The following is a 144,179-nucleotide window of genomic DNA, read 5'->3' as shown; positions in this document are numbered from 1 at the left end:
ACTAGTGGTTTTTTGACCACCCCAGACCAACAGGGTGAACGTGAATAACATTCCAATCAACCAATCAGATTTGAGGGATAGGTTTACAGTTAATGTCAAGTTTAGGCTTACAACAAGGGTTTGGTGCTTCTTATTCACCTATCATATCCCTCAGATTTTAGGGATAAGTTAGAGTAGGTTTAGAGTTAGGTTTAGGGGTAGGAATAGGGTTAGAACTATGTTTTTGGACAGGACTGTTGATCAAGAAACAAACAAAGATGCTGATCCAGGAACATGGCTTACTTGGCAAAATCACGGTGACCAGATAGACAGAGCTGTTTATTTTGGGATGAAATCAGAATATTTCCACTTGTAAACACAGACAGGGAAGAGAATGATTGCATCTTTAAGAGGTTTGTACATGTGTGGGACCAACAAAAACAAAAACAACACAGCCCAAAATTGGAACGTGAGGAAATCTCCTTTAAAGACGTCCATACTCAAAATATGCATGTTAGTTTGTGATTAGCTCAAATTAAGTGTTGTTTTGCTGTTTTAGTGTGCTGCTACGAGGTTGCTAGGAGAGAGGTTGCCAGGTAGTTGCCCAAACCGATGATTTGAGACATTATTCATACATTATTCATGTACACATACTGTACAAAGCGCTAACATTTAAAACATAGGTTAGGAGTTTCTATTTATGAGCAACAGTAGCAATCTCCACTAATAAACTTACAAATGTACTACATGGATGTTGCATCCTCACAAAAATAAGAGATGTTATTGCAGTGGCCAAATTAAACATCTAAACATTTTAACTTTCCAAAAAAATATGCAAGATTTGCACCAATAACACTTCTACTGTTTCATCTTAGCTGTTTTAGTTTTAGTTGTTATAGCTGTTCTAAAACAACATTTCAAAACTGAATGGGACAGCAGGAGTCCTCAATTAATTGGCCAAATCCCAACCTCTTCAAAACAATTTCCACCATTTAAATCAATCATCAGACACAGAAAACAGCACTGTGTCGAAACCTGTGACTCTTCTACAGCACATGTTGTTTTGTGAGAGCGCTGGAGACCCATCTGTTGGACTGAAAGTGTGTGGGGGCTGTACAATAATGTAATCCAGCTGAAGAGTCTGGCTTTAGAAAAGTGTAAAACATGAACTTTGCAACAAATTTCTGCTCTCAAGCATTCTTGTTTATCCAAACTGGTATTTAAATTATTAGGCATCTCTAAAAACGTTTTGTTTATTAACGCATGCATTCAAAAGTGACAAAGTTGGTTACCCTGTTGTAGTGTACCAAAAAAAGAAAACTTGGCTCACAAAAAAAAATAACCCAGCCGAAATCAAATCATCTCAAGACTTCCTTTCTAGCGGTTTGAAACTAAGTTAAATAAAGATACAGCCTCTTGAACTTTGCTTCCTTGAATCCATGACAACAAGATATATACAGTGCGCTGCTGCCTAAACGCAACGCTAGCGACAGCGACCGAAACGCTGAGAGGCTCCAGGATTCTCTATGATGTATGTGTGACTGACACAAAAACTTCTTTAAATTGCAGAAATGAATAGTTCATTTTGTGAAATTATGTTTTAGTTTTTTGTATGGAGTCATGGGGCGGCCATGTTAAAATCACATGACCAATCAAAACTGCTTGCTTTATTTCAGAAACCCTCCTGTTATTGGACACTTTCTTTTGCAGAATAAATTTGCAGAACTATAATCATAGTCATAGTCGCGATGTTGCCTATCAGTACAGGCATCAGATCCGCGTCTCCTCGCAACAGATCTTTGTTTGTGTATACACGTCATATACGTATATATATAATATACGTCATAAAAGATGACTAATCAGGTTGTGAACATATCCCTATGCCTTAAGGTTCGGTTTAGGTTTGGTGTTAAAAATGCCAATGTGAATGCTAAGTGGACCAGGACTAAATATGAATTTTTCTTTGGTCCGGACCAAACGAACAAAGCAGACCGAACTACAAGTGTAAACACACCCTCAGATTTTAAACCTTTGGTGATAGTGCTTTCGACAGTGCTTAACTTGTATTGAACCCAGAACATTCCTTTAAAAGAGTAAATTTCATGAAAAACAGAAGAAGGAAAACAAGAGAAAAGTGATATGTGCGCTATGGAAAATTTGGACAAGAAGATAAACAAGGGGAAAAAAGTAAAATAGGGTTATACAGTGTGATGAGCACAAGTGCATTTAAAATGACTCACATCTAATCCAGGGTCACCTGGCTCTCCATCATCTCCCTTGGGTCCAGGTGTTCCTTTTCCACCCTTGAAAGTGAGAAGTTAAAGAAAGTGCAAGTGAGAAGGAGGGATATTAGGTCAGATGAATTATCTTTGCTGCGTCAGCACATCCACCGTCTCCTCGTAACGTCTGGCCTCAGACTAGACGATTTACATCTGCTGGGGATGAGCAAATTCAGCTGCTGTGTGTCTATTGCGATACGCAATCCCTGCTGGGACACACATATGCACTAATCCCTAATGAATCAAGACGTTTGTGAATCAACAGATAGGCATGCTAATAAAACCACTAATAAATCATATGAATCATTCTCAGTATTAACATCATCTTCCATATGGAGGCTATATTTTAATCGCATTTTGAATTTCATGATAACCACAGACGTGAATTACATGCTCAGTTGTGGAGTGCAGGGTAAAGGATTTTCCCAAATCATTTTCTCAATAGGGATTTTCACAACAGCTCCAAGATATATGACATTTCCAAATAAATAAATCAACTAATTAATTAAAAACAAACAAAATTAGATGGTCTTGATGTCTTTGATGTAGAAATAAACTACTCATCCCATAACAATGGTAAAATATATATTTTTTTAAATAACTAACAATATTATTAATTATAAAATAGTAACTAATTTTTAAGTCACTGATGTGCATGTTTCATGAAAAATATTCAAATATAATAGTTTGAGAGTGCAGGGAGATCTGATTACATCATTCACAATGATTTAAAGACCTTATGTAGCCCCGCCCCTTTTCAGCGCTGCGCTTGTTGTCTTTTGACTTCCGGTCAGTATTTTCACAGCGATCATTTTAAAATGAACGGCTCGTTTTAAAATCCTCCCGGTCTACTGACATTTGTTAAGACATCTGCTTAAACATTACAATCCTCATGTTAACTTTCATTAACTTTACATTAAGTAAATCCACTTCAAAAGCTAATAACTCATGGACAGCAATGCCATAGAAATATACATAGCGACCGCAAAAACGGAAGTTAAAAGACAATATTCTGAAGATGGCGGCTCCCTCGTTTCTCTGGCACATAAGGTCTATAAGAGTGGGAGATTCCTACTATTTTGCTGTACCAGCAAATCTGATTAATGTATCACTCTTCAGGATTACGGTTCTTTACTAGGAATCATTTATATCATAATTTAACAAATCAAAAGTGTTATTCATTATCATTCAATATCAGTTTCTCAGTGAAAGAAATGAATGGGGATTTTTACTTCTGGAAAACTAATGTTGAGTTCTATTGAAATAGAGATCTTCTGTAAGGTTCAGGATACTTACAGGTGCTCCTGGATCTCCCCTGGTGCCAGGATAACCCTAAAAGGATACAAACACGCACATAAAAAATAAACATACTACATTAAATATTATTTTTGAGGGCAAGATATTTAATCAATTGAGAGGTACTCTACCTGGAAACCATGGCACCCTTCAGTTCCATTTCCTTGCGGTCCATCATCACCCTGAGCAGGTAAAAAAAACATTGTTACAGCCACGTACAACTGCCTTTGGTTAGTTAAAACTAGCTCTGAAGACCAACAGGACTAACTCACCCTCTCTCCTATCAGGCCTCTGTCTCCTGGGGCCCCTTTGATTCCTCTGGCCCCTTTATTTCCCTAAAAAACAGAAATTCAACATAGGAAAAGTACATCAGTCGTAGATGCAACAATAGGTCAGGGTGACAGGTAATCAAGACTAGTTAACATTACCCACCTCTGGCCCAGCAGGACCTTCATCGCCACGGTAACCTGGAGCCCCTCCCCTGCCTGGCGCGCCCTGTTGGAGATGAGAAATTATATTCCTGAAGACATATGAATATATTAGCATCCTTCTGTTAGGGGAAAAACATACTTAAACCAGCCTAAATTAGTTTTCTGGTTTTAGCAACATGGTCTCCCAGCTTGGTCAAACTTGGTCAAGTCTCCCAGTCTTACCAGCTGAAAAGCAGCCAACAAAACTGACCAAAACCAATTTTCAAATTGAATGTGAAATTATTGTGAAATGTGTACGAAATGTATGAAGAACGAGACCACAGAAGAGACATGACATTAGTACCAATTCTCAGATATATGAATATATATATATATTTGGTAACACTTTAGTTTAGTGTCCAAATCTCACTATTAACTTGTTGCTTATTAGCATGCATATTACTAGGATATTGGCTGTTTATTAGTACTTATAAAGCACATATTAATGCCTTATTCTGCATGACCATATTCTACATCCCTTAATCCTACCCAATATCTAAATTTAACAACTACCTTACTGACTATTAGCTATTATGAGTTTAATGAGTAAAAAGTCGTAGTTAATAGTAAGAATTGGACCCTAAACTATATATATATATATATATTTATAGTTTAGGGTCCAATAATAAATAAATAATAAAACATTGAAATTAAAAATACAATATATTTGATTTGATTTATTTATTTTCAATGTATTTTTTATTTAATTTTTTTATTATTTATTTTATTAATTGAATATATTAAAAATACATTTCAGAGTAGAGGGCCATTAGAATTAAATATTCCTGAATGTAATAACATAAACTCCAGTAATTATCTCACTAAGAGTCAAGGGTGTAGACACTGAAGACAGAGAGCCATTCATGACAACATGACCACATATTGGAATCATACAGTTATCTAATGTTTAGCTTTTTGTTGGCCTTGGAGATCTGAGTCATCGACTAAAAATATACTTTTGGTAAATGACTCAGTAAAAAATATAACTTTTTATTTGGTTTTTTATTTTTTATTTTTTTAAACGCAGCATTACATTTCCGAGAGTAGAATCTGACGCACGGGTGAATTAAATCAGTAAAAAAGCAGGCTTTGAGAGAGCAGTGGCTCATGACTTCAGAAACCCATCCAGATTTCCACCTATTTGAACACTTCTTCTGTTCTTTCCCATCCCACCCACTCAACTCTACTGGAAAATACCTCTGGCAGAAAAAAAAAAAGAAAAAAAAAGGAAAAACTAAAACTCAGGATTCGCTGGTAAGCACAAAAGCTGCGCATCTGGGATGGCGGCGGTTCTCGCTAGTCGCTAATGAAGATTATGCGGATTATGCTGTTTTTGAGAAACAACAGATGATTTTGAGAAAACCAGGAAGCTGAGGAACCGTTCTGCACGCACATGCTCCAAACACTCTCACGTAAAGCTGCACAGGAAATTTAGAGCCCTGAGAGGCATCGCAAATTTGTTCTTCTGCTCGCAATTGGCCTGGTAGTTTACAAGTGCTTTAGAGAGAAGTCAAGTGCTGACAGAACTAGCATGTATGGAGTTCTGTGGTGCAGCTGGTGATGTTGTAAGCCTCAAGAATTCAAAGTCAAAATCTCAGCAGATTAGCTTGTTTCAGCTGGGAAATCTTGAGTCAGGTCTGGCATGTGTAATCACTCACAATGTCCTTCCTAAACCTAAAGCATTCTAATGAATGTTACTCAATGCCTAAAAACCATCCAAGCCGTTTTGTTTGAGACAAAAACGATGCTGTTTATTCTTCACTTATCTGACAGGAGATGTATTCAATAAAATATAAAACATTATACCACCATTGTTAAACTCTTTATTCTGATTGGTTAAAAAATATCTTAAGTTAAACACAAATACACGTGGTCTCTGCTTTAAAAAAAACGACTTCAACTGGAATCACTGACTGGCCAAGCTAGTATGGCTAGCTTATTTCACAGAAGAAAAGTGCTTACAAACCCTCTAAAACAAGCCAAATGTCTGGCTAGGCTGGCTAAGAGCACCAAAGGAGTTTTTTGAGAAGTGGAATAGCTGACACTTTAATTTTTAATTTAATATCATATCCATTTATGTATTTATTTATTTATTTAAGAAGCTGTGTGATAAGTTGGATAATTAACAGTCAGACCATATAAGACCCCTCTGCTTTGTGTTGGGGCCCACTTTTTATGTCATAATTTTGACTTTTTCACATAATTTCTTATTTGCATAGTTTTTATTTATGTAATGGGCTTCCAAAAGGTCTTTTATTGGTTATGCATACTATGAACACTTAAATATATTCCATTGCTTTTCTAAACTCTTTTCTTTATTATTTACGAGAGGACACATACAACTATCACTAGTGCTGTTTAATTTAAAATAATCTAGGTTGTTTTATGTGATTATGGCCTGGATGGAGGAACTTAATGAGTTTCAGACACTCAGTCGACCCTACATCCTAAAATGACGCCATCTTTTACTACACAAAGTGTAAGATATTTCTGTCAGGGAAGAACATTTGTATACTTGTAGGTATTGAAATACATCTGTTGAACTGTATCTGCTGCTCATGTTTGAACTCGCCTTGTTGGTCTAACAACGTCCATCTGGAGTCCATCTGACCTTGGGAACTTATATATCTTTTGTTCTTTCTCCTCCCACTGCCCAAACCATCACAAATGGCGAAACCACTAGACGTATGTCTTTGTTCCTCAAGTTACTTTCTAACACAGGCCAGAGGTCCAATGATCTCAGAGATTTCAGAGGGCCTCTCAGAATGCCTGTGTCCTGAGGTCATAAGCTTTCATCCATGTTCAAGCTCTAGTGTAAGGTCTTATGTCTTATATACTACACAATTCTGCAATTTATAGTTCTGGACTAACATTTAAGGAAGCGTATGAATGTATAAATATGATAAAATGATTGAGGTTTGTGATTTGAACTCCCGCAATGTCTCAGTTCAGGCAGGGTAATGCTAAAGGACTTTAGACTCATAAATCTGCTATAAAGAAGTCATGATGGTTTTTGTCACTCACCGGGTCTCCGTTTGGCCCAGATGATCCCTCACGTCCTGGCTCACCCCGGGGCCCAGGTTCACCCTGTCAGAGTTAAAAGTCCACATTAACTTCAATTCTATCAATCTTTTGTTTGTTTCATAATTGAAGAACTTTGCAACATTACCACTGTTTATTATTACTGTGACGCTGGTTTGAAACAATCTGTATTGTATAAAGCACTATATAAATGGTGACTTGACTTCAAAATATTTTATTATATATTATACATAAACACTTAAGGCTTAAGTTGTCAAAGTAATTTACAGAACAGAACATGCACACTTAATATCAAATGAATTTGTTTGAAACAGAATTTATGTACATCTGTGGATAATATATTGTATGTCAGATATGTTTAACTTATAAAAATGTGTATTTGATTAACAAGAGAGTCACCAGAGCCATTTCACTCATCGGTGAGAATACAGTATCCTTTAAGTCAACATGAAATCAAAATGAAACCGATTTACTTTCTTGTGTGTGATTAATTTGCACGTTGTTTCAATAAAATATAAACTTTGAAAAGATCTCGTCAATGGTGGGGAAAGTGTTAAAGGGGCAGTAAGCGATTTAACCAAGCGGCAACCTCCCCGTCTCTCTCTTGAAACCAACACGGAAGTGAGTTAAACTGCAATTCGTTGACTGGCCGCTTGAGGCTGATGTCAAAAGTGAGTCAAATCTGTATCTCCCCCATGTTAAAATGCCAAATTTTACAGCAGAAAAAAACGTGTTTACAGCCTGGTGTCTGTATGTCGCTTTGGTCTATACAGCTATTTTTGCCCTTCATGACAACTGTGAGGGGGGTGAATATTTTTATAACTCATCCGTTTAATTGATTAATATTTAAAGTTCTGCATAATTAAGGGTGTGGCCACTTGAGTGACAGGTGGGTTGTCGCTGATGTCAATGCTAGCCGCTTGTCTGTTGTTACTAGCCGTCACTTCACCTCAGCAAGTGTTAGCTGTTGAACTTGCTTTCTCTGCAGTGTTTGTGCTTTTTTTTTCGGGATTATTTCATACAATTGAATACACCCATTAAGTAACGTTAACTTCGCCCACGGTTTAGGATTGTTGTCGTCGAGTATCGTTCGAGAGAACAACCAGCGCTGTATTTCAGTTTTCCTCTGTGAACATGCACTAATGGATGTCTGACAATTTCGTTGCTTTTTGGAGTTTTCAGATTTAAAAACGTCAATAAAGGCTCGTTCGTTCTGCTCTCACGGAACAGATATAGATTATAATATGCTTATGTACCGTCAGATGAAATCATGCAGGCGTCGGCGCTTCTCCGTCCATGCTATAAATGCACATCCATGAATGAGCGCGGATTTTCTAGCGCATTTACTTGAACTTCATAGGCAATATATCTATAACCCATTTGAGAGGCGGCCAAAATCAGAATTTAAAATGGACTGAATAAGCTCTCTACGAACTTGACGAGCGATGCCGTGCTGACGGACCATAAGAAAGAGTGACTGACATGTGCACATAAATCACACACACACTCTGAGTAATATTAAGTTACTGCATAATACATTTTCAACTAACGTTAGCAGAATAGTACAGAATCACAATACACAGTCTCACTTGTAGCCGTGTCTTTTAAATATTATAATATAATATTTCGAAGGGCAAAAACAGGAACTTTTAATTGGCTTTACATCATCAGCTAACTCGATCACGTCGAGCCATAGATATAAACAGTGTTTATAGATATATCATAGATATAAAACAGTTTTATATCATAGATATAAAACAGTTTTATATCATAGATATAAAACAGTTTTATATCATAGATATAAAACAGTGATTATATCTATGACGTCGAGCTAGGTGATTTCGGCTCCTCAGCTCCACTCACGCCCCGCCTGTTTGCCTATTTTCTGTTATCCGGGAGTGACGCGAGGCCAAGATGGCGACGGCCGGCTCCGCCTACTTTAGGCTTCAAAAATGCTCTTCAGAAACCTACGGGTGACGTCACGGACACTACGTCCATATTTTTTTACAGTCTATGGATTTAAAAAAAAAAAACCTCTTGAAAAAAGAGGATCGGACTGAGCATTACAACAAACTTGTAGCCAATCAGCAGCAGGGGGCGTGTCCACTCATGATGAGGGAGGAGAGAGAGTGAGAAAGAGGGAGATTTGAAGAAAGATATTACAAAAGAGAAAAGGTCAGAGGATTATCACTGGAAAAAGAACTAGGTTATGATCAGGCAAGAGCTTAAAGCAACACTAAGGAACTTTTCCTCTTCGGTCGCCCTACAGGTTGGAAGCGGAATTGTCCATTACCGCTGTTGTAAATAATTTCGTCGCACGCACGCTCGCTGTTTATCTAGCACCAGCTTTGGAATGAATGATGTCCACAGACAAGGTAGAGTATGTTGCATGATTTCATGAAAGTATAATGTATTGTGACATCAGAAACGAAGAAAAACTAAATAATGACTATTGTAACGCTTGACGTAAAGCAAGTCAAATTTGTAGTTTTCTTATGTCTCATTCGAACTACAGAAACGCAACCCGGTTTGGCAAACTTGCTTAGTGTGGTTATAGCAGATATAGGGCTGCAAAGCGAATCCAGAAGTGCCTTTCACCCTGTTACGACTTGATGAACCACTGATACGATTTTGGAAACATTATTTTAAAGGTATAGTGGAGGATTTTCTTTTTCCGGGTGGATCATCAAGACTATTGGTCCTCCTAGTTGTCAGTCATTCTGGTGATATGTTTACGTAAGGCCGTCATACGTGCTTGTCCCTAGGTAGTTTTCGCTTTCTGCGCATGCGCACTTTCAGGTGTATATGTGTGGTGAGCTACGGTTTCAGCCATTCATTGAAGCTCGCCGTTCTCACCGGGTTTTTTCAAAATGTCTGAGGGTCGCAAGAGAAAAAGTGTCTACGAATTGTATGACAAGAAGAGAAAGACCTTTGAAGAAAGAAACAAGACCAGAGTGTTTTTGGGAGAATATTTCACACGCTGGCGTGCGCTAAAAGCACAGGTTGGGCTTCCCACTGATGCCTCAGTCGCGAAGTTTCTACTCGACAGGTAAAGTTTGGCATGCTATTTGGAGAAATCCATTTAAAATCACTGCTAGTAAAAGTTAATGTAAGCTATGATTAGCGATGCTAGCCCTGGCACAAATCATGCACCGCGCAGACACGGTAAACATCTCAATTTGTCTAAAGTAGCCTTATGACCAAATGGTAAAAGGTATCACGCTGAAATGTTCTGACATAGTGGAAAAAGTGCAAATCTTCTTTTGGAAAGTAGGCTTGTATGAGCCATGCCGACAGCAACTTGTAAACAGAGCGTGCACGAGGAGAACTAGGCTCGTGCATGCTCTCTCGTGCACACGTTTAATAGGCGTTCCCTCTCGGGAGCAGGTAGAGTGTTGCGCATGTGCATTTTTTCAAAAATTGGAGAGGGCGGTTCTTTTCTAAAATTCGGGAAAATCCTCCACTATACCTTTAAGGTAAAAAATGTTCCTTAGTGTTAATATCAGAAAAGCTTTCCAGCACTGGAGAGACCGAAGTGGAAAGGCCTGAAAACAGACGCTGAGTTTGTGTTGTTTCAGCTCCATACGTGAGTAACATTGGTTTTGAGTGTGTGTTGCTGGCGACTTACAACGAACTCTTGCTATATACTCGTGTACTATATGTTAATTTTTTGTTCTTCCTTGTCAATCCTCCGTCATCTTCTCTTTATTTTTCGCAAAGCTTTATTTTGCTTTGCTTCAGCTATGATAAAGAGACATCCACCCTTGCATTGTTTGTCCGTGCATTTTGTGGGCGAATCAATGAATTGGAGGGGTGTGTTTGTTTTGGTTGATTTCAAATATCAGCAGTGTTTAACAATGATTCTCAGAAATCACTTACTGCACCTTTAAATGAAATGGCTTGCAAATGTCATTTTAAGTTGCATTTAAATTATTAGGAGGGCTTTTAACTTTGTGTTTGGAAAAGATGCACTGTGGGATATTTTCTCATCATATCCACCTTATTTCACAACATGGAAGTAAGCTATTTTCTGTGAATGTGTGTTTCCGATTCATTAGTTGTTAAAGGTAAATAACTAGAAGAATAACAAAGTTCTAAATGGTAAAACTATGTGGACTACTAGCCAGCATTTTTATGAATACGACAATAATTTAAAATAATATGATAAGAAATACCAGTTTACAATATCAAGCAGCATAACAGACTGTTTATTTTTTTTATTTTTTTTTACAACTAAAATAACTAGAAGTGGCCGCGCCTGTTCATACATTAAAAATAAGGTGGATACTTACAAGCTCGCCTCTGGGCCCTCTGTTACCACGGGAACCTTGTTCACCTTTTTCACCAGGTATGCCCTACAACAGAAAAAAACATCTGTTCAGACCATCTGCATATCTTTACCCTCAAATGTAAAAATGCAAAAGGACCCCCATTTGGAAACAGCATAAAACACAACCATTCACATTACAAGCTACAAGAACAGAGTAAATATTAATGTTTGATTACTCTGTCTCCAGGTGGGCCGTTTTGTCCTGCTGGTCCCTGAAAACAGTACAAGACATGATAGAAACCATTAGATAACACTAAATTCACATCTATCAGATGTAATTACATTGCATGTGTAGAATCCAGCCTTTGAAAAGGTTAAAAAAAAGCATGAAAACACTTACATCATCTCCTCTCTCGCCTTTATCACCATTGGCACCACGAAAACCCCTGTCTCCCTAAAACAACAAGCACAGCGATTGCAGATAGGCCAATGTCCTTTGAAAACTGTATACTGTAAAGACCCATTCTGTATAAAGTCAAACACCACCAGTAGTGAAACAGAACTAGTCTATATTCTAACATTTACCAGACAAATAAAATCATGATGTAAAAGACATCAATATATCAAGTTCCTCTGTACCTTGGCACCAGAAGGTCCGTAGTTTCCAGGTCTTCCTGGTTCACCATTTTTACCAGAATCTCCCTGAAAGCATGAAACAAAGTTTAATTATGTTTTACTGCAGGAAATTACTCAAAAGAAGCAAATATTACAAATTATATCTCTCTAAGACAGAATTGGTAAATAAATGTAGAGCAAATGGAGACTTTTGCTCAAGTCTCGATCTTCTCAGATGTTTCTTCTGAGAAAAAGATCCAATAATTTCATGTGTCTCCTGTGAAAATGTCTTGCGCAGATTTGTCAAAATGAAGTCTGCGATCAAAAGTCAGAGATCTCAGAATGAACTCATATTTCCCATCAAATGCTCCTAAGGCAAGAACTTTTATTCAGCAAGAATGCATTTAATTGATCAAAAGTGACAAGTAAAGACTTTCTATTCATCCAAAAAAAAAAAAAAAAAAAGACACTTAAATGAAACATATCTAAGAACTCATTAAACTCTGCTGAGCTCTAAAAGAGAAACCTCAGAGATGGATATTGATATTGGTTGGACAGATATTAAAAATGAATTACATATTAATATACTGAGAACTCTTATTGCTGTCTGATTATAGGTTCTAGCATGCTCTAAATTTTGAATCATCATTTTTTGAAATACAGACAAATTTTCATCCCTTACTCTTTCTCCTTTGGATCCATATTGGCCGGGGTCTCCTTTAGGACCTGGTTCTCCTTGCAAGCCCTACAATATGAAATAAAAGGTTTATTTATAAATAAAGAAGAAGAAGAACATACAACCATACATCCTACTTTTCGTTTAGTATATTCTTTCCTACAGAATTTAAACAAAGTACAAACATTCTGAGAGTTCTGAGAGCAATTTGGATGTCAAATTTGGTAAGTGTTTGGCTGTTCAAGAGGCAAACATCCCCTGTCCCGGTCTCCAGATGCAGGCTGGAGTGGAAACAGCCGCGCATAAAACTGACTGACACATCACGCAGCCAATGAACATTGCTCAAAGGGGCGGGAGCATCTGCAGTCCTATTGAGGTGATGTTTTATAGTAGAGTGATATACATTTTCTCATCCAATTAGATTCTGATATCTAAACATGTGGATCTATAACTTGGGATCATTTCAAATGCATCTGGATCAATAGAAGCTCCAATGTATCTGGATCAAAGTAATATGATGTGAACATGCAAACAATTCTTGCCCTCAGCTGATACAGTCATGAGAGTCCATAAACATGAAAAAAAAACTGGTGTAGTAGATTTCCAGTTAGCAGATTTATTAACATACACATGCAAGTGTAAATCCCCACCCTATGACTTTGCCATAACCATATATGGAGCTTACAACGTGTGTTTTTCTTATGCATGACCTCATCTACATATAATCTCCATGTGCATATTACCATCAACAAATGTGACACTAATACATTAAACGGTACAAGAAACTAAAAAAAAATGGAGATAATACAGATTGTACATATCGCTTTGATAAAAATCCTTTTCTTAATTACTATTACCGAACAAGATCGTTTTAAGACATTAAGACCTGTTATATTTTAATGTATCTTGAATATGTAGAACATGAGTATGTCAAATCTAGGATTAGAATAACAAGAGAATAACATTATAAACCTAATGTAACCTATACAATAGGGTGTTTGTTTCTCTGGGGTTTTTTTTTAAATCATTTAAAAAATATTTAGATATTTTTACTGTAAATAAAACAAATTTCCTTCAACTCAGAATGTGATTTTTCAGCAATTCCAAGAGGATGACAAATTATTTGAAATGAGATTTACAAAAGCTGAACATCCTTTACCAATCTTTCCTTTACACAGATTATATCACAATGCATTTAAATTAGTAACCAGAATATTAATATTATAATATAGCCATAAGTATATGTGGTGTATTAACCAGTCATTCAGTTATACTTACATCTGGCCCTGGTGACCCTTTGCAGCCTGGAAGGCCAGAAAATCCTGGCTCACCCTATGAAATATAATACAAACACACAAAACATAAACACTCTTCTTCATGGTGGGAGTCAAACACCTTGAACTGCATTTAATTATGTCGAGGGTGACATCACACTAAGAAACAGTGAAGTCATACAGAGGAAAAAGATCTTTCAAAACAAGACTGCATGCAATCTAGAGACAGAAAATAACAACAGAAAGAAATATGCGTCGTAAATCACATCAAATGATAAAGTTTTACTGTGAGTTGAGATGTTTCATGTGCAGATGGGCGAATAAAGACAAGGCACAGTGATTTGTTGAGTGGAAAATGCCCTGAAAAGAGTTACAGTACATGTTGAGAGGAGCAAAACAACTAAAGGATGAAGACGAAGTAAAGTCAAGGGAAGAGACACAAGACTAGGCTGTTTCCCCAAACGGCAGACACACTTAAAAAGAGACAAAGCAGAAATGGAATAAAGTGTCAGACAGACAAGACAGACAGTCATGCAAAGTTCTCTGTATCTTTTGTTCACATACTGTTAACCTGAAATCTGACACAGGATGCCAGAGAAAGCAGAAGAGGAATGACAGAAAAATATGTCAAATCTAAAATCAGTGTATTAAAAACTAATTTTATAGGCAGTTACCATAGGAATATTTCACGTTTAACTTTTACACTTTTGTGGAACACAAAAGGAGATATTTTGCAGAACATTCACACTGCTCTTTTCTGCACAATGACAGTGAATGTACAGTAGACGTGGCGCTGATAAAAGAGGAAATAACTGCACTGTGTATTCTAAGTCTTCTAACAGTCATATGATCCATTTGTATGAAGGACAGAACAAAATGTAAAGCTTTATTTTTTCAGAAAATCCCTAAAAATCTCTGACATCAGTAGCTGCGTTTACATGGACCCTGATAATCCGATAGTAATCAGACTAGTAGCAGCCAGAATAAAAAAAGTCACATGTGACCATGTCAATCGGAATGATTTGGTCAAATCCGATTTAAATTTTACAGTCCTATTTCCCATGTACATACTATGTACTTATAATAATTACAATAACTGGGTAATAACTAGGTACTAACCCTGAACCTACCCCTAAATCTAACCCATGTTGTTACCTTATATTAACCAGTAGGTTTGTAATTGTAAGGGGTGGTTTAAACCTTTTATAATCTGTTCAATAGGACATGTAAACAATTGATCGAATTGAAAACCAAAATTGGAACGTTGTGCAATGACGTAGAAATGGCATAATGACGTATGAAACACGGAACAAGCTGTTGTTGTTGAATATAGTGTTATAAATGACTGCCGTGTCAATCTAACATTCTTCTTCCACTCATCGTATGTAAAGCAGTGAAAGACAATGTTGTCCCACGTCTCGCTTTGGACTCTCATACACAAACACCTTGTTTTGGGCAGTGTGCGCATTTCATAAGATAAATTCTGATTTGAAGCTTGTGACATATGAACGTTTACATGCCATCACTTTATTTAGCGTTCATGTAAACAGTATGTTCGGATTCATCAATTGGAATGATTTAATTCCGATTGAAACAAAAGGTGTCCATGTAAACGTAGCTAGTGACATGAAAAATGCATGACTTGTGAGCAATCGCCACTGACATCAGACCAGGCGAGTGAATGTACATGAACACGAATAACAAAAAGATGTGAAAACTATGGTGGATAGAAATTTTCAGATTTAAATAACCTAATTTTCAGTTTTGTCTTCTTTTTTTTTTATGTAGTCATACACTCTAAAAAATGAAAATTTCCTTATTGCCATCGATGGTTCCATGAAGAACCTTTTCCAAAAGGTCCCTTATAGTGGAAAAGTTTCTTTAGAAAAACTAAACTTAGAAAAAAATTGTTATTTTAGGAACTGTTACAAGAAAGGTTATTTGGGGTTCTTTGGCATCATTATGAAACTTTTGGAACCTTTACTTTTAAGAGTGTATAGACCAATTTAATCACACCTTTATGGTGTTTATTAGTCATTTTTAGAGCTTGACAGCTCTTTGAGTTCTAAACTCAACAGAACAGAAAATAGCGGCAAACATTGTACAAAATGTCTCCATTTGTGTTCCATTGGTAAAGGATACAGAATTTCCCCTTTAAAATAATGATTTGTGTCACATAAGAAGAGGACATGAGCACTTACCTTACGTCCGTCGATGCCATCAAGACCACTGTAACCTTTGTCTCCCTAAAAGTAGGATTGGGATTCAATTCAGCATGATATACAACTTCTGACTGGCAAAACTACATAATTAAAGAGAATAATAAATAAGCTCACCTTGAAGCCTTTATGACCTCTCTCACCCTGCAGATAAAACAAGAGTGTATTAGAGACGCTTTGCAGTTCTAGAATGAATTATGAGATAAAAATAATCAACTGCAGACTGTTGGAATGTGCTTTTAATAAAAATGTTCACTGAATCAGCAAGGAAGCTCTGTCTCTTTTACCTTATCACCTTTTATTCCTTGGTCTCCCTGGAAGGAAAGGAAAATAGTATAGATTATCACTTCAGCAAGAGTGCACAAATCAACTGTAATATAAACAGAATGTAAATATTTGTGAGAGAGAGGGAAAGACAGACCTTCATTCCTTGGTAACCGACTGGCCCGGGATCACCAGGATTTCCCTAATAGGAGAAGTAGAGCAAAGATCAGAGAGAATGCCAAAAAGAGGTTTGCAATGTGCTTGTGGTATAACTAATAGAGAGACATTTGGATGCCCCCTCAACCCCTATTAAGATCCCCCTAGTGACCATATTAACAGACCTGACGTGAGAATAAACAAGGAAAACGGTAGGATAAAGAAATCAAGATCGTATCTTCAAGAAACAATTCCTACAGGGCCTTTTAGAATCAACTGTATGCTGTAATAATTATAGTTTTGTCTACAAAATCAGCATTCACTGTAAAATAACAGAATAGCTGGCTCAGACACATATGCTGTTTAATAGCTTAGCTGGATGTTTTCCAATGTGTCTGGTTGTTTGATGATACTAATGAGAGCCATATATCTAAAAACATCCTTACAAACATAGAAAAATTGTGATCATGTGGCAGACAGGAAGTCCAACAGCAAATTCAGAGAAAAAAATCATTTTATAAGTCATTGAAATTATAACAGCTGCAGAAGATGAAAGATGCTGGGCCTCGGGGTCAGTCGAGGGAATTGCTTTGTTTGGATTCTCAACAAAGAGATCCGGGGACACATGGAACATTTATTAGACACAATGATTTCAGAGCCATGTGAAAAGTATTAATCAGTATGTTAATTGGCACATACAATGGAGTTTTTTAAATGACAGCTGTATATTTTGACTTAAGGTGCGGTCACATTTACTGTTCTTCAGCGAATTTATGCGGGGGGAATCTAGTCATTTCAATAGTGTAATATCTGAATCCACTTTTCCTGAAACAATTGATCACCTATTCTTTTACTGTGAGGTTACTTCTAAATTTTGGTTTGATATACATAGCTGGTTGTCAGGAAAAATGGAGACAATTCCTCCTATATCCCAACAAGATGTGATCTTTTTTAAGTGTGATTTAAATTCACCCTTCTTTGATGTTGTAAATTTTGTTTTATAGATAGGTAAATATCATATCCATACTTGTAAATGGAAAAAATGTAAGCCCTCCTTAATATATTTCTATGTGAGTTTGTTTCAAATGTTTCAAAAAACATAATAGAAAGTCTGAAACTGTTTATCTCTGTCAAAATATGTACTATTTTAGTATTTTTTTCTTTGATGTCTATATCGGCTACCTGTTTGTCTTCATCCTTGCTCCTTTTTCTTTCTTTTTTTTCTTTTTCTTTCTTTAACTCGAACTTTGTGTCACTCTCAATGGAAGTGTCTTACATTGTTGACTGTTCCCTGTCTTATGTACATTCTGCAATTAAATATATATATATATATATATATATATATATATATATATATATATATCTGAATCCACACGAATTTCGTGTGAAGGGGCGAAAGATTTCCCCCATGAAGATTTCACAAAGGATTCAAGCTGGTCACACAGATTCACCTTTTTTTTATAAGCTATGTGTTATTTATGTTATATGTAACATGGTCTTGTAAAGCATGACATTTAGTTCTTTAGTATGTCTCTACATATAGCAGAATGACAATAAAGCTCACTTGACTCGACTTGACTTATGCCTACAAACACCCACTATCACTTCTAAAAGGGCATTTATCTAGCAAAAGCAGATAGCAGATGCTTACCGGAGAGCCAACATCTCCTTTCTCTCCCGGCATGCCTGGTCTTCCATTCTCTCCCTGCAGGAAAAGGAAAGGTTAGGCCACAGACCCCTGTGCATGCTGAGAGTGAATTAAACATGAATATATGTAGATGGATGGAGAGGCAACATAAAGACATAAAAATAAATTTTATTAATACTCACTTTTAGTCCTGGGTCTCCAGGGGGTCCCACAGGGCCTCCAGGGGCCTGTGAAAATATTGCATGAAACAGTTAGAAACAGAAAATATCCATAACGACTTGTTTAAATGGGTTAGACAAGTAATATCACTTACGTTGCAGTCAAAGGAGCAGCACTGAAGGAAAGATTTATAAAACAAAATTAATTTAGTCATGTACAAAATAAAGGTATTCTATACAAATGTGCAAATGCAATGGGAAAGCAACATACCACATCCTTTGTTTCATTTGTCTAGAATGAAAAGAAAAAAAGGAAAGAGGACAACATTAGAAAAATCTACACACAATTGGCTCAAAGCTCAAATGTTACTTATGGCTGCTATTATTGATGGCGCACAATAAAGGAAGTTCAGTGGGTTGGAATTCCCTCTGCTCATGTGTTTAAAGAAATCTATATTAATAAACAAATAAATGCATTAAGTCTATAAAGTAGAGTTGATTTTAGTAATATACACTAGAGTTGAAAGGCTGCAGGTGGGAAAAAAATATCTAATGCTCATCAAGGCTGCATTTATTTGACCAAAAATACAGAAAAAATTGTAATATTGTGAAACATCGTTACAATTTAAAGTAACTGTTTTAAAAAAAAAAAAAAAAAAATTTTTTAAATGACTGACCTCAAACTTTGAATGGTATAGTGTATATAGCTCAAGGCACACAATGTACACACAGGTCAATGCCAATGCAATTTTTCTCAAAGAAATATTTGATCATTCAATTTCAAGCAGATTCTTAATTATTTTTCTTCATGCAAAACCAATTCTAAATGTGTTTTGGCCAGTCTGATTTATAAATCCACAGGAAAACCACATAAACATCCTCGTTGTGGTGCGTTTGTGTTACGACACTCACAATCATGTGAATGATGGAGCGTATAGAGCTTATTTGTGTGGAGAACGTGTTGTCTGCAGCGGTGAAGTTCTGTCTGTAGTTCGGATCTGTGGCAATGACAGACAGTCTGGTGTCCTGGGAAAAATAGAGTTGAAAGAAAAGAGAAACATTACGTCTTGTCCAAATACATCTGCATGAGAAAACAATTTCTCTTTCTCACAAACAGCATCACTTTATGTGGTCAGACTTTTGGCCATCGGCATAAACTACTCCACATTGCTGCTTATTATTGGTGCCCACTTATACTGGAAAAAGACATATGATTTACTGCTAAGTGGCGGGTTTTATATTGTTTACTTGCTATTAATTGTTTCAAATAAAAATCTTGGTAACACTTAGTCCACCTTAGGCATTCTACTAACTATAAGTAGCATTGCAACTACAGTACATGTCAACAACCAATCAGTAGAATAGTTTGTCTGTATAATATCTGCTAACTTTTTATTTTGGTCCCCAAACAGACATTCTACTGACATTGTTATGTCTATTAACTCTAACTTAACAGTCTAGGCTACTAATTCGTTAATAAGAGTTAGCTGACATGTAGTTGCAAAGTTAGTAGAATGTCTAAAGTGGACTATCAAAATAAAGTATAACCAAAATCTTAAATATTTTTCAAACATTAAATGGCATGCACCTTGTAAACTGTGGCAAAAATGGTAGTCTAAGCACTTATTGTAGGAACTATAAATTAAATGCAACCTTTTTTATATGTAATAAAAAAGAATTTAGTTTAAGTGAAGTGCACATTCATTCCCTGAAATTTGAAATCCAGCCAATCAGATTGAAGCTTGCCATTTTGAAAGAGCACTTGCCTGATTTGAGTATAATATAAATCAGGCAGTTTGGAGGATACATTTCATGCACAATGGTTTTCAAGTAAAGTCATACAGTATTTACTTAAAAAGTCTTTGTTTGCATCAATTATATATATGTCAGAAAACGTAATGCAATGCACTTTAGATTAAAGAAGCATTTATTTCATGTACAGTACCTCCTGGTCAGGTGAGATGGCCACAGCGAACACTTTGATGGCGTGTTGTCGTGCTTCATTGGCAGCATCCTGGATCCCACCACATGGCTCCTTGTAGCCGGTCACAGGGTGACCATCCGTGACCACCACAATGTACTTATTCTCATGATAGTGGGAGCCCCTGCAAGCAGATGTATGTATGTATGTATGTTTGTATGTATGTATTTTAGAATGCATATGCAGTTTCAAATAATGCCAAAATGAACATACGCTCGAAGCAGCTCAGCGATACCATCCTTGATGGCACAGTCGGTGTACGTTCCTTTGCCTATGTATTTGATTCTGTCTATGGCATCTTTCAGGTCATTGCGTCTTGTGTTCAGATCAACTAATTCCATCACCAGCTCGGTGTCGTCACTGTAGTGCAGCGCTCCTGAGTTCCACGTCACATCTCGATCACAAGGCTGTCGCCTGTCAACAACATAATCAAATTACATTTGTAGCAAAGCATTAAAGTAAAAATATATGTAAACTTATTGTTAAAGGTGCACGAAATTTAAAGAAATTCAGTTATCGTGTAAATGCACTTACAAAAAAGTACATGATATGATTTGGCCTGGTCATGTGATCTCAATATGGCGGCTCCACTCATGTATAAAATAAATCTGATTTTTCTAGGCCTGGTTTACTCTTTGTGCCTTTAAAGGAGACCTATTATGCCCTTTTTCAGAGTCTTGATTTTGTTTTTGTGGTCTACTAGAATAGGTTTTAATGCTTGAATTCTTAAAAAAAAACATTTTTCACACATTTTAAATTTTTGCAGCACCTCTCTTCCCAGTCTGTCAGTAATGCTCTGTTTAGTTCCTAGGTGTGCTCGACTTGAAGCGGCGCTGTACAGACCGATCGGTGTATGACATCAAAGTATCATGAGAGCGATTCGAAAACATACGGAGCCGTCTGCTCTCCAATCGCTCTCGTGGTACTTTGATGTCACACACCGATCAGTTTGCGCAGCACTGCTTCAAGTCGAACACATCTAATCTCTATGAAGCCCCTCCTTCCGAAAAGAGCAATGTGCTCTGATTGGTTCAGCTGGACCAGTGTGTTGTGATTGGTTAACCGCTTAGAGCATGTTTCTGAAATTTCCCTTACGATAACACACTTCTAACGCATCTCAACCAGGCCTTGCCCCCTTTAGTTTGAGAATGCCTTGGGCAGTGATTATTTTAATGAGGAATATTGTGACGTGTACGTTCCTGGATGAAAACTCAAGACTACAATCCTGGCGTTTCAGGGAGTTCAGAAACAATGTGCACAGATATAGAGAATAACACCCTTTGAAATGGAATTTGTGCTTTGTAACTTTGCAGACCTTTTTCATGCTCAAACAACAACATAACACAATAAAACTTAAAAAAAAAGAAAAAGAAGCATAATAGGATCACTTTAAACGAATAAAGATATGACAAAGATATCATTTGATAAAATATGTGATAATATATGATAAATATATGATAAAATATATGATAAGTGATAGATATAATAAAAAATTATAAAACAGCATAGCATACAGGTTTTTCAGCTCATCGATGAAGAGCTTAGTGAAGGTCTTGATCTGGTCGATGTAGAACTCTGGAGGTTTGAATCTGAGGGCCACACTTTCAGATGTGTCCAACACAAAGAACAAATCCACAGGACACTCTGCAGGAAGACAGAAGTAGAATCACAAAATCATCTGTGGTTCAAAAATCAATGCTCTTACTTATGTGCTTTACAGGTCTAGTCAATCAAATTTACAGTCATGACTTCAGGAAAAGTATCAAATGCTTAAATGTGAGTTTGCATATGGCAAGCCATTTTAACATTTAAAAGCTAATTTTGACTATCCGGAATTAACATTGTAGATATCAACAATGTCTTTCTGACTAGTCGTAATTACATTTTGGATAGTTGGAATTGTCATTCAAGATATCTTTAACGTAATTGTGACTAGTCGAATCGACAGATAGAGATATCTGTAATTCAGTTTTAACTAGGCAAAACTGAATTACAGATATCTGCAATGACGTCATTGAAAATGACATTCAACTCGTCACACATCTTAAATGACAATTGCAGATATCTGTAATTCAGTTTTGACTAGGCAGAATGAAAGTTAAAGATATCTCAAACGTCATTATGACTAGTGCAAATTATTGTGCATGACGTTGCTCTATTTTAGATATCCATTTCCCCTCCCCGCCATATTCAAAGAAGAAGTGGGTTAATTTCCTTATTTCTATGAATGGAAGAAGAAAGAAGCAGTCATGGCATTGGCTGTAATCGAAAAAAACACCAGAAAATGATTTTTATATACAAAAAAAAATATAAAAAAAAAATGCTGCAATACTATGTTTATGATCATGCTTAAAAGGTTATTGTTGCCGTAAGATTTATGCGTGAAAGAGATTCACACTAATTCACTTTAATAAAGATGCTGACATGCATGCTATTCTTGCCATGGAAGTACAATAACATTAACTTCCTTAGATGAGAAAAAAAGTTCTTAGTTCAGATTAGTTCTTATTTTTTATTTTATTTTTTCAGTTTGAAACAGTATCTAACAGCATTAAAAAGACGATTAAAAACTCTGGTTGCTCCGACATGGTGCTAATCAGTGCTAATTAAAGTTAACAGGCAACAGGTGCTATGTGATTTGATGATTTGAACAACACGCTCTGCTCCTGGCTAAAGTGTGATGCATACAGATATCTGCAACGTCATTTGGCCTAGTCAAAACTCTAATTCAAGATATCTGTAATTACATTTTGACTAGGCAGAATGAAAGTTACAGATATCTCAAATTTCAGATATCTCTAATCAAAATTCATTTCAAGATATCTATAACTTGATAATAGATATCTACAATTAAATTATGACTATCCCTAACTCCAGTTTAAGATATCTACAACGTCATTTTGACTAGTCATAACTCCAGTTACAGATATCTACAACGTCATTTCGCCTAGTCAAAACTTAATTTAAGATATCTGAAAAGGAACATGTAGATATCTTGAATTGAGGTGAATTAAAGATATCTTGAACTGGAGTTATGACTAGTCAGAATCAAACTGAAGATATCTCAAACTAGAATTACAGATATCTACAATTCAGTTGCAGATATCCGTAATTCACATAGTGGATATCTGCAACTGAATTGTAGATATCTGTAATGATAAACCCCATACAAACGAATGGCAAAAGTGACGTCATTTGTCCTAGGAAGAATGTCTTTGTGGATATCTGAAATGACAATTATGGATAGGAAGAATGTAGTTGTGGATATCTGAAATGTTCTTTTTGACTAGGCAAAACTGAATTAGCCTACAGATATCTGCAACACATATCCAGTCTAGTCATGTAAATGTTTATGTTAACAGTAGCAATGCATTCTCGTGTTCACTATGCTGAATTGTGAGGTAAAATAAAGTACATAAAATATTTTGTTATAGGGCGTGAATGGGTGTAACATTCAATGTTTACTCACTTTTATCTCCACTTCCTAATCGTGATAATTACATGTATGGTTAGTTTGGGGGGGAAATGATGAGCTCCCCCTATTGGCGGATGATAAACTTGACGCTCCATCGTCAGTTTTGGACATGTGAGACATTTGCATCACCTGACCTAAACCGTGCAGTCATGTGACATTACAGGTGATTTGAATATGAAAGTATCTGAGAGACAGTATATAGGTATGTACATATCTATCCAGATGTGTGGTCTGTGTAACTGCAACAATGCCTAATCAAATCTTCAAACTTTAAAATCAATCTCCTTGGGACAGTCCAACCAGATTAACTTTCTTCAGATAAACATTAACTATTCAACTATCAACTATTTCATCTTATATTTACCAAATTAAGCACAGTTAATGAAGAATCCACGAATGTGGCCTAAACCGAGGCCTTTCATGCATAGAAGCACATGGTTTCTTCAAAAACAAGTTGCATCTCAACAAATCATCAATTCCAGAGCATCTGCTGAATCATAACTCACTATCCCGATTTCAGTCACATTGAAGCATATTTTTTGATGCATTAAAGCATAATTATCTGCTGCATATACTGTAAAACCAGCAGCATCCCAACTCAAACATCCTCATGCATCTCTGGATAGATGGATACGTAATTTTGCAAGGGATCAAATAATGTCATTCATTCTGTAAGTTGCTACTATAGTATATTGTAATTCAATAACTCACTACCTTATTATACCACAACTCAATATACTACCATCCCAGTCAATACTATTGCATATAGGCTACACAATACTATTTAGCCTCTACACAAACTATTATAACTTTTCTATGTTTATTATAACAAAAGAGCAAACGTTACATAAGTTAAGAGTCAATATAGGTAGTATGTTGTATGTCCAGCGTTTATTTGCAGCTGTATTTAATAACCGACTTTTACGCACACGGGATAGTAATGTCGAACATGCTAAACATATTTATCCATTGCAAATAAGAAATTATCAATATAACTAGGACTAGAATATTCTCTATATAACTAGAATATATATATATAAAAAAATTATAATTACCTTTGGGGGAGGATTTTATGCCACCCTGAGCGAAGATCCCTGCCCAAAGTGCGCACAGAGCGGTCAATATATATCCATTAAGCGCCATAGATCCTGATTTAACTGCACGTTAACCGTGCAAACTGACGTTGAGGAACACACAGAACAGAACGAGTGATATGATTTCAGATGAAATATGAAAACTGGTTCGGGTGAGATGAAGTAGCAGACAGTGGCACGGTGGCGCGTCCGCTCAGAGCGCACAGCAGAATGAAACGCCTTTACAACAGGAGAGAGGAGGAGGAGGAGTTCGGTTCACTTATGTCTACTTCAGTGCTTCATATGCTGCTTACAGCGATGTTAGGCCCTGAAACACGTGAACATAAGTATATTGATAATCAACATTTACCTTAACATGCTTGTTTAATGCGTCCAATAAACTGTATGACTTTTAAAGATGCTTTGCTGCATAATGACTAAATGCATGGCATTTTAACACGTGCGCTTTCATGGTTATCTACGCATTAGCCTATTACTTGATATAATATTATAGGCCCACTGTAATACAGTCCAATAGTCAGAAATATCATGAAACAAATTTATATCTTAATATTTTAATGTATATACAAATATTGATATTAATAATTAGATCAATAATAACATACAATCTTAATAAAAAACTACCAAAGTATCACTTTTTTCTTAGTGCACTTTAAAAAAAAAACTATTGTTATATTGCAAAAACATAATACATTGTAATTGTAACCTTCTTTAGTTAGTGAAAGAATGCTTCAGAATCTATGTCATATTATTTATTCAGTGGTAGGGTGTTAATACCAAATCCCCAGGTTTATTCCAGCATTAATAAATTAGACATTTTTGCACAAAGTTTAGTTACCTTGGAAACATTTTTGTGAGTAAATGTGCATGTGACATGATGGAGCACTGTGGTTTGGTTGGGCAGAAGCAGAAAGATGCTCTGCGTTGAGTTGAACTGAGGGAACAACATGCAGCAGGGAGAGAATGAGACACTCTGATGAGGTTATGCAGCAAAGAGTCCTGTTGTCAGGAGGGGTGTGATTTGATCCGTGTGTGTGTGTGTGTGTGAGAGAGAGAGAGAGAGAGAGAGAGAGAGGGAGAGAATAAACAAGACATCTGACATTGTCTTTTCTATGAGGGGGGGGGGGGGGGGGGGGGGGGGTAATGTATTTTCACATCTGCATCTCGTCTACCAATTGAGAGGCGAGAGAAAGAAAGAATGAAGAGGAACATATGAAAAGCAAAAAAGAATGCCACTCCCTCATGCATCTCTCTGTCTTTGAAAGAGAAACAGCGCCACCCATGTGCGGATTTCTGTGTAACATGAGACCAGTTGTTGCTCACTATTGGCTCACTTAGATCTTAATTAGGACAGTCATCAACTTATCCCAGAACTAATCACAGTGATGAGTTTTCATACTTCTGTATGACTGAATAATTCAGTGCAATTCATTCCTTCTACAAAATATGGGCCAATTGTGTGCCTCACATAAATAGGCCTACTACTGTTCAAAAGTTTGAGGTCAGTAAAAAAAAAAAATGAACAATTTCACCAAAGACATTAAATGAATCAAAGGGACAGTAAAGACTTTTATAATGTTACAAAAGATTTCAATTTCAAATAAATGCTTTTCTTTTGAACTTTCCTCACTGTATCCACAAAATGTTAAGCAGCAACTGTTTTCAACATTGATAATAATAAGAAATGTTTCTTGAGCAGCAAATCATCATATTAGAATGATTTCTGAAGGCTCATGTGACACTAAAGACTGAAGTAATGCTGAAAATTCAGCTTTGCCATCACAGGAATAAACTACATTTTAAAGTTATTTTAAATTGCAATAATATTTCACAATATTAGTTTTTACTGTATATGTTTAAAAATAAAATAAGCGCAGCCTTGATGACGATTAGAGACTTTTTCCCAAAAGATAAAATCTTACAGACTTTTGTACAGTAAACATTGACAAGTGGATATTTGTAATATCAATATTAACTGTCGACCTTGTTACTGAATATTTGAAAAGGCATTGAATGACTCTCCTATAAAGTCTTCTGGCATTTGAGGGCTAAAATTTAATAAGCAAGGCTGGCTACACATGTGTTACTTAAACAATTAGCCATTAAAAAAACATATTGGTTGACCACTAATCTGAATCATGGGTGGGACGAGATATAGTGGTTACAGGCATAATGCAGTCAAACAGACTCTGGTTTGAGACCCACATGAAGCTGCTGTAAATCAGCACACCAAATGATGCCATTAATAGAGATAAATTATGATATATATTCCCTTGCGGTCATACATTTTCCTGAAACAATGACAGGATCACAGTGGAACAGTATTTCACTCGGGACTGTGAATATGGAGTTAATGAACAATGCTTTGAGTCTGGTTTAATGTCTCTCATTAGAGCAACAGTAAATTCAGCATGACATTCAAACATCTTGAGTGAAGAACGACATCATTATTCATTCGCGTACACAACAACAGACTTGCATAAATCCATGTGCATGTGAGAGGATGAGAAAACATCGAATTGCTTTTGAGAAAGTCCAAGCGAGAGCAGCTACAGAACGTTTTGATTGGGAAAGAGTGACGGTAAAGTCAGCAGAGTGAAGACACTACATTCATTGTACATCCAGCTGTGTTGCGTAAATTAGAGGAGGGGGAAAAGCAGTGTGGTTCACTAATAGAGGAATATTTTTTCCTCTTTCGGTCTGTAATGAACACGGCATGACCTGGAACATCACAGATGGGGAGATCAGGGTGGTCCCTGGATAAACCTAGTCATGGTTCTTTACAAAAACAAAAAAAAATACTGTAATACTGTGGTGGTACCATGGTAATAAATGATGTTTACATGGTACTCTATAGGTACTATGTGATAATATCATGATACATGATGCTTCAGAGAGATGTGAATTGGGATGTTTATGCTTTGGATCAGAATAGTTGCCTGGTGGCAACTGAAGGGAAATGGGTGTGTTTTTCCCCCTGAAGAAAGGATTCATTTCTGCTTGAAAATTCTATTACAAGAGACCAATGTTTGGCCAGAGCTCAGCAAGCTTTTTCCACTGATCTCATTTGCTTTTCTTTTTTTCTTCCACGAAAGAAAGAAAAAAAATCATTTTGCACCCTAAGACTGAGAGGGAAAAGGGGGGAAAGCATCTGGTAATAATCAGGATTTAATAGTGGAGGCTTACTGTAAATCTGCGAAGAATCTGACAGCTGCGCTGGTTCGTTCGGCCTGGCCAGCAGGATGGGGACTTCATCGAGGTGAATGACATTAGGAATCTTCTCTAGTATGTGCGAGAGAGAAGGATACTGTGAAAATGCTGAGCAAAAATCAGCACTAAAAATATATGGGAGATTTAAGAGCATTTGCTGAAGCAGAACAGACAGCTCAAAGTTCAAAGTAAGAGGCAGACTGACAGGTCAAAGTTCATGGCCCCTAAAGTAAATGCTATGCTGATATGTTTAAAAAAGAGGCAGGGGTTAAATTTGACCTATGGTTGCCTAGGGAGCCTCAAAGGTTTAGATTATCACAAAACAGCAGGTAACATAAACGCCCCAACTCCAAACACTATCTGAAAATAAATCTCACACACACACACACACACACACACACACACACACACACACACACACACACACACACACACACATACATATGAAGAATATGCCGTCTTGGTGATGGTATATACAGTGAGGAAAATAAGTATTTGAACACCCTGCTATTTTGCAAGTTCTCCCACTTGGAAATCATGGAGGGGTCTGAAATTGTCATCGTAGGTGCATGTCCACTGTGAGAGACATAATCTAAAAAAAAAAATCCAGAAATCACAATTTATGATTTTTTAACTATTTATTTGTATGATACAGCTGCAAATAAGTATTTGAACACCTGTCTATCAGCTAGAATTCTGACCCTCAAAGACCTGTTAGTCTGCCTTTAAAATGTCCACCTCCACTCCATTTATTATCCTAAATTAGATGCACCTGTTTGAGGTCGTTAGCTGCATAAAGACACCTGTCCACCCCATACAATCAGTAAGAATCCAACTACTAACATGGCCAAGACCAAAGAGCTGTCCAAAGACACTAGAGACAAAATTGTACACCTCCACAAGGCTGGAAAGGGCTACGGGGAAATTGCCAAGCAGCTTGGTGAAAAAAGGTCCACTGTTGGAGCAATCATTAGAAAATGGAAGAAGCTAAACATGACTGTCAATCTCCCTCGGACTGGGGCTCCATGCAAGATCTCACCTCGTGGGGTCTCAATGATCCTAAGAAAGGTGAGAAATCAGCCCAGAACTACACGGGAGGAGCTGGTCAATGACCTGAAAAGAGCTGGGACCACCGTTTCCAAGGTTACTGTTGGTAATACACTAAGACGTCATGGTTTGAAATCATGCATGGCACGGAAGGTTCCCCTGCTTAAACCAGCACATGTCAAGGCCCGTCTTAAGTTTGCCAATGACCATTTGGATGATCCAGAGGAGTCATGGGAGAAAGTCATGTGGTCAGATGAGACCAAAATAGAACTTTTTGGTCATAATTCCACTAAACGTGTTTGGAGGAAGAAGAATGATGAGTACCATCCCAAGAACACCATCCCTACTGTGAAGCATGGGGGTGGTAGCATCATGCTTTGGGGGTGTTTTTCTGCACATGGGACAGGGCGACTGCACTGTATTAAGGAGAGGATGACCGGGGCCATGTATTGCGAGATTTTGGGGAACAACCTCCTTCCCTCAGTTAGAGCATTGAAGATGGGTCGAGGCTGGGTCTTCTAACATGACAATGACCCGAAGCACACAGCCAGGATAACCAAGGAGTGGCTCTGTAAGAAGCATATCAAGGTTCTGGCGTGGCCTAGCCAGTCTCCAGACCTAAACCCAATAGAGAATCTTTGGAGGGAGCTCAAACTCCGTGTTTCTCAGCGACAGCCCAGAAACCTGACTGATCTAGAGAAGATCTGTGTGGAGGAGTGGGCCAAAATCCCTCCTGCAGTGTGTGCAAACCTGGTGAAAACGTTTGACCTCTGTAATTGCAAACAAAGGCTACTGTACCAAATATTAACATTGATTTTCTCAGGTGTTCAAATACTTATTTGCAGCTGTATCATACAAATAAATAGTTAAAAAATCATACATTGTGATTTCTGGATTTTTTTTTTTAGATTATGTCTCTCACAGTGGACATGCACCTACGATGACAATTTCAGACCCCTCCATGATTTCTAAGTGGGAGAACTTGCAAAGTAGCAGGGTGTTCAAATACTTGTTTTCCTCACTGTATATATCATATATATATATATACCATCACAAAAAACGGCATTTATTTTATACAAAATGCAGTAAAAACCAGTTATATTCTTCAAATATTCAAGGAATTTTCAATAACGTAATATTCAATAAATTATTAAAAAAATATTACTATAAATAAATTTACTATTATATTACTATTATATAATATAATATAAATATAAATGTATAATATAACATAAATTTACTATTATATTACTATTAATAAAATATTACTATAATTTAAACATTTTTTTTTTTAAATAACTTCAGTCTGTTAATGTCATTTAAAATGTAATTTATTCCTGTGATTCAAAGCTGAATTTTCAGCATCATTACTCCAGTCTTCAATGTTACATGATCCTTCAGAAATTATTTTAATATTTTGATTTGCTGCTCAAAAAACATTCATTATATTTATTATATATTTTTTTTAAGAAGTTCTCTGCCAGGAAGAGGACATGTGTCTATATTGTCTTAATGGACGGTGAGGAGGAAAGTTTGAGTGGCCAAAGACTCTTCAAGGATCACAGATGGAGAATTGCAGAGATTACTTGAGTCTTGGGGGTCAGAAAGCCTAAAAATAATTATCAAACAACTCCTACACAACCACATGTTGTTTGGGAGGGTTTCAAGAAAAATACTCCTCGCTCCTCCAAAAATAAACTCCAGCATATTCAGTGGTCAGACACGACTGGAACTTCAAAAGGGACCGGATTCTGTGGTCAGATGAAACAAAAAAAGGGCTTTTTGGCAGCAAACCCACCAGATGTGTTTGGTGCAAACAGGGATAAAAAGAACCCCATGCCTACGGTTAAATATACTGCTGGATCTTATATGTTGTGGGACTATTTTTTTGCTGGAGGTCCTAGACATCTTGTTCAGATACATGGTATTATGGATTCTAGCAAATACCAACAGATAAAAAAATCAAAACCTGTCTTATAATGGGCCGTGGTTGGATCTTCCATCAGGACAACGGTCCAAAACAAACATCAAAATCAACACAAAAATGGGTAACTGAGCGCAAAATGAAGCTTCTGCCATGACCGTCCCAGTCCCCTAAACTGAACCCTATAGAAAATGAGTGGGGTGAACTGAACAGAAGAAGCACCAACATGAACTTGTGAATCTGAAGGATCTGGAAAGATTCTGCATGGAGGAATGGTCTCTGATCTCTTGTCAGTTATTCTCCAAACACATCAGGCATTATAGGAGAAGACTCAGATCTGTTTTCTTGGCAAAAGGAGGTTGCAAAAAGTATTTAATAACAGGAAGCCAATAATTATGGCCAGCGTCTTTTGGAGAAAAGCATTAATTTTATAATGTGATTTACCCCCACTTTCAATTATTTTACTCCAATGAAAGGTTCGATTTTTGTGAATTTTTTGAATGAAAGATCAAAAGGATAAACAATTATCTTTTTATTTTATTTTTTATTGCCATTTTTGATCATATTTACCAGGGGTGCCATTAATTCTGACCACAACTGTGTATATATATATATATATGATATATATGATATTTTCACAGCATTCCAACATTTGGGTTAATGTGCCTTTAGGGACACACTTTAAATACTTTTTTTATTGCACTTTATGTTATCTATGCATATGACATAATTTTTCCAGCTATGGTGAGATGGACTGGAATTCTGGGAGGTTTTTGTCTATAGTAAGGGAGAGACAGACGAAGGCATTGACCTGCAAAAGACAATAATCCATGTGTTTTGACCTTCCGTTTGAATAATTCATCACTGAAGGATTTTGTCTGGGCTTTGGGAAAAATCCCAACTTTTCACCAAATGAATACCCTGGCCTTCCTTACCAGATCTGGGTCCAAATAGGAAAGCCTGCAAGATTTCCATGGGATGATATCATAAGATCATGAGAACTGCTGCAAGCACATTTGAATACAGATTTCAATTTCATTAGAATTATGGAAACTTTTACAGCATGTGCATGAAACAGAATGATGAAGGAGTCTCATTATCTAATAATCCAAAGTAATCTATGTGGATAAGATCATTATTTATATTGCACAAGAATAATTCTCCCCCATTTCCTCTAGCGATTCAAGACTTTGTGATGGTGAACAGATGTTGTCACGTGGTTTTGCAGACGCTTCTCATGTTCCAGGGGCAACGATAGGTTAACTCAGGTGATATGTGGCCATGTTAATGAGAAAACAAATTGTTCTCAGACTGCACAGATGCACACTAGTGTCTTTCCCCTGTTTTATCCTTCAGCAAAAAACATTACGAAACCGTTCTCAGTTTTTCCAAATCATGTGATCATGTGACAGAACGAGGCAGTCACCCAATTACAGCGCTGTAAAGTCTGAAAAACACATCAGTACAAAAACACCAATGCGGAAACTGCTCTGTCAGTTGTGAAAAGTGCTATATAAATAAATTTGACTTACCTACAGTAGCCTATATAAAGATTTGCATGATCTGTATTCAAAAAATAAAACATATATTTGTAAAGCATATATATTATCCCATCGTAAGTGAATTGATAATATAATGGACAACAAAATAGAGGAATGTGCACTTTGAATGCTATTAGTCAGCCTATTATTTCATTTGTGTCCCCGCATGAATATTAATGGGTTGGGGGAGAATAAATTGTGTGCATTGTCATTTTGGTATTTTATCACCCGGTTTCAGAGACGAGACTTAAGCCTAGTCCCAGACTAAAATGCATGTTTGAGCTGTTTTAACTGAAAGTAACTTGCACTGACATATCTAAGGCACGTTTATAAACGCTACTTAAATGCCCTAATTGAACTAAGGCCTAATCCTGGCTTAATCTAAGCCCTGTCTGTGAATCCACCAGGCCTATCTTATTAAAAGAGAAAGTAAAATATGGTAACATTGTGAATGGGATCTTAGAAAGCAGCTGTTTTCCCATGCCCAATCTGTGAGTGATCATCCAACATGGTAAGGTATAATGCCTTCACAAGTGTGTCATGGAAAAATGAACAGTGCTTAGACGAAGCAGCACTTAATTAAATCACCTCCTGAGGGTGTAATTGGACTGAAAGAGAGAGAAAGAGAGAGAGATTTAGTAAAACACTGAGGAAACATTCTCACCACAAGAGCCTATCACTCTACTAATACATCTCTGAGGATCAATTTGGAGCAGTCATCAAGGTCTCGCGCAGCTAATTAAACATAGACCTGAAAAAGCCGCGAGCGCAGTGATCACCATTAATCTTAAATTGCAGTCTGCCAAACAGATGGAGAGATTTAGTGGAGTAGCCAAACTTTGCTTCCAAAACGCTGGGATATAAGTGCACAATGTTGACTGAAAAAATATTTGATCAAAGAGGGGCTGCATTAAAAAAGCAGCATGCAGTGAGACTTCATATGAGATACAGAAATGTTGTGCAATCACTTCAGCCTCCCTTGAGAAGACACTGGACGGCCAATATCTACAATGAATACAACACATGATGCCATTTTAATGATAACATCCTGAAATTACCTCCCTCAGAAACATTTTGACAGAAAAAGCAACATTTATGAATAATTATATTGGCAAATAGCAAGTTTTCTTAACACTATCGCTCCCCTCTGGGTTCTGTGTGTATGTTTCTCTTTCCCTCAGTGGTCAAGCTCTGGTGTCGACAGCTTCTGATTGGAGATAACTGCAGGAAATACTTGGAGGAGGGGGACAATGGAGGACTAATTGGATCCTAAAATGAGTCCAACCCAGTGAAAGTATGTCTCACTCTCAGCCTCCGCCCAGTAGGCTATGTAGTAGGCCTGTGGATCGCACCTTCCAAACTGGCATAGGATAATGTACCAAAATGCCTGACTTCAACAACAATCTATGACTTAGGCTATATTCTTCATCTCTATTCTTCATCACCCTCACTGCTTCTATCCTCCTTGATCTTCAACTTCTTCATCTCTTATTTTCCGGACTGGACCTTATTTTCTGATGCACTGCTGTCACTATCATCAATACTTTATGGAAAAGGTACAGCTTTCCCTCTCTGTCTTCTATAAAACTTACTAACGTCAACCTAACACAGGTAAAAAGGCTATTATACTGCCTGCCAGTAATGAACAATAGTGCCAGCTAAACAGAAAATATGTATCCAATAAAAAAGGACATTGACATTTTTGAAACAACAAAGATCATTTTGTATTTTATTATATAACTTTGAGTTATTACATTTTACAAAAAGTGCATAAAAAATTATTAAAAACTTTAGAAAACACATTTGGATGTACAATTATATACATTGCCTTGACAGCATTGACAGCATGTGACTTAATATGATCCAATGTCTCCTTCATTTCGTTGTTGCCAAAAATGTCAAGCACATGGCACATACATTTAAATTTTATTGGCTGAAGGGGATGTCATATGATAATACTAAAATGTATCTTTTTTTGGTTAAATATTATAAATCTACACTCACCTAAAGGATTATTAGGAACACCTGTTCAATTTCTCATTAATGCAATTATCTAATCAACCAATCACATGGCAGTTGCTTCAATGCATTAAGGGGTGTGGTCCTGGTCAAGACAATCTCCTGAACTCCAAACTGAATGTCAGAATGGGAAAGAAAGGTGGTTTAAGCAATTTTGAGCGTGGCATGGTTGTTGGTGCCAGACGGGCCGGTCTGAGTATTTCACAATCTGCTCAGTTACTGGGATTTTCACGCACAACCATTTCTAGGGTTTACAAAGAATGGTGTGAAAAGGGAAAAACATCCAGTATGCGGCAGTCCTGTGGGCGAAAATGCCTTGTTGATGCTAGAGGTCAGAGGAGAATGGGCCGACTGATTCAAGCTGATAGAAGAGCAACTTTGACTGAAATAACCACTCGTTACAACCGAGGTATGCAGCAAAGCATTTGTGAAGCCACAACACGCACAACCTTGAGGCGGATGGGCTACAACAGCAGAAGACCCCACCGGGTACCACTCATCTCCACTACAAATAGGAAAAAGAGGCTACAATTTGCACGAGCTCACCAAAATTGGACAGTTGAAGACTGGAAAAATGTTGCCTGGTCTGATGAGTCTCGATTTCTGTTGAGACATTCAGATGGTAGAGTCAGAATTTGGCGTAAACAGAATGAGAACATGGATCCATCATGCCTTGTTACCACTGTGCAGGCTGGTGGTGGTGGTGTAATGGTGTGGGGGATGTTTTCTTGGCACACTTTAGGCCCCTTAGTGCCAATTGGACATCGTTTAAATGCCACGGCCTACCTGAGCATTGTTTCTGACCATGTCCATCCCTTTATGACCACCATGTACCCATCCTCTGATGGCTACTTCCAGCAGGATAATGCACCATGTCACAAAGCTCGAATCATTTCAAATTGGTTTCTTGAACATGACAATGAGTTCACTGTACTAAAATGGCCCCCACAGTCACCAGATCTCAACCCAATAGAGCATCTTTGGGATGTGGTGGAACGGGAGCTTCGTGCCCTGGATGTGCATCCCACAAATCTCCATCAACTGCAAGATGCTATCCTATCAATATGGGCCAACATTTCTAAAGAATGCTTTCAGCACCTTGTTGAATCAATGCCACGTAGAATTAAGGCAGTTCTGAAGGCGAAAGGGGGTCAAACACAGTATTAGTATGGTGTTCCTAATAATCCTTTAGGTGAGTGTATTTTAAATGCGATTTTCCCTGCATCATTTATAAATGAGTTTTCTTTTTTCTTTTACCAAAGTTTATAACAGAAGATGACCCTGATTTAAATGTTTCTACATTGTCATATGACTGCCCTGGCTAGAACAACCTCTCCATTTACTGTTGTTGGATGCATTCTGCCCTCTAGTGGACAACTGAAGCATCGTCTGTCTGTCTGTCTGTCTATCACTCAAGAGCCTATCACTCTACAAATACATCTCTGAGGATCAATTTGGAGCAGTCATCAAGGTCTCGCGCAGCTAATTAAACATAGACCTGAAAAAGCCGCGAGCGCAGTGATCACCATTAATTTTAAAGTGCAGTCTGCCAAACAGATGGAGAGATTTAGTGGAGTAGCCAAACTTTGCTTCCAAAACGCTGGGATATAAGAGCACAATGTTGACTGAAAAAATATTTGGTCAAAGAGGGGCTGCATTAAAAAAGCAGCATGTATTGAGACTTCAAATGAGACACAGAAATGTTGTGCAATCACTTCAGCCTCCCCTGAGAAGACACTGGACGGCCAATATCTACAATGAATACAACACATGATGCCATTTTAATGATAACATCTTGAGACCAGCTCCCTCAGAAAAATTTTGACAGGAAAAGCAACATTTATGAATAATTATATTGGCAAATAGCAAGTTTTCTTAACACTATCACTCCCCTGCGGGTTCTGTATGTATGTTTCTCTTTCCCTCAGTGGTCAAGCTCTGGTGTCGACAGCTTCTGATTGGAGATAACTGCAGGAAATGCTTGGAGGAGGGGGACAATGGAGGACTAATTGGATCTCTAAAATGAGTCCAACCCAGTGAAAGTATGTCTCACTCTCAGCCTCCGCCCAGTAGTAGGCCTGTGGATCGCACCTTCAAAACTGGCATAGGATAATGTACCAAAATGCCTGACTTCAACAACAATCTATGACTTAGGCTATATTCTTCATCTCTATTCTTCATCACCCTCACTGCTTCTATCCTCCTTGATCTTCAACTTCTTCATCTCTTATTTTCCAGACTGGACCTTATTTTCTGATGCACTGCTGTCACTATCATCAATACTTTATGGAAAAGGTACAGCTTTCCCTCTCTGTCTTCTATAAAACTTACTAACGTCAACCTAACACAGGTAAAAAGGCTATTATACTGTATACAGTAATGAACAATAGTGCCAGCTAAACAGAAAATATGTATCCAATAAAAAAGGACATTGACATTTTTGAAACAACACATGGATATATTTTTTTTGGTCTTTGAGTTATTCAATTTTACAAAAAAGTGCATTCAGAAGACAAGGAAATATTGTTGCGCTCAGATGAAGGCTAGTTGTAAGTCCAGGTGCGTGAAAACCAATAAAATGGAGAAGAGACTGTAGATGGTTCGCACTCTGAAAAACTAGACAAAGTAGTCTAATACTAGACAACTAGACAAAAAAGTGCATTAAAAATTATTAAAAATATTTGGATGTACAATTATATACATTGCCTTGACAGCATTGACAGCATGTGACTAATATGTTCCAATGTCTCCTTCACTTCGTTGTTGCCAAAAATGTCAAGCACATGGCACATACATTTTAATTTTATTGGCTGAAGGGGATGTCATATGATAATACTAAAATGTATCTTTTTTTGGTTAAATATTATAGACCTATTTTAAATGCGTTTTTCCCTGCGTCATTTATCCCTAAAACCGAATTCTGGACAAATGTGGGCAAAATAATTTTGATTTATTTTTTAAAAATTCTTCCCTTAATCTGAGCGGTACAAGACTTGGCTAATTTTCCTAAGTTTGCCTCCTGAACACACACAATTTTTTTTGACTCAATTCTACAATGTTAAGTGGGTGAAAAAAACAAACTCCTTAATCTTGTATTTGGGTCAAAAATGGGCACCCATAGAAATTAATGGGAAAAACTGTAATTTAGAGCATTCTTCTTGTTTTTTTGTAAAAATAAATCAATAGATCCAATACAATGCATATATAACATACACACAAATGAAGGGCTGATCCTGTACAACATTCTCATCATGGCAAAAACTCACACTCAAAAAAAATAAGCATAATTTACATAGAAAATATGGTACTTTTTGAAGTAAATAAATTCAAAAATACCCCCAAAATAAAAAAAAACACCATAAATGGATAGACAAAATTTTATCGAAGACAGTGATATAACATTTATAATAAATAAAAAATAGGATCACATCTGAGTCCTCTGTGCCCACATTTGTCCACAATTACAGAATTAAGGGCTATAAAGTGAATACGGTTTGAGGGCTACATGACGCTGCCCTGGCTAGAACAACCTCTCCATTTACTGTTGTTGGATGCATTCTGCCCTCTAGTGGACAACTGAAGCATCGTCTATCTATCTATCTATCTATCTATCTATCTATCTATCTATCTATCTATCTATCTATCTATCTATCTATCTATCTATCTATCTATCTATCTATCTATCTATCTATGAATTGAAACTGGTAATTATGTCGCAGGAAAAGCCCTTTCTAAATAAATAAAATATATAGGCCTACAATAAGATAATTATGTGCACTACAAATGTATAGCATTCTATAAAAGATAGTATATAGTATGCTACATTTATAGTGGGAATTTATTGTCATCTATACTGCAAACTTGAGCTCTTAACCTTCGCTCTTTCCATCAGACTCAGTGACTGTGCACTTCTGTTATTTTCTATGAAAACACTCCATCAGCAGGTTCATGCCCTCTGTGCATCTGATTGTGGACAGTGCAGTTAATTTTTTAACAGAACTCACGTTGTTTCCCTCCTCCATATTGTATGGCCACACAACTCACACAAGCTATATGTGTAGAGACAAAGTGTACTACAGGGTAACTGAATGATCTTGAAAGAGTTTGTGAATGAATAGCCTTGGCTACTAAAGGCGACGTGATGTACAAAAACAAATAGTCAACTAATTGATTGTGCCTCGTTCGTTTTAAGACAGTTCAGTAGAAATATCAATTTGGTCATATTTGAAGAGTTCTGAATAAATTTTAGGACCGATTTGGGGAACGTGATTTCGCCAAGTACGTCATCATGTTCCTGGAACATCGTTGTTGATCCTTGAACAACATTCCAATCAACCAATCGAATTTTAGGGACAAGTTTAGAGTTTATGTCAAGTTTAGATTCACAGCAAGGCTTAGGTGCTTCGACATCAGTGTAATTCACCTATCATTTCCCTCTGATTTTAGGGGTAAGTTACGGGTGGGGTTAGGTTTAGGGGTAGGACAAATTTTTCGGACATAAATGTCGTTCCAGGATCAACAGAATACTACATATGCATGACAAATGTGTGATAGAGTGTGTGAGAGTGAGAGAGAATATGTGACACAGGGAGTGTTTTCACTAGATAGTGTACTCCCTGTGTATTCCTTACATCTAGTGTCTAGATGTAGACACTATCTAGTGTACTCACTATCTAGTGTGCAAACTATCTAGTGCACTCCCTGTCTAGTGTGCACACTATCTAGTGCACTCCCTATCTAGTGTGCACACTATATAGTGCACTCCCTATCTAGTGTGCACACTATCTAGTGCACTCCCTATCTAGTGTGCACACTATATAGTGTACTCCTTATCTAGTGTACACACTATCTAGTGCACTACCTATGTGAGAGCGTGTGAGAGAGTGTGTGTGTGAGAGTGAGTGTGAAAGAGTGTGTGAGATTGTGTGAGAGTGAGTGTGAAAGAGAGTGAGTGAGTGTGAAAGAGTGTGTGAGAGTGAGTGTGAAAGAGTGTGAGAGAGTGTTTGTGAGAGTGTGTGAGAGAGTGTGATAGAGTGTGTGTGTGAGAGTGTGTGTGAGAGTGTGTGTGTGAGAGTGTGTGTGAGAGAGTGTGTGTGTGAGAGTGTGTGTGAGAGTGTGTGTGACAGTGTGTGAGAGTGAGAGAGTGTGTGAAAGAGTGTGAGAGAGAGTGTGTGAGAGTGAGTGTGAAAGAGAGTGAGTGTGAAAGAGAGTGTGAAAGAGAGTGTGAGAGAGTGTGAGAGAGTGTGTGTGAGAGAGTGTGTGAGAGTGTGTGTGAGAGAGTGTGTGAGAGAGTGTGTGAGAGTGTGTGAGTGTGTGTGAGAGTCAGACTGAGAGTGAGTGAGTGTGTGTGTGAGTGAGTGTGAGAGAGTGTGCGTGCCTGCATGTGCGTGAGACAGAGAGTGTGTGTGTTCTTGGTAAACGACCGATCCTGATTAGCAGCGCTTGATGAAGACAGTCACTTAATTTATTAGTCGACACACCGAGAATTGAGTGTGTAGTAAATCAGTTTAACAGCGGCTCTGTTCCAGAACCTAGTGCACTCCCTATCTAGTGTGTGAGAGTGTGAGAGAGAGTGTGTGAGAGTGAGACTGTGTGAAAGAGTGAGAGAGTGTGTGTGTGTGTGTGTGTGTGTGTGTGTGTGTGTGTGTGTGTGTGTGTGTGTGTGAAATCAATGAGCCGCATTCAAAAATATCCTTTTATTGGTACAAAAGACATTTTTTACATACATGTTTCAAATATAAATAGTATGTACAAGATTTCTTGATTTGTTTGTATATACACAATTACTTCATCATTAAACTTCCTTTATCTAGTTTATAACATGTGGAGGGAAGTTTCTAGTTTTTCGATATCTAGTAAATTACGTAAATGGAGCAAAAAGCACAGACTTTAGCTGATCAATACAGAGTACTTGGCATTATTCCCGAGTTCTTGGACATTATTTCATTTCATCAGCCTGGACAAACAAGTCTGATCTTTCTAATCTGAATCCTCACCGCTGCATGAATTGTAGGAGCTGTCGTAACACTCGGCCATGTAGGGGAACTTATGGATGTTTGGGTTCAGTTTGGGCACCCAGGCACGAGGTACCAGGAATGATGCCAGGTTGAACAAATCCACAAACACTTTGTAACGGTCACTGAAAGATGAGAGAACGAGGCATCATTGATTTATGGCAAACATTCATCTTTTTAAACACTTTTCTGAAGTTAAAGTGTTACTGTTTATCACTGTGTGAAACTCCCATAAATGCATTAAAATGCCAATAAAAGCCTTTTATCATCTTCAAACACATGTAAAAATATATAATTGCGACCTTTTTATCTCACAATTCCAACTTTTTTGTCTCACAATTGCGAGATGTAATCTCTTTTGACCTTTTTCTCGCAATTGACATCTTTTCTCAGAATTGTGCGATATAAACTTGCAATTACGAGTTATAAATTCCAGTTCTGAGGGAAAAAAATACTTTTTTTCTCAAATTACGAGTTTACAACATGCAATTGCGACTTTATATTACACAATTCTGACTTTTTTTCATAGTATTGCGTGATATAAACACATTTGCGAGAGAGAAAAAAATCTGAATTGTGAGATAAAAAGTTACAATTACCTTTTTTATTTTTTATTCTTTGGTGGAAACAAGCTTCCATGGAGCGGTTCTCAAACATTTTGGGTCACCAAATCACTTTATCTACATAATCAGTAGGCTTACAACATCAACGTAGTATGTTACCGCTGGTATTAAATAACAACATTATTTTTTTTATGCTGTTTAGACATTTGATTGACATGCACCCCATAAGAACCACTGTGTAAATGAGCTGTAATCATGACTCTATGAGTAAGATGATGACCAAAACACCACAGGAAGTTTAGTATTTCAGACTGGCACAGAAAAATAAAAATGAGACACACACCTGACAGTCGAGCGCAGGTAATGGTATCCTGAAGATCCACCTGTACCTGCCTTACTACCAATCATTCTGTGCACCATACAGACATGGTTATCTACAGAAAAAGTTTTGTGTTAAATGTGGGACATGGCTGTAGATTTCTGATTGAGAGCTCAGACTCAAAGGCTTACATCTCCACTTGGTCATAAGCATATCGATCTCCATCAGCGCAGTCAGGAGCTGGAAGGGCACCTGGAAGCGAGGCTCTTCCCTGGAAGGGGAAAAATTAAGGTCTGTCTCCATTGTATAATGAATAAAAATAATATTTACATGAATTTAGCGGATATTACATGAAATGCATACCTATAGAAATTGATCATTAGAGCTCCTTGAAGGGCCTTGTAAGAAAGTCGACGTTCACCTTTTGGAAAAAGATTAAAATCGCAGCAGTGTTAATTCATTTTTTGTCATTAACTGCCAAGGTAATATAACAAAGTATAGCGTTATAAATGTTTAGGCCCATTACTGTAGCGGATGGACCAAACAGACACACAATTATTCATTATATTTACTGAATAATCCCCTCAGCCAACCACAAAACAAGGTATGACAAATATTTATAATTAATTATAACAAGTTTATTATTCATATTGAGCTAATTTGCTACCTTACGTTTTGTTATTTAAAAACTATGAAAAACTTTACTAGACTTGCGATGTTGATAACTGTGGAAACGTATCATCACAGTCTGTAAAGAGTCCATAGCTTTAGTTAATAACCCTACTTAATAGTAGCGGTTAGTGGCAAAGCATTGTGGGCCGGTCCTCACCTTTGCTTAAAAGATGCTCATGGCGTTTTGGGTCAAATAGGGCAGTGAAGACCTCAGACTGTTTGTTTTGATCCTCTAGAAGCTCCTGCTTTACCTCAGAATCTTCCAGTTTCTATCAGTGAAAGCAATGTTAACCTTAAGCTCAGTAACATGACTGGAAAAAAAATAATTGTGATTGGAAATGAGAGCAGAACGAACTTCCAGTTTCTGCTTCTCCATCTTGAGACCCTCTTCGATGTTGGCTTGGAGTTTCCCCCAGAAATTAAACCCATCACTTTCAAGTCCAGGAGTCCTCTCCAGCCATTGCTACAAAACACATAATAGCATATAACTTTGACATAGCATTCTAATTACGGAAAAACAATAGTGGTAAATTTTCTATTTTTTTTAACCTGAAGATGAGAGGTTTTACCTCCACCAGCTGAAGGAGAGAGGGTTCCTGCTCCGAACTCAGCAGTGTCTCACTCTCATGTTCGTGGAAGTTATCTCTGTAGTGTCGACGGTTGTAGGGGACTCTTAAATGATCCGCCACACCAATCTTACCCTCCAGAAGACGGAACTGAAGACTCTGGAACCCCGAGGCTGGGGACAGATACTCCCTACAACACGTACACAACATAGTCTGATTCATTCACAAATGACCTGCAGCAAGCTCACTCGTGGAAATGTTCTAGGGTGGATAGAACACAATGTTCTAGGGTGGATAGAAATTTCACAACTTCTTACACAAATTCTTTGTACAATTGAGGCCAGTTGTTTGAGCTGAGAGAACCTGAGCTTTTATGAGTTATATTGACTGAGGCTGTTACCTAAAGTCAAAGAAGTCCAGGGCAGTCATGGTCTCCAGGACGGCAAACTGTTCCACCAGCAGTTTGAAGATCATGGTGACCCTGTGGATCCTGCTCACCACCTTCAGCATGTTTCTCTCATCCCGAACCTGTGGGCAACGTCCACATTTCACCATTTTTCATTTTAGCACAAAAAAATGCATCTAAATAAAGTCATTATGCTTGAGGTAAAGTCAACTCTTCTTTTTAAAGTTACACTTATTTTACTCAATATTCACTTTGTTAGTTTAACTCACATGGTTTTTAATGAATAGGTCCCGAACTGAATCGAGCTCCCACAATATCTGCTTAAACCACAACTCGTAAGCTAAAGGAGAAAGCAGGATAATTCTGTGAAAATGGAACCTTAGAATGTGAAATATTTTTTAATGCTACGTGAGAGCTAACAGAGCAGGTTTTCATACATTATGAATACATATAAATAGATTACCTTGGTGGGTAATGATGAAGAGATGCTCATCATGGATTTTGTTGCCTTTCAGTTCACTCTGCAAGACTTGAGCGTTCAGCACCTTGTCAAGCTAACAGCAAACAGACTGACGTTATTACACCTTAATGCACATCTTCTTTTCTTGCTAAATCATTTGCCACAAAATAGACTGAAATGTTAGATATGAATAATTAATATTTGGATCTGTACAAATATCGATAAAGGTTGATAACTTTAAGTTAATTACCTGTAGGTATTCTCCATAGACGATTCCTCCTTTAGTGGCTTTGTTGGTGCCCTTTTGGGATTCATCCTCTTCCTCTGCTTTACTGGTAAACAATCTAATTTTGATTAAAAATGTTGAGATTGCATTTTATGTTGATAACATTGTATTTCATTTGATTTTGATATAAAATAAAAACATTTAGTTAAAAAACAAATTCTAAAACAATATAAAACCCACTGATGCTTTCTTTCAAAAAATGGACATCCACTCATGTTTTTCCTCAAAATGTCCAACAGGAATTGATCTTATCAACGTTATCACAAGGTTATCACAAGGTTCTGGGTGTTTCATTGCAAAGTGAAGCATTTAAAGGTTTGAAGTGTCCAATCAAATGCTGGATTGTCAAACCCTGCCTATCCAAGCAGGATGCAAGATAGGCATGTGAGTGTGTGTTTGTGTCTACAGTTTACAATGTGATTGTTTTGGATTTGTTTTGTTTTTTTGTTTTTTTAGACCAGGGTTACTAGTTAATTAAAAATAAACGTAAACTGAATAAAATAAAACAAAATATAAAAAAACTTTAACTTATTTAATTTCATTTAGTTTAACGATGTTAAAACAATAACATCGTTAACACTTAAAACAATACATTTACTATATAGGCATTAAAAAAAATGAAAATTACAAAACTAAAAAACAAAAATTACTAAAACTTTAATGATAAATTATAAAAAGTTAAAACTAATTCAAAATATGAATAAAAACTATAATAGTATCTCAATGATACTAAAATGTAGACTTCTATAATTAATAAATTGAATCATGTGACAATGCTTTTTTATTTAAATAAATAGGTTTATATATATTTTTTCTATTTAAAAGAAATGGATAGTCCCGGTCCTTGATTATGATCTGCCAATCTTGTTATGATCCCCAAAAACCTCCCATGTAAGTTTAGACTTGGAGGGTTTGATTATGGATTAAAAAAAAGAAGAAAAAAAGAAAGAAAAAAGGCAAAGCTGCCATAAGCCTATGTGCTTGTTGACCATTTAATTTGTTGTCCAGAGTCAAAATGAGGATTATTTAAATGTTCTGCAATTTGATAATGTGCTTGTTTGTCTCATGGTCAAAGTGTCATTGCATTTTGAATATTTTTTTTATTTTTTTTTTAGAGTAGGCTAGCCTACCATACGTGTATGGACAGGTAAATATTTAAAAGTCTGTATGTCCTTACTCTCTTAAAATTTAACAGTAACAGCCAATGGCATCTCACGATGGTCAGGGGGCATGTCACGACAAGGTCATGTGGGTTTAACTGTGTACAAACTAACGTAGAGAACAATAATCTAAACGCAAACAGCAAATGCAGTTTGAAAACCAGATAAGCCAACACGTCACAAGCACAATATCAAAATGAAGAACATTTAAATGCAACCCTCATTTTCAAAACTGTATTAAATGGTCAAATGTAATGACACCAAATTAATTAAGCGCATTTGGCTTTTGTGTCCGGGTGTCCTTTTTGGCGTATTTATTTATAATCCAATCAATAAATTTCATCTTCAGGGATAGTAACAACTTTATATAAGAGCTGATTTTTCCTTTCGGATATGTTCTTGTGGAACCATGCATCCTCAAACAGTCACATAACATAATTTGGAGCCCGACCAGAAGGCCTGACCTTAAAAAATAAACAAATCGATTTCTCAGAGACAGAGCTTCAGGTCAAAGGGTGTCGTAATTTTAATGGGGCTGAAGTTCGGTTAATGTGGCCTACAACATTCTGTGCAAACACAAAAACCCACATGATCCAAGAAACACAAGCAGTTATGTGCCTAAAATTATGGAATTATGGTTGAAAACAGTGGAAAAACCTGGTGTGGGTGACATTATTAAAGGTTTGATCACGCTAATTGAAAATCGTGTCCTTTTCTCCGTGGTTTCCAAGCAGATCCCTGTTCTGTTCTGTCTACAGGTATTTTCACCAGCTAAAAGCCAAAAAAGTGAAGAAATTAAGTAAAATCGCAGACATAGAACCTCATACTCTTAAAGGCACACTGTGAAGGAATTGTGTTTTTGTCAAACAGCGACCCCTAGAGTCGCTATGGAATACTTGCACTGTCGTGAATCAATTAATTTCTTTACTTTTAATGATGATGATTGTGTGTTAAGCGTCTGCGACTTACTTTCACTTTGATTTGCGATAGTTTGCACGTTCTCTTGATGACTATGCAGTTGCTCATCTGCGTGATGCGTGTTCCAGTAGCGTCGTCATATCTGTCTATAACATATAGCCTATAACACGCTCTCACACGTTTTTATTTTTAGCATTTTTGAGAGGAGTACAATTTACATAAGTGGTTTCAATAAACATTTACACTTGTCCAGTTTCGTCTGGAATGCGTCTCAGACCTCCTCCTGAAGTGGTTTGAGCGATCGGATTCAAATCCGTCTTGAATGCGTTTCGGAGGGCATTTACACCTGGTCTTTTCACGTTGGATAGCTATCCCATCTGAGAAAACGCATGAAGTGGCCAGGTGTAAACAGCCCCCATGACAAAAACATACGCACGAAAGCCGAAAACAGGCTGGTTGGCCTCTCACGTCCAAATTTGAGGAAGTGGTGGGGGAAGTGACGTATGCCGTAAAGCAGTCGAATTTTGTAGTTCTTTTTGTGCTCTGGTTACTACCCGAACCCCGAAGTTACATAGCGCCAGTAAAAGCGATACAGACCCCGTCAGGCTATGGCAGACGTGTCATTCAACCTATTGTAAGTCGATGTACCATCACAAGGGTCTTGGAAATATATTATGAAGGTTGAAAAGTTTCACAGTGTGCCTTTAATGAGTCACACTAGATTATCGTCAATGTCACTTTCCATATTAGATTTAGCTTTTAGTAGGCTAGTATATTTTTTACTTTTTACTTGCACTATAGTTTCAAATGTTTGGTGTATGATTTTCAGAAATTGCTACTTTTATTTAGCAAGGACACATTCAATTTAATTAATCAAATATTTACATTTTAAAAAAATATATATTTTTTGAACCTACCATTCATCAAAGAATCCTGAAAAAACATTAAGCAGCAAAACTATTTTCAGCAAGAAATCGCAAATCAGCATATTAAAATGATTTCTGAAGGATCATGTGACACCTAAGACTAGAGTAATGATTCAACTTTGTATCACTGGAATAAATTACATTTTATTACATATTCAAATAGAAAATAAGCCAGCTAAACATCTGAAATCTGAAAGCTTCCCACACCCCATTTTACAGCCAACATGCTGATAGCAATGAACGATAATTTTCTCTTTGTGCCATTTATTTACAGAGCAGCAAGTGGTGGAGGAAAAATAGCAAAGACAAGCTCAAACTATTTATTAAAACAAATAAAATAAAAAATAACATTAAAAAATAAAACGTGGCGGGAGAATATCTACTGAACGTCACCAAGAACACTGACCCACGTGACTTTTCCCATATGTATTTATTCAGCATTAATCATTACAAATACACACATTTCCCTGAGGAAATTAACCACTCCAGCCTTAACAGAACCAGTGGCTGAACTTTTGCTCATGTTTGATAACACCTTCGTTCTCACACAAAAAATGAATATGACATACGGTACAAAATTAATTATGCAAAAGCAAAGAGTAACTGTATTTAATGACCTCCAGTAATCAAACACTCTTTTTTCCTGTGCGTTTGTATCCTAGAGAACTGCAGATATGACAAAGATGACGTGAACATGGCCCCAGTTTTGAAAAACACATTTTTCAGCACATATATGATTGCTATGGAACTTAAGGGATAGTTCATCCTAAAATAAAAGTTCTGTCTTAATTTACTCAACCAAGTTGTTGGTCCCCATTAACTTCCATTGAATTTTTCCCGCCCATACTATGAAGTCAATGGGGACCAGCAACTGTTTGGTTACCCACATTCTTCAAAACATCCTCTTTTGTGTTCAACAGAACATAGAAACATATATGATAAAATAGTATATGACAGAATTTTCTTTTTTGGATGAACCATCCCTTTCAGTGTTCATCTGCAGGTGTAAAAGTGAACAAAACCGATAAAAATGTGCATAAGGTGCAGGTTTGGTATTGTGATGATGTTCTCCAAGTCCTAGCAGCAACCTACTGCCTCCTAGAGGAAGAGAAAATGATTGCCACACCACACAGTTCAGATCAAGACAAACTAAACAATTTAAAAAAAAAAAAAAAAAATACTTCAAAATTACCAATACCAATAATTAAAAAAATGAAAATAATTTAACATTCCCCAATCCCAAAAGCATTGCATTCACATTTGTTAAGGACATACATGTAAATAATAATAATAATAATAATAATAATAATAATAGGCATGTCTGTTTAACTATCCGGGCTCAGTAGATGGTGCGAGTAGATGCTTTGAGATGTTTTTAAAACTTATACATCATATAATTGATCGTGTCACCCAGGTCAATAACAGCAAGGTGATTTGTTGTTGCCTCGCTCAAGGAATGCCCAGCAAACACGCGTTTATGATATTAACAAACATAGATACGACATTGGACATACGGTTGAAAAGAACACATTGCAAATATGGCAGATGATCAATACCATTTCAAACATCAAACAGTACCAAAGTATTGCAGAAACGGAGCATTAACAAGACAGACAGATTCAGCCCTTTTTCAGATTAAACTGAATTAAAAATGCCCCATATACAGCAAAACAAATCAACATCAACTTGAAAACCAAACAATAAATAAACGCAAACATGTAGGAAAATCCGTGATTAGATTGTTGGATTACGGTTCGAACTTCAATGTTTGCACATCTTGTTCCTTCGTATTCAAACAAAGTTTCATTCCAAGGTTCATGTAGAACATGTATCTTTAATATGTTTACAAATTCTGTTACCTCACATAGTAATTCATTATTAAATTAAGTGCTGTCCAAAAGACATGCAATTGATATTTTCCATTTTTAATAGTACATATTACTATTAATCATTTCCCATTTGAGACTTTTTTGATAACATGAAAAGTTGCCGGGGAAAAAAAACAGCAAAAAACAAAAAACATAAAAAGGCATGAAACTTACCTCAGTGAAATGACTGACCAAAACTCTTCAAAATGCACTATAAATGGTTTGGATTTTCAGATAAGCAACAATACAAACTGTCAGTGTAATGAAAAAACAACGGTGATCACCTGATATTGCTTAGTGGTTCTTTTCAGGAACGCCACATGTAAAATTATTATATGAAAAACCTTTTTTTGTTTTTTTTTCTTCAAAAAACAAATAATAACCAAAAGATGCAAATCTGCAAGTTGAGAATAGTTAAACTGCATTGTATAAATTATGCAAATACATCACATCTGGAAGAGGGGGAGGGATCATCTGCAACAGATTACGAACCTTCAAATGATCGTTTAGGATGAAAAATGTTGTTTTGTTTCCTAGATTAGCAGCAAAACCATTAATAAGTCATGCACAAGTAATACTGTTAACTGGCCAATTGAGAATGATTTTATCAGCAACCTGCTTTGATTTGGATTGCAAAATTTGAACATACAATTGTCAGATACACAACTTTAAGGAATCCAGTTTAAAACTATCATTTGTACTTTTTCCTAATGTGCCCTATATTTCTCGATGTAAGCCCCTTGCCTCTTTCCTGTTGATCCCCAATGCAATTCCCAGCAACGTTTCCTTGCAAAAACTGTGATGCCGGCTTTTTAGTTAAATCAGGACTTGACTTCAGTTTCAGGATGGATCAAATCAAAACCAATCGCAAATGCTGCGCCAGGAAAAGTGAACAAAACGCAAACTTTTACAAATTTGGCCTTCCACAAGTGAATCCCACCTCGATTCTTCCATGGGAAGAGATATGAAAAGTAAAGATCAAGTATAATTATATATCTACGTCGATATATATATTTTTTTTAAAACGAGCTGGCTGAAAACGAAGCTGGATCTTGGATTCTGTGAGCCACTAGAGTTTGGTTTGTTCCGCATGCAGCGACGGTTTCCAAAGCGTTAGCATGCAGCCCCTGCCGCAGAGCCTGTAGAGATGATGCACTACAGACTACAGGAACAGGACGATGCTTGAAATCCAGTGAAGAGCCTCCTTGATATCTGTAGGAGAGCCACCAGGACCATGGTGTCTGACGGTGATCTAAAGAGCCACATTTGGTAATGAGTTCAATGACTTTGCGGTCTACATGATGTCTTAAGGGGATATCGGTGACGTGCTGACAAACCGCACGCCTGAGTGGGCGGGGCTTACACAGTTCCCAGCCTGTGAACCCCGCCCATTTAAAAAAAACATTGTGCAGCAAAAAAAAAAAAAAAAAAAAAAAAAAAATCAAATGGGAGAACAGAACCTCGAAATATCTTCGAAGTGTTATTAAAAACTCTCCGTTGCAGGGTTTTGTTTTTGGTGTCTTTTTTCGTATCGGTTCGAACAAAATCGTTAAATTTGACAGTGTTTAGGGAACTCCCCGGTGGTTTGGATGCGCGATACGGAGTGCGAGCGGGTGGAAATGCTAGGAAACAGCCTCGATCTGGTAGGAGCAGTCGTCCGGATGAGGGCCGGGTTTGGCTTCAGTAGTGCTCTTAGGTTTGGGAGGCCAGTCGGGATCCACGCTCAGCTCTTGGGCCAGGTGCATGTACCGAGCCTTGGGCACTTTTCTCCGTCGGCAGCACAGCCAGGAGAGGCATTTAGGTCCATACAGTTCTATTCCTTCCTATAGACACACATACACACACACACACACACACACACACACACATCGGCCAGAGAGGAACACAGGGGAAGGTGAAGATAAGAAGTCGGTTTTTATCCTTTTCTTCAAAAGACAGTATTCAAACCTGTAATGGAATCGCTGTAAACTACAACAAAATGAAATGAGATATTCATATTCATCTGCAGAAACAATGTCAGAGCCTTTGGTCTGTCTGTAGAGTATGTCATGCCTCTGAGCACATGCAAGGGTAATGAATTTTTATTCTTATTCAAATTAATACCAAAATGAAATATACATTTTTGCTTTAGCTAAGCTCAAATGGTTTTAAAAAGAATGTTCCGGGTTCAAATCCATGGCATGCTGTCAGTTACCACAGAAAATAACTTTGACTTGTCATCAATGTAATGTGCTTTCAATGCAAAATACAAATAGAAAGTATATTGGGAAGGACAATGCATTGTGATAAAGGTTCAGTTTTAAAAGACTTATTATAGTGTTAAAATGGAAGTAGTAAGACAAAACCACTCACTAACCTAATGCGTGTAAAGACATAACATCTGAGCCCACTAATTGTATACAATATGCGCATAGAGAAAAATCCACTCACAGGAATCATATTAGTAAAGCATAAACTGCAGTTCATCCATCTGTTGACATATTTTGGTGTAGAAGCATTAAAATAAGTGCTTTAACAAAAACATTTTATCTTCAAAACCCTTCTGAAGGGCTGCTTCATGGACTTACTGTAGACAATATTTGCTTGTTTTAACAATCTAAGGGCTCAAAATTATTCTTTTTTTAAATCGAAGGCAGGCCACAGACACTGTCAATAGAGCTCCTTTTAAACCCGGGACATTCCTTTAAAAGAATATTCCAGGTTATTTGCAATCTATTATTATATATTACTATAACTTATTGACAAGCTAAAAAAAAGTCAACCTGGTTAATATCTCAGTATCAGTGTTATTATTCTTAACTAAAACTATCTATATCTGTATATGTATATGTATATACACCTGTATGTATGCATGCATGCATGCATGCATATATATATATATATATATATATATATATATATATCAGTAACTGATCAGTAATGTTTTCAGTAACTGAAATGAAGCTGAAAAAAAAATGAAAATCTTAAACTAAAAAAGTTTAAGTTTAAAACTTAAATGAAACAACTAAAATGACTTAAACACAAATAATTATGAGTAAAAATGTATGTAATACTAAAATACTAAATATAATACTAAAATAACACTACTCCATGTCTGCATGAATACACCAAACAAATTGGTAACTTGAAGTTCATCCACCAACAAAAATAGTCCCAATTTAAAAGGATGATGCACGTATAAATTATTTGTCTGTGATCATCGACAGCAGGCCACAGACTCGTTCTGAACCCAGAGCATTCATTTAAAGGAATATTCAGAGTTATTTACACTTTAAACAGGACCTATTATGCCCCTTTTTACAAGATGTAATGCAAGTCTCAGGTGTCCCCAGAATGAGTCTGAAGTTTCAGCTCAAAATACCTCACAGATCATTTATTACATGTTGTAAATACCAATTTTTGAGTGTTAGCAAAAACATGCTGTTTTCATGCATGTATCTTTGAGTGCAAATGAGCTGCTGCTCTCCACCCCCCGCATCTAGAATAGCGCTGTGCCTTTACAGCTCATGCCTCGAATACTGACAACTTAACTACACTACCGCTCTAAAGTTTGGGATTGTAAAATTTTAAAAATGTTTTTACAACAAGTCTCTTATGCTCACCAAGACTGCATTTAAAAGAAAAAATACAATAAAAACAGCAATATTGTCACTGTCACATGATCCTTCATTCTAATATGCTGTTTTGCTGCTCAATAAACATTTCTTATTATTATTATTATGTTGAAAACAGCTGTTCTGCTTAATATTTTAGTGGAAACAATGATACAGTTTTTTTCAGGATGCTTTGATGAATAGAATGTTCAAAAGAACAGTATTTTTTTAAATATATTTTTGTAACATATAAAGCAATTTAAAGCATCCTTGCTGAAAAGTATTCATTTCTTTAATAACTAAAAAACAAAAAAACATCTTACTCACCCCAAACGTTTGAACAGTAGTGTAGTCTAAAAAAGTAAACCTGTTTTTTTTCCATCAAGGACTAATTAACATGGCACTATATAGCAAACTATAAATTAGTTAAGCAAAACCAGAAGTAGAAAAACTGTCCCAACTTCAAAAATGCTTTCCATAGACATTAAGTTGCAAACAACCCAGAATATTCCTTTAACCAAACCAGATGCTTTATAAACACACAAAACACAATATATCAGAACTTTAGTGCAAGTTTTGCAATTCATTATGTTAGATGTTAAATATTGATCTATTTGGCACATACCTGCACCGTCATTCCAAACACGGTTTAAAAAGACGCATAGCTTACACACGTATGCAGTAATTGCCACTACAGAAGGAGCATTAGAGGAAAATGGGGGGAGGGGGAGGAGGGGTAATCGTAAGCCCCCGGAGCATGACAAAACAAGAGTCCCCACAGGGGGCACTAGAGAGCGTTCAGAAAAAATCATGTTGCCGCATGCAAGGCCAAACGTTAAAACAGGGTGTTGAGTGAGAGGGAAAGAGAGGGTGTTGAGGGAGAGGGAAAGAGAGAGGGAGGAGAAAGGAGAGAGGGAAAAGAGTGAGAGTGGGAAATAGTGTGGAGTGGACACCAGGAAGTGAAAAGGCAACGGTGAACAGAAGTGTCAGATTTTTCCCAACCTGTGGTGTCGGGCCTGCAGGGGAGACGCCATAGCTTCCCTGCTTGTCTCTGCTGAACACATGCTTCCATAAGATGACGTCAAGCACGACGGTCTAAAGAATATCGCAGTAGGGCGGAAAGAATGAAGAGAGCTACGGATCACATGGCTAGCAAAAGATTTATGTGTCATCAATTGTTTCTGCTGTTTCCTTGTCAAGAGCAAAACTAAATACATTTCTTTTTGAAAGGGCAGTGGGTTTTTTTGGATTGTGTGTTAGTTAAAGAGAAATAGAGGGATGCAAGAGAATTATTTTATTCTGCCCTAAAAATAATCAGTTTATTGTCAATGAACATCAAGCGAGATCACAGGATCGGGTCCCACTGATTGGCTGCTGGAGTCTAGTATTCTATGATTGACAGGTAAGGGAGAATGTCTGAGAAGGAGCGTGTCCTGTAGTCCGCACCAGGAAGACGGCGGGATCTAGAGGCGAAGCAAACAGCCGCTATATGCCACTACGATGATTGCTGGCATTTCTTAATAAGCGTGAGGAGTTTGCTCAAAGTTTGACAATAGTAATTTGACCTTTTCTTTCATTCAGAGGCAGGAGCTGCTGATGGAATCAGACACGTTGTACAATTCATGGCCTGGCTGCCTGTATAGCTCAAAATATAACTTCTGTTTCCTTATCCTGTGAATCAGCCTCAGCAGAGCACATGAAATTTACTTTTGTACAGGGATGGGAATCGTCCAATTCATTAATGGAATTTCAGGAAGCACCAAATTACTGATCCTAATACTATTATAATTGCCCTAAAAATAAATAAATAAATATATATAAATATATATAAATTAGGGCTGTGAAACGATTAATCGCGATTAATCACATCCAAAATAAAAGTTTGTGTTTATATGCGTGTGTACTGTGCATAATTATTTTGTATATATAAATACACACACATGCATGTATATATTTTAAAAAAAATTTTTATTTATACATAAAATATTTATATATAATACAAATTATATATACAGTATATTTAAGCAAATGTTTCTTAAATATATACATGCATGTGTGTGTATTTATATATACAAAATAATTATGCACAGTACACACACATATAATATGTGAACACAAACTTTTATTTTGGATGCGATTAATCATTTCACAGCCCTAATATATATATATATTTTTTTTTTTTAAAATTGAATTACTTGAAATTCTTATTAATCAAATTAATTGCAAATTGTCCTAAATACTTCCATGATCAAGCTATTTTAGATGAACGAGTTGGAAGCTCTTTTGGCTCAATATTCACTAAAACGAACTGATGTTTTTATAGAGTAATTTGTTCTGACTATAGAAAAAATAAAACACTGCCCTGCCCCCCCAAAAAAGTCAGTTTGGATTTAAATAGGAAAATGCTTAAGAGTCCATGATTGGATCATTATTGCAGTGATTACTAGGTTTCTAGCATGTTATATGTTTGGAAACAGTTCTTATTGATGGAGTGTGTAGCTTTTCATTTCTTAAACAACCATGTAGGAAGATCATGTAGGAAGGCACATCATAGCCATATTCCAGGATGACAATGTCAAGATTCATCAGGCTCAAATTGTGAAAGAATGGTTGGGAGGGAGCATGAAGAATCATTTTCACACATGAATTGCCACTTCTGAGTCCAGACTATAAATTCATTGAAAGTCTTTACAGAGTGTTGGACTCTTACATTGTCAATACAAGATCTTGACCACAAATTGATGCAACTCTTGATGGAAATATATGTTGTGATGTTATTTTAAGTAAAGTGAGCCTGATGAATCTTGACATTGTAATCCTGGAGTATGGCTATGATGTGTCTTCCTACATGGTTGTTCAAGAAATGAAAAGCTACACACTCCATTAATCAGGGTTAGAAGAACTGTTGCCAAACATATAACATGCTAGAAACATAATCACTGCAATAATAACCCAATCATATGCCCATTTAAATCCAAACAGTAACTTTTTTTTCTTTTGGCCGGGCAGTGTATATTTATATACAAGAACTTGAACTAAAAAAAATTCTCTCATGTTATATAAAAATGGAACCAGCTCTGAATAAGAACCAGCTCTTGATTCCCAACCCTATTTTTGTATTTTTCTGTAGCAGTGTATATGCCATCAGGTACAATTGAGGGTTTTAATTAGGTTACAGCAAGAGCAGTGTGTTATTGACCTTGGCTGAAGGGTCAACTCTTCCCTAAATACTGTACATGAACTAGCAATAGAATTACATTGAAATGCAATTTCTTATAATGTGGGAGATGCAAGAGTCTGATGTTCCCACTTACCTCGATGAACACACTCACTAAGGTGTTGCCCAGCACGATAAGCACCATAGCCACACGCCAGCTCAAAGGAACACACACAAGCTGAGGAGAATGGAGACAATGTAGAGAACTTCTTAAAACATGCAGTAAGATCAGTAAAAAATTATTTTGAAAGAAATGAATACAGTACTTTTATTCAGGAAAGGTGCATTCAATTGATCCAATGTAACATTAAAGACATTTATAATGTTGCAAAATATTTCCATTTCAAATAAATGCATGGTTTTCACAAAAATATGAAGCAACACAACTGTCTTCAACATTGATAATAATAAGAAATGTTTCCTGAGCAGCTAATCAGCATATTAGAAAGATTTCTGAAGTATCATGTGACACTGAAGACTGGAGTAATGAATGACGCTTTAATAAATCACATTTTAAAATATATTCAAATTATTAATAAATTATTTAATTTAAAATAATTATTCAAACAATAGGACATATATTATCTAAAGGAATTAATTAAGAAACAAACATACCTCCAAAAATTGATAGATTCCAGAGATTGGGACAAACATGATGAAAAACAGGAAAATGGTGAGAATTAAAGCAGAAAGGACAAACGGCCCTAAAAGAAACAAAACAGACAACCAGAAACAGAGTCAATGAACAGTAACTGAGAACTAGATTTGCTTGCTCACTTGTTCATTTTTTTTATTTTAGACATTTAAGTCAACTGGAAATTTTCAAAATGTACTCAAACTTCTTTAAAATAATATATGCATAAAATTGGGAGAAAAAGAATGGAAAACATGCAATTATAAATGATATCAAAACAATGATTTCAAAACATTTCTGCCTTGCGATTTGTCTGTTACACTGCACTGTGAATGCATTAAGTTGAAAAAGGTTCATCCTTACAGTTCTTGTAGCTGGGCTGGCGAAAAGGTTTTCCTTTGGAGAAAACAACGGCAACAATGAGGTACTGAAACGAGGAGACGAAGAAGAGTGTGGTATTCACATCGTTCATGATTTCTTCTTCTTCTTCGGGCTCGTCGGAGTTAGTGGAGTTATCCATGTGATGAGGAGCAGAGCAGTTGTAGATACTGTAAATTACAGAACAAGCAAATAAAAAAATAAAAAAACAATGACCTTGAGCTGCAGTCAGATTATAAGATTGTTTTTAATGCAACTATAAGGTTAGGACAAAAAACATCAGTTGTTCTGCATTGGAGGCAGCGCGGCATACTCACTCGGGCTTGGAGTACCAGTCGAATTTTTGGATCAAGAGAAAGCTCATGATCTGGAAACCCAGGCAAATGAGAATCTGGGTCAGAACTGAGAAGAGGAGAGGAAATGAGACGAGACCGGAGGGAGGTCTTCGGGCGACGAGCTCCTTCCATGCGGAGTTCAAACTCACTAGGAGTGGGTGGGGAAAGCGAAAAAGAGAGAAATTACAGCAAAAAGAATCAATAATGTACTTACAATCAATGGTGGACAGTAATTAAGTACATTTTTCAAGAATCTGTACTTTATCAGTATTTTTTTTTTTTTGTTAGGAAACTTCTACCACTTGATTCCAAAGCATAATATCATACTTTTTACTCCACAACATTTCATAAAAACATATCGTTTCTTGTTTATTTCAAAGAAATCGCCACTCGATTCATGAACGTGGCGATTTTTTCCAATGAACCCGTTCACAAATTTAACTGAAAGATTCATTCACGAATCGGACTGATTCAATTCTTGAGTCAAACAGCTCACTGATTCAATAATCGGGACAAAATGAATTGGGAACTGGGATAATGTAATAGCTTGAATTCCATGAAAAGTAAGTTACTTAATGCCAGATTTTTATATTTATTATTGTAGATGAAAATCATATTTACGTCATGACTGTCAGCTCTAAATATTAGTAGTATTACAAAACATTTTAATAAAATGTTGGTTTATTTGCAGAACAATAAATCAAATGTCTGCACTAAACTTTCTTAGGTAACACTTTATTTTACTGTGTCTTTGTTACACGTTACAAGTAGCTACTATAGTAATTACTACAAATTGTACTTAATAACATGGAACTAACCCTATAGTGAGTACATGACATGTAGTTAATTATTATTACTCAGTACTTAAAATGTAAATTACAGTGTAACACAGACACCTTAAAATAAAGTGTAACCCTTTCTTATTATTGCTGATAATGACTAGAATAAATAATAAACATGGTTCATCGATCAGAGCTGTATACTTTTAATACTGGAGTACATTAAAAATCTACTTTTGTAGTTTTACTCAACTACTTTTACTACAGTACTATTTTATTAGGGTATCTGTACTTTTACTCAAGTACTTGATTTGTGTACTTTGCTGCTTACAATTAATTAATAATGCACCTCGATTTCCATAAGCTCAAACTCTTAAAGTTAAATCTAAATGCTTACTGACCACATAAAATCCAAATCAGCTAATTACTCTATTTATTTCCCTGATCTTATGCAATGTAATCACAATGGATACTATACAGAACAGTCCTATATTATTTCCTAATTTAATTTTCTGTGTACCTCTGTTATTTCACATTTGGTGAGTTAAATGCAATGAGAAATGCATTGTGGAGGTTAAAAGGCTCAAACCAGATGATCAGAATCCACTAATCCGTATTACAAAGACTAGTTTGCGTTCCTGCATAATTCATAAAAACTAAAAAGATATAACAGGCTAAAACAACAGGCAATGCTAAGATAAATTTGAGCTGAGCAAGAAAGACATTACAGATGACACTCACTGGTGAAGACAATAAGAAGAATGATGGCTATGTCGATGAAGAGAAACTGGAAGTCACCCAGGTTACTGCCAATCTGAAATCAGGGTTGTATAAGCAATCTCAGCGAGAACTAATGATCTTTGGTTACTCTCAATCTGTCTTCAAGCACTGAAAACCGAGTTAAAGGCTGCATCCGAAATAGCATACTCTCTTGAGTAGGTGCTTATTTTTAACAAGTACTTCACAACCTCTAAAAAATGATGTTCTATATAGTATGACTGTGTGTAGTATGAATGCAATCTGGACGTACTACATTCGCTATGTTGTCACTGTCACGTGACCTACCAGCAACCATTCATAAATCCTCTCCCGTGGCCTCATGGGATAGTAAAGAGCCCATCATATGCACACTTCAGAATCTCACCAGAAGTTGTAGGTCATCCGGGTAAATTTGCCTACTCTTTTATGATTACTCTGAATTCGGACATACTTCTTTTGTCACATACTGTTTTCAGCCTACTATATAGCAAGGAGGTATGCGATTTCGGATGCAGTCAAAGATGTATATTAACTACAGTTCAGTCAATTGTTGTGGTTGAAATCATGAACTTACGGAGTAGAGAAGGGCAACACTGAGGCACTGAATAATACTGTACAGAGCCATGAACTTAAACACACAGAAGGAGGTGATGAGAGCCGCCCGTCCCTCCCTGTGGAGAAACAACAAGTGAGACTCAGCAAACAAGACATTTTGTACAAAGAACATTTATCATTGGGTATAACGCTCTATAATGTTGAAGGCCCCCTCATCAACTCATTGTGGTTCATTTAAGGTTCAGTAAGTGATTTCTGAGAAACGCTGTTGGAAATTGAAATCAACAACCAAACAAACAGTTTTGTGAATATTTGATAGATTTCTGTTTTGTGTGTGCTGAAAAATAAGTGTTTGTTCATAGTATTGGTTGTGTAAATAGGAGAAAAAGTGGATTGGACCAATGCACTGACCACAAAACACTCGTTAAGCCAATGAGAAGTAGGGGGCGTATCCGCTCATAATGGGGAGGAGAGAGAGAGAGTGAGCAAGAGGGGCATTTGCAGAAAGACTGTAGAAAGAGAGATGGCTGAGATATTACCAAAGAGGAAATATTATTGGAAAAAGAAGGGTTATGATCAGGCAAGAGCTAGAAAAGCTTTCAAGCTCTGGAGAGACATCAGAGAGCCTCTCAGGTTGCTTTGTTTCTGCTCAATATATGTGAGTAGCTTTGTTTTTTTTGCTGTTTCACAGAACCAAGATATGCTGTATCTGTATCGCTGTATATTTGCACGAGCTGTCTGATGCGCCAGCTAGCCGTTGCCTGTGTTGCACAGCGTGTTTATTATTTTGGGGGCGGAGCAATGAAGGGAGAGGGTGTTTCATTCGGATAGGGGTGTGTTTGTTTGGATGTCGATTTCAAATATCAACAGTGTTACTCAGAAATCACTTACTGCACCTTCAAGACAAAAACTTTAATACAAAATTATTAAAAAGTTAAATCAAACCCAAAAGAGTTATTTTATATCTACTATTTTTCTGACTCTTAGAATTAAACTGGCTGTGTTTTCCTATGCCTGTTTTCCATCCTCCTAATGAATTTAGTGAAAAAAAATAAAAATAAAAAATAATAATAAATAAATAAATAAATAAATTCAAAATTGCGATTGTGATAAATAAATAAAAAGACTAAAAAAAGCTCTAGGTTTGCTGTGCTTGTTTGTAGGTCAGCACAATTTAGCCAAAAAATGTGTCATACAATATTAATAATGATAAATTATAAAGTAATATTACCATTGTAATAATAAAGAATCCAGGAAAAAATGTATTATAATCATTTCATTTTACAACACAACTGTAAAATTACAATACAAATATGTATGGCTATTTTAATTTCAGGAAGCCCTTAAATCTTCTCTTTTGTTAACAACAGCTGCTTTATAAGCACTTCAGGTTCTCTTTCCAGACCCAAACTCAAAGTAAATGCAGAGATACGTTTGTGTGGAGCAGCATTTATTGAAAATTATACCCTACCCTAATCAAAGGTACCGTTGGTGTATAATGCGAAACATCATGCATTTTTGGGTTTCTGAGGTCAGAAGCCAAATTTTTGCAGTTAAAATATATGCAGTTTTTGGACTGAAGATGTTTTGAGTACTGAAACTTACAGCGTGTTGTAGAACAATGAACTGTTTCAAAAGATACTGAAAGTTTTAATTATAGGGCTGCATTAAAACAGAGCCGTGCTGTGGTGCAGTAAGGAGACCTGATCAGATTGGGCACGCAGGTGATGCTGGGAGTTGTGGAGGTGAAGGGAGACGCCACTGAAGCCTCCAGCTCTGACAGGGAGATCCCAGCATGAGCTCTCTTCAGTGCCTGAGCAACAAACAGACAGACGTCAGCAGCTACACATCACACTTTCAGAACATGCGACCATTGAAAAGGTTTTACAACAGATTTTTAAAGTCTCTCACCCCACAGTCGTTCGCTCCATCTCCACACATTCCTACAAAATAACTGCAGCAGAGAGCAGAAAAAAGAGGGAATTAGAATATGTTAAGGGATGTAGAATATGGTCATGCAGAATAAGGCATTGATATGTGCTTTATAAGTACTGATAAATATCCTAGTAATATGCATGCTAATAAGCAACAATATGATAGCGATAATTGGACACTAAACTAAAGTGTTACCGCAAGTTTTTTAAAATGTTTTTAACCAAAGTTGCTCACCAAAGTTTATTTGATCAAAAATACAGTAAAATAGTTATATTGAGAAATATTAATACAATTTAAAAATATATATATATATTTAAATATACAGTATATTTTAAAATGTAATTTATTCCTGTGACAGCAAAGCTGAATTTTCAGCATCATTACTCCAGTCTTCAGTGTCACATGATCCTTCAGAAATCATTCTAATATTATGATTTCTTATCATCAATGCTTCGTATATATATATATATATATATATATATATATATATATATAAAAAAAAAAATATATATATTATATATATTATATAATATAATATAATATAATATAATATATATATATATATATATATATATATATATATATATATATATATATATATATATATATATATATATATATATATATATATATATATATACATACATATTTTTATTTTTTATTTTTTTATAAAATCTTACTAACCCCAAACTTTTTAACAGTAGTGTATATTCATTACAGATATTTTCATCACTTTATAAAAGAAGCATGAAAATCAACATCTGTTTTTCGTGACTGTACCTGCATTTATGTTGGTCGCACAAATGGTGCGGGACGAGTTACACACTAAACATAGGGATGGGGGTTTGTGCAAATTAGATATGAATAGATAATGAGCCATCATGGTGTGTGTGTGTGTGTGTGTGTGTGTGTGTGTGTGTGTGTGTGTGTGTGTGTGTGTGTGTGTGTGTGTGTGTGTGTGTGTGTGTGTGTGTGTGTGTGTGTGTGTGTTTTTACTCACTCTACACTTTCCAATGTTTCAACAAGCTGAGTCTTCTGGTCAGGAGCCATCCTTGCAAATACTGTTCCATGAAGCACCAGCTACAACAACAACAATAAAAACACCATTGATATCATATATAATATTACGACACACATGTGTAAATATGGTATAAAAAGCAAATATGCTTTCAGCCAACCTTCTGTAGCAGGTCCTGGAAATGCTCAATAATTACAGCAAAAGATTTTCCGCTCATGGCAAAGTGATACTGTTCCTGTGGTCTCGTCTCAGAATTCCCATCTTCCATAATAATTTCCATCTCCTGCCATCAGAGAACACAAGTACAGAGAGATGCTGAAGCTAAAGCTTTATCGATAACATTTTTGGTTTTAAAGTCACCATTTAATAAGAATAGACAATTCTTGTACTGCAGCATTTTCCACAAATGATTAATAATTTTTTTTACAATAATCAAAATTTAAGATACAATAATTTGTTTTAAACTCTTGTGCCCTCAAAATCTTTCATCAAAATAACTTCCCCTCCCTCTTGCAGCATCTCTTCTGTTCTCTGATGACGCGTTTACTGGCACAAGGGCGGGGCAACCTGTCACTCACATGACATCACAGCAATAGCAAACCACAACCATCCAATCAATTACCAATGGACAAAATCAAGTCTCACCCTACATTTTCTCTTGTTCAAGAAGTCACTTCACTCGCATATACATCACAATATTGAAGAAAAGACTTCTGTTTCATGCAGACTTCATTTACCAAAGGTTTTTTTTTAATGTATATTGTATGGCCTTGAGTACTTTCATTGTAAGTATCCTACTGTAAAAGTGATTTTACTAAAGGACAAGCTGAAAAAAAAAAAGCTGTTGATAGAGCTTCACATGTAACATTCCTGTGACAGCAGTGACAGGTTCTGGCCAGTAGACGGCACACTGACCTCTAGTTTGGTGGGCTTGTTGGAGGGTTTGCCGGGTTTGTCGGCGTAGTGCCAGTTGATCTTGGCAGCCTGGCCGTCTTTAGGGGGCAGAGCGTCGGCAATAATGACTCGGTCTTGCGGCTGAATCATGCCGCAGTCTCGTGCCACAGAGATGGCCGTCAGCATGTTGTCACCTGTACAAAAGAGGAAGATGAAGAAAATAAGAAAGAAAACCTTACTAAAAGCAATACACTAAAGGTGTCATTTTTAAACCCCATTCTTTTGGACCTTGGTACACATCCATTATACTGGTATAATGGTACTTTTTTGTAAGTGAACAGTGATGATGGCTGATATCTGGCAATGACCCAGTGTTCCTCATGATTGTAAGCGTGGGTCATGTACAAACTCAATCTGCTTAAGTTCACAATGCTGCATTCAGCCTCGTCTGAACTTTGGACCGCTTGGCTGGTAATCTGGAGAGCTGAGAACCTTATTAGACCAGATTCCAGGAATACCTAATGAATTAAGCTTCAAAGCTCCCAGACTCCTGTCTGTCTGCCCACAGCTGATCATTCTAAATGCCCTACCATCTTCAAACAATTCAAACCAACACAAATAAGGTAAGCAGTAAGTAACTGAACCAGAATATCCTGTCAGAAAGGCCCCAAGCAAAACTCCGACAAAACATTTATTATATCTAGCTTTATGGGTAGCACCATGTACATTACCGTTCAAAAGTTTGGCATCAGAAATACTTTTATTCAGAAAAAATTCATTAAATTGATCAAAAGTGACAATAAAGACATTTATAATGTTACAAAAGATTTCTATTTCAAATAAATGCTGTTCTTTTGAATTCTTTAAAGAATCCTGAAAAAACAATTTATGACCGTTTCCACAAAAATATTAAGCAGAACAACTGTTTTCAACATTGATAATTATAAGAAATGTTTCTCGAGCATCTAATCAAGAAACGTGCGTCACTGAAGACTGGAGTAATGATCCTGAAAATTCAGCTTTGCCATCACAGGAAAAAAATTACATTTTAAAATGTAATAATATTTTACAATATCACTGCTTTCACTGTATTTTTGATCAAATAAATTCAGCCTTGGCGAGAATTTTCAAAAGTCCAAACTTTTGAATGGTATTCTATAAAATGTATGTGAATAACCATGTTTAAAATGACCTTTTGAAAATAATATTCAGGAACTGTATTAAACTCCCAGTTTTTCCTGAAATCACACAGTTGCAAGCCAGGAAAAAGTCTTGTTTACCTGTGACCATAACGGTGCGTATGTTGGCACGTCGCAGATCTTCCAGAACCCCTGGAGTTTCTGTTTTCAGCTTGTTCTGCATGATAATCAAACCCAGAAAATCCATATTTTTCTCAATTTGATCCCTGTAGGAGAGAAACCAAACACAACTTGGCTTTAAACACATAGTGGCACAACATGATAAAAGTCACAGCATAATGCAAATAATTGTATAAAAGACCTTAGTAAAGAGTTTAATGAAGTTTAATCTTTACCTGTTAATGTTCTGCACTTTGTGAAATGTAAGTTTGGATTCTAGTCGTCTGTGTGCCAGCGCGATGACCCGAAAACCCTGTTTGGTGTAGTCCTCCAGAACCTCTGCAAAATCCTCTGGTACTGTGGTGCGTTGTGAGAAAAAAAAAATCCAATGTTGATTTGAAATGAAATGATTATTAATGATAATAATGGGCGGAACTTCCACTCACCTGATTCTTTCTTACACAGGCTTGCCACAACCTCCGGTGCTCCTTTCAGATACGCATCCATGCGTCTCTCTCCAATCTGACGAACGACCACGCTCATTCTTTGCAGGGCGGAGGAGAAGGAGAACTGCCGCACAATACCGATCATATAGGACGCCTGCACGGGACACGACAGAAACAATGTACACACCCATATATGTTCATAATGAAATTCATAAATTCATTAAATAATAGCCCTTGTACATACCGAGAGCTCATAGAGTTCTGACAGTTCCTGAAAGGAAACCACAAGAGACAGAACAATGTTTTAAATACACTGATATTTTTAAACAAATACTTTAGACTATAATAAGCAGAGAAAAGCTCACCAAACATGTGTAAATGTAAAACATTTATTATATCTAGCTTCATGGGCAGAATATGTACATTACCATTCAAAAACTTGGGGTCAGAAAGATTTGTATATATATGTATATGTATATGTATGTATGTATGTATATATACAGTATTAGGGCTGTCAATCGATTAAAATTTTTAATCGATTAATCGCATGATTGTCATGAGTTAACTCGTGATTAATCGCACATTTTTTTATTTGTTCTAAATGTACCTTAAATTAATACTTTTCAAGTTTGTAATACTCTAATCAACGTGGGCATGGATAAATATGGATGCTTTATGCAAATGTATGTTTATTATTGAAACCATAGTCAACATATATAGAGCATGAAGACAAGACATGTTTCAAAGGTCATAGATGTTTTTCAAAGAACTTGTTCATGTCTATTAGACACATGTAGAAGGAACAAAGAAATACCAGGTTCCCATTACTTCTCTTTCTTTGCACTGAGCAATTAACACAAACATGTTTTGATTTTTGCATGACAGGGCAGCTCTTCTGAAAATGCTAAATGTACATTTATTATTTATTATTAGGCTACATTATAGTTTGTTTCTCTCTGTGCCCATTTTGATGAAGCTAAATTCTCAATAAAACTTTTTTCATTAGTATATTTTACTGTTTCTGTAGTCAAACAACGGAATGAATATGAAATGGTGACTGAAACGCGACCCATTAAGACATCGAGCCGTCGTCTGATGAAATCAAATACACATAAGATAAACACAATATCTGTTTTGCGATTTCGGCTATACTTGCATGTAAAATTAGAGAAGCAACATCATATCTGTGTTTAACTGAATTAAAGCGCTGCTCCTCTCTCCAGCGCGAGACGCAGAGAGAGAGCGAGAGAGAGCGAGAGAGAGAGAGGCGCGCGCGCGTGCTGGGAGAGCAGTACCGGCGGTACCGGTAGATTCTCAGAAACTAAATAAGGTTTGGGCGCTTTGTTGAAGGGAAAAAAATAGCTAAATTTGTCTGCAATGTCGCTAAGTTGGCAACACTGTGTATCTCCATTTCTCCAACTAGGTTTTGGGCCACGGGTCAAACAGAAAATACGCGCTGCGTTAATCGAGCGTTAAAAAAAATAGTGCCGTTAATATGATTTTGCGTTAACGCGTTATTAACTGTTATGAAGTAACTGGGCTTTAAAAATAAAAATCTGCCTGCCTCTATGGGAATTTAACATAGGGGTGTCCAGACTTATGCACCCTGTATTTTAAGGAAAAACATTTATTTATTTACGATACATTATTCATTCACAAAGAAAATTGGTGTCCTTAAAGGTTAGATTTTTCCTAATTTTTTAAATTAAGGCATTAAGTTCAATTTCCAAAAGATGATTTTTTATTCCTCTTTTTACTCAACTTTAGCATGGGTGTCTAAACTTATGCATAGCACTGTATATATATATACACACATATACATATACATATACATATACATATACATATACATATACATATACATATACATATACATATACATATACACCGTTTTAATTTTTCTGGATTCCATTTTAATGGTTTAATTCAATTTAAATAACCAAAAAGAATGTCTAATTAATTTAATTCTTAAAAACAACAATTTATTAAACTTTTTTTTTTGTTCATGTCTATTTTTTTTTTTTTTTCTCCAAAAATATTCTGTGTTAAAATTCTTTACATTTTTCTGGCAAACAAATGAAGAGCTTTACAGTTAAATTTAAAACATGGAAGAACAATCGTGATAGGTTCTATTCTACAAGATTAATTGTAACAATACAGCTTTTTGTAGCTAAATTCTACTGTACAACAGTAATATATTTCTGTCCCAATTTCTTGACATTAAACCAAACTTTTATTTTGACGGGTTGCTGTGAAGACCTTTGAGTTTCTTGTGACACTGAAGACTTGAGTAATGACCATCACAGGAATAAATGAGATTTTTAAATGCTCACCATGTCCTGTTCAGGTGATATAACTGGTGGCGGCAGAAGCTGATTTGGCGGTTTTACGTAAGTGAGTTCAATGCGGTCGTGTTGAGCCGTCTCCTCCTCTGTGGCTTCCACCAAGATCTGAAGACCAAAGATAGACAGAGTGACACCCAAAAAAAGTTAAAAACAAGTACAACTTGTTTTAAAACTTGAATGAGGACATAACAATCTGTTCTCCTGACCCAGCCTGTGGCCTCGAACATCTTGAGGTCGAGTGGATCTCCAGAGAGCTGGCCCTCAATCTTAGTGAGAGAGTGACAGGTGGCCATGCAGGAGACAAACTTGGTTGTTACTAAACTCTTATCATCTGCTTTTTCTTCTGAATGGTGGAATCTAGGGAAGAGAGATTCTTTGGTCAAAAAAAGACAATTAAAGGTTCCTCCATGTTAATTTAAAAAACAAATGAGAATGTTCTGGTTTATCTAGTTTATCTTACCTGCCATCTTCTGTTCGTTGAATTCCCCACATGTCCAGACCATCTTCTGTGAGGGTGCCTGTCTGAAATTATACAGGATAATACAATATTTAAAATGTCTAAAAATAATTTCTTCTTCTTCTTCTTCTTCTTATTATTATTATTATCATTATTGTATTGATATTATTAATGTTGATATTATTGATATCAATAGCACTAATACATAAATAATAGTTTAAATGGTAACACTTTACAATTTTTAACATTAGTTAATCTGCACAGCGAACAAACATGAACAATGAACAGCTGTTTTTATAAACTAACGTTAACAAAGATGAATAAATACTGTAACAAATGCATTGCTCATTGTTAGTTAGCAATTTATTAAATAATGTTAACAAATGAGACCTTATTGCAAATTGCAATTACCAGTAGTAGTAGTAGTAATAATAATAATAATATAAAGAGTAAGAGTTTATTAAACAATTATTTTTTGTTATTAATAGTAAACTTTAATGAAATTATTAAATAAATATTAAATTAGATAATTATTAAGTATAATCATTTATAAAATAATCAAACTGAGTATTTTTACTCATTATGTCCACAACTTGTAATAACAACTTTAATGAGCTCACCGTTTCTTCCTTAAATGAATACACGATTAGCTAACTGCATGATTTATATTATCTTAGAACTGTACATTTTGGAAATATGGACATAACTTTGACAGTCACCTCTGATAACAGATCACTCTGTAATATAGAAACGTGCAGTTTCTGTAAAGCTGCTTTGAAACGGTATGTATTGTAAAAACAAACTGTGAATTTAGTAACACAGTTTATTATTAGGCACTGAGGTGCCAAAACGTCACCCTAATTTACTTGAATTAACCCTAGTTTTATAAAAAAATAACCAGAATAAATGGTAATGAGTGTGTTAAAGAAGAGTTGTTTTTAAAAATCATCCAGAATATCTGACTTTTCATTAATTTACATTTACATTTAGTCATTTAGCAGATGCTTTTGTCCAAAGCAACTTACAAATTAGGACTAATTAAGCGAGTCATCGTGAAGAGGCAATAAGTTTCACCAAACACAAAAAGGACTTCAGTTTCCCACATTTACCTTGTCAAAGCACACCAGGTTCAGCTGCCCACAGATGTTAATTCTTTGAGGGCTGATGGAGAATATCCCCACTTTCTTGAGACGCCGCTGAGCATAGACGATGCCCGCTGTCATGGCTGCCGGCAGCGCAGGCGGCACCGTGATGGTAATAATGTCCAGAGACTTGACTATGATATCCTTTACGGGTTCCTGCAGAGTACACATCATAATCAAATTTTTCTAGCATTTACATCATTTAAAACTCTGCTCAAAGCTGCATCCTATTTACACAAATTCTGTTATATATCCTACAACTAAGAGGGACTGACATCACAACAATGTGACGCTGCTCTTTTTAAGACAGTAAAGATGGATAAAAACCTGATTTATGATTTTCATGACTAAAGAATAGATAAAGACGATGCTGGCAACAGCCACCAGGCACAGCAGGAACAGGTAGGCGTCCCGGTACAGCTTAAAGTCTGTGGGTTTGGGGTACAGGATAGACCGGATGAGCTGCCCTTTAGCGGTGCTGAAACCTAGAAGAGAAAAAGAAAACTGCATTTTAAGCATCAGATAAGCAGCACAATTATGCTGTCTACTAAGGTACCAAATGCAAGGCAGCATCAGATATATCCCACGATACATTGCAGTAATTCTGGCTTCTAACCTGTCCGCACTACCACAGCTTTAACCATTTCTCCCGTGTAGTAGCGGGTCTGGATGACGTTCGTGCCGCAGAAGAGCGTATGTCTCTTGTGTTCCTCCGTGCCGTAGATCATGTCACCATCCGCACCCTTCTTGTCCTGCTGAGGGTTCGGAAGATCCGTCTTGGTGACCGGAACACTCTCACCTGAGAGAGGAGAACATGGAAATAAACATACTTTGGTCACACTTTATTTTAAGGCGTCATTGTTCCAGTGTTATTATATATTTAACCACTGAGTAATATTAATTAACATGTACTTACTATAGGGTTAGGATTAGGTTTGGTTGAGGGTTAGTTGCATGTAATTATGCATAATTTACTGTTATTACTATGGTAAGTACATGACCCTAAAATAGTTTTACCCATACTTTATTTTACTTGCATAATAAACAGTATGATCAATTAAGAAATAACTGTTACAAATGATAATATTAGCCATTAATAATAAACAGAAGATAAAATGAAATCTGTAACACTATTTAAAGTTAATTAGCATGATGCTCATGATTTTTATTATCACATAAAATCCAATCAAATTTCAGAAAAGACAACTAAAGTAAATAAACTTTTACTGGAAATTATTAACCGTAAAATCCTAATCACAATAACATTATTATTATTTTAATTCAAACATTTATTAAAATTAATAAAACTTCAATAAGGTTAGATTTGTTAATATTAGATAACCATTTTAGTTAACATGAACTAACAATTAAAAATACTTCTAGAGCATTAATTCATCTTAGTTAATGTCATTTCAACAATTACGAACACATTTGACAAAATTTGACAAAATTACGAACACATTTGAACACATGATTTTAAAATCAAAAGATGTATCTGTTAATATTATTTAATGGATCTTAGCTATCATGAACTAACAATGAACAGTTGTAAATGTATTAACTTACAATAACAGAGAATAATAAATACAACAACAAATGTATTGCTCATTGTTACTTAATGCATTAACTAAAGTTATCTTATAAGGAAACTTATTGTAAAGGGTTACCATATAATTTATATACAGATGTTTAATAGCATCTCCAATGTAAACTTCAGTAGCAAATTTGGTTTATAGTTAGTTTATATACATAAAATTTAAGCTATATTGCCCCACTCTAGTGGGCTCGGTTATTATGACATCACAGTTGGATGCAGCCAATCACCTGTGAGCATGCTCTCATTAACAATGCAGGTTCCACAGATGAGCACGGCGTCACAGGGCATGATGATCCCGTTGCTGGGGATGACGATGACATCACCAGGGACCAAGTCTGTGGACAGGGCTTCCTCCGTTTCTGTACAGCAAAGACAGAAGCCAGAGGGAGAGAGGGAGGGAGAGAGGGAGGGAGAGAGGGAGGGAGAGAGGGAGGGAGAGAGAGAGGGAGGGAGAGAGGGAGGGAGGGAGAGAGGGAGGGAGGGAGAGAGGGAGGGAGGGAGAGAGGGAGGGAGGGAGGGAGGGAGGGGAAGAGCGATCAGTGAAATAAAACCAGTCTGTCTCAGCACATCACTTATTACCCATGCTTCCTTGCACAGTGCTGAGTCATCGTGACTTTGGCCACTACATCAGATTCCCTGAAGCAGGTAACCCAGGCCTGCAGCAGTGTACATCATTACAAATATACTGAAAAAGCATTTTCTTCACTCTGAGCCATACCGTTTTCGCCCCTGTAGACCGTAACACGAACAGTACTGTGTGTTGCCACCATGTCGTGTAGCATTACATATTGCTGTAAAACAAAAGAAAATGTTTCTGTGAAGAACAAATAAACATTTGTGTGTGCAGGCAGCACAGTAAATCTAATAGGCACACATTAACTGTTAGCATATCTCAGTTACGCAATCAGAAAATTAGCACCAACTCTAACATTGGATACGCCCTATGACTAACAGCTAAGCTTGATATCTCTAAAATCCAACTTCATACTCATATATTAGAGTAATCAAATTGTTACATTACAATAAATGTCTATTGTTTTAATATGCATGGTTTGTCAGTGCTTGTTATTCTACAAAAATCAAAAATCTTAAAATGTAAAGGCTTTGTAAAATAAAATGACAAATTTTTATTTGTTTGTTTATTGGGGATTTTTTGTCTTTAATGAAAATGAAAAATGAAATATTTAAATTAGTATTAGTTTATTTACTTTTTTTTAGGGGCATTCCAGTGTTTTTTCTTTTTTTTAAATAGTATTTAAATGTTTAATAATATTACATTTAAAATAGTATGGAGTACATGTATTGTATGTATAGAGTACAATAATTATGTTGCATATTATACAAAATAACCTATAATGGTCAATATTAAAATTCTAGACTAATACAGGCCAAAACATTATTTCTTTTTTATTCAGGCATTTTTGTCTTTAATAAAATAACATTATAATACAATTTTATATATTTATATATATATATATAAAAAACAGCATGTAAATATTTTATATTAAAATATTATATAAATATTTTATTTATTTATTTATAAATATATACAAAATAATTATTTTGTATAGCATAGATTTCTAATGATCCATTAGATTTTTTTAGTTAATAGCCAAAACTTGAAAATAATTGCTGACTTATCATTATTGGTGAATTTTGTATTATTACAAAATTTTAAATCAAGTTCTGCCCTGTCACTCACTCCCTGTTCCATTCCACTCAAAAAACATCATTACGGAAATAAAATATTTATATTTAAATGCTGTTGCAAACCGTTTTACAAGCCTGCTTACCTTTTTAATAGTGTAGAGAGAGGTAGCTATTGATATGACAGACATGAGGACTATGGCCATTGCGTAGTAATAATATTCATCGGTACACCACAGGATAACACTGAAGAGCTGGAAGATGTAGAAAGGATTGAGGACCTGAAAAAGAGATGGAGAAGTTTCAGTTCACTTATTTCCCGAAAAGACATATTCTCAACAGCAGAGTCAGCAGTGCTGTGTCATGCCGTTCTCCGGCCTGGGTCAGTTTCACATGTCACTCGTACCTCCTTAATTAGCAGCTTGAAAAGAGAAGGCACTTTCACGTCTATTTCATTTAGTCCGAAAAAAAATCTCCTAAAATAGAGAAGAAAAGGACTAAGTGAGATTTGTACAGTCAGTGCAATCCAGTTCAGGGCTCAATAATTAGGATGGCCTCACCACAAAACATTTCATTATTAGTGACATCTTTTTATGTACCTATTAACATTAGTTAATGCACTGCGAACTAACACAAATTTAAACATTTTTATTAACAAACATTAACAAAGGTTAATAAATGCTGTAATAAAATATGTTAACACTTTATTTTACAGTGTCCATGTTAAATGTTACATGTACTTACTATAGTAATAACAGTACATTATGCATAATACATATTTTGAATTAATATTACTCAGTACTTAATTGCATTATTACACTGTAACAAGGACACCTTAAAATAAAGTGTAATCAATATATTGATCATTATTAGTTCATGTATTATTAGTTGCATTAACTAATGTTAACAAATGAGACCTTGTTAAGTTTTACCAAAATATTATACAAAATAGTGGATTTTAAAACACTGTTGCTAGAAAATAATGGCATATTGTGATTTGTTTATAATGTTTCCATCCATCTAAAATGATGCTTCCAAGTCCATCCCAATTACTTTGGTAATTTCGACAAAACCTCATCTATGTTGGCCAACTTAACATTGGTGGACCTTGACAGGACAACCTTTTTGCTGAGCCTTTACCTCCAAAAATGTCAAATTCAGCCAAAGGTTTCACCTGTACTCCTGCTGGTTTTTGTTGAGCCCGACACTGTGCTTTGAGTGAACGGATGAGCAGGTCATGCTCAGATCCTCCAGGCCTCTGCAGAACAGAGGAGACAATAGTTTTAACCATAGATATCATATATAAACGCTAGATGTCTTATGGCGCAGTCACTTCCGGCATCACCGTTCGGCCATCTTACCGCAGTGAAGCTGTGCATTAGGTGAGTGATCAGCATGCACACAAATCCTCATATCTCGCTGAAATATTGACGGATTTACAAACGGTTTGGTTTCTTACAAACGTTATTAACGTGGCTATAATTCCGAATGCTTGAACATGTATGTTATAATTATTCCTATGTATGCAGTGTATGTATGTAGTTGTCATAACTACATCTCTGACGTTTATAACAAACCAAACCGTTTGAAAATCGGTAGAAAATTGAGCAAGTTATGGTTATTTAAAAGTATATGCACCATTAAACGAGTGAGCGAGTCCACTGTGGCAAGATGGCCGCCGTGTGCGGACGTCGATCTCCATTGGCCAGCAGCGCGCACGAGACATCTAGCCTTTATATATGATATCTATGGTTTTAACAACAGTATCAGTAGCCGCGTTTCCATTACAGATTTGCGCTATTATCTAAATATCGATAAAAAACTATTGCGAAATGACGGCGTTTCCATTAACCGATGTCATGCGACTAAAACGTCCTTTTTTCTCTCGCGATAAGTCATTCCAAAAATCACGGCAACGGACGTTGGTTTATATAATATCACAGCCACCGCATTAGACATTATTATTATTAATGGAAGGAGACGTGGCGTGTTATCCAAGCATTAATGGCAGGGAAAGACCCTTATACTGCGAACGACACATAAAGCCTAAGGAGTTTCCGGGTGTTTCGCCCTCATTTCTGCTCCGAGGTTTTGATTGTGGCATTTATTTGAGATTTAGAATCCAGTATTCCTATAGGCTAATTATTGTTTCTTTTATTAATTTAATAAAGAACTCTGTCTCGTATTCTGTCTAAATGATCCATGTAGGCTACTTTTGTGTCCATTCGTTTTTCCTTTTTTAACCCGTAGGCTAATTGAAAAACGAAAAATCAACGGTTGTTGTCTTTTTAAAACGCAAAGTTGAACACCAAAATTTTTATTTGAACTGGCTAGACCAACTGCTGCGCAAAAAAGTAAATATCGATGAATTTTCTGATTTTTGTTTATGAATTTTTGCCCCTTTATTAAACATTTAAAATATTCACAAATTAATATGGAAAACATGTCAATTTTACTGGTTTTCTACGGCCAAATTAGAACCTGGAATTGATGTTTTTCCCGCAGTGCTGAATGAGAAGAGCCATTAATATTATTAATAAACTATTGTTTTGGCTAAAATCACATCTCCATCTCCGCTGTTAAGCAGACGGATTACATAATCAGAAGGTATTAGACTTCGATTCGAATTTGTTCGTTTTAAAGTGGACATTTCAAGCTTTAGCCTTCATTTTGTTTCAGTTCTCGCGCTCCAGTTTACGGAGATCATGAAAGTGCGTCTGATTGTTTTATTTTATTTTACAAAAGCACAACGTTTTCTTGTTATTGTGAGTTAATAAAAGTAGTTGAGAATAATGTATTATTATTTTCTGTATGACCAGAAATGATAGAGTATTTTAAGTTGTTTCCACTGTTGATAGGAAAATGCAAGTGTTCGCGCTCGCGCCTCCGTGTCATGCAGTGCGCGCTCCACACTCAGCTTCCTTTTATGCATAAAAGCGTCTTCTAAATATAGCCTATTAAATGTTATAATAAAATAATATAAAATTATTATTATTTGCGTAGCTATACATGGACCTCAAACACACCGCGTCTTCTAAGTCAGGTGACTGTAAATGCGCAAAAACTGTTTCCATTGCAGTTTTGCGAAATATTCCTTTTTCGAATTGCCTGAAAAACCACCTCATGAGAGCGTAAAAACTTTTTTGCGATAAACGGGAGTTTTTGCGAAATTGACGTGTTTCCATTGTGCGTATTTTCAATTCGCAATTTGCGCAATTTGAAGGGTAATGGAAATGCGGCTAGTGATTCACAGAGTAACATTTTCACTAATCTTAAAGGGATAGTTCGCACAAAATTGAGAATTCTACTCAGCCTCATGTCATTCCGTCTTTCGTTCATCCTCGGAACACAAATAAAGATATTTTTAATGAAATCTAAGAGATTTCCCTCCCTCCATTGAAAGTCTATTCACCAAAAAGCTCATAAAGAGATTGTAAAAGTAATCCATATGAATTGAGCAGTTTAGTCCAAGTATAAACATTGATCAGCGCCAGCGGAAATAAACAGAAGCTCAACCGTACTTGCTTGCAGCAACAAACCTCATTGGTTCTTATGGAAGCTTAAACATGCTGCGTAACACCAGAATGAACCTCATTGGTTCTCGCAAGTCAAGCGAATGTGCTTGAGCTTCTGTGACCAAATTTGAATTCTGTAAACATTGTTTGCTGATCAATGTTGGAAAAGCGACTTTAGATTAACACTCGATCCTTACGGATTTCTATTACGATCTCTTTATAAACGTATTGAAGCATCTGAATAGACTTTCAATAGAAGGAGAGAAATCTCCCAGATTTAATTAAAAATATCAATTTGTGTTTCAGATGATGAATGAAAGTCTTATGGGTTTGGAACAATTTGGGTGATTAAATGATGACAGGATTTTCATTTTTGGCTGAGCTACCCATTAAAGATTCAGGAGCTATAATCAGACATGCTTCCTTACTTCAATACTTCAAAGTTGTGAATGGTGTCGCTCCAAAAATACTTAGTGCTGTGGAGGGTAAAATAACGTATCTGTAATACAAAAAGAAAAGACACTTATTCAGTCACCAATGAAGCTTAACTATATCGTTTAGTTTGTAAAAACTAGAATTTGTGTAGGAAGGATAAGACAGATTTTGTTTGTGCATATAATACCTGCACATGCTGGTCCCCTTGATTCCTGGTGATTTTCTCAGGGGCGGAGTCAGAGGGGTTGTGGGCGTGGTCATTGGCCTGAGGGGAGGCGGTCTGAGAGGCCAGGTTGTCGTAAGGGTTCTTCCCAGGGGCCAAAACGATCCGAACCCTCGCTCGAAACCAGCGCTTAAACTCATCCTATGGACAAACAAAAAGATTATACCCAAACACACATGGCATTTTCTATTATAAAAAGGCAACAACTAAAACAAACTGTAATCTTAATGAACATTAAAAAAACACATTTACAGGCAACTTCTCAAAGCCTAAGAATAAAAAAAGGAATGTAGCATTACATCAAAGAAATCCAAGGTCATTTTAGTAAAAAATGTGTGAATGTTTCACTTTAACAAGTGATGTACTTGATTGCCAAGTTCACTTTATAACACAGACATACAGCACACTGACGAACTAGAATTATGAATATTTAGCTGACTCAAGAGTTTAAGTATTATCTACCACTGAAGAACATGATGTCTGAAGCATTCTGTAATTCAGAATTATGTTAAAGACTATCAAGTTGAAGTATTTGAAATATTTAGTGTTCATAAACTCCTCTGCCTAAAGGCACGTGCACAGATAAAGCGGTAACACTTTACAAAAAGGTCTTATCTGTTAACATTAATGCATTAACTAACATGAACTAACAATGAGCAATACATTTGTTACAGTATTTATTCATCTTTGTTAGCATTAGCTAAATAAAAATAAAACTGTTAATTGTTTGTTCATGTTAGTTTAAGGTACATTAATGTTAAACAATACAACTTTTGATTTTAATAATGTATTAGTAAATGTTGAAACATCAACTAAGATTAATAAGTCAATAAATGTCTCTAGGTTTAATATTCATAATTATTTATTTCTTTAGGGGCATTCCTGTCTTATTAGCGTTTATAGTATGTATTGTATACAATAAATATTTTAGATAAATGCAATCTAGAATATCTAAGAATTTCCAGATACAATCCAGATTCAAAACGCATGATAATGTAAGGTTTTGTAAAGTTTTGCAGAGGTTTAAGACATACAGTGCTTCGTAAGAGGGCGACTTCTGCGTCTCTGACAGCGGTCCGTGTGCAGGTGGCCTTCACACACCATTCAGGCATCCAATAGAGCAGCAGGAAAAGAAAACCGCCTGTACAGAGACCACCTAAACCCACCAGAACCAGCTTCCATCGGCACAGCCGATACCCGCTCAACTCCTGCACAGAAAGATAATCAATGAGCAATATAAGAGGGGAAAAAGCATAAAAAGGAAGGAGAAACAAAAATAATATATACCATCTCATCCTCCAAACCCCTGTTGACAATCTTCAGGTCTTCCTTCTCCATCCTGATCTTCAGTCCTGGCTGGATGACTGCTGCGCTCCTGCACACACACGCAGAGATCACACGCTAAGTGTGTGCGTAGTGCAGTAAAGATTGTGTGAGGCCCAACAACAGCTGTTATACCATTGGTTTGTATTGACAACCAGCTGACCTGAGATGACACACAATCATGTGCACACGTAAACACAAACACTCGGAGAAGAACTTCCTGTGAGTCACAATCCTGAGCACTACAGCTGAGAACCATGCTGAGAGTCTGAGAGCAAGACAACAGCTGTCAAACCAGTCGGCAATTTGACAATCAAAACACAAATTATAAATGTCCCTCTAAACAGAATGAGATTTATAGGCACAGGGTCCAAAATGTAATTTTACCTACCAATGGTAGATGAATTTGCTATTTAAAAATTGTAAAGTATTTTCTTTCACCTTATTACATGGCTTGGTTGAATTCCAATGTAGAATGCGGTCTGTTATTTCTTCGCTGCGAAGTATAACACACCGTTGCCATGAAAAACAGAGCGTTGCTATGGACGCAGGATTTAGCGGAAGCAATACGATCGTTTTTAAATCAATAAAATCCTTTTTAAATCAATATTTTGTGTCAAATTATTGATTTATTTGTTGGGTAGCCATGTAATAAGCGGGATAATGTAAAGCAAGGCGGTTGTTTTAGCGAATACAAGCCCTTCAGGCTGATCCCGATCAGCCTGTCGGGGTTGTATTCTCTATAACAACCGCCTCGCTATACATTATCCCTTACTTAGTTTCACATTAGAACCAACCCTGCTCATATTTTTATGTTGGCGCCTTAATTTGAGAATTATGTCACACAATTATAGATTTAAAACAAATAATAATAAACATGATTCAGGCATCCTGTAAATATTCTCCACAGAGGAATTTTTTTTCAAAGACATCCAAGTTGTGATGTTTTCAGCAGACTTTTTACAGTTTGACTTTTCAAACTGTTTACGTTATCAAGGGTTAAAGCAAAAAAGAAAAATTCTTTTGACTGAAAATATTTCCTCGGCCAAACCCCATTCCACAGCCTGTCACACACCCAGTTTAAGAGCAGTTTCTTCTTGTAATTAGGAGTATAGTGAGTACATGCTTTACCTTCACAAATGAAATACTCAAAGAACATCTGCATTTAAAGAAAGGCCAAACTGCGTTTCTATTATTTACACACTTTATGAAATTTCAGTGTTTTCAATCTAATGCTTTTACAAGACTGGACTCTTTGTGATATAGTCATACAAAAAAATAACCATTTGCATAACTTTAACTTAAGTTTTTATTTCTCAAATAATAAAAGCAAACAGAGCGTTTGCCGAAAAGTGAGCTAATATCAGAAACTATAGGGCAGACTGTGTAACAGTTGAGACACCTTAAATAACTTGCATTCGCAGCAAGCACAAGTTGTGATTTTTGCTGTGCACATGCGTATTAATGTCCTCTTTGATCATGGGAAATTTGAACAACGGATGCATCTCCGATCCGAAGATATCTGCAAAAGTTTTTTTTTCTTATGCAAGACGTTCACTTCACCATGCACACTCCACAATGAATAGCTTGTTATCCCTATATGACTGTTAAACGTAACTGGTATCATCACAAACGTTATTCTGTGCCCTAAAAACTGGCATATTTCATGGTATTGTGTCATGCAAGGTCATTGCAAAATCTAGAGAAATGTGCGAGGTGGCAAGCGGAGGACAGTTGAGACACATGTATCAACTGTACTCTGCGATAGAGCTCTATTACGAAACACGCTGTTTAGTTGTTCAGTGTTATGATAACAGGTTAAACGTTGTAATTAGCCAGCATAGGACGCAAATGAAAATAAATTTAGATATTTGTGATATTTAAACTGTATTAATGAATATATTAAATATATTGTTCCTGTTTTATACATTTTAACCAGTTCTAATTTAAATAAAATTAATGAAACATGTTGCCCAATTGTTATTTTCTTTATTTGTCTATTTATTATATTTGCAATGAATGGTTAGTTACCTTTACATCATTAAAAATGGGTGTCTCAACTGTACCACATATGGGTACAGTTGAGAAAGTTGAGACGTTCACTTATTGTGGAAATTATAAGCTACTTATGAGTATTATTGATTAATAATATCTTAGTCTACAAGCTAATGTAATGTCATGTGGCATGTCATGTGGAAATTCACTTCTTTTCAGTATCTATTTTTGTGTGAAAAATCAAAACGCAAAAAGTGTCTCAACTGTACTATGGCTAGGTTAAAAACAGATTTTATATTATGTAGGGTAGACTGAGTACAGTTGAGACACTTTTCTATTCACTTATCTATGTTGATTATATGAAAAGTGAACAGCATGAGCAGGGCCGTACGCAGGATTTCTAAATATCGAGGTCCTTGCTATAGTGATTCTGCTATGGGGGTTCGTGGGACATAAAGCCCTAGAGCCTGTATACTTTGAGGTGTTTTTTTTTTTAACCTTGCCTGGGAAAACCAAACAAGCGAGCGTTGCGACGGCGTCGCTCTCTATTTGGGCGCACTTTTCGCGCATCTACATTTAAAATAACGAACGTGAGAGCGCAAACATGTGAACGGCAAGTAAAGAAGCTCAGATGAAGTCGGTTATCGTGGCGATGTGCAATATCATTGCAGCACCAAAGTAGAGTTAACATTAGGCAATTATTTCACAACCTTCATTATATGCACTTCGAAAAATTACCGAGGTCCTGACCTCGGGAACCTCAATGGTGGGTACGGCACTAGGCATGAATAAGACAGGATCATTAGATGCGCAATATATTGGGAGACATATGGAGTGGGTCAGACATGATTTTGACCACTTCATTAAGTTTTGTTTTGTTTTGCCTTTCTTTAAAATGTATTTCGTTTTGTTAATTTTAATCGATGTTTCATCAACCAATTGCCTAGATTTAATAGAAGCAAATATAGCAGACAATATAATCAGGACATGGAGGCGGATATATATATTTATATATATATATATATATATATATATATATATATATATATATATATATATATAGCTTGAAATCTTGAAATATCTAATTTTAAGCAAAAAAATTCAAAACGAATAGAAACAGACTACACTCTTATGTAATCTGTAATGTAATGTAAAATGTGCATTTCTCTCTAGGCTTGTTCACTACATTTGGACATTTTTGTGTAATTATATTTATTTAACGTGTAGAATACTTTCTAAACCGTTACATATAGTATTATAAATGTTACATATAGTATTATAAATTCAGACGTTCATGATATAAAAAATAAACATATTAGAATAACTTTTAAAATGGAGTGAACACGGAGTGGTTTTTCCGTGAGCGGGAATGGAAAACTCAGAGCGGAGTGATAACAGAACGCTTAGAGTGCAGAGAGAAACGTGCTTTCGCTCCACTCCAGGCTTTGATCACATCCCCCTCAGCAGAGTGAATACACCTCATCTTTCCTTAATTTAAGACCTATTCAAACTGAAATTAAGACATTTATTACACTATTTGAGAAATGTAAGCATATTTACGGCCTTAAAATTATGAAAAGTGAATTTAAGACACAAGGACAGGCGGGAACACTGCAATTGACGGAAATCCGTCGTATACTCGCTGCAATTAACGGAAATCCGTCGTAGCGACGGAGAACTTTAATCCCTGCATTATTTACATTAGCGAAGGTCAAACTATTATTCTTACAAATCAAAATCAAACCATAAAGTAACCACCCAACTGGAACGTTTATTTGCTCACTAAAGTTTTTTTTTATTCTCAACTGGTTCTTACTGGGCATCCATTTTGGACTTTGGATGCAACACTTTCTATATGTGGAGTGAAGCTGTGGAACAGATTAAGTTCAGTGCTCAAACAAAAAAAAATTGAGGATGAAAGATATTAATGGTTGAATTTCATGTCTGTGCGATTGCAGTTGTCTTGAAGAGTGACAGGAATGTACAGCGTCCTTGTGCATGTGTGTGTAACCGAAGCTGTTTGCTGAGGAAGGAGTTCACTGGTGTCAATCATTCAAGTGGCTCTTTCCAGCTCTCAAAATCATTAGAAAAACTGGCCAATCCACATTCTCATTACAAACCACCAGCCAAACAAAGTCTTGGCAATTAAAGTTGGCAATGTTATAAAAGTATTACGTAACCTACCATTTACACTATATATTTATTCACCATTATCTTTGGTATGGGTGAATCCCACAGAGCTTGTCAAGAACATGTCCAAGTATTTCACCTAAAAATTATAATAAAAAAATAAATTAAGATGCATTGTGGCATTATTTTGAATTAAGAACATGTATCCTCCAAATCCTCCATGTGTCTGTCGAAGTCAGATAAAACATGAAGACACTGGAGAGCCGCTTTATAGTAGAAACTGAAGTAGTAATTCTAATTGAAAGCGACATTGAGAATATATTGTATAAAATGGTATATAAATAATCATGACTTGCACATTGCTATCTGTTTGTCACGACATATGGAATACTGTTTCCGTGTCCAAGCTTCTACTTGTTTCACACATTTAAGCTAAGCTTTAAAAAAACTAATTGGCCATCAGCGATTTCAGTATGGAGACAAAGGTTAGGATTTTTTGTTAGTATTACATCACAATGTGTGTGTAAAGCGCATTTGGATGCGGTCTTGGTGGGTAGACGCAGTGAGTGTGGACGTACAGATTACAGCGGAAGTTAGAGGTCAGTGGTGCAGTCAGTCGTTTTATCTGTGCTGATGAGTCAAATATTGAGGTTAATTTGTTACGCGTCTTCTGTTAATTACTTTTGTACTGCATTTTATTGCAACAATGGTAGAAAAAGTTTCAGCAGTGACGCATCATACACTACGATATCGCTATCAGCAACTTTTGTTGACTCATCTAGGGCCCTGTTTACACCAGGTATTAAGGTTTGTTTTGGTCGATCGGATTACAAGTGTACAGGTGTAAACAGGGTCTAATACGTTTTGTGCTTGTCCACTTTTTACCACTTCCAGAGGTAGTCAAACGCATTAGACCGGATTGCTTTAGTAGTGTAAACGCTCATGTGGTCGAATGTGTTCGAACAGCCACAAAAGACCGCCTTCTCCGCGCTAACCAGACAGGATTTAAACTTTGTTGGCTGAAGACCCAATTGGTTAAAACTTAAGTTTGGTTTGAAGACAAAAATCACTCACCTTTCCTCATTTCTAACACGCACTCACATCGTTCGGAGTGGTCAGAGCAGAAACGAAAGCTGCTGCTCTCCATATGTTTTTCTGTTGTCTTTAAGCAGGTTCATATGTAAATTGCACAAGCTTATTTTGTCCAATGGATTATATAGACCCGCCCATAGACCCTCCCCTCAAAGAAATCAGGATAGAAGGGGTTGAAAGTGGACAAAAGAGACTGATTAAAACACCTGGTGTAAACAGGTATGTGTCTCCCTCGTCTACTTGTGATCCGATCAACCCGAAACACATCTTAATACCAGGTGAAACTAGCCTGGCTCCGCCCTCCTACGTACTTTCGCTCAATTTTCATTTTCCTTCAGTACTTTGTCTGGGTTTGCGGTATATTCTTGGGTTTTCTCCGGCCAATTTTTTGGCGGTCCAATCAGCAAACAGAGGGAGTGGCTGAGAACGATGACGTCGAGGTGCGCTAGTTTGAGTTGTAGACATACGTCACGACCAAACGTTAGCGATTGGTTATGGCAGATCCAGAGTGCCTCTGGGCAGATCCAATAGTTTTAAACTTCAACAGAGTACCCGCCTTCAAGGAAGTTAACGCTTGTCAATGGAGAGTGGCCAGACTCTCTGTACAAATGAAATGTACAAGGGACCAGGCTACGTGTAAACAGGGCCTAGGATGCAAATTATGGCAAAATATGAGCAAAAGTCAGTTAGTGTATCTTGAAAAAAAACTTTTCTGTGAGTGCATGGGGGCCTTTAGAAGGCAGCTCACTAGGTTTTGAAACCTGCTTAGAAGGGACACCAGGGAGGAAAGCAGTGCCATGCTGGTGTGGTCACCTCAACAATAGGCAGCAGGGAGGCAGCATGGCAGAAAACAGGGAAAGTGTGTGAGTGTGTGTTAGACAGACGGGTGTCACTGCTCCCTGATCTTATCAGTCCCCCGCACCCGTACAACACACCACGGAAAGGGGAAACCCAACTCAGGACCGAGCCCTTCCTACCATTCTAGAGCAGCTGCTATGTGGTCACATTCTGCTGTCAGCTACATTTTAGACGCAAATCGTGAATCCAACATGCTGCACTTTTTTTCTTCCTTCCTCTCGAGCAGACTGTACGATGAATACAAGGAAACACCGCAATCATAAACCTGACAGGCCTATTTACTCAACCCACGTCAGTGTGTCATGAAAGTACACAAGCAGTTATTTAGCAGACACTTTTTCCAGACAATCTTTCAGTCACAAACCCAAGATTAATTAGACAGCAAAAAGACTATCTTAAAACCAATTAATATCAGCAAGAGCCAGAGCTGGAGTGAGTGAGTAAGGCGTCTTGGAGACGTTGCCACAGTTCTTCTGGATTTAGTGTCTCAGTTTCTTAACGTAATCACAGATGGACTCGATGATGGTGAGATCAGATCACTGTGTGGAGTCAGACTCCTTGTGCATACAAAAATTTCACTGGATTATTACAATTAATGGCAGAATGAATGTTTGAAAATGTAAACTGATATTTCCAACTGAAACACGATATATAAAAAAGATATACATAACTGGCTTAAAACTAGGGGTGGAACGGATCGCAGTTGATCCATGATCCGTACGGACCATAGACTGTAAAAAAAGATGGACGACGCCCCTTCGCTCTCTTCCATTGATGAGAACTGAAGCCGCTAGAGTCCCGTTATGGCGCTGACATATTGGAACTTGAGTCTGCGCAGTAGCGATCTCGGGACCAGACCTGCGCAGTAGTGAGCAGGAAGTAAAGCCGCGAAATCAACGCTCCGCCCTCACTCTCGCAGAATGCACTCAGGGAGAGAGGATTCTGCACACTTTTTTAAAAATTGATTGCAGTACGTCAAGAGGCTTGTTAAAATAAAGAAAATACAATCTCCTCAGTCCTCCGAAGATCCCGAAAAAATGTCCGTTGGTGCTTCAGTGACTACTTCGCTCAGAGAACCTGTCAATCACAGCTGTCAGTCATGACGTTACACCACCGCATCACGTAACTAACTAAAAAACAACTTATTTTTGAAACAGACACTTGAACTAACATCAGCGTGATAAAAACGACAGCAAATGAAAGAAACCACCTTTGGAAAAATGATATTTGAAGTGTAATTTAATTGTTTAGTTGGTTTCACGTCCCGTTGAATAACATGGGGAGGCGGGGCTTATGACCTATACTAGGACCAGTCACCGGGGGGCGATCGAGACGTTTTGGCTTCACTTTTCAGGGCTTGTGCGGCACGCTTGGTACGGACCAATCCCCACGGTTCGGCACGCATGTGATTCTCGGATTAACTGCTAAATCTAACCATCATAGAGTGAAAGTTTATCATTTGGATGTGATTTGTCTTGCCAATTTACACATTCAAACAATTTTAAATGAGGAAGAAGAGGCGAAAATTGGGGCACGTGGAGAGGGAGAGAGAGAGAGAGAGAGAGAAAGAGAGGGAGAGGGAGAGAGAGAGAGAGAGAGGGAGAGGGAGAGGGAGAGGGAGAGGGAGAGGGAGAGGGAGAGGGAGAGGGAGAGGGAGAGGGAGAGGGAGAGGGAGAGGGAGAGGGAGAGGGAGAGGGAGAGGGAGAGGGAGAGGGAGAGGGAGAGGGAGACGCGCGTTTCAGACAGCGCTCGAACACCGAAACGATTCCTCTTTCGCATGCACTTGCCCTTGAACGGACACAAACAAAATTATATCTAAATACCCGTCTCGGCAAGTTTTCTCTCGATTATGTCATAAGTGAACAGTTGAGAAACATGATGTGTGTCAGTTTTTTTGGACCATGCAGTCTGTCTTAAAGTGACAGCACACTCCTAAAATTCAGTGTCAATGTTAAAAATAAAACAACAAAATACAGCTTTAACAAAGATGAAACTATATTTAATTTCTACAGTGAACAAATAGTGTTGTTTTACATTTAGGCTTAATTATTCATTTCTGTACCTGAATAGGCTACTACTGTTAGACTTTAACTTTGTTATTTAGTATTCATCTCTGCTTGTAATTTGTGTATTTGATCTTATTTTGTTAATGACTGTTCACTTGTTTTTAATAATGTTTGAACTTTATCAGTTAGGCTAGTAGTTTTTGATGTAGTATCGAAGACCCTCATGTGAGCTTTAAGAAATAAATGAAATGAAAAGCAAAGTTGCACCCCCCTCCCATATATATATATTTTTTTATATTTTTTATGGGGTTTTTTTGTTTTTGTTTTTTGCTGATCCGAAAAATTATCCGATCCGTGGCTCAAAAAACGTAAATTATCCGAACCGTGAATCTTGTGATCTGTTCCGCCACTACGTCAAATAAATGTTGGGGTGAAAATACTAGTGTGCCAAAGACTTTTGCACACATCTGTATACTCAATATTAAGCAATACTCAAACAAATCTCTACTATCAGCAGATTACAATATATAACATATCTCTATTCGCTACATACACTATAAAAAAATACGAGGTTGGAAAACTCAAAAAACTTAAGGGAACCAGCTTCAGGAAATTTTGGAGTAAACTCAACTTATCAAAAAATTGTTGAAACATCAATTAAAATTGGCCTGTGCTTTTATCAAACATAAATAAGTTCTACAAACTCAAAAATAATGTTTTAACTTGTGGGTCCAAGTTCAGTGATCTTGTTTTTAAGCTATGCTGAGCATTATTAAAAAAAAAATAGTAATGTAGTACTTTCTTAGTTTGTCTAAGTGAAGTTACTACAGCCTGTTAGTTGGATCCTCATCACCAAACTTGGCATTGTAAGTTCTTGTGGTTCAACAATTTAAGTTGCTTATAATAAATTGCCTAAAAATAACTAATTTATGCAACGTCAAGTTGTCTACTTTCAATAGTTCAAATCAACTTTTAAAATGGAGTTTGCTTGACAAAATGAAGGAACAATTTTTTCACAATGTATACAAATCAGTAACGATTTCATAACCACACAAGCCTCACCATGCAACAGTATGTAGAAACTTGTTAGTCAAAACACAATGTACCTTTCAGTAGCTTTGATAAAGACTTAGTCTTCAGACATTATCCAATACCACTGAATTGTGTCATTTTGTTTCCATTAATTGTCACTCACTGAATATTTAGGTCCGATCACACCAAGGATGATAAAGACAAAGATAGTCTTAGAAATTATTATAAATCAAAACCAATAGCACACCGCATAGTCAAAACCACAACAGCTCAGATGATCAATATCATTGGAATCACTTTTTTTCAAGCTGATGAACAACAAACACATAATCCATCCTGCTTTAAAGAGCTTGAGCATTTAAAGTGGCAGACAACAAATGTGCAGCGCGTGCTTACAATAAACAGACTGTTATTGTGCGCTGGTGTGGACAATAATATACAGCCATCATTAATTAGGAAAGAAACAAAGATTGTTTCAGTCACTCAGTATGTAGTTTTAATAACATTAAAATTGTGTAATATTTGTGATTTTGAATATGTACTAATCCATTAACATTAAGTTACGAGTGCAATGCGCATGCAGAGAGGCTCCGCCCACACACTCTTCTGATTGGCTGTGATTTTTGATTGATTGTGTCATGTCTTGTAGTCGCTTCGGGTGTGGACAAATTGCTTGCCGCTGGAATCTTATCGCATCTGCTTAGGACAAGGTGTAAGGGAAGTGCAGGAATAAAGCTACATCACATCCACATTCCCTTACCTTCAGATTCTGAGCGCTGTGGCCCTGGGCAATCCTTTCACCTATAAAGAGGCCTCTCTTTTGTACGCTCTCGCAGACGTGGACTCCTGAGAGGAAACAAAAGAGGAAATCTTAATTAAAGTCCATGAATCACACAGCCTTCAGTCTTTTAATGGAAGCGTTCTGCAGCTCTCTCAAATTAGACATGTGAAGAACATTTTCAAAGATTTACAGAGTCTTTATAAGCAGCTCGCAGTGAGAGAAAACATTAAAGTGAACAGCGTTTCAAAGCGGTTTCTTGGATTTAAACGTGGAAACACAGACACTGAAGAAATGACATAAAAAAGAGCTCTGTACATTAATAAAACAAACAGTGTCTGGCTGGTAAATGGAGAACTTAAAATATAAATAAGCCACAACTCACAACACAGCAGCATAAAGCCCACAGGAAATGTATATCATGAGTGCGTTATTCAAAACATCTGAATCTATATTTGCACAAAGACCGAATAAAATAAAGCTCAGAGGTTACAATGCCATCCTGTGCTGAGGGGGTTGGAGCTCCACTGCTACACTTCACCTGATTGGTTGGATAGCCTTTTGCATAACTTACTAATTTATCATTTACCTGATGCTTTTATGCAAAGTGACTTACAGTACACTTATTAATACAAAATAAAAAGATAAAAGCATAAAAAACCCATTCATTTATTAATCCTGAGTGCAAATAAATTTATTTTATTTTTTTTATTATTTTTTTTTATTCATTAAGTCTGGACATTAAGTCTGGACACAAGTTATGGAGGGCGAAATTACTCAATTAAATCAAAATTGCGTCAATAGCTATGTTTCCATCCACCTATTTTTATGTGCATTTTGGGATATTATAATAATAATAATAATAAACTTTATTTTATAAAGCGCCTTTAAAAGCAACTTCTCAAAGCGCTGTACACAAATTAAGCAATACAAAGCTCAAGCAATAAAAATAACATCAACAATCAAATGCTAATTTAAAAAAATAAGTCTTAAGTCTACCTTTAAAAAGGTCGTAACTCTGGGCTTCCCTAAGATCAAGAGGCAGAGAATTCCAAAGGACCGGAGCATATGAAGAAAAGGCCCTATCACCCATAGATCGTAAGGAACATGAGGAATGAGGAACAACCAACAAGTTGGATTGCGAAGAACGCAGTCTCCGTGTTGGGGTATAGGAAGTTAACAATTCAGATAAATAATACGGAGCCAAGCCATGCAATGCTTTATATGTCAGCATCAAAACTTTAATATTGCATTAAAAAAAAAAATGGATGGAAATGCCAAGATGTGCATAATTCAAAAAATGCACTCAATTGAGAGGGATACATTTTTTATCCAATAAGAAGACACGCACAAACTACAATGGAAACACAAACATTTACCGAATAAATCCCTCAATGCGCTACCAAAAAAAAACAAAAAAAAACATTGTTGTCTTTGTCTCAACAGTGAAAGTGATTGGAAACCAAACAGCAAATCATACAAAATGGCTCAGTTAAGAAAGTCTGACAGCTACATTTCACAAAGCCTGTCTGACAAGCTCATCTTGCATGCATGGGTTTCTTCAGCTGTCTGATATCCATTCCTTACTGATTGATTTTCAAAGTTTTCGGAGAAAGCTGCATCCGCTGAGTCAGTATTGTGCAGGTAGCTCCATTTACAGCCAGTTTCACAAGAACGCTCTCTGGGGCGTACATCAAAACAAGCCGTTTCAGCAGTCAAGCGCTTTCCAGAAGTGAAATCCCAGTCAAAGACAACAGCTAACAATATGCAGTGACCTACTGACGGCCCTCACGATAATTCATGGAAGCCTTCAGAGGAAAAAGTATTGAGTTGCTGTCAAGTTTTTTGTTTAATGAGCTTTCTTCATTCTTTCTTAATCACAGCCTGTTTTGTTTCCCGCTGCATTGGGTCACCATCGCTTTGACCTTAACTCCTCTTTAGGACAGCATGACTCCAGTATCACAGTTTTCAAAAGTTAAGGAGGAAAATCCTTTCGAACAATGACGGAAAAGTCTCATGGCATATTCGCTGATAAGAAGTAAGATAGACAGTAAGGGTTTAATAATTAGATGGCCTTCAACAATGGAGTTAACCGTTGGGTTAATGTGTCACAATAAAGGCGTGTTTTGTTGCATGATTTATTCTAAAGTCATAAAGATAAAAGAGCAGGAGAAAATGAGATAATGGTGAGGAAAAAAATAAAAGTTACATAAACACAACATTAATCTTACAGACAAACACAAATTCAAATCAGACTTTATAAAATGAGCTGGTAAGTTGATTTGATCCACGAGGACAGTATTGATTTCACAAGTTTCTCACAAAGTCCAACAAAACACACAAGCTGAATAAAAAAAGAAACGTAAAAATCCTATTTTCTGTAGAAAACAATCATAATCCCTCACTTTTCTCATCAGCCTGTCTTCAACATCATAAAAAACACACCATTATGGACATTTTATAATAAGATTATTGAAATTGAGCTTTGTGGATGACGGACGTCAATTTTGGACCTTGAACCAAAACAACCTATAAAACCCTTAAAAATATGATTTAAAAACCCACAGATACTATGGCAGTACCATAGTAAAGCGATGGCACTAAATATATATTGTGGTAATGAATGATTACCACAATATTCATATAAAAATATCATCTAGTACTCCAAAGTATTTCAAATAACATAATATAAAAGAATACAACAATTTAACCAAGGTCAATAACGGACATAATTTTAAATGTAAGATTATTGAGATTGTTTTGTGGATGTACTTTGAACCAAAACAACCAGTAAAACCCTTAAAAATTTGATTTAATAACCCTGAGATACTGTGGCAGTACCATAGTAAAGAAAGAGACACTAAATATTAGGTGTGGAAATTGGCGAAAATGTGACGATTCGATAGTATTGCAATATTTGGGGCACGATTCAATATTGCGATTCTTAACATTGCGATACAGCAAGTATTGCGATTCGATTCTGCGATATATTGCGATTCATGTCCCCCATATTATTCAAAGGCATTACAAAAAAAATAAGACTGTGCAACTCACTTCAAATGTCACATTCAATTCTGTGAACATTATCTTCCACACATTAAATGAAATGCAAAAACTTTGTCCTTGAACATTCAGGACACGACGTAATTATTCTCTGAATAGGAGGCCTTTCACATGAATGGTGAGCTCCCAGCACATAACTTAAAATTATTTAAATACAATAGAGTAACATAAAGCAGACACAATTGAGTAACGTAAACCTGAGAATAATAACAAATATGAGTAACTTAGAGCTTCAATCAAATTGAGAAAAATAAACAAAAATGTGTAGTCCTGTTGGCTGCAAGGTCATCAACCAAAATTCATTTGGGAATATTGGCATTTTTGTTTAGAAAAAGGAGTTGGTCAACATGCCCACACTTTCGATTTGAAAGAAGACGGAGCGTCGTGTAACCGGTTGTGATGGTGAAGCCATTTTCATTTGAATTTGCTGTTGAATGCACGACGACAACGCATCGCAACAAGCGCCACCTTCTGGATGTAATACGCAAATATAAATTATCAGAGTAAACTCAGAGAAAACCAATGGAGGGGGTAAAACAATCGAAAGTAAAACAATCATTTTATAATTAAATATTGCAATACTTTGCGCTACTGTATCGATATAATTGCGTGCACAAAATATTGCGATACTGTACAGAATCGACCCCCCCCCCCCACCACTACTAAATATAGGCCTGTATACAGTATCATGGCACTGAATAATTGATTACAGCAATAGTCATAATAAAATGTCATTTCCTTGGTATTTGCAAAGTACTTCAAAAGAATATCATAATTTTCCCAAGGCCAATAAACTTGATTTTCCCATATTACATTTTTCGAGAGGTTTAAGTTTCCACCAAAAAAAAGAAATAATAATAACTTTCTCATTTTTAAAATGGTGTGGTAACTTGGTATTACAGTAGCTGTCAAAGTCATAAAATGTTTTGGGAAAAACAATTCTGAAAGTTTGATGGAGAACCCATTCTCATTATGAATTTACAGAACCTGTAAAAAAAAATTAAAAAAAATTACTCAACAGTAGTTACTATGGTATTTGGACAGAAAATACAGGAAAAGGGGCATCTGGTTTTTACAGAATAATCTTGTTCCTCAAATGTTTCTTTCAGGTCCTCAATTTTATTTGTCATTCAACTTGTACATTAAATGTTAGCTTTAATATTCAACATAATTAATAGGAAATATGCTTCAAAGTCCTCTAAGAAGCTTACTGAAAAAGCTCAGCCAACTCTAAAAACATTTGAATCTCAAACACCAACAGGGCAAAGCTGCTTGACTCTTAGCTGGACGAGCGCTTCACTAATTCATGGGCACATTTCTTGCCATCATTCGGGATTCAGAGAAAAACAAATGTGTGCTTTTCTCATGCATTTTTGAAGCGATTCTTCTGTCGTCAAGGACAGCGCAGAAAAATCCTCTAATCCGATTGCGGTCAATAACTCGGGTCAAGAAAGTATGATCAAAGTAGTGAAAGAAAGAAAGAAAAAAAGGACAACCTCCTTACATTTTAAAGCTCTTGCCCATGAGAAATTCTCACAGATCGTTATCCAACTGCTGTTATCCTGTTTAACAAGGTGCAAATGAGCAGTTCAACAAAAGCATCTGATTTTGATACACTTTAGTGTCTAAAAGTGTAAACCAAGAAACAAAACCCAGATTAAATTAATTCACGTTATGATATTTACAGTTTACAGCCAATATCACTGCAAGATAAACCAGAGCATAGCCTACCAGAAAGGTTCTTATCTTCTCCTTCAGCAATTATCCAGTTAAGAGCCTATAGTTGATAAATCCATTGAAACTTTGATATCAAAACTCATTCCGAGAAACTTTCATGCAAGATATGTCTTCGTACTACGGTTGATAATCGTACTACAGTTGAATTATAGCTGAAGATGATGGCAAGACGGGAGGGAAAAAGAGACCGAGTATGGAGGAGGTGTCAATTGAGAAAGAAGCGGTCTTGGAAAAAAAAGAAAAAAAAAAAAAAAGTGGTGGTGGACAGAAATAAAAGCCAAAAGATCAAACGGAAAAGGGGACCACATGGTCTTGGATTAGCAACTCCCATAGTCGATGCCGCTTGGGAAACAAAAACCTGTAGACCGTCGAGAGATTACATTATGATATGATATATAATGCTGCCAGTATCAAAGTACTACAGCCTAGAGTAAATTACCCTTCATAAAAGTTTGTTCCATCAGGTTTTAGGTGCGGTAAACAACCTTTATCAATACGTAAGCATAATAAGGTTAAACAAGGTCTTTGAATGAAATTTTATTCATTACGAATTTACAAAAAACAAGGAACTCCCGCACACACTATCAGTACTTGCAAATGACTATCAATTTTTTTTGTATATGCCTGATGAAGGTCGTGAGACCGAAACGTTGCTAATAAAATTGATACTCATTTGCAAGTGCTGATAGTGTGCGGGAGTTCCTTATTTTTTGTAGATTTTTTGACTAACTAATAAAATAGTTTGATTAATAATAATAATAATTTTGTTCACACTTTGACCCCAAATTCTACATTAGTTACCATTTTAATCCAGTTCCTTTTAATCGCATTCAAATTATTAGTAGTAGTAGTAGTATCAATCAAACTATTATATAACTATTAATGATATTATTATTAATCAAACCTTAAGCAACACATTTTTCAGTCACATTTTTTTGATAAATATTAGCACAATTCAAAATAACTTTTCTAATAAAATGAAATTAATAACTTATCGATCATATAATTTTTTTACAGTGTACAGTAACAAATGTATTGTTAATTGTTAGCTAACACATTAACTAATGTTAACTAACTAATGGGACCTTATAAAGACATTATCATTCTAAAATGCTGATTTGCTGCTCAAGAAACATTTCCTATTATTATCATCAATGTTGAAAACAGTTCATGCCGCTTAATTTTTTTGTGGAAACAGTGATTTTTTTCCAGGTTTCTTTGATGAATAGAAAGTTCAAAAGAACAGCATTTATTTGAAATACAAATATTTTGAGACAATGTCTTTACTTTTACGTTTGATTAATTGAATGCACGCTTGCTGAATACAAGTATTAATTTTGTCAGATAGAGAGATAGAGAGATAGATAGAGAGATAGAGAGATAGAGAGATAGATAGATAGATAGATAGATAGATAGATAGATAGATAGATAGATAGATAGATAGATAGAGTTTTACATTTGTAAGTAGTCAAACAGCCAAAAAGCTTACTACCTGAAAACTTCTACAGTTTCTCTTGAAGACTCTTTTGGTGTAATCTGTGGTTTTTGGTTCACACTTTGGTTCCAAATTCTACATTAGTTACTATTTTAATCCAGTGTCTTTTATCGCACCTCCCATGAACAGAGTGGGTTTTCTGGGACTTGCCGTAGGTAAACCGCGTACGGACGGCTGGAAAGATCTTGTCCATTCCGCCGCCGTCGAGGATTCTGAAAGCAAACACTCGGAAAGCTGCACAAGAGACTTGCACCATGTCACGATATGTCACACGCCGGCTCTGATTCAACACTGGCAGACTTTCTGTCATACGCTGTTGTCTTAGAGCGCGTCTGCTAAAAGTATTCTGTGAGTAATCTCGGCATCACCTCAAAGCGCTTCGGTACATGAGAGCGAAACCGCATTTGTAAATTCCAGTTAGTCCAGGTCAAAGACATATCAGTGATCCATTTTTAGTCATACGCTAAATTTATCTCTTTGCTGAAGATTCACCAAAGTAAAATGCTTTTTTGAGCCATGAAAATCATAATATTTACACTCCACAAAAGTGTTGCAATGTTTAAGAGCCTCTTATAAACCTTATCTTAACTACATACATCAATGTCTGACCAGCGAGACCCAACACTTGACCTCTGCAAAAACAACTTTTTATCCGGTTTGACAAATTCTCTGGCAAAGTAAATGGAGATGATTTCTCTCTTTTGATATTTATCAAAATAATTTTAAATGACACCAGCTGAATCACATTTTTATCTCCAACACTACCATTCAAAAGTTTATGGTCAGTAAGAGTTTTTGGTAACGCTTTACGATAAGGTTTCATTTGTTAACTCACTGTAAAACCCAACAAGTTAACTCAACTCAACTCAAACCGATTGAGGAAACTGATTGCGGCAAACCATTTAAGTTTAAAAATAAATACATATGAGTATTGTGAACTTATATATATTGAGTCATCAATATATATAAGTTCACAATACTCATATGTATTTATTATAACTAACTTTAACAAGGATTAATTAATATGCTGTAAAAAAGTTGCTGCCGTCAATTTAAGTACAATCAACTTGGATGTTTAAGTCATTCCAACTTAAGTTACATTAAACTGACTTAAATTAGTTGAATTTTGTACAGCTAAAAAAAGTTTAAGTTATTTTGATGAGTTAAAGCAATGTAAAAACAAATGGTGTCTTTACAGTACAGTACAGTAACAAATGTATTGTTCATTAATTAACACATTAACTAATGTTAACTAATAGGACCTTATATAGACATTATCATTCTAAAATGCTGATTTGCTGCTCAAGAAACATTTCCTATTATTGTCATCAATGTTGAAAACAGTTCGTGCTGCTTAATTTTTTTGTGGAAACTGATTTTTTTCCAGGTTTCTTTGATGAATAGAAAGTTCAAAATAACAGCATTTACTTGAAATAGAAATATTTTGTGACAAGGTCTTTACTTTTACATTTGATTCATTTAATGCACGCTTGCTGAATAAAAGTATTAATTTCATCAAAAAAAAAAACAAAAAAAACATCAAAACATTACTGACTAAAACTTTAAACAGAACAGACTCATTTTGTACCCAAACCACTGATACCTTCAATCCACCAGACTAAGCAGATATTTTTTCGCTAAGCAAACATTTTGAGATTCGCCTTCTGACCTGTCAGTCCTCCATCATGCTTAAACAAGGGTTAAGAACTGCATTATCTGATCATAAAAATTGGGAAATGCCATTGCAAGCACATGAACAAGACTTAACAGAACTTCTTCAGTATGACAACAACATGCAGAGACTGGTTATTTGAAGCAAATCCAAAGTTCAACTAATACAGCAACTCAACTACAACAACTTTTAGCTTGAATTTAGCTTGAAACATGTTCATGCTTAGATCAACACACAGAAAATGACTGACATAGTGAGACATATATGCACGGTTTTTCCTGGGTCAAAAATGGTCTTCGGTGATGGCGGAAGAAACAGTCATTCACACATAATACAAAGAATGCAAAGAAACAGTTTGTAATATAAACTAATTATTTGTGAACTAAAAAATAACCACTGTCAAGAGGACAGATCACAAAACAACTTGCTTAGAACTATTTTATATTTTTTTTTTTAAATCGGTCAATTTCAATGTAAAAGTCACTGAGTGACTGATTTGAAAAGTGAACAACATAGTTACTTTACTCATTAAATAGAAAAAGTGGCAGGTCCATTATTTTGCATTTACGCTTAACTTGATGCACAGATAATTTGCAAGTATCAGATTATTTTTTTCCGTCTACAGACCTTATTCACAGCAGCATCGTGTTTGATTTTTAACGGGAATGAAACCGAGGCTGTGAGGAATAGACATACATCTCTTCAGTGGGTTGTACTGCTATCTAATGTGCTTTTGGATTGTTCTGCTGACGAAACACTGCAAAAGCATCTTTCTAAGAAAATGTCAGCAGACAAAACACCAGAAAACATGAGCTGTGGAAAACTATAAGAGATCTAGGAGATTTATGCAGCTTTTTACAGTGGATGCCATTGAAAACATGGAGCGTTTTAAAGCAGCCAACTATCAGCAGGTACCGGTACTGCAGAACAGAAGGTATCGGCACATTAAATTATCAAATAAATCTTGGGACAAAGATTCTTTTTTGGTGGCCGCTGAAATATTTTCAATGCAGGAAAAACCTTTGTGTTGAAAAGTATGTTAATACCAGGTGTACAATGTGTCTAAGCTGAACACTTGTGATCAGATCACCCGAAACTTAATAGCTGAAGATACAGAGAGGGCCAAAAATGAAGTTAGCCAATCAAGAAATCCAAAGAAGCCTTCGGGGTATTATGTAAAACAAGGGAAGTGATGCCAACTGCCCTTTGAGTCAAGGTACAAAACCTACAAATCCCAAAGTTAAAACTTACAATGATTACAATGAAGATGCCAAACATCAACTAGGCAGAAACATCAACAGCACAGCTCAAGAAAACAAAGGGCCTGAACATTAGCTCAAGTTAAATTATATACAAACACTACTGTTCAAAGGTTTGGGGTTGATATGACTATGTTTTTTAAAAATAAGTCTCTTATACTCACAAATGCAGCATTTATTTAATTAATAAAATAGAGTAAAAACAGTAATTGTTAAATATTATTACTATTTAAAATCACTTTTATATTTTAATATTTTTTTTAAATGACGTTTAAACGTGATGTCGAAGCTTAATTTTCACCAGTCATTACTCCAGTCTTCAATGTCACATGATCCTTCAGAAAACAAGCTGATTTGGTGCTCAAGACACATTTCCAAATAGCTCACCATAAGAAAATGACAAACCAACCGATACAGCTAAGCCAGCACAAAATTTATACTGCTCGGTTTCATGAACCTCAAATGGATCATGAATTGTATTACTTAAATAATTTACACCAAAAAATAAAGAAAAACAGAAGAAAATTCTTTAATTTATGAAATTTATGACTTACAAAAGAGGATGTCAGAATGCCATTTTAGTCCCCATTCACTTTCATTGTTACTGTTCGCCAAAACGATGCAATTAAAGTGAATGGTGACTGAGGCTGCCAGTTCCTCACATTCTGTCTAACATCTTAGTTTATCATTTAAAGAAACAATGGCATACAGTTTTAGAAGAACGTGGCTGAGTAAATAATTGGTGATTCATTTTTCGGTGAACTATCCCTTTAAATCACGCCGCTAGATGAATCCCCTTAAACGTAGTCAAATTCAAAGGACACATACAACGTTACTACAGATCACAACAGTGTTACTTACGGACTAATCGGGTCCATATAAAACAGTATATTCATCACTACATCGTTGTAAAACACGACCTAGTTGATTTCCAATCATTTAATAATAAAATATAACCCATAAAGTGATCGAAGTAACACGAGGAAGAAAGAATACAGGCAGCCATGACTTCATACTGACACATCAATGAAGAGAGAACGGTGCATGTGTTTGTGTGCGAGTGAGCGCGCGCGCGCGCGTCGTATGTATGAGTGTGTGTTTTAAATCGCACTCACCCAGAACCACCGGGACTGAGGATCACCTTTGGGTCATGATGAGAGCTCTATGATCGCGGACAAAGAGACGCGGGGCTCGGCTCGAATGTACTACTGTCAGCAGAGCAAATGAGTGTGTGTAAATGTGCCAGAATCCACCAGATCAGCCTCTCAGCATGTACAGGAAGTGATGTAGAGGATATGAGGTCACCGTGTGGAACTGCGTCAGGTGGGCGCCAGAGACCCCATGAAATCATAGTGAAATGGTAAAGAATCTTATATTATTCAACATGTTGGATAGGTGAAGTGGCATATGTGTATGAAGGAATATTTCATTTAGTATAAGCATATATTAATTTAAAAAATGCCTTGGTATGCACTAAATAGCATGCACTGAGATGCTGTAGTGAGACTTTTATTGGATGGAAGATTATATAGTGATTTTGCTTTGTGAACATGTGCAACTTGGTTTGCTGCAGCTGAATTATCCTAAAAATATTGTGAGAAAAACATTATTAATATGTAATTATAATTGTATGAAATAATTCATATCTTATTCAAACATAACAGTAAAAGTATTTTAATATTAATACAAAAATGTAAGTAAAATCACAAATTCACAGACAAGTTACTAAAAAGTCTCTATTATGTTGTTAAATAAATTACACTTTTTAAATGTTATAAATATATACAATGTATTAATCACAATATTATTGGACTAAACAATGGTTTTATATAGCCTATGTTATCTTTTACATTTTTTTTTTTATAATTGTTTTAAATTTAGGGGTATTTGGGGTACATATACTTTAATGTTTTAATACCTAAAGGTATTTCACTATGCAGAAATTTAATTTCAAATATAAGTTTACTGTTAAAATATTAATCATGTGGCAACTTGCCCCAGTCTCTTCTATTATATTATGATTATAAAGATTATCTTCAGAAAGTGGTGGGATGATTTGAGAGAAGGAGATGCATTGTGAATTTTTTTCTTTCTCAATATAATGAACTGTTCAATTGAGAGTTGATTTGAAAGCAAAGCGAATGTTTCAAGAATCTCTAGTGGGTTTGCGGTGACATTCAGGATATGACATCACCACAGAGCTATGTGACTGCCCTGGGCCTGTCCTTATTGGTGCTGGGAGAGAGAGAGAGAGAGAGAGAGAGATCTTATCATACATGCTATACTGCATTAACACCCCATACATACTGATAAACAGTGAGATCTTTATTATTTTCAGATAGCAACATTAGATGGATGGCCTTTCCTCTTGTACTCCCTAGCATGATCATCCACGATAGTTACACTATCTGCTTTAAAATCAATATGATGTGCAACATGTGATAAGTACAAGCGGTGAGCAGAGAAAAACTGAAATCATGTAATGATATAAGATGCTGTATTGTTTTATTCAGGGGTTGTATTACATAACACAATGAGTTGCTATCCGTTCAATGGTCACTAACCTTTCAGACCTGCTGTTTTAAAAGTCAAAGTCTCTAACCACTAACTGCTCTTTTATGAATTACATTAAGAGGAAGTGATGTGACAGCCGCTTATTATAAGTGACTGAATAAATGAAGCACACCAAGCATCTGATATAGCCCCATGTTCAATATGTTTCTGACATGATGTTGTTGGAGATCTTGGGTGTTTGTGGGTTGTGTTAAAACCACAAGCCTTAAAAAAAGACACAATCCATTCAAAATCACACAGGAAACGGATGAACAGCCTACAGCATAGGCCTAATAACACATTCAGATTGTCTTCTCGAGTAAAAAGTATCAGAAATGCCTGAATTAAAGGGGTGGTTGATTATGATTTCACTTTTCTAACTTTAGTTAGTGTGTAATGTTGCTGTTTGAGCATAAACAACATCTGTAAAGTTACAATGCTCAAAGTTCAAAGCAAAGGGAGATATTTCGCTTTTAAAGAAATGACTTTTTAAGGACTACAACAAACGGCTGGTAGGGACTACACCACATTCCTCCTGGGTTAGTGACATCACCAACCCTAGAATTTACATAAATCCCACCCCCGGGAACGCGATTTATAGATTATCATGACAGAACATGCTAATCAATGACTAGAAGATCTATATAAATTCGTAAACTAACCATTTAGAAATGTCCTGTTGCTTCATGTTGCCACTTCTTCTTGAGTCTCTCCATCATTGTCTGACTCCAGTTTGAACATAAAAGGCTAAACGTTTTTGAAATTTTCAGTGCATGTCTGTGTGAGGTAAAATGACACAAGTTGTTAAAGCTCTGTGCCGGGAGCAGTAGCTCATTTGCATTTAAAGGAACAGACACAAAAACGGTGCGTTTTTGCTCACCCTTAAAAAGTGACAATTTTAACATGCTATATAAAAATATCCGTGGGGTATTTTGAGCTAAAACTTCACATACATAGTCTGGGGACATCAAAGACTTATTTTACATCTTGTGAAAAGGGCATTATACCACACTCTAAAAACTGCTGGGTTAAAAAATAACCCAACCTTAACCACACCGCTGGGTCACTATTGGACAGAACACGCGCTGGGTTGGTTTGACCCAAGTGCTGGGTTTTACCATTTAACCCAAATTTCTGGGTCATTCATTTGACCCAACCAGTGGGTGAAATTAACCCTCTTGCTGGGTTAAGTCTTACTCATGTGCTGGGTTATTTCTTGTCTCATTGCCTTAATAAAATTAGTAACAAATATTTGTTATATTACGAATGTAAAATAATTATCTCTGTAATACAATAAACCAGAGAGGCCACTGTATATGTGATTTCAATCTCATTTTTATTTTTATTTTATTTTATACATTTCTTCAGAGGTGGAAAGTCCAGGGGTCAGAAAGTAAAAGTCCTGCCATATGTTTATTCCACCCATGAACTTAGCCAGCTGATTTCACTAATTAGTTCTAATTAGCTAGTATCTCCTGGCTGAAAGACTGTGCTAATTAGCAAATCCAGGTGATTGGAACAAAATACTGTGGAGGACTTTTACTTTCTGAACCTGGACTTTCCACCTCTGCATTTCTTTAATACTTTTCTTTATCGAATACAAATGTTAATCAATGTCAAAGGTCTGACATGTCCCCCTCGTCTCGTTCCTGAGGCACAGAATGTGCAGCAAGTCATCTCATTTTGTAAATATTCAACCATGTTTGTCCTCACCTGTTGATTACACAAGTCAAGTCATCTTTATTTATATAGCGCTTTTTACAGATTGTATCAAAGCAGCTTCACAGTGATACTGTAACATGAATATAATACAACAAAGTTTGTTTCTAGATGAAAATTGCGCCATCGTCCACCTTAAGGCAAATCAATAATATTGTTGAATATTAAATGTCCCCAACTAAGCAAGCCAAAAGCCAAGGCAACAGTGGCAAGGAACCAAAACTCCATCAGTGACAGAACGGAGAAAGAAAAACCTTGGGAAAAGGCTCAGTCGTTCAGTTCTCCTCTGGCCAACGAGCGAACAGTGTATAATTATGATTCAGGCAGCATTACAGGTCAGAGGTCAGATTGAATAAGAACATTCAGAATATTTATCCAGTTCCATCTGGTTGGAAGTCAGAGTCATCACACCGGTATGGAGATGAGTTTGTTGAGGATCAGTCGTGTCGATGAGGCCTTCACAGGGTTGATGAGGCTGGCACTTCAGGGATGCATCATGGATGGGTCCAGGCACAGGTCCACCTTCTGATCTGGATACGGCCCGGATCCGGCTGACTTCAGTAAACTTTAGAATGAACAGAAAGACAAACATTAGCATAGATGCCATTCTTCTTATTAAATAATGAGTACATCAGGTGTTAGAGAAAAGTGTTCCCGGTTCCGGCTGACCTATGCAGCCTAATAATCATTTAACTGATTTGAATAATAGAAATGTATAATGTTCTATATGAATGCCAGGTAAAATAGATACGTTTTAGTCTAGATTTAAACTGAGTGTATCTGCTTCCCGGACAATCACTTAGAGTGTTGTAATAAAACTGACGTGCAAGTTAAGCTTTTTTTGTGGAAGTATCAATTTATTATTGAATATGCAATTAAAATTATTGCAATAATGTGTATTCAGTATTTGCAAACTGAATTATAGTAATAGTAATGAAAGAGTAATATAATATAATATAATATTATCAACATTAAGGCATTAAAATAAAACATTACTTTATTAAAAGTAAAATATTACTGTAATGTTGATAGTGTCTTTAACGTTAAAACTCACAAACCCACAAAGATGCTCGTTAATCTCCTGACTGGCAGCGCTGATGATCGCCTCGTTAAGATGTTACACACAATAAAATGAAAGATGACATGCATGGTGGTAGGGTAGGCTATCATGTAAGTTTTAAATATTGACGATCATTCGTTCAACTAAACGGGTATACTTTTCTTCTCAAAACTGGCGCCTGTCCATTTATTTCTCCTTTCCTCAGTCGATGTTTATAAAAGATTGCAAGTCATACATTTACTAAAAAAAAACTAGGCGAAAGCCTTTTTTTTTTTTGGCAGAAACGATGGTTCGACTTCGAGCCATTACAGAAGACACACGCAGACTGTGCTGGAACTTACCTCAGTCACTTCTTCTGACGAGCATTTCTAAAACTACGCCAGCAGACTTTTCACTCACAACTCACTAGCCTACATTAGAGACTCATTTCCCGCTGATTTTACGTGCGAGCCCTGTGAGGGATAACTTACTGCGCTTGTGGATTTCATACAAAACGCTTTTCTCACTTTTAAATACGCAACGTCCACAATGAATAGGCCTACGATAATTACATGATGAATTTTTAATTTAAACTGCATATTTCAAAAAGGCTGCTGATATAGCTGGTTTAATTTCAACTAAGGGATGCGGCATTTTGTCAAAAATTCTAACCGGCTAGCTGTGGCTAATTAATGTTTCACAGAATAAATACGTTACCCCCGACACTTCCATATCAAAGTCTATGTTGAACAGTGAAATTAGCTTGCTGCTACCACCACAACTTATTAAAAATATAAGTAAACATTCATATTAACTTACCATAAAACACTGCCTGCTCCGAGTGGCGTGCTCCTCGAGTCAGAAGTGAAGAATCCAGAAAGTTCCGCAAAGAATGAAAAAAAATAACCAGTTGCTGGGTCAAAATAACCCAACCAGCGGTTTATTTGTGAATGACCCCCTTACAACTCATTTGACCCAGCAGGAGCAACCCAATAATGTGTTTACAGTACCCCAAACAACCCAACTTTTTGACCCAGCACAATCAACCCATCAATTTGTTTACAGAAACAACCCAGCATTTTTTTAGTGCACCCCTTTAAAATAAACTCGTCACCACATTCTGCCCCCTTGAGACCATCGTCATTCACACCAAGAACGTCGGCTATATTAGCGCCCACACCAGCGGACAATATAGTTATGTTTATTGTAAGCACGCACTGCAGCAGTTTTGAGCTCTTTAAAGCAGGATGGATTCTGATTGGCTGGCAATGTTTTTAATCATTCATCAGCTGGAAAAAAATCATTAATGATATAGTTTTCTGTGCCATTATGGCTATAGTTGTGGTGTGGACTGCCATTTTTAGAACAAAACTATATCTTTATCGTTAATGTTAGTTAACGTTCTTAAGGGATGCAAAAATGGTTCTTCTGTCCCTTTCGGAACCTTTATTTTTAAGAGTGTACTGAGTTCAAGATGACGTACATGCCAATCCTGGAGCTTCAGATGTTCTAATCCGTGCTTCGAGTCAGATGTGCAAACAGAATTCCACCTATTTAAACAAAGCGGCCAGTTTGCTTTTATTTCTCCAAGTTCAAGGGGGGTAGAGGATTAAGTACAAACTCAAGCCCCTCAGGCAGGCCGCTCGCGGACGCCCAGCCAGAGCTCAGTGACATCAGAGGCGCATCATCTACGTCATGTTGCGTCTGACGCTCTGTGAAATGATGGCTCAGCAATGTCAACATCTGTGTCAGTGAGGACATTGCAACCAGTCTGAGGATTGTCATGCACAGAACCGTGTATATGTTCCTTCTAAAGCTGAAATAACATAAAATATATGTGAAAAACTTCAAATTGGAAATGTTACCTTTGCAAATAACTGAAATAAGTTTAAGTTTAATAAATTACTAACTGGAAATCAATAAAAACTACAACTAAAATAAAAATAAATAAAACCTAAATAGTAATATTAAAATAGACAAAACAAAATTACTAAATATTGAACTAAAATAAAATAACAGAAAATATAAAAATAAGAGCAAATTCAAAATCTGAATAAAACTATTATACTAGAAAACTGCAGCCCCACTGTATAATAACATAGGACCCCTATTTCTATTCAATGAACAACAACAACAAAAAGTTATTCAGTGAACAAATATGCAAAAGACACAGAATTAATTGAACTTAGTGAATGACAGGCATTTCAGTTTGTTGGAAATTTCTGCAGAGTTCCACAGATTCTGTGCGAGCCTACGCATTATTCACATCCCCAACGCAAAGCCACCAGGACAAGAAACGTCCTCATGAGCTTGACATACTCTAATCAACACATTGTCTTGCTATCATGCTTTGAGGAAGTCTCCTGAATGCCAATCTGTTAAACCCGACTGACTGAGATACAAAGAGCATGGGAGGCAAAGACGCAAGCCAAGGCAGGCCGAGTCTGGTACCAGCGGGGACGCTGAATACACTCATGGTCTCGTCTACGCCTTATCTGGGGCTGTTGGGTCATGTCCAGTCCAGCTCAAATAAACCGACAGAAACTATCAAAATAAAGGAAGTGACCTCACGACCTGGCGAGCCTGCAAAACGGTGATATTGTTTTTATTAGGGCAGTCAATGTGACACCTCCCTTCATTTGTCAGTGTTCTGTATCGTCTATGCAAACGACAGGTCCGATAAGGTTTTCAGAGCCATCCCATTAATCAGCGACGTGGCTCTGGAGAGGAAAGGGGACGACAATGGAAAAAGCCATCAGCTTGAATGACAGGGAAGTGCCGAGAGCCTTAGTTTGCCACGAGGAAAGGCCTTTTAGCTGGTACTGCAACTGGTCAGACCAGCTCTGAGGTTTGAGACACCGTCAGTCTTCTCAAAAATGTGCCTGATCACATGAGTTACATATAAAACCTGATGTAAATGATGGCTTAGCACTGTAAATGAACATGACATCCAGTTTTACACTGCTTTATTAAACTTACATCCAAATCATGTTATATAATTAATGCATGATCATTCAACTTCATGGCACAGGGTTCAGGTTTAAAATTATTTGGATGCCAACTTCTCCACTAGCGGTGCGCGGTTGCAGATGCAAATACGAGTGCCAGGTCTGCCGGTGGACTCCGAAATCGAACCCACTGGCCACTCCTGGAGAGGGAACGCCTCTGATTTCTGAAGATCTTCAGGAGCTTCCTCTACCGGGATCCACTGCGTTTTTGCTTCTTCAAAGTCCCACTGCATAAATCAAAGAAAACATAAAAATGGTTTATAAAATAATTAGAATATGAATGATAAGAATGAATAAATATTAGAGTAATGGCACATAAGAGCCTATTAACAATGATACAAACTTTCAAAAAAAATAAAAAAATAAAAAAAGAAATACATTTAATGAATAAATTTAATAAATTCATTAAATACATGCATTTAATAAATAATTTAATTAAAAAATGCATTTAATGAATACATTTAATAAATAAATTCATTAAATAAATGCATTTAATAAATAATTTAAAATATATAAATAAAATAAATAAATCTACTTTTGTGTTATGCAGAACCAACAAACTCATTTGGGTGTGGAACGAGATATGGGTGAGTAAATGATGACCATTTTTATTTTGGGCTAAACTATCCCTTTAAGGCATGAAAAGCTGACGTGAGTGTTTAGTTACTCATACGCACAGAAACAAACAGCCCCTCCTCAGAGAACAGGGCTCAGAAAACCCCTCAGCCGGTCCACTGTTCTCCATGCATGGGGCGGGCGACAGACCCGCTCTTAAAATAGCAGTCGCGGGCCATATCTCCTGTAGACTGAACAAGCATTTTGTACCACTTCCGATGCAGAGAGGTCCTGCCCTGTTCCTTTATTATAGATCTTTAACAGCAGAACAATCAAGCAACAACATGAACTTCTCGAACACCAAGCCCAGCTTTCTCTTTCACAGCTGCTTACAGTAAGCGACTCAATGGAATGGAATTGCAAGAATGTCACATTTTGATTTGCCCACATATGCCCCACTCTTTTTAGATCCATTTCATTATTTATTCAACTCTCACAGCTAGTTATAAGTCTTTATATAACCTGTTATTACAATTTCGCCTGATGGTGACTGATGCTGTTGGCTCAGAAATTAAAGGCTTAACCTACAGTAAGAGCTGTCGGAAATCTTACATTTATTACTGGAATACAGCGTTTGACATCAAGAAAGATGTCATGGTCTGAACTCTGGGTTGTCCTTTATCGCACACTGTGTCTGAGGAGGTTCACATGCTTAGCTTTTTCCTGTTTAGTGAATAAAACAAAGTTCAATTGTTTTCGTTCAGGGCGATTTGCCTTTGTTTTAGATTAAATGACATCCTCAATCACTTGGCATTCTCAAAAGCTACTTAGAGAGCCAAGAAAGTACTAGAATGCAACAACAACATTTTCAGCAAAATGGTTGCAGGTACACTTTAAATTGAGATGTTATATTGAGTGATTAGATTGTAAAGTGTGCAAGCGTTATGTTCAATAAAGACTGTAGATAAATCCTTTTGAAAGACTATCAAGACACTCAGTAAACAGTTTTTTTACTTTTCATATTTTCCATGTGATTTGTTTCAAGTCACCTTCCTTCAGCAAAACTCTGCTACCATCTACCCTCAGAGAGCAGTACTGCAGCCTTCAACTACTACACAATGTTCAATAGAGGTATGGATCCCTCTGAATAGAAAAAAGAATGAGGTTCTAACCTCCAGTTCAGAGCCGAGAGAGGATGAATCAGTCGAGGTGCCATATGAACACGGTTCATCAACCCGCACCACCCTGACAGTCCTCTTCAGAGGAAGACTCTCTGATGAGCCGTCCCGTGAGATGGTCACCTCCTTTAAACAAACCTGGCGAGGCACCAGTCATGACTTGTAGTTAATCATTAACATACCTTATAGACTATTCAAAACACCATATAACGACTTTACCAAAATTAAAAAACTAGTGCAAACCTTCCTCATTGGCTGTATGTTAACATCCATGTAGAGTCCCATGTCAGTCCCTTTAGGAGAGATGCCTCTTGCTGAGAGCCTCTTGCTGAGAGGCTTCTTCCTGCAGCATTCAACATTGTTGTTGCACGGCTGACCCTTGGCAGAAGAGTCACCTAGCAAAGACTCAGTATCCGAGTCTAAAGACCGGACAGAACGGCGTTTATGGCAGGATCTGAAACAGATGGTGACCACGATCTGAAAGATCAAAGTTAAAGAGAGGATGTAGAACAGGTACATAGATTTCCACAAATACTACTATGCTACTTTAAATATTCCTAGTTTGTCTCCTACAACAGGTTTACATCCATCCAAGGTAAACAAAAATACAAATTTTCTCAATATATTTTGCAGCATCACCTCTTTTCATTCTCACAGTGTCTGAAACAGTTCAATTCAGGATCCGATTTCTCTAAACCTATCATTTCCAAGAGCCAACTCTGCTCTGATTGGTCTAACAAAGCACAAGTTGGAAAATGAAATGGCCATTTCCATATCTGAATTTCATCTCCAGAGGCTTCCTCAGCACTTGTATACACAGTAATACGAACAGTAACGATGGCGCCGGTTTTACTGTATCAATTCGAGCCCGAGTCCTCATCGTTTGGAAGTGCATGCAAAGTGGATTTGTTTTTGCAGAGCAGAAAACAGCATCTTCTCAACATGTCAACAACCTGAACCAAACTTCCAGGTCTCAACTACAACTACAGTGTTTGAGGGCGGGTCAAACAGACGTTGTTTGAGCAGGAAGACTGGAATTACTGGCGACTCGTTTTAGGCAGTTCAGAATGAGTTCTTTCTTTTAGGAGACAGTAAGTCCATTTGTTGTGCACTTTGATCTTTTTTAACTTTTTCAGACCTTTTACATTCACAAACAGCTATATTACACACTACATGAAAGGTAATATCTGAAAAAGCATAATGGGGGCACTTTAATGCTTGTACCAATACTTAAGGCATAAAAAAGCACCAAAGCAAAACATTTAAATGCAGACTTTCCGATAATGCAGACCTACATTCACTCACAGTATGTGTCAAAGGATACAGAAAGATCCAGAACCGCACAGCTAATAGCAGAGAGTATCCATGGCATTGCTCTGATAACTGATCTTAGCTCTGTGTCATAGAGAAGAATGGCAGAGCCGTACAGAGCTCCAGCAACAGAAGACAGAACTCTAGAGGACACTTGCACAGCAGAACTCTGCTCTCCTCTATTCTGAAAAAGACAGAAAAGACATAATGGCACAGTTTAGTGCACAACGTGCATGAGGACTCGGGTATGATGCTCACATGCATTGCGTACAACAGTGGTTTGCAACTGTGTTCTTTCATTTAATGTTCTGTTGACATTATGAAATTAGTGCACAACTATTTTATTAAGCCAAGCAAGAGGCATGATAATGTGCTAAAATCATTACTTAGAACAAAAAAACAAAATGCCACTCACAGCTTTCAGGACAATGGGAAACTTGGCGGTCCAGTTAATTGCGAAGGACAGAAGACCCAGAACGTAACCAAGGTTCTCAGTATGGTCCTGTTCCCAAAAGACACATGTAAAGTCCAGGTTGTACTCTTGCTTAAAAGACTTATCAGTATTTTGCATATAATAATAATTCATTACATTTATATAGCACTTTTCTCTGCACTCAAATCGCTTTACATAGAAGGGTAATCTCCTCAACCACCACCAATGTGCAGCATCCACCTGGATGATGCGACGGCAGCCATGTTGTGCAAGAACACTCACCACACACCAGCTTATTGGTGGAGAGGAGACAGAGAGTGATGAAGCCAATGAGTATATATGGGGATGATTAGGAGGCCAATGGGCAAATTTGGGTTTTTTAAAGGACAATTCCAGTGAAAAATGAACCTAGGGGTAATTAACACATGGTTACCGAGTCGATCGTTCCCCGGGATGCGTTTTCATGAAAATCGAATGTAAAGAGTTTTATCTCTAAAAACAGATTAGCTTATAACGCTAGTATATGGGGCACAGAGTAAGTAAAAGTAAATCGCTAGTTAATACCACTAACAAGGCTCAAAATAGCCTCACACTAACACGGTAGCATAATGAGGGTCCTTACATGCAAACCGAAGCATTGAGAACTTTGTAAGTGTACAGACAGTTTAATAAGAAGATACTTTATAAAGACAGTACATTACGCGTTTACAGGCATCATCTAGGAAAACAGTCTCGACTAATCGAGTCACGAACGCCGTGCTAAGTGAGCTGGTCGATAGGAATTACGTTTGTGAAATATAACGTAGCGCGGCGTTCGTGGCTCGATTAGTCGAGACTGTTTTCCAAGATGCCTGCTGCCTGTTAACGCGTAATGTACTGTCTTTATAAAGTCTCTTCTTATTGAACTGTCTGTACACTTACAAAGTTCTCAATGCTTCGGTTTGCATGTATCATTATGCTACCGTGTTAGTGTGAGGCTATTTTGAGCCTTGTTAGTGGTATTAACTAGCGATTTACTTTTACTTACTCTGTGCCCCATATACTAGCGTTATAAGCTAATCTGTTTTTAGAGATAAAACTCTTTACATTCGATTTTCATGAAAACGCATCCGGGGAACAATCGACTCGGTAACCATGTGTTAATTACCCCTAGGTTCATTTTTCACCGGAATTGTCCTTTAATGACCACAGAGAGTCAGGACCTCGGTTTAACGTCTCATCCGAAGGACGATGCTCTTTGACAGTATAGTGTCCCCGTCACTATACTGGGGCGTTCGGACCCACATAGACCACAGGGTGAGCGCCCCCTGCTGGCCTCACTAACACCTCTTCCAGCAGCAACCTAGTTTTTCCCAGGAGGTCTCCAATCCAGGTACTGACCAGGCTCAACCCTGCTTAGCTTCAGTGGGCAACCAGTCTAGGGCTACAGGGTGATATGGCTGCTAACCATATGTAATAAGTTTACATATGGTATGGCTCCATATACTCCTCTCTTTTGAGAATGACTTTACTTACATTGAGGAAGAAGCCAAATAGTCTCCTCATTGATGGAGTTGGAGATTTTGCACTCGAATGGACTGGTAAACCCAGGTAAACACTGCCGCCCATTACAAACAGCAGACACACAGCTAGAAAATTCTGCCGCCGCCTCCTGGAAATCATTCTCATTTTCTTTCCTTGAGAGCACAAATGATACACCATTTATTGTGACAGCACAATTAAACCAATGGGTGATATGTGTACGTGTGTGTGTGTGTGGTATCTAACCCTTACCTATTTTTGACTTATACCATAAATAAATGGAGAAAGATATTGACAGGAAATGAACCACATCCAAAATTGCCATAAATGAAGCCATAGAAATCTGCAACAGATGCACAGAACATGTGACTTATTCAAAGGGCTGTTTATAAGAAAAAGTAGAGTGCTAGCATTGCTTTCTTGTAGTATTTGTAGTATAGTCAATTTTGTGGCAAATCATTTATAGTTTAATCATCCTTCTTATTGACAAACTGTCTGTAATGCTCAAATTCACTCTGGTGATGTTCAAACTTCTCTCTTCTGTACCACTTTGGTCTGACGTGAATCACGTGACAGCAGGGTCTGACAAGGCAGCATTACAGGTTCCCAAAAGCTCTTACCTCTCTCTATTTCACACACAATTGCTTTAATGTTATCCAAATTCACTCTGATGATGTCTACACTCCTCTGTTTCATACCCCAAAAAGCATTTTGGTCTGACGTGACAAGCTGCACGCATACAACAATGTCATCAAGCAATGTTATTCCAAAGATACCTGGACAACACAGCTAATATTGTCCACAACTCGTGTGTTGGACGAGGACTCGGGTTTGACTGATTACTTATCATTATCTAACCTGACAAAGAGATATTTATTCAACGTTATATTTCATCTGCAACAGCAATGTGATTGTGAACTTTTGTAAAAAATAAGTTTGATCATTAACATTTAAATGCATCATTATGCAAATTGCAAAAACATGAGGAGTTCTCCGCATGAAAGACCCACAACTGGCAGATTAACGAGCTCCTATATTTCTCTCTGAAACAGTAGGAAATTAAATTAAATTGAATATGTTGGATTTTAACTGTGACAAAATTATTGACGGTTCAGTTTAAAAAGTGACGGGAACTAAGCGACAGAGCATCCGTTAAAGATGCAATTATGACGAAGTAGTATGTCCCAAAGCTCATCCGCTACACACTCAAAAGTATGTACTTTTTCTTCAGAAAAACAGTACATACTTATAGGGCATAATATAAGTAGGCGAATTGGGAAGCAGCAGAGAATGATCCTCATTGGTTCTCGCACGTCAACCAAGCATGCTTGAGCTTCCATTTACCACAACTGATGTGCGAACTGATTAATGTTTATATGTGAATAAAAGCCTATTTTTAATCTGTTCATCTTATAAAGCGATCGAATCTCTTCAGAAAATGTTGGACTATCCAGTCAATTCATTTATGAACTTTTTGAAGGCTCAAAGTGGTAGTTGCGTAGCTGTCAACGGAAGTACAGAAAGCTCTCAGATTTAATCAAAAAAATATCTTAATTCGTGTTCCAAAGATGAACGAAAGTCTTACAGGTTTAAAAAACGACATGAGGGTGAGTAATTAATTATATAATTTTTGGGTGAACTATCCCTTTAATTACAATACTAAGGTAATGATCAAACAGTTCTGCGAACTTGTGTCTAATTTCTCACCTGAAAATCAAACTGTTTGGAAAGGAAAGCGCCCACTGCGCTGCACAAGTTGCCCACGAAACAATACAAGGCGAAGACTGCTTCATCGCCCATACTCCTGCTTCGCGTTTTACATCTGTGATAAAGAAGACTGAGAGGGAAAAACAAATGAATAGTTTATCCATTTACAAACTTTGTGTAATTTTAATCACATGACACTCACAGTGAACAGGAAACCAGTAATATAAAAGCAGACAAGACGTAAAGAGCAGCCGAGATGCAAATATGTCCTTCATATGTCGAAAGACAACCTTTAACAAACTCTGGGCTCCAACGGTGGGCAATGTCTAAGAATGTGATTTTATCCATGTTTCACTTTTACTGTCACCCATTGAGGGAGAGAAGAAATCCGAGAAAATCCAAATGTTTGTTTCCAACTTTTATCATTAACTGCCAGCTGTATGGATGGTACCGATCGCCCGTCATTCACCTGTATCTTTTTTGGTAACGCCCACATGCTTGGCTCATACATATTAATTACGTACCGTAACGTTCACCCAGCTGATTGGCTGCGGTTGGAAAGTGAATGCTAGCCTATCCTGTGAAGTGGCTCGTACATGAACATCCCTATTGTATTATTACATAAAAATAGTTCAAAGTTAAGATTATATTTTACCTCCCACAATTTGTAATTTTTAAGTCGAAGTATAAGGACACACAAAAAAAAACATTTCCTAAAAGACTGTTTGTAAGTTAATGTAATGCAAGTTTATGACCTCCTGTCATTGAGATACTGCAGGAAATAATTCTAAGTGTGATTAGAAGGAATGGAAAAATATAACAAAAAATACACATTCCCTTATATATTAAGATACATTTTATACCTCATATTTAAATAGCTTCGGAGAAGCCGCAGTCCCAATGATGAATTTGAGAGAAATTACAATGAGAAACCGTCACTATACTTAGATGATAATTGTCAGCTTTGCTAGACATCCATATATTCTACTGAAATTAAATCTGCATTTTTTTGTAAGAATAAAACTACTTTAACTACATTATCAAGGAGCTTCATTTATTAGCGTTTGTCTGTGAGACCATTAATCTTGTCATCCCATACACTGATAAAATAGTGACAATTTCTTTATTATTATAAGTGATGATATTTCAAACAAAGAGGAATGTCCAAATGTCCAGCAGCACTCATCAATCACTTCAATGTAGGGTGAAATTTGAAAATTCATTAAAGAGTCTTTGCATTAAAGAGTGTATGAAATCCTGACATCTTTGAGGTTGAGCTTGCAAACTGATTAGAGCAGGGATCACGCATCCAGATGTTTGGTGAGTCTTCTCACTTTCTCCTTCTTGTTCCGGTTACCATGTTTTTTCCAGGGCTTCCCAGCCTGTTGTTCTGTGTTTGCATTTGCAGGCCCAACAGGACCACTTCCAGGCTTATAACCCATCACCATCTGCACACCCTTGGTCAGCGCTCGCACATTTTCCTATGAAAAATTACAGATTTTGAGCACAGTGAGTGATTTAGACTTCAATATTTGTAGCTGTGTAATGTACTGCCAGCTGAACATTATTACAAAACAAATCCATTCATGGGTTGAATCTCACTTGATGAAAGAAACTTTTATCCACGGTGTTCTCTATGCGTTTGACTTTTGATGGTTTGTTGGCATTGCTAGAGATCTGTTCGGCATCTGCTGTCTGCATGGCAAACCTGGCGTGCTGAGGCTGGAAGTCTTTAGGGTCAATGTGGGGTGGAGGGTGGCAGTAAAGGAGTTTTCCCTGCAGAGATTCAGAAAACATCAGATTAGCATCTCCCATTCGCCATGTTCAACTATAAAATTCAGAGCTGGTAGTGGCAAATGTAGAGGCACTTACACTGACATAGTCTTTCAAAATATAACGGGCTGATCTTGACTGGTCTGGCTGGCCGTGTGCCGTCATGAAGCCTCTCATATCTGCATGAAGAAAATAAATTATGATTGGTCAGTGGTAGCAGAATTTTAAAAAAAGGTTAATGAATTGGTGTGAAATGCCTTAATGTGTGCATCATGCAAAGTTAACTGACATCCATATGCCATTAGCAGCTCCTCATAGGTAGGCAGTCGATCAGGGTCCTCGTCTTCCCTCGGTCTGATGATGTTGATGCCGTAGGTCCCCTCCAGCACAGTTCGAGGGATAGTCTGACATACGTATTTAGGTTAAGAGCAACATCCTGCTGTTCAAACTTTGTCAGATGTTATGATGCTTCAAAAGATTTCTATTACAAATAAATGCAGTACTTTTGATCTTTCGATTCATGAAAGAATCCTGAAAAGAAATGTATCACAGTTTACACAAAAATATGAAGCAGCACCACTGTTTTAAACATTGATAATAATAATAAAAAATTCTTGAGCAGCAAATCAGCATATTATAATGATTTCTGAAGGATCATGTGACACTGAAGACTGGAGTAATGGCTATATTTAATTAAATATATTAAAATAAATATTTGAAATTGTAATAATATTTCACAATATTACTGAACTTTTCATCAAATAAATGCAGCCTCGGTGAGCATAAGATACTTACTAACCCAGAAATCATAAATTTGTAATGCATTTAACATTTGTATGTGTTTCATGCAACTTAAAAGATCAAGCAAAAATGCAATTGTTATGGTCGTTGCTGTTTAAAAAGGATATCAAAGAGATGGATGGAACATGATCTCTTATCTGATCGATAGGTAGGATCCCACAGCAAATCATCTCGGCTTTGGTGGACACAAAAGATGGCATGACCAGTCCAGGACAATCACACAGGCAGAGACCAGGTTCAACAAACAGAGTCTGAAACATAGACACACCAACAGTCAGTTAAACCCCAAGAACAAAGTGAGCTTGTTATTGCATGTAAACATGCTTATTCATTGCTAGTTGCTAAATTCTTGATTCATATTGGTTGACAGCTTGAAAATTGGTGGTGTAAGGAAGTAGTTAAGCGTTTCCTAAGAGTAATGGAAAGTGTGAAAATATCAGTAACTCCATTGTGAAATGTTCCTTAATTAGAAATAGTCACCTGAAAATGCTTCGTGTGTCCAGGTGTTGCTGAAACTGAGACTTTCTTATTCCTCATGATGGTGTTGATGGTGGAGCTTTTTCCAACATTAGGATATCCCACCTTAATGAGAATTTAGAATGAAAATATGAATATGAGTTCTGATGGACAGTGTCATAAATGTTTGATACATTATAGAACTGTTGTTTAAACTCACCAATCCAACTGTGATTTGTCCATCTTTGCATGTCAGCCCAGAATGCACAGACTTAAAAATTTCCAGCAGCTCATTTTTACGTAACAAACGGCTTGAATTGTAAAAAGCCGCTGTGGATTCTGGGTTCTCCTCAGCGTGGTCTTCGTCTCCTGATTCCTCAGAGCATGTCTGCCATTCTTTCTCATCAACACAGACTTTCCCTGCTTCACCTTCCTCTTCTTCATCCTGCTCGCTCTCATCTTTCTCTTCATTTGAAGAACTGCTATTTTCCTCATGATGATCTGTGGTATTTTTGGAGGCTTCTTCCTGTTCTGTATCACTCGGATCCTCTTGGTCCATCAGCTCTTCTCCCTTGAACACCAGGCATTGAGGAGAAACAGAATAATAAACACTCAGTTCTCAAAGAATAATGCTGCTGACAAGAATGAGTCGCTTCAAAACTTACCAATTCATGTGCATCATAACACAAATCTTCAGTTTAGCCTAGTTCTAAAATTATATACAATACCGTGCAAAAGTTTGGGGTCGGTAATTTTTTTTAATGTTTCTGAAAGGAGTCACCAAGCTTGATAAGGCTGCATTTATCAAGTATAAACATTAAAACTGTTAAATATGATTACAATTTAAAACAACTGTTTTCTATTTTAATACATTTTAAGCTGTAATTTATTCCTCCAGTCTTCAGTGTCACATGATCCTTCAGAAATCATTCTAATATGCTGATTTGCTCATCAAGAAACATTTCTCAGTACTTTTTTTCCAAAGCGACTTACAAATAAGGAATACAATCGATTAATCTCTAAAAAGTTCAAAAGAATAGCATTTATTTGAGATATTATTCTTTGTAACAAATGTCTAACTGTAATTTGTAATCAATTTAATGCATCCTTGCTACATATGCATACATATACATATAATATATATATATATATATATTTTATATATCTTACCTTCTCCTCTGCCTCGAGTCGTTGAGCCTCAGCTAAAGCAGACCAGAACACCGCTCTGATCCCCTGTTTCTGGAAGTATCTGGCCCAAGCTCGCCGCTGTTCTCTAGTGAGCAGGTCAGCTTTGTTCAGCAGAAGCATGTTTACTTTGTGAATAGAAACCTCTTTTACATATTTTTCCTAATGGAGACAGAAAATGAATTATTATTAAAATAGGAAGAGCAAGTGTATTTGTTTTGAGCCAATGTCTTGTTACTTACCAGATCTGGACACCGGAAAAGCAGCGGGTTTCTGGCATCAACGATTTGAACCACAACATCACTGAGGATTAAACAAAAAATGAGTATTCTAGGGTACGTTTACACGACAACGATGTACTAAAAACAGAAACGGTTTTCCTTTGCATTTTTCGCATACAGACGACACCATTGTCAAAACGATCCCCGTTCACACGGATCTGCAAATACGACTAAAAACGCTGTATTCTGCTGCCAGGCCAGTAGTTGGTGATGCCACTTTGTAAAGAAACACTACAAACCTATAGACTGAACACGAAATGTGCATAACTTCACCGTTTTCACAAACTGACGATTTTGTAGTTTACACAGAGACAAAAACAGTGTCGGTTTCAAAAGTTTGCATTTTCAGGCCCCCAAAACTATGTTGTCTTTTTCTGTTTTCAGCCGTAGTGTAAATGGCCCCTAAGAAACCATCATGCTTATATCACAGTGTGATTAGATAGTAAAAAGTACAAATAAAATATCCATTGTAGAAAAAAGGCAATCGAAAGCTCACCTCCTCTCAATAACTCTCCAGAGTTGCCTCCAGAAATCGAGATTCCTCTCAAAAGGGGTAAGAATCAACTTCTGTTCCTCTTCCAACCTATAAAAGAGAGTGCATTTGCTCACAAACACTATCCTTTTGGAGAATCTGATTTGCTAGTCTTTGGACTAAATTTATCAAGCATTCACCCAGCCAGTTCTCTTCTCCATTTAAGGAAACTGTCCCTCTCGGTTTGCTGTAGAACCTCAGAGCTTGTGCTCTCGTCCCAAGGAGGCCTGCGGTGACAGAACACAATCCTGAATACATTTGCTTTTGCATAATTGTGTATCTATGGCAGATCAGTGGAACTATTACAGGTTAAAAAAAAAATCACATTTAATTCCACAACAACATACCTTCGGGGGATTCGCAAGAGCTCTTTGTTGTCCTCATGGAGTTTCTTCAGTCGTCTAGACTCCTCAGCGGAAAGCAAGCCAGCCCTCGCTTCAGCTGGGACAAATTTTATGTTCATTTTCTCTGCAAAACAATAACACATATATTTTTATTTGTTACTAGCAGGGTTATTTTAGTATTATTTATATACTATTAAACACTTGCAAAGCAGAAGAAATTATTTGAATGTGCGAGACTTCTGATTCATTAGCCACAATTTAAATAATCACTATTAAATAATCAAGACATATCATTACCACCACCAACCTGCAACAAATTCAGTTCCAGCGAGTTCAGCTGTGGCAAGAAAGTCATCCAGAGAGCTCTGCTCTGTGACAGACTGTAGGTTTAGTCGACCCCAATCATATCCATCATTCAGCTCGCTGGTGTGGAGCTAAAAGACATAAAACAATGAAAATACATCAGATTTATTGATCAACACTAGCTTAATTTACATCTACTGAATCAAGTTAACACTCTTATCCGTTTACATCGTCTAAAGAAAAATAATCTATTTCGACAGGATATTCTGTAGTCCTTGTGTTTTGGTTTATGATGAAAAACCTTTTAAATCTATAAATATGTGTTTCTGCACTTACTCATATCGTAAGTTTGTCGACCCCTTATAAAAATTTACAAAATAATAAATCATGGTTTCTCCAATTATTTTATAAATGTTCTATATTAATAGAGCTTTACAACAATACTAGACTAATGCTATAACGTTAGGTGAAAGAGCAATTTTATGATCAGACAGTGACTTTTTCTTACCCATGTGTCATTTCTCCTGTATCCACGGCCTGCGTTCAGTCTCTCCTTTATTAAAGCTCTCCCTAACCCCGAGCCTTCTCCGTGAGTCTTCTTCTTTCCCATATTAGATACTTTTACACGGTTGAACAGCGATATAAATGTGTCAGCGAGCTGTTCGTGGATATACGAATAGACAGAACTTCACCCATGTGGTATGTTTGTTATGGCAAAGGAAGGAAGTCACACGGACTGGTGTATGAGAGGAACCTCCTCTTTAGAGCAATAAGGCGTCAAGAATAGACCTCCTTTTTAGGTTTGTTCAGCTTAGTCGAGTGCATATGTTTACTTTTTAAAGGTTGACTGAGATTACAGCGAAAAGATACATATTTTGGGTTGTTCTAGGGCTAGGGTGTCTCACTAAAATATGTCCCTAGGAAATCCAAAGGCATTGCTTTGAATAGTTCCGGATGTGTGCAAACTGCATTGTTAGCATGTCACCAGCAGAGGGAATCAAAGAACAAGTTGCAGATTCGCCCAAACCATTCTTCCTGCTCTATGCCTCTGTAAGATAAAAGAGGGGCAATAATAATAATAATTAAACATTAATAATAATACTTATGTGTATTTAATCATTGTAATATTTAATTAACAATTACATCTTGTTGTTGTTGTCATTGTTATTAAATCTATAATGACAGGATGAATGCTTAAACTTTATTACTTTCATTATTCCAGAATATGTCGTAATAATAATAATAATAATAATAATTATTATTATTATTATTATAGTTGTTGTTGTTGTTACTTACATTATCAGGTTGTATTCTTAATTTCTTGCCATTTTTAACCTTATAGAAATTTAAATAAGGGTTTGTGTTTTGTTTTACGTAGGTATCAATATCAGTAAAAAAGATTAAATTAGCAAAGACAAACATTTTATTGTCACCAAACTAACAGTCTTTAGCCTACTGTCTTACATACGCATGTATATAAATGAGAACAGATGAGCCGATATGAAACACTTTACATAAATAAATAACTAATTAATAAATATATTAATTCCAGGCACATTTAAAGAGATGCCGGAAAAAAAAACCGTTGTCATCAAAAGAAAATATTTTGAAGAATGTTGGTAACCAGACAGTTGATGGGTTGATTGGGCTCCATTGACGGAAAAAAAAACTATGGAAGTCAAGGGGGGCCGTCACCTGTCAATTCTTTAAAATATATAATTTTGTGTTTACTAGAAGAAAGAAACGCATACAGGTTTGGAACAACATGGGGGTGAGTAAATGATGACCACATTTTCATTTTTGGGTGAACTGTCCCTTTAATCCCCGTCTTGGTATCGTCCTCGCTCCCCTCTGTGATTCTGAATTGGTTCATTCCGGTATATAAGTCACTGATTCACGCTTGTACTGTGCAGTTTGTTATTTAGTGATGCGGCGATTATAGTGTCCGACGCGATACTCCACCGCCAACCGGTCAGTGCTCTGCAACTTTGAAAATGTCTTAAAGCAAGTCGATAGATGACTAAAGCCGGTTTCGAGGTAGAATTTAGGCGTAATAGAATTACTACAGTAGATTTAGTATCTTCACTGTCCTCAAGACGACCAGCATGTTGCCTTGGAAGAAGAACAAGTTCGAGCTGATCGAGGAAGACAAGCAGCAGTCCAAGCAGAAGGGCTATGCCGTGAGCCTCAACTACTCCGCGCTCACCTCATTCGCCAAATCCTGCCCAGAAAGCGCACTCAACAGAGTCGGGAGCATGTTCAAATCCAAGAGGAAAAAGGCGAAGATCACCAGCGAGGACCCTACGTATACGGTCTTGTATCTGGGGAATGCCACCACCATTCAGTCCAAGGGGGACGGATGCACGGATGTGGCCGTCAGTAAGATATGGGGCAAGAGCGAGATGGGGAAGAACGGCACCAAGATGAAATTGACCATCAGCTCGCAGGGCATCCGCATGGTCCATGTCGACGAAAAGGCGAAGAGACCCGGACATCTCTACTTATTGCACAGGATCACCTACTGTGTCGCAGACCCGCGGCTCCCCAAGATATTCGCCTGGATCTACCGGCACGAGATGAAGCACAAGGCGGTGATGCTGCGCTGCCACGCCGTGCTGGTGTCCAAGCCGGAGAAGGCGAAGGCCATGGCGCTGCTCCTCTACCAGACCTCAGCGACAGCCCTGGCCGAGTTTAAAAGACTCAAAAGAAGGGACGATGCCAGGCACCAGCAGCAGCAGTTGATCGGGGAGCAAACGATTCCCTTGGTGCCCTTGAGGAAGCTGCTAAACGGACAGTGTTACTATAAACCCCCGGTGGAGCGCAGCAGGAGCGCACCGAAGCTGGGCTCCATCACGGAGGACCTGATCGGGGAAGAGGAAGAGGAGAAAGCCATGCACTTTGAGTGCGAGGATATTCTGGACAACGACAGCGACTGTGTGTCTAACGGCAAGCAAGAACTGTGTCAGATCATCAATGACTTGGGCTCCATGAGTATAGGGAACGACGTGCAGACGCTAAAAGCCGATCTGAGAGTGACTCGCCTGCTGTCCGGGGAGAGCACGAGCAGCGAGTCCTCCATAGAGAGCAACCAAGAGACTGTTTCTCTGTCCAATGGCTTTGTGGATAGGAAAATGCAAGAAGTCGGCTGATCGTTCTAGAATAAAGACAATCTTGTACCCAGCAATGACATGCGATGTTACATGGTAATAGTGATGAGGAGGATGATGATGATGATGAAGAAGAGCGTTTGACTGTGCCACTTCATCCATTTGACTTGAAAGCGCGCTGTTATTCACGGGATGTGTGTGAAAACCTAGTGAGCTGCCTACCTAGACATCATGTTTGGGCCAAAAGTGTAAAAAAGTTCACTTAACTGCCGCCTTAAGTAAAATCAAAGTGGTGCCAAAGTTACAACCTGCACTTTTTTTTATAAAAACAAAACAAACATTTTAAATGTTTTTACTGATTAACAGAATTGAGTTTAAATGGCAGAATTATTGTGACAAGATGGAAACCAAGACAAATGTAATGCACTTTCTTTTATTACAGTGGAGGTTTTGAGATCAGCTAACTCAAAGTGCACCAAAATGCTGTCTAGTTAGGCAGCTCACTAGGTTTTGAGACAAGCCATGGATATGTTTGTGGACTTACAGACACTCGCACAATAATCCCTCATTAGGGGTCTGGATGGAAGTTGCTCTGCGCAATAAGACGCTTAAAGTCTCTGTTAACCTCTCTATGGGGAAAGAGGTTTTAGGAAAGATCTGTTTACCTAACATGTTTCCCTCAAGGAAATGTTTTTTTTTGTTTTTTGTTTGAATGAAAACACCAGTCCTGAAATATGTAACTCGATCTTTATTTCTTTCTATATTTGTTTCTTTCTTTCGAAAGAAGTGTCTAAACTAGCTGAACAACGAGTTACAAAACTACTTTCCTTTCAGGATGTTCCTTTTGTTTGTTTGTTTTGCACTGTGGTGGATTTCAGACAAGTATTATGTTATTTATGTGCATAATATTGTTCTCAAATGTTCTTACAAACATGTTTTATCTTTGCTGTGCAAAAGAGCCAATGTTCCTGATGTACAGAGATGTATATATGAAATGCGTAATGTGTAAACAAAATCCATTATTTTTTAAACAATGTGGTTTGTTTCTGTGAACACCAATAAAAAAAAGTCAATTGAACGTCGATGATTTTCTGCAACATCATCTGTCACATTTATGCTTTCAGAAGCATACAGGCACCATATTACATTCACTTTGGAGTCTCACAATAGCTGGCACGTTTGCACTTGAGGGGGAGCCGCATGTTCCCTGTGGTGAGTGTGTTAATAATGCTGGCAGAGAGGTCACTTCCTACAGCAGTGCCACTATCAGCTCTTCATCGCTGTACATGTTCTGAGGCCTCCATTCAGATCTGCAAATGAAAACCAGTTAAAATTATGGCAGAGAAATGAACAATTGAGTGGCAGAATCAATAGAATCTTAAAATGCAGTTAAATTAATTATTAGACCTGCCACTGAATTTAATGGGGGTAAAGTAATGAACCTGCTACCTTATTAGACATGATAATATAAGCTACACTAAAATCAGGGCTGTCAGATTTCAGATCTGAAGACTTTTCCAGCAGTCTAAGCATCAAACAAGTTCCCATGTTCCTCTGCTCTCAGTTTCCCACCTCCATGGGATTCACCATCAAAAGCTTTCATGTGCATATAGTATATAACACTGCACAGAGCAGAACAATAAACTGATATGCTAAAATGAGCCTGCATGTAATTAGCCTATAAGGGAATAACTTACCTAACTGTGTTTCAGCTTCTGTGCTGGTGCTTCCTTTATGGAGCTTATTAAATGTACGGTTAATAGCAGATGCATTAACAGATATAGGCCAGCTTCACAAATGATGTAGGTCACAGAGACATTTACAAAATTATTGAAAGATAAGGATAATTTCTGTCTCCAATTATGAAGAGTTAATCTAATAGCTGTTTGAAAATTAACTTTTAAAATACCCTTCAATTCGGCAGAGATGTAAACAAAAATGAAACATAGAAAGTTTAATCAGTCTTTGGAAGAGTCAAAAGTTAATTCTCAGCCATGGAAAATCCATCTTGAAGTCAACTTTGTCTCTAATAGAAAATCGCCTAATTGATTTAATGGCTCATGCGTGAAATTGAATTAAAGAAAGCGCATTATTGCAGTGCATCAAAGTGTTGATTAACTAAATAAATAGCGAGAGGCAAACGCTAAAATCTTGATATCTGCCTCCGCAAGGGATTTCTGCAGGAAGGTGCTTTTTAATCTTCATTATTTTTTGTAGTGTTGCATAACTGTAGTTTTTCTGTTGAGACAGGATTTGACATGGCAAAGGAAAGCAATATGAACTTAAATAATGCATGCTGTTGTTCAAAGCCAATGCGGCCTCACAGGTTAGTCTCCTGTTACACCCGTCTAAAAAAAGAACAACTCACCCACAGTCTCTCTCTCACACACACACAAACCCCCAGGGTTCCCTAATGTCTTGCAACACATTTTGCGTTGGTGCATATGCACAAGCCCTAAATATGCAATGTCATCATAGCAACCATGGAGTTTGTTTAGATTATAGACTCACATTGTTTTATTTTGATCACATTTCTTTATTGGGTTTTGAAAGCCGACAATCTGTCATGGATTAGTCCAAATCAAAGTCAAATACATCAAAAGGTCCAACTTGTTTGGTAAAACAAAATAGTTGCTATTAATCTTGGAAACTAAAGAAAAGAAAAACAAACAACAACAACAACAACAAAATCCAAAGCAAACCAAAACAAGCAAAGCAAAGCAAAGCAAAGCAAAGCAAAACAAAACAAAACAAAACAAAACAAAACAAAACAAAACAAAACATTGGTGTTTGTTTGGTTATCTAAATTTAGACGTTTAGATTTACATGTTTAAATTTAGCGTAATTGCCTAATAATCAAATTACCTTATTGTGACAACACATCCTTTTATATTTCAGTGTCAATAAATATAAAATAAATAAAATCATAATAAATAAAAATCTGCCTCGCATATTTTTAAGAGAAATGTGAAATGGGAGAAAAAGTAATGGTTGTTTTTACCTAAAGACAACACTTAGCATAACTTTTGACATTTGATGAGAAATAACAGATATTACACCCACAATCTTGACAGAACGTTCACCACCGAGGGCTCCAAACAAAACTGTCATTTTGAAAGTAGGCAAGAGTGCAAATAATGGTTACTGTGGTGCTCTTAGTGCGGGTGTCAATGTCATCATTACATACAGTCACAAAGTTTATCTTTCACATCATGTTCCTGACATGCCCACATTTCCAAGAGTCAGTCTCAGAGAGCTCGTGAAATGTTAACGCTATGGGGCGTGCACCTCTCCTTAATGTTTTCTACACAAACGGTTCCCCCAGAGAGCAATACATTTCAGTACGGTTATTTTAATCCTTCTGCTTAGAGACAGGAAATGGAATAATAACAGGAAAACAGGAAGAATCACAAGACACGCTCCAATCTGCACACTTAGATTGGGAGATTTCATGGAAATGTGCCTCTCCAAGGGCTCATATTTGATTTCCACTCGGCCAGAATGTGTTTTTACTCTGTAGGACACAACATGGCACCTGCTCAGTCGTGCGCAGCCCAAAAGACAAGAAGCAACTGCTGTTTTAGATAGTTAAGGAAAATATGATATAAAGCGTGCCAAGTCTTATGAAATGAAAGAACATGACAAAAACAAGATGACAATTATCCCACGGCAGTGCAGCTCTTTTACTTTAAAGAATAAATGTCAAAGTTCACTTTGCCATTTGAGATGTTTTGCATGATATCTAGTACAACATATTATGAGACATAGCTTCTCTATCCAACATCAACAACACTTAATAACTGAAATAAAATAAAATAATATAAAATAATAAAAAATCAAAAAGTTGATTTTACTTTTTTTACAGTAACTATTAAACTGTGTTTCAGCTTGTGCTGGTGCTTCCTTTATGGAGCTTATTAAATGTACGGTTAATAGCAGATGCATTAACAGATATAGGCCAGCTTCACAATTGATGTAGGTCACAGATACATTTACAAAATTATTGAAAGATAAGGATAATTTCTGTCTCCAATTATGAAGAGTTAATCTAATAGCTGTTTGAAATACATGTAGCAAGTTTTTTGTGTGCGCAAAATTAACTTTTAAAATACCCTTTTTATTCGGCAGAGACGTAAACAAAAATGAAACAGAAAGTTTAATCAGTCTTTGGAAGAGTCAAAAGTTAATTGTCACCCATGGAAAATCTTAAAGTCAACTTTGTCTCTAATAGAAAATTGCCTACTTGATTTAATGGCTCATGTGTCAAATTGAATTAAAGAAAGCTCATTATTGGAATGTATAATAAAAATAATAATAATAAAACATAAAAAAACATATATATATATATATATATATATATATATATATATATATATATATATATCAACAAAAGTATCATGAAAATAAAATAAAATCCAAACAGGGAATCATGAAGATACAATATAAAACACCAAACAAACAAACAAACAAACAAACAAACAAACAAACAAACAAACAAACCAAAACAAAATAAATAAATAAATAAATAAATAAATAAATGAATGAATGAATGAATGAATGAATGAATGAATGAATGAATGAATGAATGAAATAACGTCTCAACCGGGTATAAAATAAAATAAAAAATATCTCAACAAAGTATCATGAAAAAAAAAAAAAACCAAACAGGGAATCATGAAGATACAATATAAAAAAACAAAAAAAACAAACAAACAAACAAACAAACAAACAAACAAAAAAAATAAAATAAATAAAAAAAAAAATAGTCTCAACTGGGTCTCATGAAAATAAAATGTAAAATATCTCAACAGGGTATCATAAAAATAAAATAAAATGGTTTCAAACAAGATATCATGCTGCCTTCATAAATAATAATAATTAAAAAAATAAGTGTCAAGAGAGAAGAGAGAGGCTCAATGCCATAGGCTGTGCAAGCACACAAAAATAAACCATGTCCAGACAGCATCACACCACCCAGTCATGGTTTATTTTACTACATGTAATGTTATGACTTTATTTTTACCACTTGTATATATACTCACACAGACACAAACATCAGTAGATAACTTCAAAACCAAAACAAGAACATTGTGCCAAACAGGGTCATTTTGAGTATACAGCGCTTTTCACAAAACTAAACGTGCCAAAGCAGATTTATAAATGGTGAAAGAAGCTTATAAACAGGAAAAACACCAATAGCAGCTTGTACTTTTGCTAATACACATGCAAATATAAGAGAACATCAACTGAAATCTGAAAGTTGCTGGGCATTAACTGGATTGTTTGACGTCTGAAAGTGTCATTAATCGGGGAGTTCCGTCTCTTTGATGTGCTAGTGGTTTGTAGGAGTACTAACCAAGTAAATGCAGGTCAAAGACGATGGAAAAATCTGGTGGAAATCTTTGCACTACCCATCAAAGACCAGTTTGGGGGTTTGGGGCTTTCCTCTGTGGTATAGTTTTGAGGATTTTGCAACAGTTAGTTGACTAAAACCCTGAGAATTTTAAAGCAAACTGAGATTGGGTTTGAAGCTTGAACAGCATTAATATCAGCCAATCGTTTCCATCTGCATGGTTTTAAGTGATTAGAGAAAGGAATCATGTTCCAGGAGTCAGGACCAACAGAAAAAATATGTTGATCCAGGAACAATTTTACTTGGCCAAATCATGGTAAACAGCAGTCTCTTGAATATGGAGCGATTCACTTTGTTTTCTGTCGTTTCTCTGTGTTCATGTTGAAAAATGGCATGATCGGAAGATGAGAGCGCAGCTCATCGATGTCTGTCATCAACAGTTACTCTTTCCGAAACTGAGTGGGAAGTAATGCACACCCCTTAAATGTGCACTCTTGAACTAACTCCCTTTTCCAGTTTCACAAGAATGCACGTAAGTGAAATATATAGTAAGATATCACATTCCAGCATTCATGGAGTTTTTCTGTACTATTAGAAAATGATGTATAAGACCAAAAAAAGTTGGGAAACACTACAAGTACGTTCAGTGAAACATCAATGATATTTGCTTGGTGACGAAGAAAGCAACATCTCAACTAAATCCTCCTGCATTGTTCAGACAAGTTTCCGTCACTGCTGATGTGGAGAGACAGAGGGAGACTGGTTTAAAGTAAATCGCCATCACTTCCTTCCTGTTTCCTTTCATTCAGATTTCCTGTGAACTTGTAGACAAACAAGCCACGATTTGATTCACAGGGTCCCTATGCAGTGTTCATCGATTCCTATATTGAGCAGAGGATATCTACTGCAGTCTCTTATGCTCATCAAGGCTGCATTTATTTAATTAAAAATACAGAAACAAATGTAATATTGTGAAACATTATTGCAAATTAAACTGATTTTGGTTTTGTAGAATGTAATTTATTCCTGTGATGGCAAAGCAAAATTTTCAGCATCATTACTCCAGTCTTCAGTACATGATCCTTCAGAAATCATTTTAATATGCTGGTTAAGAAACATTTCTTATTATTATCAATGTTGAAAACAGTTGCGCTACTTATTATTCTTGTTGAATCCGTACAGTTTTTTTCAGGTTTCTCTGACTCAAGTTCAAAAGAACATTTATTTGAAAAAGAAATCTCGGTAACACTTTAGAATACTGTTCCTTCATTAATGAATAACTACACATGAACAAATGAGTAATGCACTATTAACATTGTAGTAACTACTATTAACTAACAAGAAACTCTGATTAACGAATTAGTAAGTCATAGCGTTCAGTCGAATGTGGTAGTTCACTATTAGCTAATCAATAACTACTATTTTTCATACCTCACTGAAGACTATAAGAACTACTATATACAGGCTCATAATTAATATTAATAATGCATAATATATAATAAGGTAATGGTAACTCATTAGTAATTAATCAAGTGTTACTACATCCTTCTAAAGGAACTACTAATTATTTGGATCAGTATTCTAAAGTGAAGATCATGGGAACACACTAGTAATGACTAAAGTGTTTCCAAATCCATTGGAAGGAATTGCTATTCAAAATCTTACAAAAATCTCAAAAGCTTACAATGACTTCAGTCAATATTAGGTAGTTATCATGTTTTTCACTTTAGAATACTGATCCAAATTATTAGTAGTTCCTTTTGAATGATGTAGTAATACTTGAGTCATTACTAGTGGGTTACATTACCTTTTATTATAAATTATGCATTATTCATGTTAATTATGAACCTGTAGATAGTAGTTCTCTGGGAGGTATGAAAAAAATAGTAGTTATTGATTAGCTAATAATGAACTACTACATTCATCTGAGCGCTATTACTTACTAATTTGTTAATCAGAGTTTATTGTTAGTTAATAGTAGTTACTAGAATGTTAATAATGCGTTGTTCCTGTGTAATTATTCATTAATGAAGGAACAGTATTCTAAAGTGTTACCGAAATCTCTTACTGTCACTTGATCAATTTAAAGCATCCTTTCTGACCAATAAATATAACATTTTTAATGTCTGTTTATAATATATTTAAATGCTAAACCTTCCTGATTTGGAATCTTACTTAAGATGTGCAGTCTTTCTCTCCACGTGGTTCATTCAGAAACGTAGCCCTTGTCACCTGCATAATCTGTGACACAGACAAACACACAAGTTGTTGCATACATAAGGTTACTCAGTGAAAGCACAAGATGTGTATAGCTTGAATATAGAGTGCATAAAGTGGTGGCTGTAACTTGACTGATGTCTCAAACTTGACATAAACAAACTAATTAGTTCTGCATGACAGTTTTGATCCTCGGCTGTTTTGCCGGACTGCCTCAAGTCAGTTTGCAACCGGTTTGTCCCCTTATATAATTCCAGAGTGGCTGTGAGCTCTGCTGCATGTGAACTCAGTCTTGAAGCACAGCCAGAACCCAGCGTGATATCAGTGCTATGTAATATTTCAGGTATGACTTCTTGTGACTAGTTACTAGAGTGTATCTGTGTGTGCACCAACAGTTCATTGGTGCACGTCAACAACAAACTGTGTGTGCTTTTAAGTGTACAGTAAATGGAAAGGTCATGGCATGAAAGTGGACTTTGATTTGACAGAAACGTCTTCATCTGTCCCGGAGAAAGAAAGTGACGTTATAGATTTGACATGTGCTTGTGAAGTCTCATGCTGGACGGGAGGAATTCTCATTACACCTGCTGAGCTATAATTAAAAATTGACATTCCTCTGAAGTTTGATTATGCAGAAAAAAACCTGTTTGATCACAACCCGAATGACTTTTTGTAATCTTCCATGGAAATCAAATTAAATGTGTATATATATAATATAATATATATTATAATATATAATATTAATGCTCACCAAGACACAGTAAAAATACATTATTGTGAAATATGATTCAAACTGAATATAACTGTTTTGTATTTGAATATATTTAAAAATGTTTCATGTATGATAATGGCAAAGCTGAATCAATCCAGTAATATTTTTGCGTTTCCCTGTGGATTCTGCGATCACCTGTTGCGTAATGATTTTGCGTCCGCATGACTCCCTCTGATTATCATTCTGAGAATGTTGCATCATGCTTGCAACTGCTTGATATATTCTAGACGCACAATGAGCATTATATCCTGCAGGTGCGATTCTGACGATTCTGTTTTCAACATTGATAATAATAAGAAATGTTTCTTGAGGAGCAAATCAGCATATTACAATGATTTCTGAAGGATCATGTGACACTGAAGACTGGAGCAATGATGTTGAAAATTCAGCTTTGCCATCATGGGAATAAACATTTCAAAATACGTTAAAATAGTGTTTCACAATATTTACTATTTTAATGTATTTTGATTAATTAAAAAAAAATTAAGTAATATTATTAACCCCAAACTTTTGAAATGCATACTAAGTTGTTCAGTTTCTATTTATGTTGCATGTCCTGATAACGGAAAGGAATGAGTGGAAAAATATTAACACAGCTGGATTTTATTTTTTTGCAGTGCTGAGTGATGGCACAGCTGGGCAACATTGAAGGAGTTTGGTCATTGTGTTAACCCTGAATAACAAACAATTAGCCACAATCTGTCCCTAGCTAATGGGGACACAGTGTGCAACCTCCTGGGAAGCTCAGGGAAAGTATTGGACTGTCAGCATGGAAAGATCCATTAAAAACACTGTCCATTCATTTAAAAAAAGACCGTCTAACTGTTTAGCCGACAGCGATTTGCTTGAAATAGGATGCAGCAACAGCATCCACTTCCCCTGCACACCCTCAACGCAAACGTGCTAAACATGCATTCGGTAAACAAGAGAACACGGTCTAAAAATAGAGCCCGGTCTTTCAGCTGTGGGCGCTGACTTCAAGGAAAAAATGTTTTGGGACAGGGAGAACAGCTGGCGTCTGTTTCTCAGTATTTGTTTCTTGCTCTCTAACAGAGAACGGAGTGGAAGGGATGAGTCGGTCCCCAAGCTGGTTTCCACACGCTGACTGAGACTCATTAGTATCCACGCAGTGCTGCCTTTCTTAGGTCATTGGCTCGAACACAGCCCACGGGCCTGTAATGACAGATGCACAATGTTCTGATTTATAGCTAAGATGAGAGTTAGGGAATAAGGGATGGAGTGAGACAAAGGAAGGAGGAGTTGAAGGGAGTATGGAAGCTTTGGGAGAGGGACTGATGCAAAACAGGAACCACAGAACAAGTACAGGAAATGAAGGAGATAAACAGGTGTGATAGAGGACAGTGTAGGCGCCAAGGCATGCAGCTATTCCAGATTCCATGTTCTGCGATGCATATCTCTATTTTATGATCATAGAAATTCTGACATATAGTGCAATATTTTGTTGTAGTTGTTGTTGTTTATTTGGTAAGTAATCTACTGTTCAAACGTTTGGGGTTAATGCTTTAAAAAAAAATGTTTCTCATGCTCACCAAGGCTGCATTTATTGGATAAAAAATGCAGTAAAAACATCAAAATTTTTGAAATATCAAAATTTTAAATGTTTTCTGTTTAAATATACTTTAAAATGTAATTTTACAGTCTTCAGTGTCACATGATCCTTCAGAAATCATTCTAATATGCTGATTTGCTGCTCAAGAAACATTTATTATTATTCACCGTAAAAAAAAAGATTGCTGTTGTCACAACCTAAAATGCAACATTAGAATAAGTAATAATGTGTTGTTTCAACTTAAAAAGTAAGAGTGCATGCTTGACAAATTTTAAGTTCAGTTAACTTTAGTGTAGTTTACTTAAGTTGGATATTTAAGTTATCTCAACTAATTTTAAGTTGTTATAACTAATTGCAGCAACGTAATTAATGTTGAAAACAGTTGTGATGCTTATGGCAAAATAAAATTAATATTTAATATTTTTTAAATATTTTTTTAGGATTCTTTGAAGAATAAATAGTTTAAAAGAATGTTTTATGTAGCAATGGAAAATTCTTAACTGTCGTTTTTGAACAATTTCATGCATCCATGCTGAATAAAATAATTAATTTCTTTTTTTTCTTTTTTTTTAAATCGTACTCACCCCAAACTTTTGAATGGTTGTGTATATTATATTACATATATTATTTTTATAATATTGTCTCAGTTTATAGTCCTTGTATCAGTTAATGGTGTCTGTCTTCTCACATAATGACATTTTTTCAACTCAAATCAATATTTCATGTCCTTTTATTTAGTAGTTGTGATGATATACAGTCAGCTAGACATCATCGCAAAAAATAAACCCCTTCAGATCACCTGATCACCCAGCCTGGGATTATTTTGTGATAATAATCTGAATACATTTTCCACTACTTAATTTATTTTTGCAAACTTTAATGTTTATAAATCAGGGTTATTAATGAGGTAAAAAAAGACTATAAAAATCAAAATAGCCGTTTGAGCAGATGCAAATAAGGCATTAATTGTTCACACTTCAAACAGGTTTCTCTCCTCTGTAGAAGTACCAAAGGAAACTATATGTTCTCAGATCACTCAACACCTCAAAATTACACCAACACGTGGCTTGCAACATTTCTCTTTACAAGCTGTAAGCTTTCAGCAACACTATAACGGTCTGCAATCCTTCCTCTTTTTCTTACGAGCCGTACTTTTGTACCTCCGGTGGTCTGAAAAGCTCAGGCCACTGCACAGAGCGTAAACAGGAAGTGGATGTGGAGGTTTGAGGGCTCTGGGGACTCGAGATCAAGACCAGCAACAGCAGAGGGGAAATTAGCCCGACAGCTAGCAGATAGTCAAAAAACAACTTCAGTCCATCTGACGAATGACTTGAGCATTAGAGGAATGTCTGTGAAACAATGGCTTTGAAGGTGATTTAGCAAACAAAGGAATTTTTCCATGATTTTCCTTTGGCAGGGAGAAAGGCAGGCGAGAGCTGCTGCTGGGTCAAACTGGACTGTTAATTAGGTCATTTCAGATGCCATAATGTTTGTACACGTTTGTGTACAACATTGAGTCATGCGTGAACATTTAACAATGTTAACTAGATTTTTACATTCTCTGTAAGAGTGATTACCACGATAAAGCTATATGCAGTTTTTTTTGTGATTTGCAGATGCTTTGGTGATGGCTCTGGCATTGATAAGTGGTTGCTAGGGTATTTGATGGTTGCTAGGATGCTGCTAAGTGGTTGCTAGGGTGATCTAGGTGGTTGCTAGGGTATGGTGTTGTTATTTGGTTCATAAGGTGTTCTTATGGTTGCTGAGGTGCTGCTAAATAGTTGCTAGGACGCTGCTAAGTGATTGCTAGGATGTTCTTGGTGGTTGACAAGGTGTTTTGGTGGTTACCAAGGTGTTCATGGTTGCTAGGGTATTCTGGTGATTGCTAGGGTGTTGGGAATTGGTTGATAGAATGTTCTGGTGGTTGCTAGGACTCTGCTAAATCATTTCTAGGGTGTTGCCAAGTGGTTGGTAGGGTGGTCTAAATAGATGCTGGGCTGTTGAGGTGGTTTCTATGGTGTTCTAGTTGGTTGCTAGGGCATTGCTAGGGCAAGTGGTTGCAAGGGTATTCTGGTGATTGCTAGGGTGTTCTAGGTGGTTTCTATGATGTTTCCAAATGGTTGCAAGGGTATTATGGTGATTATTATGGTGTTCTAAGTGGTTGCTAGGGCGTTGCCAAGTGGTTGCAAGAGTATTCTGGTGATTATTATGGTGTTCTAAGTGGTTTCTAGGGAGTTACCAAGTGGTTGCAAGGGTGTTATAGTTGTTTTCTATGATGATGTCAAGTGGTTGCAATTATTAGAATGTTCTAAGTGGTTGCTAGGGCGTTGCCAAGTGGTTGCAAGGTATTCTTGTGATTGCTAGGGTGTTCTATGTTGTTTATATGGTGTTGCCAAGTGGTTGCAAGGATATTCTGGTGATTATAAGTGTGTTCTAAGTGGTTGCTAGGGTGTTGCCAAGTGGTCGCAAGGTTATTCTGGTGATTGCTAAGCTGTTTTCGTGCCACCCCACCAGAAGACTCTACAAGTCTATGATATTCCATGGCTCAGGTCTCTCCTGGAATCAAACACCTTAAAAAACACATTCATCATTAATGTCTGTTGCACAAATAGCACAGGATGATTTATGTTTCTCATGTTTTCACTGCTTTTTACTATCTAGCTTCATAAGTAATTTTCCATGCTGCTATTTTGTACCAACTCAAAAGACAAATCACACCGCAGGTGTGCTTGAATGCACCTTATACATATTTAATTTTTAGTTATGACTCATTTCTATTACTTTGTGTTGTTCACATTCATACATGTTCTTAATTTAAAGTCACACCCAACATGTTGCAAATACATTTTCTTTTACCAGTGTGACAGGTTCAATGTCTCTGGTGTCAAGGAACTGAATAACTGACGTTTTCACACCCATCTCACATGCACTGCCCGCACTAGAGTAATGCACACATGACTTCCCTCAGCCAAACACTTCTCTCCCATTAAGTCAGATTAGTGAGTATAAAGAACTTGAAACTGTTTTACAATCCTTGAGCTCGTATTCAAGGCTATAAACTTCCCCAAAAAGAAAGCCAAAACATAGAGCACTGGGTGTAAATGTCAGTGCCAGTGGAAATTCGCATTTACCTTCATGCCAGCTGCAACTCCTGGAGCGAAAACACAAGCAATTCCTGTAACAGAATACTCAGAGAGGGTAAAATGAGTTATTGTTTTTGGATGAATACAAGGGCCTCATGGCCAAAGGAAGCTAAAGTGGGAAATGCCCTAGATCTGCCAACATTTCAAAACAATAAGAACTAAATCTGACTGACTGTATAGCCTTCAAAACGTCCTGCTGGTTTCCAAACAAAAAAATAGCCAGTACCTTTTTCCACACACACTCCAAACATTTGATATGTAGTTTATGTAATAGTTAATATGTATGGCAGTTGATTTCGGGAATGCAGACAGTCTTCATGGAGACAGAGCCGTTCCAGCTCCCAGCGGACCAATATAGTGTTACGCCTCAACTAAATACGAGAAGCCACTGTAACAAATTGGGTTCAACTGTCCCTGGCAGTCACTACTGTTAGTCTGTGCTTGGCCTTTGAGCACAGCCCTTTTTTCACACTACTGTCCCAAGAGATAAGTCCTGATGATGTCACTAAGTGAGACATTATGTGTCATACACACTTTCAGTATTCGCAGAACTACAGTTAAACCTCCAAAACGAACGTTTATAGTAACTGAAACACAAAGTTCACAGACACTCAAACACCATGAGACAGCTGCACACTGAAAAGAAATCCCTCAACACCTGCTATATGATCAGTTCCTCAAATGAGCTCACAAACATGTATATGTTATGTTGCTAGATTTGACACTGAGAAATGGTGCATGACTTGTATTTGAGGTCTTAAATTGGAGTTTAGTCCCAATTCCCAAATTGGGCTTTTTTGTAATTATGTAATACATTAAGAATTCCTGTTTTTAAAGAATTAGTCCACCCAAAATTTAAAATTATGTCATGATTTATTCACCTTTTTGTTGTATATTTCCATGAAACACAAAAAGACCTGAATGTAAGTGAACACATTTTTTTGTGTGTAATATTTACACCACTTCTATTATTGATTGCTATCAGGATATGAAGAGAATTGGCTACCCAACCTTTAAGAGATGATTTTAGAAAGTAGCATACAAAAAAAGTGCTTTGGTTTAAAAAGCTTAGAAAGAAAACACAACTATAGTAGAGAGAGTAAAACTAGGAGAAACCAGTGAGACCCAGATGAGGTCTGTCAATGTTTCTTAACGTCACATGCCAGGACTCCTCGCTGAGCGGCCATCTGTAACATTGCATGGTGCTTCAGAGCAACTTGGCCGCATTTTGATTCACTCACACAAACACATAGAGAGAGAAAAAAACAGAAAAGATCTCTGTGGAGAACAAATTGTAAAATTGCCATCTTCTTCAGCAAAGCCAAGATCATGAGGGTCGGTAATAATAAAGCTGACTCAGCAAACTCAGAAAATGTGTTTCACAGGGAGTTTCACAGCCTTTGTATACCAACTTCCCTGATGTTTCTCAGAGCTGCAAATTGCATCTGGCCTTGAGTACGAAAAAAACAAATTGAAACACATATAATGAGACAAGACAGTTTTGTAGCATTTCACAATATAATATAATATAATATAATATAATATAATATAATATAATATAATATAATATAATATAATATAATATAATATAATATAATATAATATAATATATCATTTTTTAAAGTAAATATTTTCTTTGGCAACAATGAATTAATATCACATATAATATTTTTCTCACACAGTATAAACAGATATTTATACACTAAACTATATAATTATTTTCATATTTTGGGTATTCCTCAAAGGATCGGCATTAATAATTGTGGATCCTTGGCTGCAAGAAGTTTGAAACCCACTGCAAAGTCAAAACACTGGGATGAGATTTCATGAACTCAGTTCACATGAATGCATTTGAACGCTGATTTAATTTACACATGACTAAATTAAATTACATTCATATCAACCCGATGGCACTCATAAACAGGAAAGATGATGCTGCAAATCAATGGAAGATTAGTTTCATAAAGCCACCAAAACTGGGCCATTCTGAAACTGGCCTTTAGTGAAAACCCTCTATTCCCATCCTGGAAAAGTCTGTTTTTATCCATTTAGTCTCTCCAATCTAGGGTTAATATTTTTTTAAAATCACCTCAAAAAATCTTTTTAACACGTGTCCTAGTCGCACTTGACCTCTTTTATTTGGATATGAAGAGAAAAGATCATGTTCTCAGCCACAGTCACCCTTTAAAACATATAACTGGATGATGTAACCCGTTAGAAGTAGAAAATCGCTATAAAATCTTTCACATCTGTCTGCTACAAAGCTGCGTTTCATCTACTCGCAGTGTTTGTGTAACAGGTTCTTGCACTTAAGCCCCTGTCTGAATACATCAAGACTGTGTTTACTTCTATAAAGCACCTACTTCTATTCACCGCAGTAATGAAACAGAGACAGACCTGAGCTGCTTTGTCAACACCTTATGCACAAGCAATGGAGTAACTGAACCATTATGGGCTTAAGAGCAGCATATTACACAAACACTTAAGCAAACTTCGCTGGCTCATAGAGTAACACAAAATGTGCCAGGAAAATAATACAGTCCAATGTCCAAAAGACCATGGTATTCTCTGGCAAGTGATAGCACAGGAGAACTACACATTCAAGTTTTTATGGAACGCCTGTCTGACAATCATTGCTTAATTTCGAGGAATTGGAAGGTTACAAAATTATCCAAGATGCAAACTCTCAGAATTTGAACTAAGACACACACACACACACACGTACGCACGCACACACACACCCACACACTCACGCACGCAGACACAAACACAAACAAACAAAAGCATTTCCCTCAATAGATTCTGAGTGCTTTCTTGTCTGCTGTCATACATGGTATACATTGTTTCAAAATAACAAATAGGTTTGCTAAGGCAATCAGTATTATTTTTGTGCATATTTTGTTCAATCCCTTGACCCAAACTTCAATGCATAACTCGCCTCAACGTTTCTGCTACAGATATGAATGACAATCACATGAGAACATTTGTACCTGATAACAGAATGAGTCATTCATTAGCAAGTACTCACATTCATCCTCACATTAGTTTTACCACTTTAAACTGCTCCGAGGTGAATCCAGATGTTGAACATTCTTTAACCCATCTGTTAAATTGGAAATAAAGGGGTAACTGTACCATTGGCCAAATGATTTTGTTATGAATTAAAATTATTCACACATTTTTCATATATCAAAGGTTTACACAGGATTGGGTCCTGAATACAACACATACAACACAAACCAACAAATGAATAAAGCACAATACACATGAAAGTAATAAAGACAATTTTTGAGATTATTCCTTTATGACAATGCCAGCGGCAACAATAAAACCTGTAATGCGAGCGCCTTATGAGCATGACACTGCTTGTGTTCTGTGCAGTGCGTATTTATGTGTACCTGATGCAATAACATGTAACAAAAGCACATGAAATGAAAAACTAGAGAACAAAAATGAGGATGCAGAAGTAATCTATTATAATCCACCCATCATGCTGCAATACAAGTGGTTTGTTACTCTGTGCTTTTAGATGCTGATGCAGAAGCGTATTTACATCACAGGAAAAATAAAATAAATAAATAAATAAATAAATAAATAAATATATATATATATATATATATATATATATATATATATATATATATATTTTTATATATATATATATATATATATATTTTTATTTTTTTTTATTTTTTTTTAATAAATACAATTACATTAAATTACATTTATTTCATGAAAATGACCAGCTGATATACAGTGAGGAAAATAAGTATTTGAACACCCTGCTATTTTGCAAGTTCTCCCACTTGGAAATCATGGAGGGGTCTGAAATTGTCATCGTAGGTGCATGTCCACTGTGAGAGACATAATCTAAAAAAAAAAATCCAGAAATCACAATGTATGATTTTTTAACTATTTATTTGTATGATACAGCTGCAAATAAGTATTTGAACATCTGTCTATCAGCTAGAATTCTGACCCTCAAAGACCTGTTAGTCTGTCTTTAAAATGTCCACCTCCACTCCATTTATTATCCTAAATTAGATGCACCTGTTTGAGGTCGCCGTTAGCTGCATAAAGACACCTGTCCACCCCATACAATCAGTAAGAATCCAACTACTAACATGGCCAAGACCAAAGAGCTGTCCAAAGACACTAGAGACAAAATTGTACACCTCCACAAGGCTAGAAAGGGCTACGGGGAAATTGCCAAGCAGCTTGGTGAAAAAAGGTCCACTGTTGGAGCAATCATTAGAAAATGGAAGAAGCTAAACATGACTGTCAATCTCCCTCGGACTGGGGCTCCATGCAAGATCTCACCTCGTGGGGTCTCAATGATCCTAAGAAAGGTGAGAAATCAGCCCAGAACTACAGGGGAGGAGCTGGTCAATGACCTGAAAAGAGCTGGGACCACCGTTTCCAAGGTTACTGTTGGTAATACACTAAGACGTCATGGTTTGAAATCATGCATGGCACGGAAGGTTCCCCTGCTTAAACCAGCACATGTCAAGGCCCGTCTTAAGTTTGCCAATGACCATTTGGATGATCCAGAGGAGTCATGGGAGAAAGTCATGTGGTCAGATGAGACCAAAATAGAACTTTTTGGTCATAATTCCACTAAACGTGTTTGGAGGAAGAAGAATGATGAGTACCATCCCAAGAACACCATCCCTACTGTGAAGCATGGGGGTGGTAGCATCATGCTTTGGGGGTGTTTTTCTGCACATGGGACAGGGCGACTGCACTGTATTAAGGAGAGGATGACCGGGGCCATGTATTGCGAGATTTTGGGGAACAACCTCCTTCCCTCAGTTAGAGCATTGAAGATGGGTCGAGGCTGGGTCTTCCAACATGACAATGACCCGAAGCACAGGATAACCAAGGAGTGGCTCTATAAGAAGCATATCAAGGTTCTGGCGTGGCCTAGCCAGTCTCCAGACCTAAACCCAATAGAGAATCTTTGGAGGGAGCTCAAACTCTGTGTTTCTCAGCGACAGCCCAGAAACCTGACTGATCTAGAGAAGATCTGTGTGGAGGAGTGGGCCAAAATCCCTCCTGCAGTGTGTGCAAACCTGGTGAAAAACTACAGGAAACGTTTGACCTCTGTAATTGCAAACAAAGGCTACTGTACCAAATATTAACATTGATTTTCTCAGGTGTTCAAATACTTATTTGCAGCTGTATCATACAAATAAATAGTTAAAAAATCATTTTTTTTTTTTTTGATTATGTCTCTCACAGTGGACATGCACCTACGATGACAATTTCAGACCCCTCCATGATTTCTAAGTGGGAGAACGTGCAAAATAGCAGGGTGTTCAAATACTTATTTTCCTCACTGTACATTCCCTTTTGAAACACCCATTTTACACGAGCCAAAGTTGGTCAGGCTGGTTTTAGACTGGTTTTAGACACTTTTCAGCTGATTAGGCTGGGAGACCATTTCAAACTAGCTATTTCAAACTATAGCTGCTGTTATTTTGCTGTTATTATTACCATTCTGGGAAAAAAATGGTAACACTTTATTTTGATGGTCCCTTTAAGACATTCTGTTAATTCTAAGTAATGTTGCACCTACATGTCAACTACCAGTCATTAGAGTATTATCCGCTAACATTTTATTGTGATGCTCCCACAACAGACATTCTATAAGTAACTTTACAACTACATGTCAACTTATTCTACTAACCCTAACACTAACACTACCAGTCTACTAATACTCTAATGAGAGTTAGTTGACAAGTAGATGCAACGTTATTTATAGTCAACAGAATATCTAAAGGGGACAATCAAAATAAAGTGTAAGCAAAAAAACTAGTTCACTGGTCATAGCTGCTTTAATCAGTCTGGTGTTTAGCTGGTCTTCCAACTTAAAAAACTGGGTAAGAACAACTTTGGCATGGTAATTTTTTGCTGTCATACCAAGAAAACTTGTTTTGATTTTTCGAGAATGAAAAATAAAGAGCGAGAGAAAAAAGAAGGTGGTGACATCTGCACATTTGTCATTTACCTCTCTACAAGGGCAGCGGTGTAAAGAAATTAGACGGCAATAAGGCCTGAAATCTGCAGCTAAAAACAACCCTATGTCCCAGATCCCAGCTATGCTCCCAACCGCACGAACGCTTACTAAAACAAGACCGCTCTGGGCCTGGCTATTGTATTTTAGTTATTTTTATCAGCATAGGGGCTGAGCGTGTGGCCTAAAGTCATATTCTACCGTAGTTACATAACCAAAAATAAACAGCAGACACATAACATGACCTGATACCACACACACAATCACTGTGACATAATTACACCACATACACTTGATCTGAGCTCACATCCTAATTTTATCAGAGCTCATCAAGTTGTTTAGCAGCTAATGATCACATTCTCAATGGATTTAAAGCCATGACACAGGACATAGTTTAATTAACGCCTAAAATCTTGTTCAGATGCCCATGACCTACATATGGTACTGTACGATCTCATTAGGGAGAGGGGTTATATAAACACATGGAGCTGATAATAGAGCACACTTTCAAGTTTAAGAAATCAGTGGAGTGCATCCAAAAAATACTCTAGAGAGTAAGAGAGATCTTGCCCAAAAGATTCAATCCTTTTTTTTTATTTATGGAAGCTTGTTTCCATAACGGAATAAAAAATAAAAATAAAAAAGGTAGCCTAATTGTGACATTTCATCTCAAAATTCTCATAATCTTTTTCTTCGCAATTGAAAGTTCAACTGAAAATATCTTTGTTTTGTTTTCTTGCAATTATGACTTTTTCTCAGAATTGCGAGGAAAAAAAAGTCAGATTTGTGAGATAAAAAGTCACAGTTCTCAGAAGAATTGTCCAAATTGTGAGATATAAACTTGAATAAAAACAGAACAGTGAGATATAAACTCAGAATTCCAAGAAAAAAAAGTCTAAATTACCTTCTTTTTTTTTTCATTCCATGGCGGAAACAAACTTCCTTACATTTCCTTCCTTTTCACAATCTAAACTTGTAAATCGAAGTATATAACCATGGCTTCAAGGCTGCACTTTGCACTGATATGACCTATTTCTAGTGTAGTATGAAGGCCAAATAGGGTCAGATCTGAGAAATCCCTCAGCTTTTATAATAACAGTCCATAATGCTGCACACCCCAGACATCCTATTTTTACACAGGTTGTACATCATCCTGGCTTCCATTACAGAAGCAAACACGTGCAATGTCACAACACAGCTGGGGATTTTACCCCATTTGGCAACACACCAAAATTAGACAATAACTTTAGTTACACTTACTGCACCACTGAGGGCATCCATCCTCATTAGGATGGCATGAAATAAATACCCCACTGTCATAGTTGGCGCCGCCCATCCGTCTGTCGGCCTTGGGAATAGACTAAAGCTTGCAAGCCTTATTGTGACCAATTACAATGGTCAGTATAATTATTAACCTTATTATATAAATATTAAACTGCTTATTTTGAATGTAGAATATCCCATAGCGGTGGAAGAATTAAAAGAAATTAGCTGCTGGGTCAATTTAATTGTCAAAACAAATGATGAACCCCCTTCACACACCTACCACGCACCGGGCCAATGTAACCCAATGTTGGGTAGTCTGTGCCAAACTAGTTAAAATGGATAAATTTGTCAATGGTCATTTTGTGCTCTGTACTGAGAGAAAATAAGGTTTGCATTACATTGTTTTCATATCAAATTATTTCTGTACAAATAGGGAAACGTCTGTATAGTCTCAAATTTGACTTTTTTTGTTTACATGTACGTCGCAGCTAAGGTCTGCTTGGAACGCTAGCCTTCTACGCCATCATGGAATTTTCACTTCCCGAATCCCTCCAAACGAATGGCGCGACGCCACATCGCTGTCATATGTAACAAAGTTGCCGCGCGCTCCACTGACTATACAACAATCGGAGCGCGATCTAGTGCGTTAGCATCGCGGCTGTGATCGCGCTATTCGTTTCACGGGTTGAAACTAAGTCCGCGTGAACCGGAAGTTGCAAACGAAACGACTTTTCTCCAGTGTTGTGACGTATTTCCCAGTGAAAATGAATATTGAACAATATTGGCAGGGTTTTACTCTAGCGCTCCTCCTCTCCATCTCTGCTCATAACAGACTAATGAGGTTTGAGACGGTTTGAGGGGAGTGGTTAAGCGTTTCCCAACCCAAGCCGTCAAACCTACATCATCAGAGAAGGAACGCCATTCCAGACCGGAAGTAACTTTTCAGACTTTGATTAAAGATTACAACGGCAAACAATTTTTTCTGTGTATTAACTTGCACGGATCAATTTTTCACCACAAGACTAGTAATTATGCGATAACAAAGTAAATAGGGTCAATTTGGATTTCAGTTGGACGACAGACAAGCTAACTTTGCTAAATGGAACAGCCTAATACCAGTTTTCTTCCCACCGATTCCCAGAGAATGCTCTTGCTGCCTCTGTCACCCCTAAAACGTTTACTAAATGTATTTGAGTATAATTAATATTTTTTTTTAATAAGAACTGTCCCTGTCTTATATAGCCTTAACAGAGAATTTAGAGTGTGTTTTTATTATTTAACCTTCAATTTCAGGTTGACTGACCCAGCAATATGCCACAACCCAGCAAATGGGTTAATGTATAAAACCCAATTGTCAAAATAACCCAGCACTGGATTGCCATATATAACTAAGAGATTATAAATAACCCAGTATTTCAGATGCTGTTGTGAAAATTCAACCAATTGCAAACCAAATCATTCAAAAAACACACATGCTGATCATTGTTAAAATGCAGCTGTCGCTTTCAGACTACAATGCATGTAGAGCTCTGCTGAGAGGATGCTGGGAACCTGAAAGAATACAGGCAACAAAGAGAAACCTGTTTTTGTGAGTCCCTCAAATCTGATGCAACCTACTCTTCCAGCCCTCCAAATACAATATAGACAAACACATTTTTGAATAATGTGTCCATTTTCTTCTTGATTGTGAATGTGTTTCAAACTGAGTATGGAAAATATGCAGTCTTCGCTTTTGAGCATTTACAGCGATCAAATCACAGGCACAAATAAGAGCTGGTGGCAACAGTTAGTTTAAAAATAAAACACATGTGCAACAAGACAATTTAAAAATCTATTCTAGGCTAGACTGGAGGTGACTGATTATGTTCCGTGACGGGGTGTAATGACATCTAAGTGTCGCTCATGGACAGAGATGTATCTGAAATAGACATGTTTTTGGTGGGGGTCATAGGGGACGGGCAGCTTGACTCACCATGAGTCGTGTTTAGTTGTTTTTCCTGCTTAATGCCCCTCTCACCTTGTCTCCCGAGAGCTTTAAATGCTCCCTGCAGGTTGTTGTCATATATCTGACAGCACATTATAGCGACTAATTCAATCTTATTGTGTTTGGCTCCAACAAGCTGTTTAAATTAAATTTCCTCCGCAGACCTTTCGCTAATGACAAATGTGTCAAATGATTACTGTAACATTGTCCAGTAAACATGCAGTGCTAACTGAGAAGCTAAGACCTAACAAACAACAATGCCATTCTTATTTATTGGATAGCTGGTATTTAAAAAATAAAATAAAAAATGCTGAGCAGTATAGATACAGCAAGTATCACTATGCACAGTACATTCCAGTCCTTCTTAATAATTGATGTTGCTTAAGGGCTCCATTAACATTTCTTTTAGAACTTTTAAGGAATAACGATGAGACATATCATTAAATAAAATAAAATAAAATAAAAAGGTATGTTTCCACCGACTTTGAATTGGCCTTAACTTGCCTATATTACACTAATCAAACAAAAACTATATTTTAAATGCACATTTTCATCTGCAGCTCTATAGAAGACAATAGGTCATAATTTTTTCATCTCATTATTCAGTTCAAATAAATTAGTGAGAGAATAAGACTACACTATTGCGCTACATGTTTTTGATTCACCAAAAAGAAGCAGCTCATATACCCCACTGAGGGGCCTTGAAACACACGTTACGTTATTCAGTGTGTTGACATCATTTCCTCTGAAACAGGAAGACAGGGTATAACATATCGAACAGCTCCTCCCCTTTTTTAAAATAGCCCATAGCATTTAGTTTATATCACAGCTCGGCCAGAGCCGTTGAGCCCGGTAAAGCCATAGTTTCCTCCTAATCTCTAACCATTTCTCCTTCTAATCTCCTCCATATCACTTTAAAATATAGCATTCTGTGCAGATTTCAAATGGATCTGATACGTTTTCTTGTCTGAGCTGATTCACACATATGATCTGCTCTCGTGTCTCTGGACCGGAGCTGAGGCGGTTCACGTGTGAATGTGAAACCAGACTTCATTTACACATATTTACACTGTCTGAATCGTTCTCTATCCCCTATATAATGCACTATGTGCCATTCACCATGTAGAAAATAGTAAATGTGTGAACAAATGACCGATTTTAGCCGCAGCTTCAGCGTCTATTTATAATGTAGGAGCTGGGACACTTCAGATTCCAGAGCATTTGATTGGACAGAAAATCTGATGAGAAGCTGAAGTGCAGAGTGATGTCATCAAAATCATTGATCATATTGGGGGAAGTGAGGGACTGTAAAGGTCAGTTCACACCAAGAACGATAACTATAAAGATAACTTAGCGTCCACACAAGTGGACGTTATTGTTCGGTTTATTCTAAGCGCGCCGCTTTAAATGCTTGAGTTCGTTACAGCAGGATGGATTCTGATTGGCTGTTAATGTTTTAATCGTTCATCAGCTGGATAAAATGATTCTCAAAGTGATTCCAACAATATAGTTTCTCTGTGCCGCTATCATTATAGCTGTGGTGTGAACTATGCTATTCTTTAATATTGACAACGATTTTTAGAACTATATTTTTATCGTTATCTTTATCTTTATA

At 36.7% G+C, this 144,179-nt stretch overlaps 6 protein-coding genes and 1 long non-coding RNA gene across 9 annotated transcripts in view; 1 reads left to right on the top strand and 6 right to left on the bottom strand.

Moving 5' to 3' along the window:
* col6a1 (collagen, type VI, alpha 1) overlaps positions 1 to 25,133 on the bottom strand; it is a 39,534-nt gene extending 14,401 nt beyond the window's left edge. Inside the window, exons 1-25 of the mRNA XM_084101543.1 lie at positions 24,858 to 25,133; positions 21,842 to 21,971; positions 20,541 to 20,741; positions 20,292 to 20,451; positions 19,259 to 19,372; positions 18,618 to 18,638; positions 18,502 to 18,522; positions 18,371 to 18,415; positions 18,192 to 18,245; positions 16,542 to 16,586; positions 16,408 to 16,434; positions 16,238 to 16,264; positions 16,103 to 16,147; positions 13,906 to 13,959; positions 12,634 to 12,696; positions 11,976 to 12,038; positions 11,737 to 11,790; positions 11,573 to 11,608; positions 11,359 to 11,421; positions 7,049 to 7,111; positions 3,987 to 4,049; positions 3,827 to 3,889; positions 3,686 to 3,736; positions 3,555 to 3,590; positions 2,220 to 2,282 (exon numbers count right to left, since the gene is read on the bottom strand). Of these exons, the coding sequence (XP_083957669.1) occupies positions 2,220 to 2,282; positions 3,555 to 3,590; positions 3,686 to 3,736; positions 3,827 to 3,889; positions 3,987 to 4,049; positions 7,049 to 7,111; positions 11,359 to 11,421; positions 11,573 to 11,608; positions 11,737 to 11,790; positions 11,976 to 12,038; positions 12,634 to 12,696; positions 13,906 to 13,959; positions 16,103 to 16,147; positions 16,238 to 16,264; positions 16,408 to 16,434; positions 16,542 to 16,586; positions 18,192 to 18,245; positions 18,371 to 18,415; positions 18,502 to 18,522; positions 18,618 to 18,638; positions 19,259 to 19,372; positions 20,292 to 20,451; positions 20,541 to 20,741; positions 21,842 to 21,971; positions 24,858 to 24,945 (1,650 nt within the window). The 5' untranslated portion in view covers positions 24,946 to 25,133. The remainder of the gene's footprint in view (positions 1 to 2,219; positions 2,283 to 3,554; positions 3,591 to 3,685; positions 3,737 to 3,826; positions 3,890 to 3,986; positions 4,050 to 7,048; positions 7,112 to 11,358; positions 11,422 to 11,572; positions 11,609 to 11,736; positions 11,791 to 11,975; positions 12,039 to 12,633; positions 12,697 to 13,905; positions 13,960 to 16,102; positions 16,148 to 16,237; positions 16,265 to 16,407; positions 16,435 to 16,541; positions 16,587 to 18,191; positions 18,246 to 18,370; positions 18,416 to 18,501; positions 18,523 to 18,617; positions 18,639 to 19,258; positions 19,373 to 20,291; positions 20,452 to 20,540; positions 20,742 to 21,841; positions 21,972 to 24,857) is intronic.
* A 15,185-nt stretch (positions 25,134 to 40,318) lies between these two features.
* Positions 40,319 to 44,262, bottom strand: tdo2b (tryptophan 2,3-dioxygenase b). Its single transcript, XM_084101542.1, has 12 exons — positions 44,104 to 44,262; positions 43,888 to 43,981; positions 43,641 to 43,731; positions 43,447 to 43,517; positions 43,172 to 43,299; positions 42,775 to 42,961; positions 42,561 to 42,668; positions 42,363 to 42,474; positions 41,897 to 41,954; positions 41,725 to 41,804; positions 41,558 to 41,648; positions 40,319 to 40,776 (listed from the first exon to the last, which is right to left on the bottom strand). The coding sequence occupies exons 1-12, from the start codon at positions 44,136 to 44,138 to the stop codon at positions 40,617 to 40,619; spliced, it is 1,215 nt and encodes a 404-aa protein (XP_083957668.1). The 5' UTR covers positions 44,139 to 44,262; the 3' UTR covers positions 40,319 to 40,616.
* A 4,898-nt stretch (positions 44,263 to 49,160) lies between these two features.
* Positions 49,161 to 97,725, bottom strand: atp13a3 (ATPase 13A3). Of its 2 annotated transcripts, XM_084101539.1 has the most exons (34): positions 97,553 to 97,725; positions 87,194 to 87,279; positions 77,285 to 77,372; positions 77,032 to 77,205; positions 75,962 to 76,138; positions 75,768 to 75,838; positions 72,999 to 73,082; positions 72,231 to 72,300; positions 71,971 to 72,105; positions 70,896 to 70,968; positions 70,405 to 70,536; positions 69,197 to 69,379; positions 68,908 to 69,065; positions 68,548 to 68,736; positions 67,442 to 67,503; positions 67,188 to 67,338; positions 66,970 to 67,086; positions 64,881 to 64,907; positions 64,637 to 64,790; positions 64,427 to 64,547; positions 64,173 to 64,297; positions 62,914 to 63,086; positions 62,159 to 62,281; positions 61,981 to 62,060; positions 60,957 to 60,999; positions 60,749 to 60,858; positions 59,065 to 59,161; positions 58,473 to 58,545; positions 56,935 to 57,100; positions 56,603 to 56,787; positions 56,221 to 56,309; positions 55,703 to 55,783; positions 53,391 to 53,483; positions 49,161 to 50,618 (listed from the first exon to the last, which is right to left on the bottom strand). In XM_084101539.1, the coding sequence occupies exons 3-34, from the start codon at positions 77,333 to 77,335 to the stop codon at positions 50,418 to 50,420; spliced, it is 3,768 nt and encodes a 1,255-aa protein (XP_083957665.1). In that variant the 5' UTR covers positions 77,336 to 77,372; positions 87,194 to 87,279; positions 97,553 to 97,725; the 3' UTR covers positions 49,161 to 50,417. The 2 variants fall into 2 exon arrangements, with proteins under 2 accessions (XP_083957665.1, XP_083957666.1); XM_084101540.1 differs by lacking the exon at positions 53,391 to 53,483.
* Positions 97,726 to 104,698: 6,973 nt separating this feature from the next.
* On the bottom strand, positions 104,699 to 111,585 carry tmem44 (transmembrane protein 44). 2 transcript variants are annotated; one of them, XM_084101342.1, is made up of 8 exons: positions 111,462 to 111,585; positions 110,007 to 110,097; positions 109,749 to 109,909; positions 108,216 to 108,302; positions 107,814 to 107,984; positions 106,733 to 106,966; positions 106,484 to 106,627; positions 104,699 to 104,983 (listed from the first exon to the last, which is right to left on the bottom strand). In XM_084101342.1, exons 1-8 carry the CDS (start codon positions 111,552 to 111,554, stop codon positions 104,795 to 104,797), a joined length of 1,170 nt encoding a protein of 389 aa, XP_083957468.1. In that variant the 5' UTR covers positions 111,555 to 111,585; the 3' UTR covers positions 104,699 to 104,794. The 2 variants fall into 2 exon arrangements, with proteins under 2 accessions (XP_083957468.1, XP_083957469.1); XM_084101343.1 differs by lacking the exon at positions 111,462 to 111,585 and having other exon boundaries at positions 104,758 to 104,983; positions 109,749 to 109,904; positions 110,007 to 110,100.
* A 909-nt stretch (positions 111,586 to 112,494) lies between these two features.
* Positions 112,495 to 118,098, bottom strand: lsg1 (large 60S subunit nuclear export GTPase 1). The gene is made up of 14 exons (XM_084101341.1): positions 117,645 to 118,098; positions 117,141 to 117,267; positions 116,837 to 116,957; positions 116,630 to 116,716; positions 116,454 to 116,540; positions 115,919 to 115,979; positions 115,662 to 115,838; positions 114,712 to 115,062; positions 114,516 to 114,617; positions 114,143 to 114,286; positions 113,524 to 113,647; positions 113,334 to 113,413; positions 113,064 to 113,237; positions 112,495 to 112,942 (listed from the first exon to the last, which is right to left on the bottom strand). Exons 1-14 carry the CDS (start codon positions 117,744 to 117,746, stop codon positions 112,763 to 112,765), a joined length of 1,917 nt encoding a protein of 638 aa, XP_083957467.1. The 5' UTR covers positions 117,747 to 118,098; the 3' UTR covers positions 112,495 to 112,762.
* A 940-nt stretch (positions 118,099 to 119,038) lies between these two features.
* Positions 119,039 to 121,321, top strand: fam43a (family with sequence similarity 43 member A). Its single transcript, XM_084101072.1, has one exon. It carries the CDS (start codon positions 119,242 to 119,244, stop codon positions 120,283 to 120,285), a length of 1,044 nt encoding a protein of 347 aa, XP_083957198.1. The 5' UTR covers positions 119,039 to 119,241; the 3' UTR covers positions 120,286 to 121,321.
* A 65-nt stretch (positions 121,322 to 121,386) lies between these two features.
* Positions 121,387 to 133,412, bottom strand: LOC311074873. Its single transcript, XR_014604384.1, has 3 exons — positions 133,287 to 133,412; positions 127,772 to 127,837; positions 121,387 to 121,553 (listed from the first exon to the last, which is right to left on the bottom strand). It is a non-coding gene; the product is annotated as an uncharacterized lncRNA (long non-coding RNA).
* Between the last annotated feature and the right edge of the window lie 10,767 nt (positions 133,413 to 144,179).

Source organism: Abramis brama, assembly GCF_963993115.1.
Source record: "Abramis brama genome assembly, chromosome: 23".
Lineage (NCBI taxonomy): Eukaryota > Metazoa > Chordata > Actinopteri > Cypriniformes > Leuciscidae > Abramis > Abramis brama.
This window is presented reverse-complemented; position numbering and strand designations above follow the sequence as displayed.

What these genes read in the sequence shown, in the direction of transcription:
- tdo2b (XM_084101542.1), bottom strand. Translation starts at nt 44,138, where the DNA reads ATGAGTGGATGTCCATTTTTTGAAAGAAAGCATCA. An exon ending in TTTTTTGAAAGAAAGCATCA is followed by an intron (nt 43,982 to 44,103) that starts GTGGGTTTTATA and finishes AATCAAAATTAG; the next exon opens with ATTGTTTACCAGTAAAGCAG. An exon ending in CTCTCCTTCAGCTGGTGGAG is followed by an intron (nt 42,669 to 42,774) that starts GTAAAACCTCTC and finishes TGTGTTTTGTAG; the next exon opens with CAATGGCTGGAGAGGACTCC.
- tmem44 (XM_084101342.1), bottom strand. Translation starts at nt 111,554, where the DNA reads ATGGGCGATGAAGCAGTCTTCGCCTTGTATTGTTTCGTGGGCAACTTG. An exon ending in ATGGTATAAGTCAAAAATAG is followed by an intron (nt 109,910 to 110,006) that starts GTAAGGGTTAGA and finishes TGTGCTCTCAAG; the next exon opens with GAAAGAAAATGAGAATGATT. An exon ending in ACATACAGCCAATGAGGAAG is followed by an intron (nt 106,628 to 106,732) that starts GTTTGCACTAGT and finishes GTGCCTCGCCAG; the next exon opens with GTTTGTTTAAAGGAGGTGAC.
- lsg1 (XM_084101341.1), bottom strand. Translation starts at nt 117,746, where the DNA reads ATGGGAAAGAAGAAGACTCACGGAGAAGGCTCGGGGTTAGGGAGAGCT. An exon ending in GACAAATCACAGTTGGATTG is followed by an intron (nt 114,618 to 114,711) that starts GTGAGTTTAAAC and finishes ATTCTCATTAAG; the next exon opens with GTGGGATATCCTAATGTTGG. An exon ending in ATGTTCCATCCATCTCTTTG is followed by an intron (nt 113,648 to 114,142) that starts ATATCCTTTTTA and finishes TAACCTAAATAC; the next exon opens with GTATGTCAGACTATCCCTCG.
- atp13a3 (XM_084101539.1), bottom strand. Translation starts at nt 77,335, where the DNA reads ATGGAGAAGGAAGACCTGAAGATTGTCAACAGGGGTTTGGAGGATGAG. An exon ending in TAATGAGAGCATGCTCACAG is followed by an intron (nt 69,380 to 70,404) that starts GTGATTGGCTGC and finishes CTCCTCTCTCAG; the next exon opens with GTGAGAGTGTTCCGGTCACC. An exon ending in GAAACATTGGAAAGTGTAGA is followed by an intron (nt 61,000 to 61,980) that starts GTGAGTAAAAAC and finishes TCTCTGCTGCAG; the next exon opens with TTATTTTGTAGGAATGTGTG.
- fam43a (XM_084101072.1), top strand. Translation starts at nt 119,242, where the DNA reads ATGTTGCCTTGGAAGAAGAACAAGTTCGAGCTGATCGAGGAAGACAAG.